Source organism: Mesoplodon densirostris, chromosome 1, assembly GCF_025265405.1.
Source record: "Mesoplodon densirostris isolate mMesDen1 chromosome 1, mMesDen1 primary haplotype, whole genome shotgun sequence".
Lineage (NCBI taxonomy): Eukaryota > Metazoa > Chordata > Mammalia > Artiodactyla > Ziphiidae > Mesoplodon > Mesoplodon densirostris.
Window position 1 is genome coordinate 40,060,399 of NC_082661.1, and position 144,179 is coordinate 40,204,577.

General features: G+C 38.0%; 1 protein-coding gene and 1 pseudogene across 10 annotated transcripts; both read right to left on the minus strand.

The window, feature by feature from the left end:
- Window positions 1-14,898: 14,898 nt before the first annotated feature.
- On the minus strand, window positions 14,899-63,051 carry MINPP1 (multiple inositol-polyphosphate phosphatase 1). Of its 10 annotated transcripts, XR_009532859.1 has the most exons (7): window positions 62,276-63,044; window positions 59,141-59,338; window positions 56,097-56,194; window positions 46,063-46,196; window positions 45,068-45,207; window positions 38,216-38,267; window positions 18,301-18,380 (listed from the first exon to the last, which is right to left on the minus strand). XR_009532859.1 is itself a non-coding variant. In XM_060102549.1 (6 exons), exons 1-5 carry the CDS (start codon window positions 62,910-62,912, stop codon window positions 38,264-38,266), a joined length of 1,071 nt encoding a protein of 356 aa, XP_059958532.1. In that variant the 5' UTR covers window positions 62,913-63,041; the 3' UTR covers window positions 18,301-18,380; window positions 38,216-38,263. The 10 variants fall into 10 exon arrangements, 8 of the variants coding, with proteins under 8 accessions (XP_059958485.1, XP_059958477.1, XP_059958523.1 ...); XR_009532860.1 differs by lacking the exons at window positions 38,216-38,267; window positions 45,068-45,207 and adding an exon at window positions 23,101-23,249 and having other exon boundaries at window positions 18,292-18,380; window positions 62,276-63,045; XM_060102549.1 differs by lacking the exon at window positions 45,068-45,207 and having other exon boundaries at window positions 62,276-63,041.
- A 14,150-nt stretch (window positions 63,052-77,201) lies between these two features.
- Window positions 77,202-78,790, minus strand: LOC132487951 (rab GTPase-activating protein 1-like; annotated as a pseudogene).
- Window positions 78,791-144,179: the final 65,389 nt, after the last annotated feature.

Consider the following 144,179-nt stretch of genomic DNA (forward strand, 5'->3'; position numbering starts at 1 on the left):
TGTATGTGGGAGGAAGTGGAGTAGAGAAGGTTACTCAAGTTCTAAAAAAAAAAAAAAGGGAACAAGAAAAAACCGAGGACTTCCCTGCTGGTCCAGTGGTTAAAACTCGTGCTTCCAATGCAGGGGGCACGGGTTTGATCTCTGGTCCAGGAAGTTCCATATGCCGCACGGGGCGGCCAAAAAAAAAAAGAAAAGAAAGAAGAAAATACTGAGAGTGAAAATGTGATAAATATGTACGGCAGAGACTAGAGATTCAAGATAATAATTATTCCTAAAATACAAGCCAGAATAAACATAAGCAACAAATTAACGGTAGAAAACTTTGCTGATATGAAGATGTATCACAGTTCGTGGAATTCAAGAGCCCATCACATACCCGAACATGAAAAGTTAAAATTTTCTTTTAGTTTCAAAAAAATTTTGAAGTGCCCTACATACAGGAGAAACAACTGACCTACAGAGGAAAAACTACAGGCATAAAATGAGACATATTCTTTACCTCTCATGTAGAGATGAAGTCATAGACAGGAAGGTGGGCTGTAGAAAGAACAAGGGGGTCAAAGTTTGAGCTATTACAGTAATTCCTTGTCAAAGCAAGTCCTGGATCTAGGACTCAAGTTATACCCAGTATCTCTAATAGCTTCTTAGACTCCTTTGACCTGCTTGCCTTTTCCCTCTGTCCTCTGCCAAGAATGAATGACCCTTCACCAATGCTGTTACCAGCTAGCGCACATTATATCTTCACAGTCAGGTTCAGTAAAGACCAGGCCACCATCAGATTGACTGCTCTGAACTCCTCTGTCATCCCACTTTTGAGGCACCCAATCTGCTGGATCATTTGTAGTGGTTTTTGTTTTCAGTTTGTGACCACAAACAGGTATATTAGCTTGCTATTGCTGCTACAACAAATTAGCACAAACTTGGTGGCTTAAAACCACTCAAATTTATTATCTTACAGTTCTGGAGGCTGGAAGTCTGAAATGGGTTTCACCGGGATAAATCAAGGTGTCACGAGGGCTGCAGTCCCCACTGGGGGCTCTAAGGGAGAATCTGTTTTCCTGCTCTTTCCAGGTTCTCAAGGCCGCCCGTATCCCTTGGAACACGGCCCCCTTCCATCTTCAAAGCTAACAAGAGTTGGCCAAGTCCTCATCACGTTGCATCACTCTAACCTTCCCTTCTGCCTTCCTCTTCCACATTTAAGAACACATGTGATTATATTGGGCCCACCTGGATAATCCAGGCTACACTCTCTCTCTTAAGGTCAGTTTGTTAGTATCCTTAATTCTATCTGCTACCTTAATTCCCCTTTGCCATATGACCTAATAGGTTTTAGGAATTAGAACAGCCATCTTTGGAGTTCCATTATTCCTTCTACTACCAACAGGCTTCTCTTGTTTTGCTTCTGGCTGCCTTAACTATTCATTAGCACTTCCAGAGAAGACTGATGATAAGAAAAAAAAAAGTAAATGTTGACATTTATTTATAATTGATAAGAGCTTGATGAAGGAGGGGGAAACTCATGGCTAAAATATAGACCTGAGATTACATCAGTGGTGATTAAATCAGATAAAATATGTGAAATCCTCTACCCTAGGATTGACCCAGAGCCTTTTGATTAAGTGGAATCTAAAGTTGATACCCCAGGTCCTTTCAAAGCGTGGCTCTTCGTAGTTTCATCTACTTTTACACGAGTCACTATTTCACAAAATTCTCATTACCATCTTTCTCTTCTCCTCCTCATCATCCTGAAATATTTTTTATTTCTCTTCTGGATACATTCAGCATGGAAAGGCTGCCATGGACATTGTGTCTGTTTTATTGTTGTGGACCAAGAGTCTGTCCAGTTCCTCTTCTGAGCTGATATTATGCATCCCTGATCTATAATTATTATTTCAATGAAGGGACTGACAGAGGGAACTGTACAGTGAGCAAGGATTGAAGGAGTTCTAGCTATTTGGGAAGAAAGCAACCTCAATAGTCAAGAAAATGTAGAGTTTCATTTATATATGTTGTATCAGTTATGATCAAGTATGGTTGTACATAACAGAAACCCCCATAAAGGGAGTTAAACATAGAAGGGTTTTTCTTGCATGTAGAAGAATTCCAAAAGTGGGCAGTCCCAGGCTTGTGTGGTAACTCTGCAAATAAGACTGCAGTTTGTACAAGGCAAGGTAAATGTCTAATTCTTTCTTTTAATGATCAGTTTTCAAAGTATGGTGTTAGTGTGCTGACTACCTTCAATGGTGAATGTTCTTTTTCATTTTTTGAATTTTTAAAAGTATCATTATGAACTCAAATTTTCTACGTTCAATGTGTTTCAATCAATAACAGTTATTCTTTTTGGTGCCTAAATTGTCTCATCTCCTGCCAGTTAAAAGCCCGTGTAGGTTGGCTCCAGTCCTTTTGACATGACCCTATTGGTCTTTGAGAACTTCCTTGCTTTGGGTACAAAAAATATGTCAGGCTCATCTTGTACATTCCTGCCCCAGACCAGGAATCAGCCATTTCTCCAATGTGCCCTGGCTCCTTCTAGTGGGAGATTTGGAGAACACAATCTAGTCTTTACTACTGGGTTGTCATTATTCTTAGGCCTCAGTAGACAGAGCTATTAAATATGTGTGTTTTAGAGAAACCAATAACACCACTAACAATAAGGCTACTGAATATAATTTAAGTTTCTTTAAAGTTCTTTTTGCCCTTAGAATATTTCCTAAAATATTGTGAAAGACTGTGAAAATTATTAATGTGAAATAATTCTTCTTAGAGTAAATATGTCACCACCTTGATACCCAATTAGGTTTTCTTTTGTCTGTGTATGTTTTTTAATTTTAGAGATCATGTATTTTTCTTTCTGACTTAATCTTGTTTTTTAATTATAACATTTACCTAGTCACAAATAAAAATTTTAAATGGGGTATGTTTAGAAAAGTCTAGTTTCCTTTCCTCATAGCTAATTATTTTATTAGTTTTTGAGTTATCCTTTCATCATTTAAAAAAATACAAACAAATGCTTACAGATATTCCTATTTCTCTTCCTGTTTTACACACAAAGTATCACACTATAAAAACTGTGCTGCACTGTGCTTTTTTCCACTTTAAAAAAATACCCTAGGGATTACTCCATACCAGTATGCAGACAGCTTACCCATTTTTTTTTTTTTTATGGCTGCAAAGACCATCATATGTATGTACCACAGTTTATTCAACCAACCCCCTACTAACAGACATTTGTGCTACTTCTTCTCTTTTGCTATTATAAATAATGTTGTAATGAAAATCTTGAATGTATGTCATTATATTTTGTCAGTATACCTTTGGGATAGATTCCTAGACTGGGACAAAGGGTATTTGCGTATATAGTATTGCAGATATTGACAAACTTCTCTCACTGGGTTATTTTGCATTCTCTCAGCAATGTATCAGAATGGCTGTCTCCCTGTAGCCCTGCCAATAAAATGTCAAACTTTTGCATTTTTTCCATCTGATAGATGAAAAATGATATCAGTATAATTTTCATGTCTCTTACTTTGAATGAGCTTGACCATCTTTTCATGTTTAAGAATCATGGAAAATACATTTTAATTTAAATGTATTTCTTGCTTATGCTGGTATCTTCTCACTTGTAAAGTTGGAGAGAACAGGATGGATGTGATTAGGTATGAAACAAGTTTATATTGAGCCAAAGGTAATGCCCAGTGTGTTTCTTAGAGTAGAGAAAGTTCTATGAAGCTTTATTTGAAAGATTGCATGGAGGAAATTTTATCCATCAGATTTTAACATGAATTCATATAGTTTTCTTAGAGTGTCCTGCCCTCACTAGAGCGCTCATCTTTAGCTGTGCATCAGATTCACATACAGAATTTTTTTGAAAAAGAAAAGAAATAGATGCCTTGGCCCATCCCTGGACATTTGGACCCGGAGACTCTGGAGTCCCTGTCAGCTATGTTTTTTGTTCTTAGTTTTTTGGAGGTGTTTGTTTGTTTGTTTAAACTGAGGAGATGATTCTGTGCAGACAAATGTACTTGTTCAATAAGTATTTATTGGGTGTCTACCAAGTGCCAGGGAATGAATTGGCTGGCAGGCACAAGCAACAGAGCAGTGATAAAACAGACAAAGCTCCTGTCCTCAGAGACTGTAGAAAGATATACCAAAAATATTGAATAGATTCACATGAAGTGTCGCCAGTGCTCTGAAAGGACAGAGGGCTGAGATAGACAGTAATAGGAAGGAATGCTTTTGGACAGCAATGGTCAGGGACCGTCTCCCTGAAGAGGTAACATTCAAGCTGATCTGCAGAAGCAGAATGGGCTTTGGGGCCATGCAGACCTAAACTTCTAAGGGCTATTGGAAACATCTGAACAGAATTCACATAAAGTCCTTCACTCAGTGCCGGGTTCATAGTCAATGGCAGCTGCTATGGTGATGGTGCAAATGATTTTCTGCTCAGCCAGATCTTCTTCCTCTAAGGCCCATTTCTGACTAAACTACTCCATTAAACCTTCTTTAGTGAATCCAGCCCACACTGATTCATTTATTCACCAAACGTTTATGGGGCCTCTACTGTTTGTCGGGTACCATCCTCAGCTCTGGGGATACACCAGTAAAGCCCACTTGGCTGTCACAGAACACATGTTACAGGAGGAAATTCAATTTCACAACTTTTTTCTTTTCCAGACACAATAGAATTACAGACTCCTGGAGGGCAGGGGACTTACCCCTTTTTGAATTCCACACCCCCCCACCCAGTTCCTGACATCAACTAAGTGCTCTGTAAAGTGCTAGACTCTGTGACCTTCTAGCTGGTCCAGTGTGCACCACCTGCCCAGTAGCCAAGGACTTTGAGACCTGGCAGTTCTATTAGGAGAGAGAAGAGAAAAAGTGTAGAGTCTGACACATTAAGGGCCCCAAAGCTATCTTTATGCCTTGAAAAAAGGCCAACATCTCTACCATGCCAGTCTGCTGAAAAGCCTGAAGTTGTAAAGTGCCAAAACTCAGATCCTGTCGGCATGGCCTTTAAAGAAGCGGTTTTCATGAATTTGTTGATTTTGTCATGGTAGTGGTGGTGAACCAACTTAAATTTTTTTTTTCTTAAGAGAATATGTTCACCGATCCGGGAGAAGCTTCTGGTTTCCTGATGTTAACCAAAACCCTCCACCTTGCCCACTATTCCCCCCCCCACTCCACATATGTGCATCCATATCTATATACTATGTAGAGTCTATCATTTTATTTCAAACCTCCTGTTTGCTCCAAGCCAGTGCTTCCCAGCATAAAAAACACCTATTATGCCAATAACTTATTGGGTTACAGTTCACTTATTATTAGAGTTTATTATTAGATAAACAATACAGGATGCCTCATTAAATGTGAATTTTAGATAAACAACACATAATTATTTAGTGTAAGTGTGCCCCATGCAATGTTTGGAACATAGTTATACAAAAAAAATCTGTTGCTTTATGAAATTCTAATTTAACTAGGTGTCCTGTATTACTATTTGCCAGATCTGGCGAGATCCTACTTGTTACAGGTCTTTACCTGTGCTGTCTCTCATAACCCTTTAAAAAATACACAAAGTAAGCATGCTAATTTTACAAATAAAGACACTGATGCTCAGAGAGAGACAGTAATATCCTCAAGATTATAGCTGGTACATAGTAGAATCAGGATTTGAAGCTAGATATGTTCAAATACGAAGGCCCTGTTTTCATCTTTCTCAAGAAAACCAGTCATTGTTACAACTGTTTTGTCCAGAGCTAAATCAAGCTAGAGTTCTATAATGTGAGATTAATGGACATGCCTTTGCAGTTCCCAAAACACAGCTCTTCACCATGCTGAGACTTGGCACCCATCTGCTCCTTCTCGCCATGTGAGTGCTACTCAGCCTTCCTGACTCAGCTCAGAGGTTACCTCACTGAGGAAGCTTCTCTGATCCTCCCAGGAAGAGCTGATCCTTCTATGTGTCTCCTCAGCACTTGTACAGTGCACCGCAATGATCTTCTTAAGGGTCTGTCTCCCTCAGAAGGCCATGAGTTTCCTGAGATGGGCACCATGTCATTTTCCCAGTGCCTAGCATGAAAGTGGAGCCTCAGTAAATTCTCGGTAAATGCCCAAATTTGAAGCCCAAATCCTGGGCATCCGATTTATATAAACTCTGCTAAAACACGTATGAGATTACTGATTGGAAGACAATGGATCTCCTGGCTGTTTTTGAAAAACGTCATCAGAAAATGGATACTAGAAACTAACCTATCTATGTCATGTGAGTCTTTATGGAGGTACTTCTATTTATTCAATAAGCTGTAAATGATTCTATTTGAACTGTTAGAGTTCATCAGCTAAATATATATTCACAATACAAAATGTGTCTACTAAATTTCCACATTTTAAAAATATTATGAAATACAGTAATTAGACGTGTCCATTAACCATTTTTCAAGACTTTAATATCTTAGTTTTCTAAGGGTATTTTTGCAACAACAGCAAAAATAAATAAAGCATTAATGTAATAATAATAAAGAAACTAACTATCTAGACATGGACAAGAAAACCGTTACTATTTAACTTGAGAACAACCCTAACGATTACACTTTTTCTAAATGATCCTATTTTGCTGTCACCTTTGACATAGTTTTAAGTTGTGCTGTTGCACAATTACCTTGAATGGAACATCTGAGAATGAATCAGATTTAGTTAACATTCATAAATATCTTCAGTGGCAGGAGGGAGGAGTAAAGCAAAGTTTAGCCTCACCTTTCTAGCTCAGCAAAGTTCAAACCAGTCATTTTAAAAAGCCAATTTTGCGTGAAAAATGAAGTCATTTTATATGCTAAAGATACGTGTGCTTGGCATATAAGGACGTTATTCCTTAAAATATTTCCTTGAATATATCCCAGAGATTTTTTAAGAAGTCATTTAAAAATGAATTATAATTGTGGTGAATACAGGCCTTCTTTATGTCATTCCTCCTTTGTGGACAGACTCAGTGACTTCCAAAGGCACCCAATTAGATTACTGAAAAGAAATACAGTACTCTTGTCCCTTGCATCATCGTGAACTGATACTCATATTTAGTGCCAACAAAGCACAGCTTCATTGAGAACAGAAATACACCCATTCCCTCTGGTTCTGAGTCGTGTCTGACCACATCCAGGTCCTTTAGCTCTTTTGCCGAAATATTCCAGATAAGAATAACGAAGGGTTGATGCCCTTTCCAAAGTGATATGTAAATGCTATCAAAGGTAGCTATTTATACTAGTCAATAAGTGTTTTAGGAATGATGGACAAATTCAAATTTAGATAATTTCTATTAAGACAAATAATGACTAGACTCAAATGGCAACTCTTCTTTGGCAGAAGCACAAAGATATAAACAATCCACTGAGGAAAACATCTAATTTATTCTTTCATGCTGAGGAAATGACTGATGCAGTTTGGTGTGTCACTTTGTGTGTCGGACAAAGCTTTAAGTCACAAGGAAGTCTGTCTAATGGTGGAGTCCCAGACACCAACCATGCAGTGCAGGCAGCATCTTGAGAATGAGAAGTGAACTCTTCCTAGTCTGGGCCAGTGTGAGCACACTGTCGGCTGTCCTCAGGATGTGTGGTGGAGGAGGGAGACACATATAAAAGGTAAGAACACTGGCTGCAGAGTCAGACTGCTGCAATTTGTCTCCCAGACCTAGCACGTCCTGACAAGGTACTTCTCTCTGAGCCTCATTTTTTTCATCTATGAAAGAGAAATGATAACAGTTATCTAGCTCATAGATTCTTGTGAGGATCAGTGAGACTACAGGTGAGTGATTTAGTTCAAGGCCTAGCACGGCAAGCACACAATGTTAGTCCTTTCTTGCCTGTCAGAATAACTGAAATCAATGGAACAGTACGTTGGAACGCAGGTGGACAACGTTTCAGCTTCTGACCACAGCTTCCTCTAGACTGATTTCCATGAATAACGTAAATCATACTTAAAAGGAGCAGAGATTACAGAGAGAGGAAGGGATGGCAGGGACTCAGGATTTTAAATGCCTCTCTTCTTCCCCTTCCTTCCCCTTGGCCTCCTTCCCCCCTTAGGTTCTTGAAGGAAACAAACAAACAAACAAAATGCACAAAAGACAGGCCAGGAAAATGCACGTTATAAGACTTTGGCCTAAACCCCCATGCAGACTAGAGTAAGCTGAGCTGGCCCTTGGGGAGGATCCCTTTCACATGGCTAGAGGCAGGCCTAGGGCCTAAGAGCAAAGGAGCTCCTGCAGTCCTTTCCTCCCAAAGCCCATACCCAAGTTTCTCTGGATCTGAGTGCTTTAACAGCATGCAAAAGGGGATTCGGGAAGAACTAGCAAGTCAGCAAAGAAGCAACACATTGAAGAGATCATGCGTCCCTCACCTAGCGCTCACCTGGTCCAGGCTTTCTCAGCAGGTTGGAGTAATGAATGGAAACTTAAGTCAGAATTTTTTTTAATGTTTCATTCTATCCAATTAATTCATAGTTCAGTATTTGAGTACAATTTGTACCATTTCAGATCTGTACTCCAGACAAAAATAGAGTAACTTGAAATACTGTGTTTAAAGAAATTTTCGTGTTCTATCATTAAATTATTTGCCTAATAGTTGACTATATGATTTGTTTAAGTACTTTATGTGCTAAGAACCAATTATCAGGAATGTCTGAATTATGTATGGTGATATTTCAAGGTGATAGTTTTATTGCAACGAGCATTGTTTTTTTGTCAGCAAGATTCCTGATGTAAAATAACAACTACTGATAAAAATACATGTTCTATATACACCGCAGTCCCAGGACTCCTAGCCTAGATAAGCCCATAAGAGGGAGAGAAAAAGTGAGAAGGAAGAGTCAAGAGCAACAACCACACCTGGCTCAGAACTTAACTTGTTCAGTTCATTCAACAATTACTTTGTTGAACTGCTATTACATGCTGGGCACTTGTTCCAGATGCTAAAACCCATCCACCTCAGTTTAGAAGTCAGTGACAACCACAAAGAGGATTCAAGCCCTAGACCCCATGCACCTCAAACCTGCCCTCTTCTTTCTCAGCACTTAACTCCTTCCCTTCATGTTAATGGCTTTGCCCTCCACCCTCATGCATCCTGAGGGCAGGGTATGAAAAAGGGGAGGAGAGGGAGGAGAAGACAGGTTTAAGCTTCCAGAGCTGGCAGATAACAGAGGATATCAAGAGAGATGATATTTTTGGTTGTTTTTCCTAGTTTCACTTTTTTTTTTTTTTTTTTTTTTTCCTTTTTCTTTTTGCGGTGTGTGGACCTCTCACTGTTGTGGCCTCTCCCGCTGCGGAGCACAGGCTCTGGACGCGCAGGCCCATCGGCCATGGCTCACGGGCCCAGCCGCTCCGCGGCATATGGGATCCTCCCAGACCGGGGCACGAACCCGTATCCCCTGCATCGGCAGGCGGACTCTCAACCACTGCGCCACCAGGGAGGCCCCCTAGTTTCACTTTTTTCAGCACTGGGGTCAAAAGTGGTAGTCCTGCTGACCCCAGCGGGTTCTGCTCTCACAAAGCATCTTTAGATTTTAACTCAAGGCACAAAAGCCTCACTACTTCTCCCTCAGCTCCGAGTTACTACGAACCTCATATTTCTGTCACTGGACTGTCATTTGGCCCCAAATAGAAAATTAGCTAATTAGCTTTTGCTCTCAATTGGGGAAAAAGTGGCTTGCACCAGCCAGAAGAGATTCAGGTAGATAGCCTGTACTTGTTTGCTTTGGGAAGTGATTTGCCTGCTTTACATCATAAGCAAGAAGATTTTCATACAGGACTAGCCTAGAGCAATAATAATCCACTCAGGTGTCATGAGCTGAGGCGAGGCCAAGTTCTAGAGACAAGAAAAAGAAGCTCCACCAGACAACTTCCTTTCCAGGCCAATCCCAACCGCCAGTTATGCCAACGCAGGTCCCCAAATGGAGCTGGAGGCTCAGTGGGGAGCTCAGCGCAGACTTCTCTAAAATCATCACAGGGCTTGATTTTTTTGAGCTGCTCCTTAAATTTCCTACTCACCTATCCCCGCCATCTTTAAAAATTAAATCAACTTGTATTAACATGCTTATATTTTAACTTTGGAGGTTTGAAATTGAACTAATTTAACCAACTAGGACACTTTGTGTTTAAAAACAAAGAATAGAATTCAAAGAGGGAAAAATAAAGCTCTCCAGACCTCATGATCTAAGTGTTTTCTTGCTTGTTCTATCACTAACATACTCTCTCTGGAACTCTCTTCATTTTCCAGATGCGAATAAAAAGGTGAGATGTGAAGAAGGTAAGTGACCCTCGTCAAGTCACATAGCTAGTGAGTTGCAGAGATAACACTAGACCACAAGACTGTACTTCAGTCTAGTGCTTTTGTTTTGTTCTCAAACACAATAGAGCCTTCCTATAATCTGTAGACTGGTGTTGTAAATTACTCTATAAACCAGCTGTTAGCATATCAGAAGAGGAGCCTGAATTTCTTTAACTGGCTAAAAAAATGTTATCAGTTTCCTGAAAGTTTCAGGTTTTGTGGCTTTCTAAAAACCATCTCTTTAGTTGGGTTAGTTAGTAAATAAAAAGCAACAGGTAATGTTTTTTTTTTTTGGCCAGGCCCTACTTCCTTGATGATGTGGTCATTGTAACTGTTTTCACGATCTAAGAACCACCCCCTGATCCTTCTCTCTTCCAGTTCTGCATCAGGCATGCTGCTTACACTGATGACTGATCCCAGTTTTCTGGGATTATAATAACTATGCAAAAAAGCTTCTTTCTCAATTGTTGCCCTTTGCTCTTTGCATAAGAATCGGCTCTGGGTAATTCCCTCTTGGTCCAGTGGTTATGACTGGGTTCTTTCACTGCTGGGGCCTGGGTTCAATCCCTGGTCAGGTAACTAAGGGGAACTAAGATCCTGCAAACCAAGCGGCATGGCCAAAAAAAAAAAAAAAAAAAAAAAAAAAAATCAACTTTTGTATCACACAGATTCAACTTCTGAAACCTTATCAGATCTTCTGTTTGGAATTCCAGAAAGCGGTGTAAGAAAAACTGGAGAAATCCCCAACTTTCTAGTTAGAAGACTGGACTGGGTGGGTGTGGCATGTTACAGATTTGATTTCTTGATTGTCTGTTGTGTTTACAATGAGGATAGTTGTGAGGTATGGCAGAAACAGCTGCTGAGTCAGAAAGCAGAAAACGTGGATTTCAAGTGTCCTACACTACAAATTAGCTGACTGAACACAGACACAAATCATAGGTTGTAGGTTACATAAACAACAGAATTTAGAATTGGAATGGACTTTAAGGACCTTGGTCCAATAGCCTTGTTTTACATATGAATCAACTGAGGTTCCGAAGTTCAATAATTGTCCAATATGTGTATTTTCTATATATATATAATTGTTCAGTATATATATATATATATATATATATATATATATATATATATTTTTTTTTTTTTGGCTGCACCGCACAGCTTGTGGGATTTTAGTTCCCAACCAGGGATCGAACCAGGGCCCTCAACAGTGAGAACGTGGACTCCTAACCCCTGGACCGCCAGGGAATTCCCAGGAAGTAGCTACCAATATTAAAAATATGTATATAACTGGATTTCTGGTCAAAATGACTCAGTAAGTCCACACTTTGACAAACCTCTTCTGCTCAAATAGTAATAAATAAAATACAAAAATCAAAATAAAAGATATGAGGGGCTTCAAAAAAATACTACATATTCCATGAACCAGAAACAGAAGAGTAACATGAAGCAGTGAGAGGGGCTGATGCTCCTGGCCAGGAAGCGGGCAGACATGGCTGGGCCTCTAACTTCTGAAATTTAATGGGGATTAAATATGTTCCAAATGAGATAGGAAATTAATGATTTACTGGTTGAAACCAGGGATTTCAAAGGATGAAAAAAACTGCTGTACAGCCACTTCCAGGAGACGTGGCCTAAGAGAAAGCAGCAGGCCTTGGCAGGCCAGGGAACAGGGGGCAATGGCCTCAGGAATCAGGAGGACAATGCTTATGCCTAGGAATGGCTTGGTGATACAGGAGACCCCCAAATATCATTATGAGACATGGTTTGGGGCTAGGTATCTAGACTGCAGCCACTGCAGAACCATTAAACAGAGGTAAGGACAGAAAGATTGAAAAAAGGAGAAAGAGGAAAAGGAGAAAAAGAAGACATAAATAAACAACTTGTTTGGTAAACAAGTATGCCGAAGACATTTCAAACAAAAAGAAATCTAATGCTAAAAAAGAAAAACAAACAATAAAGTCAACAATGAGAACATGAATTCATCCCTGAAAAAATTAATTTTATGTTACAGAACAACAAAACTCTAAAATCAATGTTTAGAATGGCCAAAGAGATAAACTGAAGATTAAATTTCATTTTAAAAGAACAACAAAAGATAAAACAAAAAGAAATAAAACAGGTGAATATGAAAAAGAACCAATTAGAAGTATTGGAAATTATTAAGTAGTCATGAAGTTTTTAAAAAGTAGTAATAAAATTAAACAAACAAAAAAACCCCTCAGCAGATTGGATAAACTCTAGACTAGACAAAAACAGTAAGGAAATTAGAAAGAAGCATTGAGAGACAAAGGTTGAAAAATATATAGAAAAGCTGTGAAGAGCCCTGAAGGATCAATTTACAGGTGGACAGATTGAAAGGATCCAACATACATCTAACAGGGGTTCCAGAAGAGGAGAATGGAAAAATGGCAGAGAAATATGTTTTAAAGAAAGAAAAACTGAGAAGCTTCCAGATCTGGAAAAAAACATGAGTTTTCAGGTCTACCTTCTCATACTAAACAAAGACAATTCCACACTTACATTTCAGAATATCAAGGATAGAGAAAAAGATTTAAAGCTACTAGAGCCTATAAATCAGTACAAGAAAAAAGGCAGGCAATCCAATACAAAAATGGGTAAAAGACTAGAAGAGGCACTTCACAAAAGAAGTTATGTAATGGCCATTTGAAAATGCTTAATTTCATTAACCATAAAGCAATGCAAATTAAAACCACAATGAGATAACACACTACAAAAGTAGCTAAAATGAAAAAGATGGATAATACCAACTATTGGTAGAATGTCAGCCATATGGCACTTTCACATACCATTTTTGGGAGTATAGATGGGTTCAACTTCTTCAGAAAATTGTTTAGCAGTAACTACCAAAACTGAACATATGCGGACCCTATGGCCACAAGTAGAGAAAGCCTGTGTGCAGCAACAAAGACCCAACAAGCCAAAAATAAATAAATAAGTAAATTTTTCAAAAGTGGGCAAATTATTTGAATGGGAACTTTATCAGTGAAGATACATGACAGGTGATGATCCTCTAAAAGACTTAGAAAGGAGAATCTGAGAAGACGACAGTGACGGCATGATTTTTTAACTTTTCCCATCACCTCCCATCACCTAAAAAGAGAGCAACAAAAGTTAAAAAACAAAAACCCACAGACTGTATCTGCAACACAAGGTGATGAAGCATCCCTAAGAATTTCCCAAACTGAGAGGGTGGAAGACAAACCACCAATTGCTACAAGGCCCATACCAATAAGCACCATCTTACCTGGAAGAAGCAGGGGGAAGCAGTAGAGTAGCTGACGGAATGAGGGAACTCCCAAGTCACTATAGGTACTCACTGGAAGTTTAGAGGGCTAACTGCTGTTGTGCAAGGAATGACTACCTTAAGCTCTGAGAGGACCTGAGCAGAGGGGCCCTATGAACTCTCAAAACTCACCAGCTGAAGCTCCCTTCTGGAACATAACTTTGAGAAATATCTCCTGGGAATAAAAATCCATATTAAACATGATAGAGACAAAAAGGGTACAGGAAAGAGAAGGCCCAGATGAAAATGGGGGCAGAAACAGAATCAGGAGATCTCTGAAAGGGCAAGGAAGAGCACTTCTGACCGACTCCACCCTCCCCATCCCCTGATACCCCAACCAAGGTTCAGGAAAATAACTTAGTACTAGATATGTAGGAAAATCTCACATATCAGTTCTGAGCCATTTAATACCACCTCCTAAGTATCCTGTAAACAGAACACTAAGGCTGCAACTCCTTCCCTACAATTTTGTTTAAACCTGCTGGTTAATTCTACTAATTCAGTAGAGGAATATTCCCGCTTGGTTTTTGTTTTGGCTCATTGGGATCTCATCTCAATTTTTTCTCAGTTCCCTAGTGGCCTGTGTTTTAGTCATGTCCTGGTCTTCTGACGAGTCATTGTCCCAAGGACCCCACCTCTCTCTCTATCATAGATATGGTTCACAAGTACATATTTACATATTTTACATCAAAATTGGATTTTCTTCCAGAATGAGAATATTTATTGAAAAAGTTTCCCAAAGCACCCACATTGTTAACATTTGGTCAAGAGACAATCAGAACCCCAAGGTTGGAAGAATGAACTCTAATGAAAAATGCTGAGAGAATCAATAAATCCCAACTTAATCTTTCATATTAGCTATTTCATAAATAATGTAAAATAAATATTCTAATGAAACATTCTTATTATACTAGGAGTATTATTCAATTTGGAAGGCTATCATTCTAATGAACAATTATTTGTTCTCCCAGTAACAAACAAAAGTGTGAACATAAACTGCTTGGGTCTAAATAATGGTTTAAAGTCTGGGAAGTCTGGTTTAAAGTCTGGTTTAAAGTCATGTACTCATGGAAGATGTTGAATTGAGACTGGTTTTAGAAGTAATAAATTTAAGAATCCTTCTATCATAAAATGTATCATTCCAGTAATGATAAAATAGTTAAAGTTTTAGAAGTTAACTTCCTCTCAAGTTGCAAGGTATGAAGCTCAAACTACAAATCTTTTAACTAGAAGAATATGACATCTTTTTTCTTGCTGTGGAATTTTCTCAAAAATACCGTCTCTCTCCCTTTCTCTCTCCTCTCTCTCACATACACACACACACCAATTAAAAAATAGCTTAACAGATTGATGTGAAGGTGCTTAAGGGTAGACTGAGCTGATAGGTGAGTGGAAGAAAATGCTTGAGTGAGAGAAAAAGAATAGTTAGGAGAGAATTCAGTGACCTGTGATTCTATGAGAATTAAGTGATTGGGTAAGTTAAGGAGAAGAGCTAGATACAGGCAAATTATACTGTAATGCAAATATTTATTTTCAGCTTACATTTGGCAGAACACAGTCCAAATTCCAAGGATCATTAATGAATTATATGAAATACCACCTTAGAGAAATATATTCCAAAAATTGACACTTATAGATTCTGGTTTGGTTGTATGTAACTCCCAAATATTTAAGGGCATGCATCAATTCTGCAGTTTATAAAAGGAAAGCACTCAAAGATATCATAAAAGTTGATTTTGCCTGAAAAAAAACGAAGCTCCTTTTGAGATCAAGATTATATACAAAAAGAGTTTCAAGTGCATGATTATGTGTTGTAGAGCAAAAACTTCAAAATGATAAAATGACTATAAAAAACAGTAAGTACAATGCACTGCACACATCAAGTTGTAGACTAGACAGAAAAATGGCTAATGTCCATAGGTTATTTACTAACTGACCAAAGTCTCAGAACCGATAGCGATTAAATTTTGGCTTGACTGAATAATTTGGTCACCTATCATGAATGAACTCTTGTTGGCCAAAGATTATTATTCAACGTTCAACTTTTTATATATCCTACCCTAGAAAAGACCTTTTGCTTTTATCATGAGATTCTTCAGTTTCAGGCATTTCCTAAGTGAGAATAATAGCACCAGAGTAATGTCACAACCTCTGTAACATTAGGGAAAATGGACCACACTTACCCTCTATCCTGAAATATTTTACACACCAATGACTACAATGATAACTATATAGTCCTATTTAACAATAAATTAAACAATTCCTATAAAACTTTAATAGTCTATGAAAAGTTTATGAATCAAATCATTTAATGTTCCAGACATCAAGTAAATTTGTTTTAAGGTCTTTTAAGGTAACCCCCTTGAAAGAAAAGCTAGGTTCATTCCACTTTAACATGCCCATAGACTGAGTCTAGTGTTTGTACATAAAAAGTACACAACAGGTATTGATGAACTGATGGTGTTAATTTAAGACAAGTGATCAGGATCAAGAAGTCTTGAAAAACAAATACAGCAATTAAAAGAAATCAATTATTCAACAATGATACGCACAGTGTAAGTCCATTTATAGAAAATTTTAAATTCCCACAACAATACTACAAGTTTTCAGAGTCAAGCATGCAATGAAGTGGTAAATACTGAACTTCATGTTGGTGGCTAACTCTAGGCAGGGAGTGAGGGCAAAAGCACCAGGGAGGCATACAAAAGTCCTCAATTCTTCTTATTTGGATCTAAACCGAATGATATAATGTTAATTTTGATAAAACAGTATGATGGGCATGAATGCTCATTATACTGTTCTCTTCTGCCTACTTACAAATTTAAAAAAAGAAAAAGATTAATACCAGACCTTTGCAGGAACAATCAGCAGTGTACTGAGGCATCGGTAGTATTTATCAGCTAATCATATATTTTATGAACATCATTCATTTGAAGATCAATGATCTACAGACCAATGATCTATGCATCTTCTTTTATACCTTCAATATATAGTTGTATCACTTATTTAGATTTTTAATAAAATAGATTTCAATTTTTCTTTAAGAAGTGAAAATCTGAGGAAACTTCTACTAGAAAAAAATTTCCTTATATTGCCTGATTTAGTCAAAGCTGCTTGAAATGCTAGCCTGTTACCATCAGTTACTGATTATGTATCAATACAGAGAGCAGAAAAGACCTGGTAGTAAAGTCACAGGAATTCTGTTTATTATTATAGCAAACATTTTCCTGGCATTTGACAGAACTCAGAACCATTTCTTTGAAATGGGTTCATATCTGTGAAACTAAGCCCACCACTGGGAAGTCTTTCTCTATAGAAATGAACAAAAAGGAAACTAAACCATCAAAAGATATATTTCACATAATAGCAAAATATAAAAATACAAGCAAAAATGACAAAAATTTTTTTTAAATGCTAAGCAATGGACTTAAGAAACTTTGATTCTATTCTTCTGTCTTGTCGCTAATGGTCCTCTTTGTTCTTCCACTGTTACATACGTGAAACAGGAATGATAATAATTAAAGAATGGCCTTGCAAGACTTACTAGGAGGTTAAAAGGAATTATTGAAACAGTGTTCAAATACTTTATAAATACTATTAACAAAGATATTTATTTTATTACATTTTTATCTTCCTTCCTCTCACTGTTGTGGCCTCTCCCGTTGCGGAGCACAGGCTCCAGATGCGCAGGCTCAGTGGCCATGGCTCACGGGCCCAGCCGCTCTGCGGCATGTGGGAACTTCCCGGACCGGGGCACGAACCCGTGTCCCCTGCATCGGCAGGCGGACTCTCAACCACTGCGCCACCAGGGAAGCCCGAAGGTGTTCTTTTAAATCAGACTCTGTTTATTAATATCGTTTCGAATTCTCAACTAGAGAGATGTTAGCTTTCTTTCAAAGCGATACTCCCAGTGAATCATAATAGTTCTGATTAAGAAAGATGATACCAGAACTGTGCTACCTGAGGAAAAGAGAAAGAACTGCAGCACAACTGGTAAAGTTCCTAGACTTAGTCCAATCAAGTTATGGATTGTCCAACTGACATAGTACTTTGTTACTCCAACTTTCAAGTACTATCCTGAAATCACATTCTATCTTAGTGTGAGTTTTCTTACATAAATATTTAACTTCTGTAAATGTTTGTAGTGCCAGTTATCTTTCTGAATAGATTTTTTTCCTTTAAGAGAGCTGCTCCAGTGAAGAACCATTTCTTACACATCCATGTCCAGACTCAAAAAGAAACGTTCTTCTTTGAAAAGACAGAAATACCCAAGTAATGTTAAAGCTTGCTGTAGCCAGGGACTGCCCACCTCTTCCAAGCATGGGATCACTCCCTGGAGATTCCTGATGAATTAAAAATGTTTTCCAGTTACTCATAGCTCATCAGATGTGTTCACCTTTGGTAGTTCACATTCTTCACTGGTGTGACAACTCTGAAGGATGTCCTTGTAGTGGTTCTTCAGATCTTCATACAAAGAAACAGTTTCTTGTGAGTGAGCCAGTGGTAACACCTTTTCATTCAGTAACATCTGCACTTGGAATTCTTCCTTAGGAGTCTTAGCATTTTTACAATGGTAAAGCACAAATATTAGGTTTGAGGCATAGGGTACAATGTGACCACTTCGGAACTTCCGATGCATTTGCTTCTTGTAATTGTAAGCTGTTAGGGGCTCCTTGTCTTTGAAGTAGCCCATGAGAGAAAGCAGTGGAAGAAGGGTCTCTGCATGACCAAACTGAAGGATGACTGGAGAGGAAATTGGTTGAGAACTTAAAAGATAAGCAGAGAAAAAATACATATAAACATATTTTTACATACATAATAATTTAACATAATAGCTTTTAAACATAATAGCTACACTTAGAATTAGCAACTTTATCATCTTTTTGTAATCTTTATAACAACAATCTACATAACAATATGGCTGAAATTCTGTGTGGCAGAGAACTGAACTTTTTTTTTTTTTTTTTTTTTTCCGGTACGCGGGCCTCTCACTGTTGTGGCCTCTCCCGTTGCGGAGCACAGGCTCCGGACGCGCAGGCTCAGCGGCCATGGCTCGCGGGTCCAGCCGCTCCGCGGCATGTGGAATCTTCCCGGACCGGGGTACAAACCCGCATCCCCTGAATCGGCAGGCGGACTCTCAACCACTGCACCACCAGGGAAGCCCTGAACTTTTTATAATAGAAGTTATGTTCCAAAATTTTGGAACACTGTAGTATTGTAAACCCATCTAAAACAGTGAGCATACACATTATTCTTTAAGTTTAAAGAGTGTTGAGTCTTTACTTGTAGATTAAGGAACTTGAAGTTGATATGTATTTCAAAACTGCATTGCCTGTCTGTGAAGGACTGGCCCTTAGTAAATATTGATTACTCCTTGGAGCTCATCTGAATAAATTTCAACTGTTATTTTATCTTTATCTAGGGAATAAGGACAAGCACTATTCAGTAAATTTCTCGGTGAAAACCAAGTCTGAACAGTAAACGGTAATGCATGTTATTCCTCAATGTTTTATAAGACCCAACTTGGGCACAAAATGTGGAAGAGAGCTACAAAAGGGTAGAGACATAACCTATTCTAGCTCATATACTGTGTCTGTGGTTGGGAATGGACTTTATACACTGCCAGAAACACAACAGCTTTCAACTCCATGAGTTAGGTCACCTTTATTTTTGTTTTTTGTTTTTTCCAAGTTTTCTACGATTTTTTTCTGGTAAAGGCTTCTTTTAAAAGCAGCAGCAAATGACTGTTTAGCCTTCTCTCAACTTTTATAAAAACAGTATGACTATTGTTCTTAAATATAATTCATAAACCTATTCAAACACAGTTAACCATCTGACTTCTTGCCACCACCCCACACATTAGGTTCACATTTTCTGGGAGGACAGCAGCATTTGCAGCAGTTTTTGAACCTTCCTAATTCCTCACATAAAAACAGATGGAGCAAATGGACAGCAGATCCCAAAACCAAGGGAAACATTCACAACATAACTATGTGGAAAAGTATTCTCCATGAATCATCAATAGCCTCAAGACCTGCATATTATCAGTATCAGTGTCGAAGGAAGCAGAGGGAAGCCATAAAGCATGTAAGAGGTCTGAAAACTGGAGAATCCCAAACAGCCATCAGGTATTCACTGGAAAGTGCTGTGGGCCAATTTGAGATAGCAGCTGAAATTGGGAAGGGTTTAGGTTACTCGTGTGTGTGTGTGTGTGTGTGTGTGTGTGTGTGTGTATGTGTAGAATATGTATGTACTGATACTATATATTATATATGTATGTATATGTATATATATAATGACAATAGTAATATAGATTGATTTTTTCTATATGCCATAAACATACAATATATCATTACTATTTTTGCTTTAGGTAATGTTACCTTTTAGAGCAATTAAAAATAGAATAAAAATTATGGTAGACAGAATTCTAAAATGACCTCCAAGAATTCAGCCCCCTGGTGTATATACCCAGTATAATCCACACCTCTTAAATTGGGAAAGACCTACATATATCAAGATATCACTTGCATGATAATGTCATATGATACGGCAGAAAATATTTTGCAGATGTAAATAAGTTTCCTAATCATTTGAGTTTGAATTAATCAAAAGGAAGATTATTCTGGATGGACCTAGCCTAATCTGGGTAGGTTTACTGAAAGGGGATGAAGTTTCTGAGACATCTTCCTGCTGACCTGAGAGCAGAAACAGCCATGTGGTAAACTACACATGGAGGGACCACATAATGAGAATATGAAATTGGCCTCCAACAGCTAAGAGCAGACCCCCGCTGACGAGCAAAAAAAAACAGGGACTCAAATGCTTCAACTTCAACTTGGTGAGTGCAAGGGAGGACTACCTGTAGGCCTCTCCTGGGGCTGCAGAAACCTAGCCCCTGTGAAATCTCCAAACAACTGCTCCAAGGCTCCACTGAAGGACAGAGGCCACACTAAGGAGAAACTGCTGGGAGTGGGGTCAAGACTGAGCAGGAGAGGGACCGCAGAGATAAAGGAAAAAGGAAGCCCAGGGGCCTCCCTGGTGGCGCAAGTGGTTGAGAGTCCGCCTGCCGATGCAGGGGATACGGGTTCGTGCCCCGGTCTGGGAGGATCCCATATGCCGCGGAGCGGCTGGGCCCGTGAGCCATGGCCGCTGAGCCTGCGCGTCCGGAGCCTGTGCTCCGCAACGGGGGAGGCCACAACAGTGAGAGGCCCGCATACCACAAAAAAAAAAAAAAAAAAAAAAAAGGAAGCCCAGATAAAGGTGGGGGGAGGGGAGCAGAGCCAGGAAGCAGGCTACCATATTCCTGAACAGTACACACACACACACACACACACACACACACACACACACACACACACACACACACACACACACACACACACACACACACACACACACACACACACACACACACACACACACACACACACACCAGAAAAGGGAGCTCTGTAAGGTTAAAAAAGCAACCTGATACAGCCTTCTTCTAAATGTTGAGGAAAACTAAATTTACATTATAACAAGCAACAGAAAAATAAATAATAAGGAGCAGAAAAACATCCCTACAGAAAATAAAACTATACTAGAAAAGTATACTCAAAAAATACAGAGAAACATACTATTTCTCAATTATCCATTATTTTGAGATGAATATTCTCTAAAAGGTGTGAAATTTAAAAACCATTCATCAGCAAGTGACTGTAAACCTCTTTTCTTAACTGGTATACTTTAATTAGGTCATCTAAAGTACCTAAAACCTTTATTTATTTCCAAGCAGTATCTCCTTAAGTCCAAAGTTCTAAAGCAGTACCATTAAACCACAGTTATATTTAGTTTGACTGCATAAATATTTTTATATCTTATAATATTTGTCAGTATTTTAAAATTGGGAGATTTCAAATTCTTAAAAATCCAGATTTGTGGCTTCTCTTAAAAACCTGAAAGATCTGGCAACATGAACTCCTAACAAGGCAATAATCAGCTGAACAGGAATAAGGTTTACCTTCCAGAGATGACATATACCTGTTGCACAGGACATATATAATTTCACGTTGTTTAAGACAGGATGCATTCATTCGTTTGTTACTTGCCTCGCCCCTTTATATATTTGACTATAAATAAGCCAAAGCCACTGCCATAATGTAAATATAATGGAATTTAATAGTGATAGAAGTTAAAGAAAAACATGTAATATAAAGATACTGGTTTGTATTTTAAATCTTCTAGCCATGAGGCAGTAAGTGCAAAGCCAGGAACAACCCTCAGCTCAATACCCTACTATTGCTCTTTGTAAGATTTATTAGGACACATAAGAGTTCAGGAAGGAGAGCAGCAATACCCTCACTGTCTCACTGAAAGGCTTAACTGTCAGCAACTCTCTCCTCTTTTCCCCACTGGGGAACTCCAGTAAACTGGAAGAATATATAAGGCAATATATAATATAAAATATTCTACTTTTAACATGTAATTAACATAAAAATTAATGAAACTATTTTATTCTTTTCTACCAAGTCTTTGAAATGCCATGTGTACTTTACATTTACAGCAATCTGAATTCAGACCAGTCCCATTTTCAGATGCTGAATAACCACATGTGGCTGGTGGATATTATGTGGGAAAGCGTTTGATAGTGGAGTAAACAGCCTTATCCTACCTACCTGGGTTCAAAAGTCAATCAAATAAAGAGAAAATAGAAAAAAAGATAAAAAACAAATAACAAACACACATATGAAACAAAAAAATGTGTGTTGGGGAAGAGAAGAGACCAACAGGGCTATGTACAAATGATGAATTCAAAGTCCTATTAACTACATCCAAGCTACAGAAGAAATTAAATCTAGGTTGTTACCCAAATTTAAGTTTTAAACCTAGGGTTCCTTAGGTTTATATAAAAAGCAATAAATCCCATTTTCTCTTTTGACTGCCTACTTTCAGTCACATATTAAAATCAGCTATTTTTGAGAAGAAAGTTGAGAAAAAAATTGTGCTTTAAAATGCTTATTGGGAGTTCTATGGGAAATCAAATAACTTTATAGAGTAGATTCATATAGGAAGCCAAATCAACAAAAATAAATGACTGTCTTCTGCCATATGATCCACCTAAATTAAAAAAAATATTTTAGAATTCCAAGCAATTCTCAATAGGGAGGAAAAATGCAATTTAAAAAATAAATGCCATGAGTATCATCTTCTTACTACAGATCAATCTCCATTACAGAAGGATGCAATATACAAAAACAGTATGTTTAAAGGTCTGGTTAAATGCATCAATACAATAATGATCACTAAGGACAAGGAAAACTACATACTAGAGGGTCAAGACTAATGTAGCCTTCCCCAAAACAATCTAAACAACTAAAAACATCAATTTACTTAGAGATCCAAATGTGCTTGCAGAAAATAGTAAGGAACTTACAATTTTTTGTAGGTTATATATTTCTACAATAATGCCAAATATAAAGAAGGAGAAATGAGCAGAATTTCACTCACAATTATTTTTTGTCTGCCTTTAACCTTTGTGCCTTAAAGTGTCTTGCACAGATAGCAGATGCTGTTGCTACTTCAGAAAAAGAAGTTGGCTGATGTTGCTTGTATTCATACAAAAAAAGCACTGGACAAAAATGGATGTGCCCAATTTTCTGAAACATAAAGAAGAGACTTTTCAAAGATCCATTTCGCCATTTGTTTAGATGTGACAGATACTAGCATTCTCTGCCAAGTGCCTGGTACCATGCTAGTTTCGCTTTTTAGAAGAGGGAGGAAAGATGAGAAAGGGGGAGAAAAAACGTAGTAAGGTGAAAGAACAAATAAAACACATGCCTGGTTCTTGCAGTTGACAATTTGTCTAAGTGTTAGGGGAACCCAGAGAAAGAGAGTAAAATCACTCTGAGGAAGAATTGGACGGACTTTGCTGAGGAGGTGGTGTTTGAGCTGGATCATGAATACATTCCTATTAAGTCTTATAATAGAAATGCTGCCCGTTGTGGCTTTAGTAAAGTGTAGTATCTGGTTTACCCTATGATGTAGATATCATCCCTTTTTTTTTTTTTTTTTTCTTTTTGCGGTATGTGGGCCTCTCACTGTTGTGGCCTCTCCCGTTGCGGAGCACAGGCTCCGGATGCGCAGGCCCAGCGGCCATGGCTCACGGGCCCAGCCGCTCCGCGGCATATGGGATCCTCCCAGACCGGGGCACGAACCCGTATCCCCTGCATCGGCAGGCGGACTCTCAACCACTGCGCCACCAGGGAGGCCCATCATCCCGTTTTTACAGATGAAAACACTGAGGTTAACTTACTTGCCTAAGTTAACTTTGAACCATCAATTAAACTCACTAGAAAAAATACTATGCATTAAGTTCATAGGAATAGATAATATAAAAGATTAACCTAAATCCTTTCAAAAAATATTAATCGTCCTCAGCCTGATTCTTAAGTTCAATTTTTCAAAATTGTTTTTTTTTTTAAAGAAGGGCACATCTGAAATTATTTAACTTTTTAGCTTGAACTTGAATACAGGAATACTATAAATCGAGTTTCACGAATATAATATACACACAAAAAAATTCACTTGGAAAAAGCTCAATGCCTCTTATATAGGAAAATATTTGCATAACTGGACTGGAGCAAATAAGTTAGGAATTTAGTCACCCAAGTTTACTTTCAAGCCATTGCTGATTTAAAATCAATCAAATCAAATAAAAAAAACTTAGTACAAATTTTAAATCAAATCAATGGGGGGTGGCTGTGGAAACATGGCATTTCAATATACCAGGTGAGGAAGACCACATTGTTAGTGCTTGGTAACAAGGCCCCTGGCGTACTAATTTGAATTGGGCAATTTAAAAAATACTCTTTAGCAATGTGCCCTTTGGTGAGAGCACATGTTAAATCCTACAGAATAAGAAAATGGACTATCTCTTAAACAAGGCATCAATTCTTCTCCAAGAATGTATAAAAGGCAAAGATTACATTCCCCGGGTTTTTAACCTGAAATATATATGTGATAAAGGATAAACAAAAACAAAAGACAAGAAATCTTGCTTCAGGAACACACTACATAACTAACTACTTCTGAAAATTTGGGACACCATGTGTCTATTATGAGCTTATGGAGACCATCTTCTCTCAATAACTCAGAGGCACTCAGTACATCATACACTCCACCATGAATTCAGTTTGCTGAGTAATAAAGGGTGTATGAAACTATATTTTTATTGTAGCATGAAGAAAGGGAATATGTCAACAAATGACAGTTTTCAGTTTCAGAGACCCAACATCTAGGCCAAATACTTTTCAACTCCCACTAGCTATCTGGAACACTGTACTGAGGTTGTATCCAGATCCAATGTCATCTACCTCTTATTTCCTAAACACTTTCTTTATATATGAACATCTTCTCCTTGCCAACCAATCTCCCCCTCTTTATCTCTCATTTCCCAGACATAACTATTTAAAATCACTTTGCCCATTTCTAAGACACCTGATTACAAAATACAGCAGCAGACAATGCTTCAAGTTTGTATCAGGATGCATGATTTCTTGTTTTTTGACAGCAGTATCACCGCTGGTCAAGCGTATTACAAAACAACACAAATATATATATAAAAATATATATACACATATATATGTAATATATATATATATATATCATACAATCACCTGAAACAAATGATCACTTTAAGAACTATGTGTAAATCATTCCTAAATGTATGAACACAAATCTTCATTGAGCACAGAATAAGAAGATACTTAATTGGTTTGGTTTACATCTTTTTAAAAAATGTCAAGGAATATTATTAAAAATCTGGCTTAGAGAAATTTTATCTCACAGGGAAAGAGCTTATAAAATAGAAAAGAATGCCTTATGATACTTTGTAAAATATGCTATCAACAAGAACATAAAACTGAAACTCTCAAGTGGCCTAAAAGTTATCTTTAAGCACTTAACATGTTTCATACAATTCTAAAAATCTTTCTTCTTGATTTTTGCATTTCAAAAAAAATTCAGAGCTCACTAAATGTGCAGGTTGGATTTTAAGGGTAAGAAGCAGAATTTAGCACACTCCGAAATAAGTTAAAAGATCGAAAAAAAGTAATTTTTCCATTAACTCAAAAAGTGTTCCCAATAAATAATAGCTCAGAATATAAATCACTTGCCTCAGACATAACTGTTTTTCTTTACTATTTATTTTTCCTAGCTGATTCAACCTGGTAATCCTTAATGATTCAAGTGTTAAAACTAGAATAAATATAATAATCTTCTTCAAGGCTCCCTAAGAAAGCAGAAGTAAAACACCTACCTCATAATTATGAGGTATAAAATTCAAAAGAACTTAGCTAATAATTTTTCAGTCCTTTTAAACTACATACTTCAAATCAAGGGCCTACTTACAGCTAAGAATGTCAGAATGCTTTTCTTCACTAATAAACAATGACTAAGCAATATGTAAACTGATTTCTACCTTACTGTTTGAAACTCAACTGCCAAATATCAAATGCTGGGTATAAAAAAACAACTAGAAATTTCAGTCTCCAGTCTGTAAGGAGCTTAGAAATTGCAATTCCACCCTAACAACAAAGAGCTGAACAAACTGAAAAATCAACAATTCTTCTTAGATCCATCAGAGAAGTGAGGTCACAGGTCAAACTGCTGTCCCCCAAATTGGAGAGAGACAGGTAGATACAGAGAATCACAATTTACAGGAGCAGAAACCTCCATGGGAACCATGGTCGGAAAACCTAAACTGTAATTGACAAATTGCTAGAGGCTCGGTGTGGACAAGTCTAAGTTAAAAACTTCAGGGGACAGGGGCCTCCCTGGTGGTGCAGTGGTTAAGAATCTGACTGCCAATGCAGGGGGCACGGCTTCAAGCCCTGGTCTGGGAAGATCTCACATGCTGCGAAGCAACTAAGCCGTGCGCCACAGCTACTGAGCCTGAGCTCTAGAGCCCGTGAGCCACAACTACTGAGCCCATACGTCACAACTACTGAAGCCCACACGCCTAGAGCCTGTGCTCTGCAACAAGAGAAACCACCGCAATGAGAAGCCCGTGCACCGCAATGAAGAGTAGCCCCTGCTCGCCGCAACTAGAGAAAGCCTGCGCACAGCAACGAAGACCCAATGCAGCCAAAAATTAATTAATTAATTTAAAAAAATAAATAAAAAACAAAAATTTCAGGTGACCGGGCATAGCGGGGAGTGAACTCTGCCAGGTCCTCAGTGAATCCCCTCTTGCTTCTGGCAGGGGAAGGAAAAAAGGAACCATTTTGAAATAAACCAGAGCTTTCTGCTCTTCTTAACAAGGCCTGCCCTCAGGAGAAACTATTTCATCAGAGTCTAACCTGCTAGGGGGTTTTATCAGAGCCTAACCTACCTGGGAGAATAGAAATATTCAACTCTAGCCCCCTCTAACTCTCCTGTGTCATCTATGGAGGAGAAGAAAACTGAGAGGCACTGGTGAAGTTCACTGCTTGGGGCACAGGCTCATCAAAAGCCTGAGACCTAATCATAGGACTATAGAATGCTTCCCTTCCCTCCACACCTTACCACGGCCTATTTACCATAGTTCCTCTTACCCAGTACATCATGTCCACTTTCAACAAAAAAATTACAAGGCATACTGAAAGGCAAAAAACATCATTTAAAGAGACTGAACAAGCATTAAAACCATAGTCAGATACAGCAGGTATGTTAGAATGATCAAACCAGGAATTTTTTTAAAATATAATTTATCTGTCAAGGGCTTTAATGGGAAAAAAAAAGCAGACAATATGCAAGAACAGATGAATAATTAAAGAGATGAAATTTCTAAGAAAGAATTAAAAAAAAGTACTAGAGATCAAAAACACAGTATAGAAACAAGGAACATCTTTGTAAACCTGACACAGGTGAGGAAAGAATCTCTGGGCTTCAGCATATGACAACAGAAACTTCCAAAGCTGAAAAGCACAGAGAAAGAAGACTGGAAAAAAACAGAACAGAATATACAAGAACTGTGGGACAATTACAAAAGGTTTAAATTAACACATATGTAATGCGAATACCAGAAGGAGAAGAGAGAGACAGGGACAGATGAAATATCTAAAGCAATAATGAATGAGAATTTACCCAAATTAATGTCAGATGCCAAACCACAGATCTAGGAAGAGAATACTGAATGGATAAATTCCAAAAAACTATACCTACACATATAATATTCAAACTTCAGAAAATTAAAAATAATGAAAAAAATTTTGAAGGAAGCCACAGGAAAAAAGCACCTTACCTATAGAGGCACAAAGATAAGAATTACACCTGACTTCTCTTCAGAAGCCATGCAAGCAAGAAGACAGTGGAGTGAAATATTTTTAAGTGTTGAGAGAAAAAAAACCCCAACCTAGAATTAATGTTGAGGAACTCAGAGCTTTCCTGCTAAGATAAGGTACAGGCAAGAACGTTCCCTCTCACTACTGTTTTTCAACATTGTACTGTAATGAGAGGAGGTAAGAAAAGAAACTAAAAGGTATACATATTGAGAAGGAAGAAATAAAACTGTCTTTGTTTGCAAATGACATGATCATCTATCTAGAAAATCCAAAGAATCAACAAAAAAACCTCCTGGAATCAATAAGCAATTATACCAAGATTGCAAGATACAAGGTTAATATACTAAAGTCAACTGCTCTTCTATATACTAACAATAATCAAATTTCCATTTGAAATTAAAAACACATTACCATTTACACTAGCAACCCTAAAACTGAAATACTTATAAAATAACAAAATACGTACAAGATCTATATGAGGAAAGCTACAAAGCTCTTATGAATGAAATCAAAGAATAAATAAATGAAGTGATATTCCATGCTCACAGATAGGAAGGCTCAATATTGTCAAAATGTCAGTTTTCCCTAACTTGATCTATGGATTCAACACAATTCCAATCAAAATCCCAGCAAGTTGTTTTTGTGGATATTGACAAACTGATTCTAAAGTTTACATGGAGAGGCAAAAGACACAGAAGAGCCAACACTCAATATTGAAGGAGAGGAACAAAGTTGGAGGACTGATACTACTCGACTTCATGACTTACTGTAAAGCTACAGTTATGAAGACAGTGTGGTATTAGTGAAAGAATAGACAAATCAATGGAACAGGAGAGCCCAGAAATAGGCCCCTGTAAATACAGTCAACTGATCTTTGACAAAGGAGCAAAGGCAATACAATGGATCAAAGAGAGTCATTTCAATAAACGGTGCTGTAACACTAGACATCCACATGTAAAAAAAAAAAAAAAATCTAGTCACAGACCTAACACCCTTCACAAAAATTAACTCAAAAAGGATCAGAGGCTTAAATGTAAAACTCGTAGAAGATATAACATCAGAGAAAACCTAGATGACCTTGGGGATGACAATAACTTTTCAGATACAACACCAAAGGCACAATCCATGAAAGAAATAATTGATAAACTGGACTTCCTTAAAATTAAAAACGTATGCTCTACTTAAGTCAACATCAAGAGAATGAGAAGACAAGTCACAGACTGAGAGAAAATATTTACAAAAGACACATCTGATAATAAAAGACTGTTATCTAAAATATACAAAGAACTCTTTAAGATTCAACAATAAGAAAACAATCCAACTAAAAAATGGACAAAAGATCTGAATAGACACCTCACAAAAGAAGACACAGGGATGCAAACTAAGCATATGAAAAGGTGCTCATATGTCATTAGGCAATTAAAAATTATAACAATGAGATACCACTACACACCTATTGGAATGGCCCAAATCCAGAACACTGACAGCACCAAGTGCTGGCAACAGGAACTCTCATTCATTCTTGGTGGGAATGCAAAATGATACAGCCACTGTGGAATTTTCTTACAAAAAAACCATACTCTTATTATGTGATCCAGCAACTGCAATGATTAGTATTCATGCAAATGAATTAAAAATGTATGTTCACACAAAAACCTGAACATGGATCTTTATAGCAGCTTTATTCATAATTATCAAAACTTGGAAGCAACCAAGATGTCCTTTAGTAGGTAAATGAGTAAATTAACTGTGGTACATCCAGTCAATGGAATAATATTCAGCACTAAAAAGAAATGCACTATCAGGGCATGAAAAGATATGGAGGGAACATAAATACATATTACTAAGTAAAAGAAGCTAATCTGAAAAGGCTACATATTGTATGATTCCAACTATATGACATTCTGGAAAAGGCAAAACTATGAAGGTAGTAAAAAGATCAGTGGTTGCCAGGGGTTGGTGAGAAGGGAGGGATAAACAGGCAAAGCACAGAGGATTTTTAGGGCAGTGAAACTATTCCATACAATACTACAATGGCAGATACGTGTCATTATACATTTGTCCAAACCCAGAAGACGTACAACACCAAGAGTGAACCCTAATGGAAACTACGGACTTTGGTGATAATGATGTGTTAATGTAGGGTCATCAATTATAACAAATGTACCACTGTGGTGTGAGATGTCAATAGTAAGGGAGGTTGGGGGGCACGTGGTAGGGAGTTTATGAGAAAACTCTGTACTTGCTGCTCAATTTTGCTGTAAACCTAAAACTGCTCTAGGAAATAAAGTTTATTAATTAAGCAACGACAAAAAAACTACTACATGGGGATATATGTGACCAAAAAAGCACATTTTTCCTTCCAAATAGTTAATATAGTCCCTCTTAAATAGCTGCTCATGCTTCTACCTGTTTGCCCTGTTATAAATAAGATCTCAATTTTCTTTGACAAAGTTAAGCAGCACACATGTTAAATGTAAAAACATACTGTGTTTCTATTCTAAATTACTTCCAAACACCCCAAAATGGGGACTTGGATATCTTCAATTAGTGGAGGCTAAAGAGTTGTGGAGTTTCTGTGTGTGCATATATAGCAGTGATTTTTAAATTTGGGATTGTTTTTGTAATTCTAAAGATGTTAAAACAAATATACAAAAGTATTTATTTATGGTCCAGCTTTCATCAGAAGCCATTAAAGGTATGTGCCAGGTTTCTGTAAAGTAAATCAGTAATTCTTGTGAAGGTAGTGGGCTCCATCTCAGGAACACAACACTCTTTGCTTTGTCTCATAATGGAGAGTGCATCTTAGAAGTGTTCTAAGTCACCTGCTAGGAACTGATTTACTTCACTTAGTACAGGCACAACTGCTGTTTGAAAGAACCAAATCCCCAGCTTCTCCTTAAATATACCCAAGTTCCGAGGATGGCATGGGAATTTTTCTGGGTTTTATTCCCAAGCTTCTTCAAAGCAAAGTTGGTTTATGATTAAGCCTCAAATACTGGCAACAGCCAGTGGGTTTTATTCCCAAGCTTCTTCAAAGCAAAGTTGGTTTATGATTAAGCCTCAAATACTGGCAACAGCCAGTGGGTAAGAGTGTGTGTGCATATGTCTGAATGAGGGAGTACAGAAGTGTGTGTGTGTGTGTGTGTGTGTGTGTGTGTGTGTGTGTGTGTGTGTGTGTGTGTGTGTGTGTGTGTGTGTGTGTGTGTGTGTGTGTCTCTCTCTCTCTCTCTCTCTCTCTCTCTCTCTCTCTGCCTGTCTGGGGGCTGGGGGGTTAGAAAGACCAGAGAGAACAAGAGAACATAATGTATGGGAGGACAAAAAGGGAAAGAATGTGAAAAAAAAATCGCTTCTCAGTTTACTCAGTTCCTGATATAAGGCCACTGCACATAGTTTTGCCAGAAAATTGCTGAGCGCATGAAGACTGCTACATTCCATTCTACCTATGGTCCCATGTAAATAGCTTTCTTTGTATCATATGGCCATTCAATAAACAGAGTTGTGAGGTTCAAGATGTCATGACATAAAGAACTAGGTTTTTACCTTTAACCACTTAACAACAAACTAAGAAAAATTCAGATATTCTATAATTTGTTTTGAACATTCCTATTTTTCTTAAATCATGCTGTTCCTGTTCTCTATATTCTGGCTGCATACTCTAATCCTTCAACAAACATAGACTTCTATTAGTCACACTTCTCATATTAACTATATCCCTGACTTGTAATGATATTCTTTAGAACTCGTAGCACAACAGTCTCCCAAAAAACAAGGAATAAAAAGCCATGGCATAAACCTTTAACTCTGCCCTCTCCCTCTGATAAAAAAATGCATTAAAGTTGAAATGTCACAATTTTCCAAAAAGTGACAAAACCACTTTTACAGAGGTTCATTTTAGCTTTAAAAAACTTTAAAAACCCTAGAAAATGTAAACTACTAATACAAATATAAGAAAACAAGTAACCTATATGAAGTATATGTAGAAATACACAGTTGGAATTCTAATATTTTAGGGTTGAGATCTGGTCAAGATTTGCTCATTTTAGAAAAAAGGAAAAGACAAGTGAATTACCTAATGTTATCTAGCAAGATAAGAATGCAGTTCTCTAAATTACAGTCCTCTTTTTACTTACATAAGTTGGTAAGGAGATTTTATCAAATCTTCCATCAAAAAGCAAATTTAATTTGAAGTCTAAAATTATGTTGTTAAATGAGGTTTGATGACTATGCATGTGTTCAAAATAAGTAAAACACGCCCAAAAAAGCTCAACTAGAAAAACAACTAATAATTGCATGTTTTTCCCTAAATGTACTCAGCTTAGATTTTTCTAAGCTCTTAATTCATGTTTCACACTCAACTAATGTTACACAAAGTGTATTTTTAAACATGATCCAGGAATATCAAATAGAGCTTTAGACAACTCATAAAATTCAAATACTTATGTAAGTGCACAAATAAGCAACATGAACTGCCAGAGATATGAGATACTTTGGGAAGAAAATTATGAGGAAAAAAAAATTTAAGTCTTCTTTTACATCTGATTGAAGCATCAGCTCCAGTGAGGCATATGGAGAAGCATCAGGTTTGACAGTTTAACACAAATATAGAATGAAATGACTCAAGCATAACGTTTTTTCTCAAGCAAAAATACATAGAAATAACTTTTGCTTCCAGCCAAGATGGTGTAACAGGGACTGGATTTACCTTTCTGCCTTAAACTACTATATAGCCAAACAGAATATATGAAACAGCAATTTTTAGACGTTTGACAATAGTGAGACTAAGAGCGAGGCAAGGCAAATGAGGTGAGTCTCAACAGCTGCCCCATCTTAACTGCCTAGAGTTTCCAGGCTGCAGCACAGGGCAGGGGAACCCAAACAGAGCACGGCAGTCGTCCTGAGATGAGATAGAACTGAAAATTTAGGGAAGCCAAGCTGGCTAGAATACACAGGCTAGAGTACCACAAAAGAGAGAGATCTATAGGGACTCCCCTCAAGTTTTCAGCTAGTACTGATCAGCTCATGTCTGTGAGAAAACTATCCAAACCCAGACAAAAAGTGTTAAAAAGAAGGAGGCGAAAAAAATCCCCAAAGCTAACACAAGGCCAGGAATAGTTTGTTGTTCACACAAGCCAGACTAGGAAAACCTCAAAGTATACAGGGTACCAAACAGATGCTCAGGAGGAATTGCCTCAATAGTGGGGCAAAATTAGCCCATAAAAAACATTATTATAAACACAAAAAAGGTAAACCACAGACTAGGAGAATATATTTGTAAGGCATATATCTGAGAAAGAATTTGTATCAAGAATATACTTAAAGAACTCTTACAACAACAGTAAAAATGATAAACAACCCAGTTAAAAAATGGCAAAAGATGTGAACCGATACTTCACCACAGTAAACATATGGATGGTAAATAAGCACACAAAAAGATGCTCAATATCACTAGTTGTATGGCTGTTAGCGTAACTGATACCATCTTGAGCCCTTAGAGTTTCTCCTTCCACTGACCCTGCCCAGGACTGTACTGTGCAGCAGTGAATCACTGCTCTGTCATCAAGGGCTTTGTAGTTAATAGATATTGTTTAATAATCATAAGGACCGGGTGGCCTCAATGCTCTGTTAGTCCCCACACAATAAAAACCTTCACTGACGTATTCCCAGTGCCCAGGAGACTCGTTACCCATTCGTGAATCCTGACTTAGGAATGCACGTCCTATTTCCAAGTTCCTACCCCCATACCCTAGGTTAACTATAAAACTGTCCCGATGCCCCCTCAGCGGTGCAGAGCAGTTGTGAATGCTTCCAGATCACTGTCCGCCTGATCCTGATCCCACCATGTGCGTAAGTTACCCTATAATAAACTGATCCATTGATTACATGGAGCTGCCCACCTTTTGTTTTGGTTTCAAGATGCCTTTTCAGTTTGGTGGGCAGTTTTCATTCCCTCTGTCCTTCAACACTAGTTTTTAGGAAAATGCAAACTAAAACCACAATGAGGTGCTCCAACACACCCATGAGAATGGCTAAAATTAAAAATACCTACCAGGGCTTCCCTGGTGGCGCAGTGGTTGGGAGTCCGCCTGCCGATGCAGGGGATACGGGTTCGTGCCCCGGTCTGGGAGGATCCCACATGCCGCGGAGCGGCTGGACCCGTGAGCCATGGCCTCTGGGCCTGTGCGTCCGGAGCCTGTGCTTCGCAATGGGAGAGGCCGCGGCAGTGAGAGGTCCGCGTACCGCAAAAAAAGAAAAAAAAAAAAACAAACCTACCATACCAAGTTGGCCAGGATGTAGAACAACTGTAACTCACACACTGGTGGGGAGAGTTTGGCAGTTTCTCAAAAAGTTAAACATACACCTAAATATGACTCAGCTATTCCATCTCTAGGTATTAATTACCCGAAAGAAATGAAAGCATATGTTCATACAAAGACTACAAATGTTCACAGCAGCTTTATTTTTAATAGCCTCAAACTGTAAACACCCAAATGTCCATCATAAAGAGAATGGATAAACAAATTGTGTAGTATCCATATAATGGAATACTAAGTAAAATGCTAAATAAAAAGGAATGAATGACTGATACCCACAACATAAATCTTATAACCATTATGCTGAGGGAAAGAAGCCAAACCAAAAAAAAATGTGCATGTACATACTATATGGTTCCATTATATAAAATTCTAGAAAATACAAGTTAATCTATAGTGACAGAAAGCAGATCAGTGGTCTGCCTGGGAATGAGGGGTGGGAAGTACATTAGAAAGAGTCACAAAGAAATTTTTGTATGCAATGGATAGTTCGTTATCTTATTATGGTGATCGTTCCATGGGTGTATAAATATGTAAAAACTCATCAAATTGTATACTTCAAATATGTGTTGTTTATTTCACATCAGTTATACTTCAATAAAGTTTTAAAAAATCAAAACAAGTATTAAGAGTTGATATGCTGAGGTCTGTGAAAGAAATCTTCAATGACCAACCTCAAAAACTCCTCCTCCCATAAAGCCTTTACCAAACCCCAACAGTTCAAATCAATTCTCCTTCAGCATTTCTTTTTACCTGTTTTAGTGCTGTCATATAGATACCTCCAAACTAGGATATGAGTTCCTTGAGACAATAATTTAAATGTATTCAACTTCGTATATACCCTCTATTGCTTGCATAATAAGCTGCATTGGAGCAGAGGTAAAACTAAAATCAGGGAAGCACTCACTTAGGAGGCAGTTGCTAAAATCTAAGAGAGAGAAGATATTAGCCTGAATTGAGATGATAGCAGTGGGGATGAAGAAAAGTCAAAGGACTTGATATAAAACTGGAAGAAAAAAAAAAAAACACAAACCCCACAATATGGTGAGTAGATGTAGAAGGTGAGGGAGATAGAGTCAAGGATGATGCATAGGTTTGTGGCTTGGATGCCTGGGAGGATAAACAGGGACTGTGGATATTCCTTCGTTACATACTAAGCACCAACTGCATGGCAGGCTCGCTCTAGACACTGAGGACAGAGCAGGGAAATAAAGTTCTAGACATCACAGATCTACAGTCTACTGAGAGTCCAAACATGTCTTTCCAGAAGACCAATGGACACCTGAATCTGAATTCAAAGCATAGCCAGGCTGTGCTGGCTTTTACCATATTTGGCCAGTATCTTTCAACAACTAGCACTATCCTGGTACCTAGTTAAACTCCACGGAACACTGACTTCGGAAAGTTAGCGAAAAGACAAGCAAGAACATATTCTGAGAATTTAGAATCTGCATACATTCCTAAGAACGTTAAAAGACAAAGCTCATTGGTTACAATGGGCTAAGTAATCTCTTGGTGCCACTGTACTTTTATTTCAATGCTGCCATCTTATGTTAAAATGTGGAACTACACAACCTTAAAAAACCATACTCTTACTCAACTGTGATACAAAAACATCAAAGATTTGAGAGTCAATGAAAAGGTAGATAAAGGCTAATGGGAGTTATTTAATGACCATAACATATATTTACAGCAATTACTTCTGGTATCTGAGAGTATCCCTGACAAAATGGAAGATCTCATGAGGTAATTAATACATAGTCCAGAATATAAATCTTACTTTGAAAAAGTAAGGAAGTGACTTACTGAATCCCACCAGTTAAAAAACAAAAATAAAAATATACTAACAGAGATAATGGGGAATGGGAAAGTAGAATAAAATCCAGATATATCTCATTTATTCAGTAAATTCAATGTGCTTTTCTCATCACAGCTGCTTAAACAGCAATAGCTGTTTAAATTTGCTCAAATAGTAAAATTACTGGTTTTAACTTTAATCCCATCACTGTAGTGATGGTTTAAGAAGGAAAATAAAGTCAAGATCCTAATAAGAGCCAAGGACTATGCATTTGGAGGACTGGTTATATTTAACCAAAATGTTGACACTTGTCAATTAACATCATTTGCAATCTCCAATTTTTCTGTGAAGTAAAATCATGCTATTAAAATTATGTTGAAAAATATTCAGAAACATTGAAGAATATCTTTGATTTAATGTTAATATAAAAAGATAACAAAAAAAGAGAACAACCTGTGTTCACAGTATCATCTCAAAGTGGGGTGGAGGAGGGATGGAGATAGCAAAAAGTAGCCTGGGAACTCTAGAATTAAGTGAAAGACATTTCCTCAGATAATATTAATAACAAAATATTGCTTTGTATATATGTATACATATACATATAAAACACACTTGGTATAAACTCAATACAAAAAACTTTAAAAGTCATGAAGAAAAAACATTAATTGTTTTGATAGAACAGATCATAAAAAGTACAAGATAAAATATTCTGTTAAAACATTATTATACCATACTGGTGTGTGATATTAGCAGCGGGGAGGCTGTGTATGTGGGAGAGGGGGTAGTGTGAGGGAACTCTTTTTTTTTTTTTTTTTTTTTTTTTTTGCGGTACGCGGGCCTCTCACTGTTATGACCTCTCCCGTTGCGGAGCACAGGCTCCAGACGCACAGGCTCAGCGGCCATGGCTCACGGGCCCAGCTGCTCCGCGGCATGTGGGATCTTCCCGGACCGGGGCACGAACCCGTGTCCCCTGCATCGGCAGGCGGACTCTCAACCACTGCGCCACCAGGGAAGCCCGAGGGAACTCTTTAATTGCTACCCATTTTCGTTGTGAACCTAAAACTGCTCTAAAAAAATCTATTAGCTTTTTGTTTTTTGTAACCTATTATTCTCTCTTTGCTGAGCATATGCTGGTTTTCTTGAGAAGTACCCTTAATTTTGGCACTGCTCATAGAATTGGATAGTGTCAATCTGTTTTTTGGAAAGAAATCTGACAGAAGTCTCTAAACTCACTTTCTTCTGTCTACTTATTTAAGAAGATTTCATCTTGATTCGGTTAAATGCGTATTTTTAAAAAACCCTAATCAGTCTTTTAGTATAGAGAAAACCAGTCTCTGAAAAGTACCTGCCAGTTTCTTCACAATCAGTGCTAACTCTCCTTCCTCAGTTAGAAAAGGAGGCAATGGCCAAAATCATTTCCTGACTTAAACAAGGTCAAACTTTCCTTCCTTTTTATACTGTTTTACAATCTTACATGAATAGTTATACCATGGCCCATGGCTTTTATATACATTTCTATCTTCTCTCAATAGTATGAGTCACAAGTGCAATGACTTTGTCTTACTCATCACTATATCCAGCTCCTAAGACACTGCCTGACATGTATCACAGTAGACGTTTAAAATATTGTTGAATGAATCTTCTTTTCAATTCACAAATAAAGGAGTAGTCCTCCAAAAGGAGTAAAAATTTAGGAGTAGTCCTCCAAAATGAGTAAAAATTTTCTCCATCTTGCTGATGAAAGGGGAATTAGTTTAAGAAATGAGCTCAAGACCATGAAAATTTGAAGAGACTAAGTACTACAAAATATTTTTCCAATATTTGAATAATCACAGCAGCAGAAGGAGGGGAGGTGTGTGAATGTCCGACAAAGACATTAAAGACATGTTTTGACCAGAGAACTTTCGTATATAATAATACCATCTTTGTATACTGCATTATACTAAGTGCTTTAATAGACACTACCTCATTTGATTATCACAACAACCCTGTGAGTCAGGAGAGATATTTCCCTTTTCAGAAGTGGGGAATCTGCAGCATCAATAAAGCAGAACCAGGACTCAAACCAAACCCAAGCATCTGCCCACTACATCACATTGCCTCTATATTACTGCATCTCATTCAACAAGCCACCCATGAAAATTAGTCTCATTACCTTCTAAGTATTTAAAAACACAATCAGCTATTACCTAACATAACGGAGTACTCAGTTCATTGCATTTTTTTCCCTCTGTACTTCACCTGTGGGTAAGATAAGCAAATTAAAAGAAAATAAACTAAAACTGTTAAGATAAAAACAAAACAAATAAAACTTCCTAGCAGGTAATCTAGATTACTATAAATGGACGAACCTCAACTTGGAATGCTTCATCTTCAGATCACATCCAGGAACCACTGCATGTCAGGGATTGTATACACATTTACAGTTTTAATATTCTTTAGCAATCCCTGATAGTCAAAATTGCTGACCCCCTAGAAATTGTATTCCTAGGTATATACCCAAGCAAAATAAAAATAAGTCCCCACAAAAATATGAATACAAATGTTCACAATAGCATTACTCACAACAACCCAAAAGTGAATATATCCCTAATGTCCATAAACTAATGAACAGATAAAAACAAAATATGGTATATTCATACAATGAAACATTATTCAGCCATAAAAAAGAATGAAATACTGGTACATGCTACAACATGGATGAACCTTGAAAACACTATGCTAAATCAAAGAAGCCAGTCACAAAGAACCACATATTATACGATTCTATTTATATGAAATGTCTAGAAAAGGCAAATCCAGAGACAGAAAGTAGATTAGTGCTTGCCTAGTGCTGAGAGGGCCGGGGTAAATGAGGAGTGACTGCTCATGGGCATGGGTTTTGCTGTTGTTTTTTTTTAATTTTTTGAAACCAAAGTACTGTATAGTTGATTTACAATGTTGTGTTAGTTTCAGGTATACAGCAAAGTGATTCAGTCATAATCTTTTTCAGATTCTTTTCCCTTATAGGTTATTACAAAATACTGAGTATAGTTCCCTGTGCTATACAGTAGGTTATCTATTTTATGTATAGTAATGTGTATATGTTAATCCCAGACTCCTAACTTATTCCCCACTTCTTTCCCCTTTGGTAACCATAGTTTGTTTTCTATGCCTGTGGGTCTATTTCTGTTTTGTATGTAAGTTCATTTGTATCATTTTTTTTAAAGATTCCACATATAAGCGATATCATATTTGTCTTTCTCTGTCTGGCTTACTTCACTTAATATGATGATCTCTAGGTCCATCCATGTTGCTGCAAATGGCATTATTTCATTCTTTTTTAGAGTTGAGTAATATTCTATTGTGTATATATACCACATCTTTATCCATTCATCTGTCCATGTCGATTAATTGAAGTATAGTTGATTTACATTATGTTAGTTTCAGGTGTATAGCACAGTGATTCATTATTTTCATAGATTATACTCCATTAAAAGTTATTACAAAATAATGGCTATAATTCCCTGTGATGTACAATATATATATTATTTGCTTATCTATTTTATATATAGTAGTTTATATGTCTTTTTTTAAAAATTTATTTATTTTGGGCTGCTTTGGGTCTTCATTGCTGTGCGTGGGCTTTCTCTAGTTGGAGTGAGCGGGGGCTACTCTTCTTTGCGGTGCACGGGCTTCTCATTGCAGTGGCTTCTCTTTTGAGGAGCACAGGCTCTAGGCACGCAGGCTTCAGTAGTTGTGGCACGCGGGCTCAGTAGTTATGGCTCGTGGGCTCTAGAGCGCAGGCTCAGTAGTTGTGGCTCACAGGCTTAGTTGCTCCGCAGCACGTGGGATTTTCCTGGACCAGGGATCGAACCCGCGTCCCCTGCAGTGGCAGGCGGATTCTTAACCACTGTGCCACCAGGAAAGCCCAGTAGTTTATAGGTCTTAAGCCCATACCCTTATTGTGCCCTGTCCTACTTCCCTCCCCTCACTGGTAACAACTAGTTTGTTTTCTGTATGTGTGAGACTTTGTTTTGCTATATACATTTGTTTATTTTTTAGACTCTAAATATAAGTGATATCATACAGTATTTGCCCTTCTCTGTCTGACTTATTTCACTAAACATAATACTCTCCAGGTCCATCCATGTTGCAAATGGCAAACTTTCTTTTTTATGGCTGAGTAATATTGAATCGTATTTACTCATATACACTGCATCTTCTTTTTTCATTTGTATGTTGATGGACACTTGGGTTGCTTCCATATCTTGGCTATTGTAAATACTGCTGCTATGATCATTTTGGGGCATGTATCTTTTTGAATTAGTGTTTTCACTTTTTCCAGATATATACCCGGAAGTGGAATTGCTGGGTCATATGGTAGTTCTATTTTTAGTTTTTTAAGGAACCTCCATACTGTTTTCCATAGTGGTTGCACCAAATTATGCTCCCACCAACAGTGCACAAGAGTTCCCTTTTCTCCACATCCTCACCAACATTTGTTATTTGCAGACTTTTTTTTTTTTTTTTTTTTTGCAGTACGCGGGCCTCTCACTGCTGTGGCCCCTCCCGCTGTGGAGTACAGGCTCCGGATGTGCAGGCTCAGCGGCCATGGCTCACGGGCCCAGCCACTCCGCAGCACGTGGGATCCTCCCGGACCGGGGCACAAACCCATGTCCCCTGCATCGGCAGGCGGACTCCCAACCACTGCGCCACCAGGGAAGCCCCTTTGCAGACTTTGATGTTAGCCATTCTGACCAGTGTGAGGTGATATCCATTGTTGTTTTGATTTGCATTTCTCTAATAATTCGTGATGTTGAGCATCTTTTCATATGCCTGTTAGCCATCTGTATCTTTTCTTTGGAAAAATGTCTATTCAGGTCTTCTGCCTGTTTTTTGATTTGGTTGCCTGTTTTTCAGATATTGGATTGTATGAACTGTTTATATATTTTAGATATTAAACCCTTGTCAGTCATATCATTTGCAAATATTTACTCCCATTTAGTAGATTGTCTTTTCGTTTTGTTGATGGTTTCCTTTGCTGTGCAAAAGTTTTTAAGTTTAATTAGGTTCCATTTGTTTATGTCTGCTTTTATCTCCTTTGTTTTAGGAGATGGATCAAAAAAATTATTGCTACAATTTATGTCATAGAGTGTTCTGCCTATGTTGTCCTCTAGGAGTTTTATAGTACCTGGTCTTACATTTAGGTCTTTAATCCATTTTGAGTTATTTTTGTATACAGTGTTAGAGAATGTTCTGATTTCATTCTTACATGTCATAAGCATTTTGGCGTCATCTTGAAAAAACTCTAAGGAAAGGTGCCATTTTTCTGAATTAGTAAATTCTTTTTTTAAAATTAGTTAATTAATTTATTTTTGGCTGTGTTGGGTCTTCATTGCTACGTGCGGGCTTTCTCTAGTTGCAGCGAGTAGGGGCTACTCTTCGTTGCAGTGTGCGGGCTTCTCATTGCAGTGGCTTCTCTTGTTGCAGAGCACAGGCTCTAGGTGTGTGGGCTTCAGTAGTTGCAGCACGCGGGCTCAATAGTTGTGGCTTGCAGGCTCTAGAGCGCAGGCTCAGTAGTTGTGGTGCACGGGCTTAGTTGCTCCGGAGCATGTGGGATCTTCCCTGACCAGGGCTCGAACCCGTGTCCCCTGCACTGGCAGGCAGGTTCTTAACCACTGCGCCACTAGGGAAGTCCTAAGAAGATTCTTTTTAAGAAGCTGTCAAACTTTTTCAAAGCGGCTATACAATTTTACATTCCCAGCAAAAGTGCGTAAGGTTTCCAGTTCCTCCACACCTCACCAACACTTGGGAAAATCTTTTTTTTTAAATTTTAGCCAGTGAATAAGAAAAATACATAGTCCTTTCCTCCTCTGTTTCTCCTTTACTCTCACACTACTACCACATTCACAATACTTCTGATGCTTCTGGTTACCAAATGTGTAGGGTTTTTTCCCCCACATTAAGCAATTTTCTGTGACACCAGATGGCTGTTCTAAAATTTAACTCTATTCTGACACTATCTACCTAGAGACAGCATCAGATCCCACAGGCTAAGGGCTCAGTCCCACAAGACTGGCCCCCACTTCAGGTGCCAATTGTAAGTAGTAGGTCGTCACCCAGGTTACCCACAACTTCTATCCAGTATGGCTACAGATAGAAGGTTCTCATGACCCCTTCCTCGGGTTTAATTTGCTAGATTGGCTCAAGAACTCAGGGAAATACTTATTTACATTTACCAGTTTACTAAAAAAGGATATGACATAGGATACAGATGAACATCCAGATGGAAAAGATGTGCAGGGCAAGGTATGTGGGAAGGGGCACAGAGCTTCCATGTCCTCTCCAGGCATGCCACTCTCGCCACACCTCTACTCATTAACCAACATACAAGCTGCCTGAACCTCGTAGCTGAGATTGATCATTAACTCCACTTCCAGCCCTTTCCCCTTCTCAAGAGAATTGTGGGGGTGGGGGTGGGGTGATGGGGCTGAAAATTCCAAGCTTCTAATCATGGCTTGGTCTTTCTGGTGACCAGTCGTCATCCTGGAGCCATCCACGAGCCTATACAGTCACCTCATTAGAACAAAAGACACTCCTATCACCCAGGAAATGACATTGGTTTCAGGAGCCCTGTGTCAAGCACCTGGGGCAGAGACCAATATATAGATTTTTTCTATTATTTTACAGCCAGTTTAGGGGTATTACTGGTATTTCACAATGGTTTTACTATCTAATAATATAATCAGTAGTTTATTAGTATCTTTTCATGTGCTTATTTGCCATCCATATATCTTCTTTAGTAAAGTATCTGTTCAAATCTTTTGCCCCCTTTTTTTTTTTTAGTGTTTATTTATTTTTACTTGTTGACAGTTTGCTTTATTTATTTATGGCTGTGTTGGCTCTTCGTTTCTGTGCGAGGGCTTTCTCTAGTTGTGGCAAGCGGGGGCCACTCTTCATCGCGGTGCGCGGGCCTCTCACTATTGCGGCCTCTCTTGTTGTGGAGCACAGGCTCCAGACGCGCAGGCTCAGTAGTTGTGGCTCATGGGCCCAGTTGCTCCGTGGCATGTGGGATCCTCCCAGACCAGGGCTCGAACCCGTGTCCCCTGCATCAGCAGGCAGATTCTCAACCACTGCGCCACCAGGGAAGCCCCTTTTGCCCTTTTTTAAAACTGGGTTATGTGTCACCTTACTAGTGAGATATAACTTCTTTATATATTCTGGATTCAAATCCTTAATCATATATATGTTTTGCAACTATTTTCTCCAAGTCTATTGCTTGTCTTCTCATTTTCCAGATAGTGCTTTTTGAAGCACAAAGATTTTTAATTTTGATGGAGCCCATTTCATCAATTTTTTAATGGATTGTGCTTTTAGTGTTGTGTCTAAGAAATCTCTGCCTAACCCCAAATAGGCAGAGTAGTAAATGAAGATTTACTACTATGTTTTCTTCTAAGAGTTTCATTGTTTTAGCTCTTATATCCAGGCCATTGATCCTATATTTTTTGTTTATTTTTAAAAATTGAAGTACCATTGATTTACAATTATACTAGTGTCAGGTATATCACACAATAATTCAATATTTTTATAGATATACTGTTTAAGTTATTACAAAATAATAGCTATATGTCTCTACACTGTACAATATATCCTTGCTGCTTGATCTTACATTTTCTTCTAGAAGTCTTCTAATTCTACATTTTATACTTAAATCTATGACCCATTTTTGTGTAGAGTGTGAAGTAAGGGTGTGTCATTTTTTAACATATGGATGTCCAATTGTTCCAGCACCATTTGTTGAAAGGACTATTCTCTTCTCCAATGCATTACCATGGCATCTTTGTCAAAAACTGATCATATATATTGGAATTTATTTCTTGACTTTATTCTATTCTATTGATCCATTTGTTTACGGCTATAGTTTTATAAGTTTTGAAGTCAGGTATTTATTAAGTCCTTTTGTTCTTTTTCAAAATTGTCTTAGCTCTTCTGGGTGCTTTACATTTCCGTATAGATTTTAGAATAAGTTTCTCGATTTCTATAGAGACCTACTGGAATTACGATAGGGATTGCAGTCAGCCTACAGATGATCAATCTGAGTCTTCCAATCCATAAAGATAGTATCTCTCTGCATTTATTTGGGTTATCTTTAACTTCTCTCTGTAATGCTTTGTAGTTTCCAGTGTACAGAAATACTTATTTTTAAAACACCAATGATAAAATTCTTACTTAAGCTTTGAATCTGGTATCAAATTGTAACAGCAAACCTTGCAAAAGTTATTTAAGAATCTTTCAGACACAATTTTAATTACCTCACATTCAACAATGGGACAAACAAATAAACAATGAACAAACAGTAAAGATCTGTTATCTCATAAAGTCTAAGGGTTTTAAAACATTCATAAAACCAAGTAGGAAAGAAATTAGTGCCTATCTCAAGAGGGAATTTGCCTTGACTATTTTGCCCCAAAAAAGTGTTTGGTCGCAGAAACTAAGTACAGATCTTCCTCCACTTATGATGGGGTTATGTCTCAATAAACCCATCATTAAACTGAAAACATCAATAAGTCAAAAACCTACCAAACATCATAACTTAACCTAGCCTACCTTAAATGTGCTCAGAACACTTACATTTGCCTACAGTTGGGCAAAATCACCTAATACAAAGCCTATTTTATAATAAAGTGTTGAATATCTCATATAATTTATTGAACACTGTACTCAAAGTGAAGACCAGAAGGGTTGTATAGATATAGAAGAGTCGTAAGTATATTAGCAGTGTTTCACTCGTGATCGCATGGCTGACTGGGAGCTGCAGCTGACTGCCAATGCCCAGCAACATGAGAGAGTATCATACTGCATATAGCTAGCCCCAGAAAAGATCAAAATTCAAAGTACAGTTTCTACTGAATGTGTATCATTTCTGCACCATCACAAAGTCAAAACATCATAAGTTGAACCATTGTAAGTCAGGGAAGAAAACCAGATCTAGTACAGATGGTCCCTAATTCCCAAACCCAAGAAAATTCCACAAACTAAACTTATATCCACAAACTCACATAATTTCTCTCTATGTATGTATATAAAACTTCATACTGCCAACCCAATTAAATACACCATCTTCAGTCTTTCTGTCTCAGTCTTTATAGCATGATTTTCATCTCCAACTGTGAACGTATAAGCTTTCATGGAAGCATATCTGTCAAATAAAATGGAGTTTATATTCTACCAAATGTTCAAATTATGAAAAGGTTTTTTTTTTAACTTTGAGAAGTACGAATGTTAACAGAGACTTTCGATGAGAAACTCTCATTTAAAATAAAAACTTAAAAAAAATTCATACCAGAAACCATGTACAATTATACTATTTATAATAGCAAAAAACAGAAACTACCCAAATGCCCACTGACAAGAGAAGATGATATAAACTGTGGTATTTATTTACTGAATATTGAACATTATTGAATATTGTACTGTAGTAAAAATGAATGAACTACAGTATACGCAACAACATGATAAATATTATAAATGTAATGTTGAGGGGGGAAAAAAACAAGTCCCATTTGCTTATGTCTCTAAGCAAAACTAAACATATTGTTTAGGCACACATACATTCATAATAAAGCCTTTTTATAGAGGCAAAGGAATGATATGCTCCAAATGCAGAATAGTAGTTAAAGGGGATACGGAGTAAATGGGGCAAGAGAGGGCAGGAAAATTGAGTCACTAAGGAACACATAAATAGACACATGCAAATTATTAGTAATGTTCCAGTTCCTGGGTTGAATGGAGGGTTTATATGTTTATATGCTTTATAACTTACATATGTCATCTAATTCTTTTGTAAGTATAATTATTTTTAAAAAACATAAGCAAAATCTATTTTTAAAAATCACCCATTATAAAACATTTTCCAGAAGCGTAACTGGGCACTCAGAATATATTGGGTTGGCCAAAAAATTCATTTGGGTTTCTCCGTAAGATCCTAAAACCCGAACGAACTTTTTGGCCGACCCAATACATCAAAAAAAAAAATTTTTTTTAAAGTTTTTACCTTTGTTTCTGTTCAACTGCTTTGTCCAAGTGCTGAAAGATATCCTGAAACAGGGTGCAGCTGGATTGACTATTAATGGTATACCCATATCCTCTTTTCCAATATTGTTTCAGATCATTTAAATATTCTAAAACCTAAAAATACAAATTTCAAAAATCATTACTATTAATTTTTATTAATGTAACAGATTTTCTGATTTAATAATGATTTTTTCAGAAAAGGTTACATTGTTTAATCACCATTCTACACAAAGTATAGTAGAATCTTAGCATTTACAGAGTTTATACTTACCATTTCAAGCATCTAAGGGTTGGACCCAAAGGTCCATGACACAGAGATTTATGCTGGGACACAAACCCAAATGGGAATGTAGAGACTGACATGCAAGAGCAAGTTAGTAGTACTCACAACCAGTAATCCAGAATCCATGACAGTTCAGGATAGTGGGTTAAAGACATGTGCTCACCTCCCCTTTCTTCTAAAATTATTTTAAGATGATAGCAAAGATATATACAGAAAAAAAGAAAAAATGTACATAGAAGAATATTCATTACAGCACAGAAGGTGCCAACAGTGAATCAGGAATTTTTAAGAATTTCAGGGGCCTCCCTGGTGGCGCAAGTGGTTGAGAGTCTGCCTGCCGATGCAGGGGATACGGGTTCGTGCCCCGGTCTGGGAGGATCCCATATGCCGCGGAGCGGCTGGGCCCGTGAGCCATGGCCGCTGAGCCTGCGCGTCCGGAGCCTGCGCGTCCGGAGCCTGCGCGTCCGGAGCCTGTGCTCCGCAGCGGGGGAGGCCACAACAGTGAGAGGCCCGCATACCGCAAAAAAAAAAAAAAAAAAAAAAGAATTTCAGGAAGGTAGAAACCAGACAGAAAATGAGTTACTTTGGTTCATGTATCAGTTTGGCAAAAATAGTAATAAAAGTAGACCAAGGGGGCTTCCCCGGTGGCACAGTGGTTGAGAACCTGCCTGCCAATGCAGGGGACACGGGTTCGAGCCCTGGTCTGGGAAGATCCCACATGCTGCAGAACAACTAGGCCCGTGAGCCACAACTATTGAGCGTCTGGAGCCTGTGCTCCGCAAGAAGAGAGGCTGCGATAGTGAGAGGCCCGTGCACCACGATGAAGAGTGGCCCCCGCTCGCCACAACTAGAGAAAGCCCTCACAGAAATGAAGACCCAACACAGCCAAAAAAAAAAAAAAAGAAAGTAGACCAAGGATATGGAAAACTGGTACTAGAAGGAATGTGTATTAATACAGATGTTCTAAAGGACAGACTGGCAAAATCCACAAAAACACACATCTTTAAGGCCCGTTTAATTCCGTTTCTTATAAACTAATATTCACAGAGGAACACAAGAGACAATGTACAAGAATATCTTAGAGTAGCACTGCTTAAAGGAGCCCTCCCCCCCCCAAATTTCCTGGAAATACCTGAATTTCATTAATAGGTAGAGGCTTAAATAAACTATGATACACACATACTATGGAATACTATAAGATTATTTGTAGGTCTACATGAACTGACATGGAAAGATCTCCAAAACATACTGCTAAATGAGAAGAGCAGGTTAAGAATGATAAATACTTGTTGGCCTCTGCTTGCAATAGATCAGACCCACCAATTATTGTTGTAGTTCAGCGGGGCAATATTATGCCATTTCTGAACCTATCATGGCCATAGTGCTCTTTATGTACTGGGTTTTTGTATAAAACCCAGTGTATGTTGTCTAACTGCTGTTGGTAGTAGGAGAAGAGCAAGATGGTGGGGAAGGATTGTACACAGATATGTATAGAAGGAAGATAGCTATCTGTAAGTCAAGGAGAGAGGCCTGGAACAGATACTTCTCTTACAGCCCTCAGAGGAGACCAATCATCTTGATTGTGGACTAGCAAAGGAACATATAATTTTCTTTCTACATTTTCATGAGAATTGAAAGCTATCATCTATGAAAGGGGAAGCTCTGGTCAGTCATTTTCAGGGTTTTGATCCTTATGCCTTTCACAGATCTAATTCAAATTGCTGGATCTCTTCTTTATTAGCTTTGTAATCTTGGACACATCCCATAATTTAGTTGAGTCTTACTTTCATTATCTGCAAACTGAGAGTTCTAGTACCTCCTGAGAATTGTGCAAAGCCCTCAAAAATGCCCTTAGCACACAGACATTGTTCAATAAATGTCAATTGCTTTGTGAATTCCTGTAGTGGTGTGCTGCAGTAATTTTTTAAAATAAATTTATTTATTTTATTTATTTATTTTTGGCTGTATTGGGTCTTCATTGCTGCATGTGGGCTTCTCACTGTGGTGGCTTCTCTTGCTGCAGTGCACGGGCTCTAGGCACGCAGGTTCAGTAGTTGTGGCACACAGGCTTAGTTGCTCCGTGGCACATGGGATCTTCCCGGACCAGGGATCAAACCCGTGTCCCCTGCATTGGCAGGCAGATTCTCAACCCCTGCGCCACCAGGGAAGCCCTGCTGCAGTAATTTATATGACAGGTAATCTTTGTACAATAAACAGATTTGTTAAAGACAAAAAAAAAAAGGAATAATACAGTATAATATCGTTTACTAGCAAAATACACACACACACACACACAATTACACTGTTTACATTTCTAAGAATGGTATAAATTATAAATAGAGCACAGAAAAGGTTGAAAAGTACACATCAAACTGACAGGAGTGGTAGATTTCTGTGGAGAGGTCTTGAATTGGGAGTTGGTGATTAAGGTAGCCTTTATCTGAATGTCAAACTTGTACTCATGTATCATTTGATCCAACACCAAAAGTAAAGGGCTAAATCTTGCAACCCAAAAGAGGTACAAGAGAAGACTACACAGTAGTTATGAGCCATTCTTCCCAGAAGAGTCCCTAGAGAAATTAAGTGCACGCCATAAGTTTAAGAGCAAGAGCAAGGGTAGGCCACTGCCATACACCAAAAACAAAACTAAACATATATTAAAGAGGCAATTAAATTAAGAAGTTAGCAAAAGGGACAAAATAAACGTTAAAAAATTAAAATAAAAAGAATTAGACAAAGTTCTGTCAAATCTATTCAAGAAATAAAACAAAAATAGTATCAGAAATGAAAAAGGAGAGGCGCTTCAAACTGTGGCACAGGGAAAAAGATGTCGAGCAGAATTCGGCAGTCTTGCTGTGTTGAGGAGTCAGAACTCAGAGTTTAATAAGTCTGAAGTGGTTGGAATTAGCAGGGTAGAGTATCAGAGAGGAGGAAGCTACACAGAAAAAGAACTCCAAAAATCGTGGGGGGAGTCCCCTTGATTCTGCTGCCAAAGGCCGTGGGAGTTGTAAGCTGATCAATTCCAGAGCTATCACAAGGCTGAGAGATATTCATGTTCCAAGCAGCCTATGTAGAGAGAGCTTCCATAGATACCAAGACATCCAGGACTTCAATCTGGACCCCAGAAGAGACATACTTTAATAGTAAAGACATGTGTATAAGTAAGGTTTTGTTTCTGAGTTTTGTAAGGTCAGGTCGAGAGCATAAACTCAGAAAAATGAAGCCTGAAAAGGATCAAACTGATCCACAAGTAACTTAACTGCAAAATAAAACAAAATTCAATACTTAGAAGACAAAATCCAGGCATTCAACACCATAACATTCACAGTGTCCAGTATCTAATAAATACTTACTGGAAATACATAAAGAAACAAGAAACATGACTTATAACTAGGAGAAAAATCAGTCAGTAAAAGAATATATCATGAGAAAGAAGGAATGCAAGGATAATTCAATATTAAAAAATGTACTAATGTAACTTCTATGTTAGAAGATTAAAGAGGAAAAAAAATTATCTTCCTAGATGCCAGAAATTCAGCAAACACTCCTGATCTTAAAAACAATAAATAAACAGAAGGTTTTAGTAAGAAATAGAAATTTTCTTAACTTGGTAAGGATAACTACTAGTGACTATGCCAAACATCGTATTTTGCAATGAAACACTGAAAGTGCTCTTAACTAGAAAATATAAACAAAGCTTTGGGTTTTAAGATGATGGAATTAAGATATATACGCTCTCTTCTCTCAGAAATCACTCTAAAAAAAGAAGAATGAAAAAGAAATGCAAATGCCCCTTTCAAAGAAATTAGGAGACCTCTGTACCCTGAGCCACCACCATAAATGAGGAAGGACTGCCAAATGCAATGAAAATCAAACAAAACCCCTCAGATAAAACCAACAGAAGACAGATCTTCAAAGCACATGGTACACTTGCAGGAGTAGATCCAATAATCCTTTGCTTGAAACAATAAGAACGAAGTCTAAGAGGAGCCTCCCTGGACAGTATGCAACACCATTACAGGAAACAGACTGACCTTCCATCTTTATAAGAAGCATTCTACAAAGAATCTCAGAGAAAAACTCCAAACTAGAAGGAACACTACTTATCTCTCAATAGCTGCTCATCCCTACTGGCTGCCTGAGAAGTAAAAGCTGAATTCAGTGCAAAGATGAGTAATAATTTAAAAGGTGCTAGTATCTTTATAAACATACAAATTAAAAACAAGACTGCTACACAGATAAAATAGACAGAAAAAAAACCTCTCACCTTAGAAATTCTGCTACAGAGCAAATGAAAACTATAATTAAATAAACACGGTATCATGAATACGAAAGACTTAAGAAAATAAAATAATCATTTAAAAAAGAAAGAGTCCAAAACAAGAAAAAAATATATGGAAAGAAGCATAAAGATATAAACTGGAACAGCTCCAAAAAATAATTGGGCATTATCTAGTAAATTTGAAGTTCTGCATATCCTATGATCCAGCAATTCTACTACAGACATGGACCTTCAGAAATGTGTATATACAAACCTATAGACATACACAAGAATATTCATAATAGTCCCAAACTGAAAACAACCCAAATGTTTACCAACAAGATAATGGATTAAAAAACTATGATAATTCATGTAATGGAATACTATACGGCAATAAAAATAACTGAACTATAGCTACATGCAGCATCGTAAACCTTAAAAATATAATGTTGATAAAAAACTAGATACAAAAAAACACATACTGGATGATTCCATTACATAAAGTTCAAAACATATAGTTAAACTGTTTCTTGGGAAAAAAAATAATAGATTAGTAGACACTAAACTAACATAATAAAGAAAATGCAGATACACAAATAAGTAATAATAATGGGGAAATAATCTCAGATATAGAAGGAAGACATTTTTTTAAATCATGAGATAAATTTGCCAAACTCCACAAATAAATCTGAAAACCTGGAGAATATGAATGACTTTTACAAGAAAATATTAAATACCAAAACTGACCCCAGATGAGATAGAAAATCTAGATATACTTATTACAGTAGAAAATAGATATACTTGTTACAGTAGAAGATAAATACAAAGCTGCAAAAAGCTATCCCACAGAGAAGTACATAGTTCATGTGTCATTTCTTTTGTAAGGTTTACCTGACTGCCATTAATCAACTTTATGTATCACTATACCTTATATATACTTCTGTTATAGCCATCCCATTGTCTTGGAATGGCTTTTTTGTCTTTCACTCCTTGTGACATTCTTTGAGGACAATGCCTATCTTATGTTAGTATCTTCAGTTTCAACCAAGTGCCTGGCAAGGAGCAGGCACTCAAACAATATTTGCTGAATGAAGGCACACATGGACCAGCATTTCATAAGGTCTTGGATATCTGATAATATCCAGAATTCTCAGAATTTCATACATTTCTATTCATTTTTAATTCTTAAAACACTTTTTTAAATAAATTAATTTATTTTATTTATTTATATTGGCTGTGTTGGGTCTTTGTTGCTGTGCGTGGGCTTTCTCTGGCTGCAGCGAGCAGGGGTTACTCTTCGTTGCAGTGCGCGGGCTTCTCATTGTGGTGACTTCTCTTGTTGCGGAGCATAGACTCTAGTCACGCGGGCTTCAGTAGTTGTGGCTCACGGGCTCTAGAGCGCATGTCAGTAGTTGTGGCGCATGGGCTTAGTTGCTCCGCGGCATGTGGGATCTTCCCTGACCAGGGCTCGAACCCATGTCCCCTGCATTGGCAGATGGATTCTTAACTACCGCACCACCAGGGAAGCCCCTTAAAACATTTTTAATAAAGAATTTCAAACATAAAAATAGAGAACAGGAGAATAATGAACCCCCACATACCTCTCATCCAACTTCAACAACAATTAACACTTGGCCAATTCTGTTCCAGTTATGCCCCTACCACCACCACTGGATTATGCTGAAGCAAATCCCAGACATCATTTTATTGCATCTGTAAATACTTCAGTATGTAAACCTATTTCATAGTGAAAAGTCCTAAGCAGAGATTTTTGTATCAAATTACTGAAAAAGAAAAAAAAAATCACAGGAAACATCTAAATCAAAAGAAAACTTTATATTTTTTAATGAAGAATCTAACTTATTTGCTTTTACTATATAAAAAGGAAGCACTTATTCAATTAATTTAAACATGTATTTCAAATTTTCAAATCATGGTCATTTAAATGAGAAGTTCTTTGAAAGCGGCAGTGGGGGGTGGTGGTGGTGGGATGAAGTGGGAGATTGGTCATAGGAGATTGGTACTGACATATGTGCACTAATATGTATAAAATGGATAACTAATGAGAACCTGCTGTATAAAAAATAAATAAAATTCAAAAACAAAAATGAGAAGTTGTTTAAAGGTACCTACACAATGGAGAAATCTGGAAGGTGCCACTTTAATCATATGATCAAACATATTATCATAAATGATGTGACAAAGTGACATCATTCCTTCTGATTAGACACACTATATAAGAACACATATAGTATTCTTGTCAAAAATGTTTAAACCCCAATCTAATCTTAAGTGAAAAAACAGACACAGACATTCTGAAAAAAAGATGGCCTAGATGCCTGCAAAATGCCAGTGTATAGAAGACAAAAGAAAGGCTGGAACACTCTTCTAGATTAAAGGCAACTAAAGGCATGACAAATAAATACAGTGAATGATCCTTGATTAGATCCTGAATTTAAAAATAAAAAGAAAGTGGGAGGGAGACGCAAAAGGGAGGAGATATGGGGATATACAAATATGTATAGCTGATTCACTTTGTTATAAAGGAGAAACTAACACACCATAATAAAGCAATTATACTCCAGTAAAGATGTTTAAAAATTTTTTTAAATAAAAGCTATAAATATAGGATTCTATTAAGACAAGTGTGAAAACACGAATATTGACTGTGTATTAGACAATACTGTACTATATATGCATATGTAAATTTACATTTTACTATGATTATGTAGGAGAAGGTTCTTGTTTAGATGTATGCCCAAGTATTTAAGGGTGAAGTGTATTGACGTTTACAAAAAAAAAGATTACATGTATATGTGACAGAATAAATGTCCCTCAAAGATGTCTACATCCTAACACCTACAACCAATGAATATGTTATCTTACATGATAAAAGGGAATTTGCAAATGTGATTAAGTTAAGGAGCTTAAGATGGAAATTATCCTAGACTATATAGACGGGCCCAATAATCACAAAGATCCTTAAAAGAAGTAGGCAGGAAGGACACAGTAGGAGATATAACCATGAAGCTGTGGTCATAGTGATACAAGGAATGCAGGTGGGCTCTGGAGACTGGAAAGGGCAAGGAACAGATTTTCCCCTAGAGTCTCCAGAGAGAACACAGCCCCCTGTTGATACCTTGATTTTAGCCCTGTAAAATTCATTTTGGACTTCTGATTTCCAGAACTGTAAGATAATAAATTTGTGTTTCTTTAAACCACTAAGTTTGCAGTAATCTGTTATAGCAGCAATAGGAAACTAATAGATTATAAAGAAAGAAAAACAAATGTGGCAAAAAAAGTTAAAAACTGGTGAATATAGGTGAAGGACATGAATGTTCATTCTGTTATTCTTACAATTTGTCAGTTTGAAATTTTTCAAAATAAGTTGTGGGGAAAAAAAGAGAGAAGTTCATAAGCAATAAAGAGATAAACGGGTAATCCTAAAAATAAAAGAAAAAGAAAAACAAGTAGCATAGAATCTAAGTCACCTAATAGTTCCATCTTTTATGATATGGAAATAAAAGCACAGAGTTGTCGGTCTTTGGAAGTAAGGGACCACATGGATATAGCTACTCAGAATACAAAAAGGGCAGACAGCCAGGTAAGCATATGCCAAATATTCCAACAACTGTAGTAACTTGGGCAAATAAGTTGTTCTTCTGTTAAAAAGTAAACTTCCCTTTTGCCAACACCACTCAGTCATTTACACAGTATTGAAAATCACTTCAATACTGTTTATCGGCTTTTTCCCCTACAGAAATCTGGGTAGGGAGAAAAGGGAGGTGAGGAATTTTGACACAAATAAATGGTGACCATAAATCTCAGTTTATACCTATACTGGTGTAATTATTACTGGTTCCCCTTTCACTTTTAAAAGTATTCAATTTAGGAGCTTCCCTAGTGGTGGAGTGGTTAAGAATCCACCTGCCAGTGCAGGGGACACGGGTTCGAGCCTTGGGCCGGGGAAGATCCCACATGCCATGGAGCAACTAAGCCCATGTACCACACTAGAGCCTGCGCTCTAGAGCCTGCGAGCCACAACTACTGAAGCCTGCGTGCCTAGAGGCTGTGCTCCGCAACAAGAAGCCACTGCGATGAGAAGCCCGCGCACCACAACAAAGAGTAGCCCCCGCTGGCCACCTCTAGAGAAAGCCCGTGCGCAGCAATGAAGACCTAATGCAGCTAAAAATAAATAAATAAATTTATAAAAAATAAATAAAAGTATTCAATTTAGAACATAAATTTTATGATCATCCTAAGCATAGAGCATTTTAAAGAAGGGTAGGCCAGGATGTTTCTGAAGTGATAGTTATGGACATTTAGAGGAGATGAGAAGTGTTTTGAGTACTAAAGACAGAGAAAAAGTAGATCATCAGGGAGCAATTCAGGAGCACAGAGAGGAAATACATACACCTATTACTTCTGGCGCTCAGCATCCTAGAGCAAGCATCCATCGAGGGCTCTTTTCCCTTCCTCCAACTTACCGGCTAAGCCCTACTGACGCATTGGCATAATACTACAGAAAAATCACCTTTAATCTGGTTGTTGGTCACTTTAGTCTTTAATTAACGAAATAAAGCACTTGTTTACTTTCAAATGTACATTAGCTCTCAGCTTAAAAGCTTGCTTCTAACTGACAAATAGTACACTTCTTTTCAAAATTTGAGGTTAAATTCTGAAGTTAATAATTGATTTTCATACAGAATGCTGAAGGTTCCATATGTATGCAAGGGATAACTAAAGTTTCTAAAGTCCATATTTCTGAATGACCCATACATAAAGATACATCTTACTCTCATCCATCAGAATTCTATCCAATGCCTTGATCCTCCAGACTTAAGAAAACAATTAACACTTTCCTACCCCACCTCTCTGGCTCCCAGCATCCCAGATTTGACCAGAATTTGCCTCCTTTACAGTCACCAGAGGTCTGTCTGCCCTGCTCTCTCTAGAGTCTAAAAGTCTACAAAGAAACAACATGAATGAAGAGGAAAGAAAGGGAATACAAAGTAGCCAGGCAGAACCTAGATGAATCACTGCCATCACTGGGTAGAAAACAGAACTCTATCTATTATGAAAACTTTATAAAAGAATAGGTATTTGGAAAACCATTCATCTTCTCTGAGCTTTGGCTTCCTATAAAAAGAAGAATTTGGATTATATTAGCTCTATAATCCTTTCCAGCAGTAAAATTTGATGATGGGTTAAGTAGGTTTTTAACTGGGTGGACATAGAAATCAAATCACAATGGAAGAATGTTTTCCAGAGTTTTATGAACCTAAATTATTTACAAGTAGGTAGGTCCTATCTGAACAATTAATCTCTCTTTTTTAGGAAAATTACAAGATAGTCAAAGACACTTAATGTTCCCTACTCTGCTTATTTTTTGAAAAGCTGCTTCAAATAAAGACAACAATGAAAACCATGCAGGAAAAAAAAGCAAAGAAACTGCAAAAGTAATACTTACCTTTGCATCATCTATGTCAAAAACATCACACCAAGGAGATTTAACACCTTTAATTGCCAGGTCAAATGAACAGGTGAAAAAAGCTACCTGAATTAAATCTGAGAGAAAAAAAAAGGTAAAATTTGTAGGTTACTATTTCCTGCAGTTTTCCAAAGGCTGAATATCTATAGAATGCCAAGGACTTACTATATAAAACATAACTTGATTTTGTTAATTTTAGAGGATTAGAGGAGGGGAGATAAAGTTATAAAAGGTTTTAGTCCCCAAATTGAAAATCAGCAATGACAAAGTACATTTACTGAACAGTTCTTTTAACTACGCAATTCACATTATAACTATTAAGAAGAAGCAAGTACAGAGAAGGATATAAAAAAGAAGAGAAGACTGCAAAAGGTAAAGAACAAAGAAAAGGCAGACTGAGGAGTCAGGAGGAAGGCGAAACAAAGGGTCAAGAAGGAGAGAAACAACAAAGAGGGAAAAATCACACTATGAGACCTGACTCTGACACTAATTATCCTGGCTAAGTCACTCTAGGCTTCCTGGGTCTCAACACAAAATAGGCAAAGGATTTATTCTTTTGTCAAGCAATATCAAAGGACATATAATTAATATATCCATAACACATAAAGGGTACCTATGATCAATAAGAAAAAACATAAAAATAATCCAATAGAAGATGGCCAAGGTTATGAAGAGTCAATTCTCAGAAGGAATGAAATAGCTAATAAACATATGAAAAGATGTTCAACCTTACAAGTAACCAAAGAAATGAAAATTAAAGCTAGATATCATTTCTCATTAATTAAATTGGCAAAAGTCAAAATGACTAATAATATCCACTGTCCGATGAATTGGGGGAAATGAGCATTCTCACATATTGTTGATATAAATTTTTCTACACCTTCAGAGAACAATTTGGAAGTATACGTTAAGATGTAAAATATTCATGCACCTTAACCCAACAATTCTACCTATAGTTATTTATCTTATAAACTCTCAAGTGCAAAAAGCAGACTATAAGAATGTCCACTGTTGCGTTATTTGAAAGTTAAAAACTAAGAAAAACCTTAGTAGGAAAGTAATTTTAAATTCTAAAATAAAGAATTTGGACTGTATTAGCTCCAGGCTCTCTGACCAGTAAAACTTGAAGATAGGTTAAATAAATTTTTAACTATCATTTACCTTAAAATGTAATCATATATATCCTATAAAATAACATAGAATTTAAAAAAATGAGAGATACATTGCTAAGTAAAAATAAGTTACAGAAAACACAAACAGCATCACCTTTCTATGCAAAAAAAAAAAAAGTATTTAAATAGCTAAAACATTTTTGAACAGTTACTCTGTGCCAGGTACTGTGCTAATGCCTTGCATGAATTAATCTCATATAATCCTTGCAATAATCCTGTGAGGCAGGTACAATTCCTATATCCATTTTACAGAGAAAGAAACTATGGCACAGTTATATTAAGGAACTTGTCAAAGATCACAGTTAGTCAATAATATAACAAAGTCAAGAATCGAATACAAACAGTCCAATTCCAGAACCCATGATTTTAACCACTATGCTAATATTGCCTCTAAAAAGAAGTTGCTCTCAGTTACCCCATCAGTAAAATACAAATAATCCTTGTCAAGTCAGGGACTAGAAATAGTGTTTTTAAAAAAATCTTCAACAATCTTAAATGCCCACTAACAGAATAATGGCCAGATGCTGGTAATATAATGGGATTCTGTACATAAGTTTAAAATGCAGAACTAGAATTACACACATTAAATAAAAAATACAAAGTTGAATTAAAATCAAATTTCAGACTGATATCATAGTTTGATACCATTCCTAAAAGTTTAAAACTCTGCAAAATGCCCCATTTAGGTATAGAAACATAAATATAAAAACCGGCATGGGATGACTTAAATGCTCAATTCATGACAATGGTTACCTCTGGGAGAAAAGGAAAGGAATGAGATCCTAGAGAGGGTCAAAGGACCCTCAATTTATTTAAAGCAACTAAGTGAAGCATAATGTTTAAATTTGATCAAACTAAGTTGTGGGTATACAGATACTCATTATATTAGCCTTTATTATTATCTACATACTTGAATTATTTCCCAAATAAAATAATTTTTAAAGCTCTGCAAAGGACCCCAATGTATAGCCAGTTGAAGAAAAGGGAAAAAACTCAATTTTAGATGCTAGTCTAGGCGTCTTCACTTTTTTGATCCTTATAAAGCATTCAGACACCAGGATTGACATATTCTAGTCTACTTAATTTATTCCCAACATCTCCTACTTCTAGTCTTTGGAAATTTATTCACAGTATAATGAAACCACACTCTATATATCTGTCAATATCTGCTGTATGGATTATACATTCCTAGAAAACAGGAAAAAAAACTTATTATTTTTTCTTAATTTCTCATTGCTAGGTGACGATGTACCTTGGTTTTCCACCTGCTCTCCCAGCATAATTATTAATAGTGTTTCCTTTCACCCTAAAGTGTCCCAGGTTGCACAGTCAACCCATCCACTGCAATAGCTTATGACATACATGACTGCTCATTTTCTCAGCATCTCTAGGTATAAAAGCTACAAAGAAAAAAAAATCACACTTTAATAACTTATCCCCTCTCAAAACATTAACATGTACTCTGAACTGCTTTAAAAGCTAAAGAATTTATATGACTTTCCATTTGTATCACTTTAAGAGGAGATAATTCAGAAAAAGATAATTTTTGTTTTATAAATAATGCTTAGAGTTGAAGTTTTATAAAACTTTGCCCTCAAAAAAAAAAATTCCAGGATACATCAAGAATCTTGTGTATTAATTTACATAAAATTCAAAGAAGAATCGGAATCTAAGAATAGTAAGCATGAGATATAGAATTTTCTTGACCTAGAACACATTATTTTCTCAACGTAAAATCAATTGTGGTCCTTTAAAAGGAATAACTTTATGCTTCCATATTTTTCCATGTTCAGAGTTTAAAAACCACTTAACCTATTTCAGAGTTCAAATGCGAGATAATAGGCACATTACCTGCATTTAAGTTGTTGACTGGCACTTGCAAAATACCTGCAACTTTTTTTAAAATGTTCTGCATTTCTGGTCCAGTTTTGAAGGCTTCTACATGATAAAGAGCCGTAGCATTCCTTTCCACTTGAGTTAAAAACTTCTCACAATGATCAAAGAACCTCATTAATTTATCATTAATTCTTGGAGGTCCACACTCCATGTCTGAAAGGGAAAAAAATAATTGTGTGTGTATGTATGTGTGTGTGTGTATATATATACATATATATATATATATATTCATTGACATGAATGACAATTTCAAATTATTGGAAAATTTTGTTTCAAGTGTAAAAAGGAACACTAAAAACCTATTTATTCATTGACATGTCTGAAATAAGTACACACTGCTCAAGAAAGACATAGGGCAAAACTATTCCCCATTTGTAATTGTTAGCTTATGAGAGGATACTCTAAAAAAGACTAAAGAAACAGAAAATATCAAAGATAAAATAAAATGTTAGAGCAATACTACACTATGAAATAAAGGTAACTGAAATCAATGTTTTCTTAAAGAAAACAAAAATAATTAGATATGAATGTCATAAAAAGTGTAAAAATCTATTACCTAAGTACTGTTTGCATCAGGCACAGAAAATTTGAGAAAACAATCTAAAAATTAGCAACATTTCTAATTACAAGGTGAGAGAGAATTCGACAGACAGGCTCTGTTTTACTACTCTAAGCCAAAGTCTAAATAGAGTATTTTATTTTCTCAATTAACTTTCTCAACCCTGTGTTACTTTACAAAAGACTGCTTTGGACAAAAACTACTGACAATAGCACAAAATACATTAAAGTTTCAGGTCTTCTGTATTTCATTGTGCTAGATGCTTCTGATTCGGTTTATTTTCTAACTGAAGCTCCAGAATAACTTCCCATTTAGAATTTTATGTGTAACATTATTTCCCCAATTCGGTAACAAATACATACTAGAAAAGCATTCATAATCATGCTTCAACTACTGGGGTGCCTTTTAAGTTTTCTCAGAGTCATATTTAAAAATACACAGATTCCAATCATCATTTCTCCAATAATTTACCATGAAAAGAACACCAAGTATACTATTTCTGTAATTAAAATAAGAAAATTAGGTCTAGTTATACCATTTTGCTTCAGATGTGTATGTGAAAATATTTTTATGTGTGTGTGTATCCATTTCAGGAGCTCCTGAAATGAATAATTCTGCCAATTTTAATTGGCAATCAGATTACAGTTCTTAAGAAATAGCTTACTAGGAAAATAAGTGATCTTTGTCATCTTTTTCTGTGGCCTCAAAATTTCCTAAGTGGATCTGGATAATTCATCCCTGCTATTATCTAATTACTGCTATTCTTTAAATAGAAACAAAGGCATTGTTCTGTTTCTGTAAGAATACAAAATCCAATTCAGTGGCTTCCCTCCAAAGCCCAGATGTACACAACAGGCAAAACAATTGTCTGTAGATAATAATGAAGCAGCTAAGCAAAGGGTTTAATCTCTGATACTGAAAATGGTGAGGGGTGGCTTATCCTGAACTATTTTGATCCATGGCTGGCAAATGCCCATTCTCATAATCCATCTAAGGGCAAAAATTCATTCATCCCAGGAGGTCCAGTAGTCCCTTTTTGGAATACACTATATACATATGTAGTATTATATTGAAGTATGTTCTGTTTTCAACATTCAGTTAGTTTAACAGATTTGTGGGAAATCTTCACTCATATCAATGGAAAAAAGTCTAGCTATATTAAAAAGCATGATTCAACAAGTGACTAAACACAAGTCAGCCAACCGAGTTACCCACAGAGTCATGACAGAGCCATGACACATGACAGGGTCAATGGAAGAACCCCTTGGAGATGGCTGAACGGCTTAAGAGAGAATGCTATTAGAGAAATGACAAACCAGTCTACTTCTAATTTATTTTTTGCTTGGGCTTTTTAAAGCTAAATGATGCCTCACCTCAACTTTGACCTTAAAGCTGATGAAGAAAGTATTAACGCTTGTTCATCTCTCTGGCACAAAAATGTCATGTTTTCATTCTTATCCTTAAGTTACAGGACAAATGGAAGCTGTATGTATAGTGTAACGGTTAAGAGACCAAGCTCTAAATCAGATTTCCTGGGTTCATACCTACTCATTTGAAATTAGGCAAATTAATGTTTCTGCGGCTCAATTTCCTCACCTGTTAAGAGGGAGGGAAAATACAATCAACCTCAGAGAGCTGTTGTAAGGATTTTGTGAAATAAATGTGAGGCATGCCTAGCACACAGCAAGCATTAAGTGTTTGCTATTATTATTATCTGTGACTTTTAAAACATTTTCTAAGGAAAAAGCATCATTTGAGGGAAAACAGAAGACCTGGATTCTGGGCCTCAAACTAATAAAGGACAATCAGCAAGGCATTTTCTTGGGCTCAGCTTCTTCACCTGTGACATAAAAGAGCTCCACTAGATGATCTCTCTAATTTTGCAAAAGTATCGGTAGTGGAATAAATTAGTAAAGTACTGTGCCATGACCATGGGCCACAGGTACAAGGAGAGTAACTCTACAGTACATGCAAAATCAAAACAGAGAAAAAAGCAGAGCGGTAAAGAAAGTTTGAGAGTAGCTCCTAAAATAGGTTGTAGGTCTAGAATTAACATCTGAAAAAGCTGTTAAGTGAAAAAAACAAAACAAAACCCAAATAGTATTAGTATCAGAAGTAAAGCCTAAGGAAGAAAAGTCCTAGATTTAAAAAAAAAAAAAAAAAAAAAAAAAAAGTGCTCCGGACTGTAGAACTAGTCGCCAGAGAGGGAGGAAGGGGAGAGGGGTTGGTGCTCAGAGGGAGAAATTCATTTTGGGAATGGGTGATCAAAAACTGCCCTGGCCTGTCTCCCTTCCTACTGGATCACCCAACGTCTACCACAGCGTCCTGCACGTAGAAGGTGCCAAACTCATCCCTGATGAATGAATAAATGAACATTATGTACGAGGATAAGGGAGAGAGCCAAGTCCTGAACATCCCATGGGATGGGGGGCTGGGGACAGAAGGAAGTAAGGAGAGGCTGGGATCGGGAAAGTCCGGGATCTGGAGGAGGACCGAGGCAGGGCAGTGGCCGGGCGGCCCGGGGTGGTCACCTGCGACGTCGGGCGGCGGTAACCCAGGGTGGTAGTGCTGCCACAGTCCCTGCAGGAAGGCGGCGCCGCTGTCTACGCAGCGGTGCTTGGAGCTGGTGACTAGCTGCAGGCGGCCGCAGTTCTCTCGGCTGAAGAGAACCGGGAAAAGGGAGGCCAGGCGCAGGGCCAGCTGTCGCATGTCCTGCCGCCCCTTCTCCACCAGCTGCCCGTCCATCCAGTCCGCGTACCACAGCGGCCAGTTGGCCAGCGCAGCGCCCAGGTCGCCGCCGCCGGCAGCACGGGTCCGGTCATCCCCGGGCCGGCGGGCCTGCAGCAGTCCGTGCAGCTGCCGCAGCTTGCGGATCTGTTTGGTGGTCGGGTAGCGGGTGCCGTGGCGGATGAGGGCGACCAGCTGTACCGGGGTGCAGGTCTCCTCCAGCAGCTGTGGGTCCCGCCGTGGCGCCTCGGGGTCCGGCAGCAGACCGGGGTTGGCATCCTCGTAGCGAGTCTTGGTGCCGAAGTAGGGGCTGAGCGGCGAGACCACGCGGTCCTCCGGCTCCAGGAGGGAGCAGCGAGAGAGCGACGAGACCAGCGCCACAGCCAGGGCCGCGACGGGTGCCACGGAGACCCTGAAGAGGCGGCAAGGGCCACGGAGCATGATGCACTGCGGCCCGCGGAGGGCAACATACCGGCTCGGTCGACGGCTTCCGGCTCCGGTGGGCAGGGGGCGGGTCCAGAGGGTGCTTCCGGCCGGTGCCCCGCCCCGGGAATCACTGTGCGTACCCAGCTCTCCGGCTGTGAGGAGGTGGCGCCTGCCTCCGGCACACCGAGAATTCGGGCTGAACGCTTCGAGGAACCTAGTGGCATTGTGGCTCGGGTGAAGCCGTTAGAAATCCTCGAGGAGCTTCGGAGACCTGTGGCTTAGGTGGAGCCGGCGTCGCCTGGCCCCCCGAGCGTGGGCGAGTTTCCTCGTAGCTGGCGGCGCCTCAGGGACTGACTCAACGACTCCCCCGCTGTTTAAATTCTCTAGGGTGTGAATAAGCCCGGACTCAGCCTTACGTTTCCAAAGCTGCCAAAACAGGACACCTTTTAAGAGCTGACTTCTGTATCATCATCCATACCCCGTTCTACTCTGTTTTTCAAAATGTAGTTTGAACCAGCTGCATCAAATCCACCTGAGGCGGTGACTGAAAATGCAAACCCCAGGGCCCGGGCCCAGCATGCCTCCTGGAGCCCAAGGTTTACTCCCCCATTAGAGTTTGAAATTAATACAGCAAGGCAGAGGCGAACCTGGAAAGAGGCTCAGTTCTCCAGGAAATTTAATTCCTGAGCCTTTGGTAGTATTTTGACCTGGACCAGCAAAGCTGACATCAGGGGGACAGCACCCCAGAAGAACTGTGCTTGTTGATACCGAGGGCTTAGACAGTAGAGACAGCAATCTGCTAACTCGGGCGCATTGAATCGTGGCCCAAAAGATTTACTCCATTATAAGTATGAGCTGATCTGTATGAAGCAAACAAGGTGTGTATTTACCGCCACTCCGAGTCCAAACTCTCCTCCCACGTAATGACATATTCAAATCAACCCCTACGTTTTTTCGTAGGTTATTGCTCAGAATCTCACCCCCCAAATCATCAATCTGAAGAATACCTTGGTTTCACCACTTGAACCCTAGTTTATATGCCAGCTGGGAAAAGAATAAGTATTAAAGAAGTCATACGGGGCTTCCCTGGTGGCGCAGTGGTTGAGAGTCCACCTGCCGATGCAGGGGACACGGGTTCGTGCCCCGGTCCGGGATGATCCCACATGCCGCGGAGCGGCTGGGCCCATGAGCCATGGCCGCTGAGCCTGCGCGTCCGGAGCCTGTGCTCCGCAACGGGAGAGGCCACGACAGTGAGAGGCCCACATACCGCAAAAAAAAAAAGTCATACGGTGATCCAGATTGAAGGAAGTTTGGGCCATGTTTTTGTTAAGTGTAGCTTTTCCTTTAAAGACACCATTGAATTGCTCTTGGTAAGTCCGTCTCCATCTTTACTCCTTTTCTCCTTAAAAGTGCCCCTCCGGTCCAGAGAGGTATAGATCTTAATGTTAACCCAGTGAAGAAAATGGTGTAAAATCAAGAATAGATTCCGACTTGAATGCTGCGAATTTTAAGCTGTTCTGTGGCAGGTAACCATCTTTAGAATATGTTCTTTTTTGGTATGCCATTCTGTGGAATGTCAATGCCTGAATAGTCATGGTCAGTGATGTTGTCACAGAACTTTGCTCAAATTAATATTTAATGAATATCTACTCTGTACGAACTTCCTTTTTAAAAAAATTTTTATTGGAGTAGAGTTGATGTACAATGTTGTGTTAGTTTCAGGTGTACAGGACAGTGATGCAGCTAAACATATACATATATCCACTCTTTTTTAGATTTTTTTTCCTATATAGGCCATTAGAGTACTGGGTAGAGTTCCTGTGCTATACGATAGGTCCTTATTAGTTATGTATTATATATACACAACATACAGTGTAGTAGTGTGTATATGTCAATCCCAATCTCCCAATTTGTCCCTCCCCCCCCCCTTTATGGATTTCCTAACCTTATATTTTATAGGCTGAGGTGCTTGGTAATATTTCTAAGTTCATTCAGCAAGCATTTGTGCTAGATGCATCTCACTATATTTTACTTAGTATATGTATTTAATAATGATCACCTCTCATGCCCAATCTTTTGAGTCCTCAGGAGCTACCAAGTCTTCCTAATGGCATCACTCCTTCCTAGTGAAACAATCTTTAGAGACCCTGCCTAACTATTTACAAAACACTAAATTTTCCCCTAGCTTGATTTTATTTTTCTTCCTCTAATTATTAATTTATGCTGGTTATATACTTATGTAAACCAACTCTAATCATCTTTGGTGTCAAGCCAAGATGACAAATGATAAAATTAATCAATACCTTCATGTTTTTGGCTAGGAAAAAGCAGCATAAAAAGGACAAAGAGCTCATAAGCTTTGGATCCAGACTACAGCTCAGTGACACATTAACCTCGGAAACCTACCCAAGTTCTCTGAGCCTTGGTTTCCTTACCTGAAAATAGGCATATTAGAACCTACATTGAAGGATTTTTGTGAGAATCAGAGATGATTAAACCCAGTATAATAGGCTGCTATGAGTGATATTTTTATCATAATGTTCCATGTTGTTATTATTTCTGTAATGAGATGCTTAGGTCTCTAGCAACCATACAGTGTAACCTTACTTCCACCGTAAAGTGAATGACTTTCACAGGCAAGACACGCATCAAAGATCATTTCATAACTTTTCTAATAATAAAAATCCACTCATCTCACTTAAAATGGGTCTCTCATTCTTAAAGCAGTGAGCACCTTTGAAAAGTTTTCATACCAGGCCATGTATTAATTCTCTACCAGCCTTTAAATTGGCTGCCCTTTGAAATAGATTCCCACCTCGTCCAATCAGTTAGTACACAAGAATTTGTATGGTACAAAACATGGCTGCCCCTTTGCAAAGACTGGGTGGTTTCCCTTCCCTTATAAGAGGCTGTGGGCATGGTAGCAATGTATTTGACAAATCTACCACAACACAAGAGATAGAATGGAAAATTAATAGTTCAAACTTCCTTGAAGAGATGGAAGAGGGTGGAACCAAGAGCACAGAGAATTTGATTTGGACCAGAAGGAGAGGAGACTTTATCTTCTGAAGGAGGATTGAAAGGATGGATGCACATGTGGATAAATTTGTTGGTCTAAAGGCAGAGAATTCATGGATTTCAGGCCTGGTGGCCTCACTTTCTTTTGTGACATAGGAAGCAAGATTGTCTGAAGAGATGGAGGAATGGGAATTAAGTCCCATGGAATGTAGAAATGGCTTAGATTTGCAATTGAGAGAAAAGGGGAAAAAAGTAGGAGTTTGGATGCTCAGCTCTGAGGATCCAACTGAGAATGGAAGATTTGGATTGCTAATGGTTGTGCAGTTTTATCCAGAAATAAACATTATCTGTTGTGTCTTTCAGAGTGGAAAAGAAAACTGAACTCAGTTCTACATTTTTCTAATTTGTCTTAAGTAGAACTTCTTTTCTAATCAATCTATTACATTAAAGAATAGGGTAGGGTTTTTTTTTGTTTTTTGTTTTTTGCAGTACGCAGGCCTCTCACTGTTGTGGCCTCTCCCGTTGCAGAGCACAGGCTCCAGATGCACAGGCTCAGTGGCCAGGCTCAGTGGCCATGGCTCACAGGCCCAGCCGCTCCACGGCATGTGGGACCTTCCTGGACCGGGGCACGAACCCGTGTCCCCTGCATCAGCAGGTGGACTCTCAACCACTGTGCCACCAGGGAAGCCCGGGTAGGTTATTTTTGTCAGATTATTCATAGGACTTTTAAAATGGTAAAGTCATTCTACTCTTAAGATTGCATGATGACATACATAGCATTTTAAGTTACAGCTATCTACTAGACTTTTAAAGAAGTTATTAAAGAAGATGGCCTCCTGGTGAAGTAACGATAAAGGAAAAAGCTAAATTCTGTGAGGAAAAGGGTAAGCAGTCTATGAAAGGATAGAAAATACTAAGAACATGGTTTCTAAAGTTAGAATTCCTGGCTTTTAAAATTCCAGCTTCATCACTTAATATCTGTGAGATTTTAAACAAGTTAAACTCTTTGCCTCAATTGTTTTCTGTAGTGAGGAAGATACCTATGTCATGGGATTGTCCAGCAGATTAAATGAAACAGTTAACATAAATGATTTATATAGTTCCTGGCCCCAAATAAGTATCAGTTACTTTTAGTAAGCAGAATTAAAATGTTTCTTGTTATCACTTCTCTTTTAATCAAGTAAACTGACAAATGGCCAGCTCTTCATAGATATCTATTATCTCACAACTACTTTAAGCAGCTAACTTTGTGCCTATGCCAAGAAGGTTTTATCTCTAGTATCTCAGTGCCCTGCTGTTTCATCTTTCCTTTGTCAGTTAATGATTCAGTGCTTACTTGTTTTTTACTGCAGTAGAAGAAGCCAACAGAGGAGGGGTCCATGTGTATGGACAGAGCTGGAGTGATCCATGCTTCAACGGCAGTCCCTTCAACCTTGCTTGAATGTGGAGGCTGCATAGATCACAAGCTCCGCAGACTGCAAGACAGCTTTGCTCCAAAGAAGCTGACCACTGTATGGTTCCCCAGCATATCAAAGCTAACCTGAATTGTTTAAGTTGTGTTTCAGTTGATGAATAGAACTTCACGGAACCACACAACAATGGAGGTGACCTGCTGTGTTACATTCTCTATTATACCCTGCTAAGGAAGTTATTTTGCAGTGACAAGGCTTCTTTTCTAGTGTCCTGACAAATCCTAGGATTTTGATGTTGGGAATTCTTCCCTCCCATCAAATATTGGTTCTAAATCCACAGAACTATTTGAGAAACCAGATAGAAAATTATGGTAAGTTTAAATTACCAATATGCTTTCTATGCTTTCTATAATGACTTTCAACAAGCCAGCACTATTGCTCAGAAACGTAATTTCCTCCAGAAGTCCCCTCCATCCAAAATATATTGTTATCCTGTTACAGTAATAAATAATATTTTCCAAATCCTGGTAAAAATCTCTCTTCTCCCCTATATTTTTCAAGAACAAGCATAGATGATAGCAATTGTGTTTTAACATCTTATTTTTTTTCTGAAATGTTAGTTTTCCAAAATTGAAAAATATTTTTGATCTGTTGGATCTTTTAAACAATTGGTTGGCTGACTTTAAAGCCATGAGTGTTTTCTTATCATTCCAAAGAATAGAGAACTTTCAGAACACAAGTTTATTAGTTCATCAGGAAGGCAATTTTTTACTTAGTTCATTAATGGCAATTTCATGTTGTCTCACTAGCCCATGCAGGAACCAATCTTCTTTTAGTTTTCACTGTTTTGTTCTAGGATAAACCCATCTTGTTGCTTTGCTTGTATTATATATCAGTAAATATTAAAACGCAATAATACCTAAGCTAGAAAAGCAATGTAGGCACCTCTGGACTCACACACTTGATTGCAGCTACTTTAGTAAATAGGGTAGATCACACTACAATTGAAGTGACCTTTATGTTTCCAGAAACAACACCCCTCGTTACCCCACTTTACCTTTCTTGTCTTACATCTTACACTGCCTTGTAAGGCATCTTAGACTTGCCTGATTCTGTACTCCAGGAGAAAGTAGTTGCTGCTAAATCATTCATTGGTTAATACCTTAGATGCAAGGACCATGGTGAAAACCTTTTTGATTCCCAAATATTTATTCCATGTCTTACATGAAGTATACTGTCAACAACTATTTGTTGAAAGGGTGTACAAATGAATGAATAAATGAAAATAGAACAACCAGGCAGTATGGGAAGCTAAAATAATATTGCTTTGCATTTATGCAGTATAATTATTTTATTTTCCCAGCTATCCCATGATATATGAAGAGCAACATTTATATCACGTTGTGGCTGTGGTAGGTTAGTAGATGCCTTACCTAAAGTCATCCAACAAGTATTTAGTAGAACCAGTTCTAGAATGTGATTGATGGAAGCAGAGCTATCTTTAATGCCTACCCTATTCATGACAAATGAGCAGTGACTACAGAAAGTGTCGCTTTTAGCTGAGGCTAAAAGATAAATTTTACACATAGTGCTATAGCACTTACTATTGGCTAACCACTCAACATTTAGTCCCCCTGTTTCCTTGGAATCAATGTGTAAGTATTCACCTCTCAGGAAGATCACTCTATCCCCACCTCAGAAAAAAAATCCTGATTGGTTTAACCCAATCCTGGTAACTCTATTTTTCTTAACGGTTTTAGTTTAGGAAAAAGCATGTGATTCAGCCACAAAGATATGAGGGTCAGTCTCCCAAAAAGTTTCTGGGGAAGGTTTTTGGTTCTAGGAAAGAGACAAATGATGGGGCAATGAACAGTCAACTGTCAATGGATTGGAGATTCTGTTGAGTCAGAGGAATATTGCATTTAGCACAGTAAAATATTCTGGAAGGAAAGGAGATAGTATTCAGTGAATGAAATGCTTAATGTATATTTTGAAGGTGGTACAGTACTTGTTATTGATTAAATGAGACATTTTAGAATATGAGATTAAGAAAGCTTAACCAAGGTAAATTACAGAATATAAATCTTTCAGAAGTAAGGAGGCAGGTTGGTTGTTTGGCCTGGGGCACCCAAGCACTGGAGGCTACAGCTTTTTGGTGGGGCTAATGGCGGACTCCGGGAGGGCTCAGGAGGGCTCACGCCAGGGAGTGCTTTCCGGAACTTCTGCTGCCAGTGTCCTTGTCCCCGTGGTGAGTCACAGCCAACCCCCACCTCTGCGGGAGACCCTCCAACACTAGCAGGTATACATCTGAAAGAATTGAAAACAGATATTCAAACAAAACTTGTACATAAAAGTTCATAGCAGCACTAGTCACCATAGTCAAAAGGAAACAATCCAGATAGCCAACAGATGAATGGATAAAATGTGATATGGCAATACAATTGGAATATCATTCAGCCACAAAAAAGGAGCAAAGTACATGCCGCAACGTGGATAAACCTTGAAAATTTTATGGTTTGTAAATCAAGGAACTAAGCATGGCCCTCCAGCCAACAACCAGGGACAAACTGAGGTCCTCAGTCCAACATCCAGTAAGGAATCAAATCCCACCATCAACCATGTGGGTGAGCTGGGAAGGGCACCCTGCCCCAGTTAGGCCTTGAGAGAACTGCAGCTTTGGGGCCACTTGTTTGCAACCTCATGAGAGACCCTGAGCTGGAGGACCCAGATAAGCCATGCCCAGATTCCTGACCTGCAGAAACCGTTTCTCCTGTGGAACATCAAAATCACCATAGTGGGGACTTCCCTGGTGGTGCAGTAGTTAAGAATCCGCCTGCCAATGCAGGGGACGTGGGTTCGATCCCTGGTCTGGGAAGATCCCACATGCTGCAGAGCAACTAAGCCCGTGCACCACAACTACTGAGCCTGCGTGCCTAGAGCCCATGCTCCATAACAAGAGAAGCCACCACAGTGAGAAGCCCGCGTCCTACAACAAGGAGTAGCCCCTGCTCACCGCAACTGGAGAAAGCCTGCACGCAGCAACGAAGACCCAACCCAGCCAAAAATATAAATAAATATTTTTTTTAAAAAATTCTAAAACAAAGTAAGGAGGCCAAAAAAAAAAAAAAAAAAAAGGCCAAGAAATCCTGACCCAAAACTTTTGCTCCTGGCTTTAAATTTCTGTTCCTACTGGACTTAAGCCCCAGTAGCTTCTCACCTTCCACTAGCCTATACACCCCACCCTCTACCCTACCCCTAAAAATCCCCACCTCACTCAGCAACTATTCCATGAATGTTATGAAAATAAATAATTTTACACAGACATTTTGTTTTTAATAGATGCTACTGATGGTTTGGAAAGATGAAAGAGATCAACAACAAAAAGACGTCAGTAATTTAAAATATAATATTAAAAACTTTATTCTTAAAATGAGAGAGATGCACACAAGGAAAAGACAACTGCCCTGGACACTAACATGTCCAATTGTGATGACTAGATATGCTGCAGCCAGCTTGCAACCAGAGAGGAGCCAGCTTGAAAACAAAGCTAACACAATGAGATCACACAGCAGAAAATGAAAAGAACCTGAATCCTTGATAATCCTAATGAGCTGATGGATTAAACCTGGAGTATACCTACTATGGGTTTCCTGTCATCTCAAGTAATAAATGCTTTTACTGTTTAAACGAATGTTTCATTATTTTCTGTAGAAAGCCAATTGGGGTAAGTACTTATTAATCCCACTTAACCACTTAAGATGTCCTTTCGTGCTTTTCTTTTTTTTTTTTTTTTTTTTTTTGCAGTATGTGGGCCTCTCACTGTTGTGACCTCTCCTGTTGCGGAGCGTGGGCTCCGGATGCGCAGGCTCAGCAGCCATGGCTCACGGGCCCAGCTGCTCTGTTTCATGTGAGATCTTGCCGGACCAGGGCACGAACCCATGTCCCCTGCATCGGCAGGCGCACTCTCAACCACTGCGCCACCAGGGAAGCCCTCGTGCTTTTCTTGATTGTGCTTAAGTCATCTGAGAATAACAGAAAATCACAGGTGGTGATTTTCTGATTCCAACCCTTTAGATATTACTTTGGATTCTCATTCTGAATGACCATAATTAATAAAGTATAGTAAGCACTGGGAAGAGTAGGAAGGAGTTGGGTAGGATTAGATATCTGGTGATGGAGGTGATCCTGGTCAGGTAAGATGAAGTGTACGCTAAGCAGGAGATGCAAATGAAAACAGAGAGAAGGCAACTATTCTTTTTTTGGGGTGGTGGTGGTGGTGGTGGTGGTATTCTAACCTTTATTATTTTTTATTTTTTAATTTAATTTCTATTTTATATTGGAGTATAGTTGATTTACAGTGTTGTGTTTCAGGTGTACAGCAAAGCAATTCAGCTTTACATATACATATATCCATTCTCTTTCAGATTCTTTTCCTATATAGGTTATTACAGGTTATTGAGTAGAGTTCCCTGTGCTATACAGTAGGTCCTTGTTGATTATCTGTTTCATACATCTTAGTGTATATATGTTAATCCCAAACTCCTAATTTATCCCTCGCCTCCACATTTCCCCTTTGGTAACCGTAAGCTTGGTTTCGAGATCTGTGAGTCTGTTTCTGTTTTGTAAATAAGTTTATTTGTATCATCTTTTTTTTTTTTTTTCCGGTACACGGGCCTCTCACTGTTGTGGCCTCTTCCGTTGCGGAGCACAGGCTCTGGACATGTAGGCTCAGTGGCCATGGCTCACGGGCCCAGCCGCTGTGCGGCATGTGGGATCTTCCCGGACCGGGGCACGAACCCGTGTCCCCTGCATCAGCAGGTGGACTCTCAACCACTGCACCACCAGGGAAGCCCTGTATCATCTTTTTATTAGGTTCTACATATAAGTGATATCATATGATATTTGTCTTTCTCTGTCTGACTTACTTCACTTAGTATGATAATCCCCAGATCCATCCATGTTGCTGCAAATGGCATTATTTCATTCTTTTTATGACTGAGTAGTATTCTATTGTGTATATGTACACAACTTCTTTATCCATTCCTCTGTCGATGGACACTTAGGTTACTTCCATGTCTTGGCTATTGTGAATAGTGGTGCAATGAACATTGGGGTGTATGTATCTTTTTGAATAATGGTTTTCTCTGAATATATGTGCAGGAGCAGGATTAACTGACCATAGGGGCATGGGTTTATTTCTGGGCTTTCTATCCTGTTCCATTGATCTATATTTCTGTTTTTTTTGTGTGTGCCAGTACCATACTGTTTTGATTACTGTAGCTTTGTATTGTAGTCTGAAGTCAGGGAACCTGATTCCTCCAGCATTGTTTTTCTTTCTCAGGATTGCTTTGGCTATGTAGAGTCTTTTGTGTTTCTATACAAATTTTTTAAATTTTCTAGTTCTGTGAAAAATGCCATTGATAATTTGATTGGGGTTGCATTGAATCTGTAGATTGCCTTGTGTAGTATAGTCATTTTGACAATATTGATTCTTTCAATCCAAGAACATGGTATATCTTTCCATCTGTTTGTGTCATCTTTGATTTCTTTCATCAGCGTCTTACAGTTTTCAGAGTAGAGGTCTTTTACCTACTTAGATAGATTTATTCCTAGGTATTTTATTCCTTTTGATGCAATGGTAAATGGGATTGTTTCCTTAATTTCTCTTTCTGATATTTCATTGTTAGTGTTTAGGAATGCAGGAGATTTCTGTGCATTAATTTTGTATTCTGCAACTTTACCGAATTCATTGATGAGCTCTAGTAGTTTTCTGGTAGAATCTTTATGATTTTCTATGTAAAGTATCATGTCATCTGCAAATAGTGACAGTTTTACTTTTTCTTTTCCAATTTGTATTCCTTTTATTTCTTTTTCTTCTCTGATTGCTGTAGCTAGGACTTCCAAATCTATGTTGAATAAAAGTGGTGAGAGTGGACATCCTTTTCTTGTTCCTGATATTAGATGAAATGCTTTCAGCTTTTCACTGTTGAGAATGATGTTAGCTGTGGGTTTGTCATACGTGGCAGAAGGCAATTATTCTGAACAGACCCTTAGAAAGCCAATCTTAGGGACATAAGAGCCATATCTTTGGGGAGAGTTGTGAAACCCACATTATACTAATGTTCTTCTCTCCAGGGGAGAAGTCAGTGTTCATGGGATATCACAGGGTTCTTGTCATGCTTGTCTTCTTCAGAAACAGACCTAAGTTCTGATGTGTCTCATGATGACATGATGATCTAAAAATGAGAAGCTTGATTTTAATTTTTCCTGTAAACATGCAAGAGGTCCATGGCATTGCTCTCTTTCAGCCTGGCACAAGTCTCATAAACTAGAAGATAACCTTAACATTCAATCTATGGTAGTTCTCCTCCATGACCTTTGCCCTTTTCTAAACATCTTCATAAAGACATAGTAATATTCTGTGAATTATATTAGATCTCTTAACATGGATTTAAACAGTAAATCTAACAAATAGGCTGCTCTTTGCCTGATGACTCAGAGGTTGTTAATTATTCTTGCATTTTAGGCATTTGGGAGAAAAAATAATTCCTTAATATATTGTATGCAATTGAGTTCAAAGCCATAAAGAGGAAAGAAAGAATAAGAATTAGAGTAGAAATAAATGAAATAGAGAATAGAAAAACAATAGAATCAATGAAACCAAAAATTGATTCTTTGAAAAAAATCAACAAATTGAGAAACCTAAAGATTAAGAAAAAAAAAGAATACTCAAATTACTAAAATCAGAAATTAAAGAGGGGGCTTCCCTGGTGGCGCAGTGGTTGAGAGTCCGCCTGCCAATGCAGGGGACACGGGTTCGTGCCCCGGTCTGGGAAGATCCCACATGCCGTGGAGCGGCTGGGCCCGTGAGCCATGGCTGCTGCGCCTGCACGTCCGGAGCCTGTGCTCCACAACGGAAGAGGCCACAACAGTGAGAGGCCCGCGTACCGCAAAAAAAAAAAAAAAAAAAAGAAATTAAAGAGGGAACATTACTACTGACCTTACAGGAATAAAAAGCATTATAAGAGAATACTATGAACTCTATATGCCAATAAATTAGATAACCTGGATGAAATGGACAAACTCCTAGAAATACACAAACTACCAAAACTAAAGAAGGAATAGAAAATCTGAATAGACCTATAACAAGTAAGAAGATTGGATTAACAATAGAAAATATCCCAACACAGAAAAGCCTAGGACCAGATGACTCCATTCGGTGAATTCTACAAACATTTGAAGAATTAACATGACTGCTTCTCAAACTCTTCCAACAAATAGAAGAGGAAAGAATACTTAACTCATTGTATGAGGCTGACATTATCCTAATACCAAAGCCAGACAAAAAGACATTACAAGAAAAGAAAACTACAGACCAGTTTTTCTTGTGAATCTATTGATAGATACAAAACTCCTCAATAAAATGCTAACAAATAGAATTCAGCAGCATGTTAAAAGGATTATACACCATGACCAAGGGGGATTTATCCTAGAAATGCAAGTATAGTTCAACACACAAAATCAGTCAGTGTAATTCACCACATAAATAGAATGAAGGAGGGGAAGCACATGACCATCGCAATTGATGTTGAAAAAGCATTTGACAAAATCCAACATTCCTTCATGATAAAACACTCATTAAACTAGAACTAGAAGGGAACTTTCTCAACATGATAAAGGATATATATAAAGAACTCCCAGGTAACATCATCCTCAAGGGAAAAATGCTGAAAGCTTTTCCCCTAAAATCTGTGTTGGGTGTTTGAAAGTCAAACATTCAGAAACCTTAGATGTTCTTTAAAAAAGAATCCATTTTGGGGGCTTCCCTGGTGGCAGAGTGGTTAAGAATCTGCCTGCCAATGCAGGGGACATGGGTTCAAGCCCTGGTCCAGGAAGATCCCACATGCTGCGGAGCAACTAAGCCCGTGCGCCACAACTACTAAGCCTGCGCTCTAGCGCCCTCGAGCCACAACTACTGAGCCCAGGTGCCACAACTACTGAAGCCTGTGTGCCTAGATCCCATGCTCCACAACAACAGAAGCCACTGCAATGAGATGCCCATGCACCGCAACGAAGAGTAGCCCCCACTCGCCACAACTAGAGAAAACCCACGTGCAGCAACGAAGACCCAATGCAGCCAAAAATAAATAAATAAATAAATAAAAATTTATTAAAAAAGAAAAAGAATCCATTTTCTTAAAGTTTCTGGAAAAAAGAATGTTCTCTGTATTAAAACCTCTTCATAATGAACATTGCTACTTTGTATATTAGGCACAAGTATTATTGAAGTTTTTAAATAATTGTTATTGTTCGTGTAACTGGAGTATTTAATGTTTATTTCATAAATACATTTTGCAAACAATAGGAAATCTAGAAGGCATTCTTTAAAGTATGAAGCAGTGGTGCTTAATTTTGGGATACTTTTATTCTTTGTTTTACATGTGAATACAATAAAACCTTTTTTAAGAAATTCAAAACTTTTAAGGAGAATGCAGAAAAGCATTTGATGATCTGGGTTGTAGATGAGGGATGGCTTTTTTTTTTTAAAAGGCCTTTCTAGACTCTTAATGTTTGGGCCAATTACTGTGATGGAGTTTCTGCCCTCAGACCAAATCCCAGTGATAAGATATCTGTTCTTCACATGAGCAATAACTGGAGTACATAGGATAAAACAAAATATTAAATGTCTGTCACATTATATAAGAAGTGAGGAAAGTGTAAAGTGATAAGGTGCTAGTCACCTCAGAGTGGTCTGTTCAGATACGGTGATGCAGCAGAGTAGAAACTTGTCAGAAAGGAAAGGTGTCAGGCAGGAGATAAATATGTGCCCACATTATCCAATGTGAAGAGCTGAAAACTGTTTTGAATTTTTATCCTGAAGATAGAAATGACATCCTTATGAGAAATTGAACATTAAATAGATATGTATTAAACCGATTTTGCTTGTTGACACATTTGTTTATTTACTTGACTGTTACTGAGTGGCTGCGTGGTAGCTTTTAGGCCTTAGAATTAACCTAAGGCAAAATTGTGAAGTAAAAATTTTCATTTCAGTCATTTTACCTCTTTATACTGTACTCTTTTTGGATTCTTCAGCCTTCCTTTTCCTCCCTCAGGCTTTGGAGCTTAGAAACTAATAACATTAAAGCTCCGGTGACAGGAGTGACAGGACTCTAGGATAAAAGATGGTTGTGTTCAGAGGAAGAGAAAGAGTGTGTTTAGGAAAGAAGCAGCACCAAGTTGTAAATTCTACTACCTGTGGATAGGTAGAATTATGGTATACTTTATATTCTTTTTGCTTTTCTACTGTAATGATACGCCTTGCTTACATAATACATGAAAAAGAGTACATATAAGAAAAGTAACAGCAAAAGAAATGTGTTAAAAATTCTTGCTACCATTTCAGTTTTTTTCTTTCTATTTCATTTTTTAGTCCATCAGGCCTGCTTTGCTTGTTTGGCAATGTCCTTTAAATTGTTTAAAAACTTTTCTAAATTGGTAAAAGCTTAATGTTTCCAAGTACTACAGACTTTTATAACTATTATGCATCATGCAAACATCATGAGGTGTGGTATGAGGCAATGAACATTTTAAGTTGCTTTAAAATTTAAGTATTGGACATTTAGGGTGCTCTCAACTTTACACAGTTACCAATGGAGTTGAACAAATATAACTGGTTAGCATTTTTAACCAAATATTTTGACTAAATCATTGCATTGCTTTGGAGTCTTGAAGGATATAATATACCATGAAGGAAAAGCATAGAGTAGATTAGGATGTGACTGTGCACAACTAAAACAGTACTTTGTCATTTTCCTTTTTCTCATTTTTGAAAGTAGTTGATAGCTACTTTTTCTTTTTCCCTTTCTTTCTCTCAGCTTATGAAGATTACCAGTATAAAAGCAAGAGGTGAAGTTATCTGCAAATATACAAACTTGTATCTATCCATTGGGTCTTCCTGCTGCAGATGACTCTCTTGCATTTTCAGATATTCCTTCTCATGTTTCTTCAGTTTCTTGGTTGGTACCTTAATATTGTAAGCCTGCTCCATTAAACTTCTTGCATTTTCCTCTGCCTTGTATCTCTGAATAACTTTAAAAAGCTGAACTCTGAAGAACTGTAAAGTACCTTCAGAATCAGCTTGCAGAAGATCTTCCTTTGACGTCTTTAGGAGAGCCAAGGCTACGTGAAAGGTTATGTTCAAACCCTCGCAAAGTGTAAGTCAATGATGTGGAAGACCATGCAGAGTGGGAACTTGTCAGTAAAAGGAGTGAGAAACCACTGGGATGCATACATATGAGCTTCCAGGTTCAGATTAGAAAAAAGGTCGTGCAGGTCCAGTAACTGCTCTTGCATTAGTCTTTCCAGCTGATACAATTTGCAGTGAAGGTCTTCAAAGCTGTTTTTGCAGAAGTCTCATAAATCATAGTCATTCATGATTTTCACCAAAACACAGAATGCTTGTTCCTCTGGCAAATGCAGCTGTGATACAGCAGCAAGAAAAGACTGCCCTTGACAGTACCCAGTGTCTTTGTCGTAGACAGGGTAGGCCTTGCAAATCTTGTAGAGTGATTCCTGGCCATCTCCTCTGGTATCTTTAAAGTAATCATGTGCAGGAAATGTATGATGAATATATCTCTAGTAATAACACTCTCCTGGGCTGAGTCCATTGTGATAAGAAATTGATATCTATCCAGCATTGCCTGGTTGTCATGGCAGCCTACTAATAATTACCATGCCTCTGCCCTCAATGCTTCAGGAACACCACTCTTCACCACAGAGGATAGCCCTTTCTGTCGTGCACCAAGGTTATTGTGCCATCTTCCTAACAGTTCTCCCCAAGAATATAGGATCTTCTCAGAACAATGCTTAGAACATCACCTGTTCCACTTGAGAGTTCATTATCACTCTTCTCTTCTGCTTCATCCTCCTAGGGTGACACTGGACCCCATCTGCTAGTAGGAGTGTGATTCGTTCCTCCTTCTCAGACTCTTGCTATAGACTTACCACCTCATCTATTGCATTTCCAGCACTGGTATGGCCTTTTCCCTCAGACTGTTTCAACCTCATGAAGAAAGTCTCCATGAAAGTCTTTCTGCTAAAATGCCAAAATCACTTATTTGCAGGGTACACATGTACTGCTGTCTCCAGGTGAAAATAGACAGGCTCCATCACCTCCATGACTACCATATCCATTGCCATAGTCATATACACCCATTTATCTTTTGGAGTTTCTTCATTAAGTGCCAGAAATATTGGTTCATTGGTGTTCCACATGCTGGTGATAACATAAGCTCTCCCATCATAGCTCTTTCCCATGGCTTCCATATCCAGTAAATAAATGTCACAGTTCTTCACGTTTCAACCTGGGCTTAATAAGATTCCAAAGCATCTGTCAGCAGCTAATTCTTTGTTAGAAAGTTGCTGCGCTGTAATCACAACCTTCTTTTCTATTCCTTGTTTTAATTTGACAGTATTTAATTGACAGTATTTTTTAAAGTTTAATATTAGTATAAAAGATTATAAAGTGAGGAGTAAAAGTCTTCCTCTATCTAATTTCCCCTATTCAAATTTCCAAAGGTAAAACCATCGTTTCTTCTATATCCAGGCATTTGCTATTAGAATGCAAACATATGTATATCTATGTGTGTAAATATGTATCTGTGTGCACACACACACACACACACACACACACAGGATTTTGTTAATGGTTCCACAGCATTCATTGTATGGTTGTACCATAATTATTTAATGAGTCCCCCCATGATGACATTTATTTGTTTATTTATTTATTTTGGGGGGGGCTGTGTTGGGTCTTTGTTGCTGTGTGCAGGCTTTCTCTAGTTGGGGTGAGCAAGGGCTACTCTTCGTTGAGGTGCACAGGCTTCTCACTGCAGGGGCTTCTCTTTTTGTGGAGCACGGGCTTCAGTAGCTGTGGCATGCAGGCTCAGTAGTTGTGGCTCTAGAGCTTAGTTGTTCCGTGGCATGTGGGATCTTCCTGGACCAGGGCTTGAACCCATGTCCCCTGCATTGGCAGGCGGATTCTTAACCACTGTGCCACCAGGGAAGTCCTCATGATGACATTTAGATGGTTTCCTGTTATACACTACCTCAAGCAATGTTGCAGTAATCATACATACTTGTATATGAGTTTATGTGTAAGGTAAATTTCTAAAAGTGGAATTTCTAAGTTAACAGGTGTTTCACCACCAATAGATGTTACCAAGTTGTTCTTTAAGAGTGTTATACCAGTTTACACTACCACCAACAGTTTATGGGAATGTCTTGTTTCCCTTCCCTCTGGCCAACACTGAGCATCATCAACCTTTTTAATCTTTGCCAGTGTGAGAGATGAAACATGATATCCCACTCTTGGCTTTTATTTTGTTTAGAAGTGTTAATGTGAAAAGTCTTAGTGATTGATGAAACCATACAGCAGTAAGTAAAGTATGAAAGAATGTGTTAAATTGAAACTACCACTGTGAACCATAGAAAGCAGTCCAGTGCAGCCACAGTAGCAGCACTTTTGCTTACCACCAGTGCTTATAAATATACCTTTGGAGCCCATAGTTTGATCTCTAATGTCATTCTCTTCTAGAGGAAAACCAAGATTTTTGAGGATAGTTAATGTCATGCCCTTCAGCAGGAAAAAAATCAGGAAGCATCCAGAAATTCCTGTTTTGTTTTGTTTTTTTCAAGAAAGTTAGGATGTTCTCGGGATCATTAGAGGCAACTCTAAAAAAGCCAAACAGGCCAGTTTAAGGGGGTTCCTTTTAACCAAGTTGAGGCAATTTGATCATAAAAAAATTATAATAATCATGTTAAATTAGAACTCATTGAATTTTTAAAAGACCATAAGTTTCTAATGATGCCCCAAAGGAAAATTTATACAAGGTATAAAGATGATAGTTGTAATATAAAAAGGTGAATAGAATAGATTATGTTTAGCTTCTGTTAATTCTAGTAAGAGGAAAATGCTTATTATATAATACAGTGTTAATATTATAATATAATAATACTATATATATTTCTATTAAGTATATTCATTCATAAAGAAGAGGTAAGTTCCTGATTCAGTGTGAACAGAAAGAATGAACCATTTGTGAATTTTTTCCAACAGTTCTGAAAAAAAAGGAAACCATATCAAACAAAAGAAGGGCCAGTTAGCAAGTGGGATTTCCCTAGGGGAGGGCAGTTTAACAGATTAGCACCACTGGTCACATACAGTAACCATTTAAGTGAGAATCCAACAGTGTATTTCAAGGTGTGATTCAAGATGACAAATTAGACAAATGTCCCCCAGAACGAAAGCTAACTGCACACACGCATTCTCTCATCTGCCTGGTAATAAAACATTTATATGACCTTATAATGAAGTTCTATTAAGATGTACATAAGTTTCCAAGTATACCAACATACCATGTCAATAATCATCATGAAAGGATAAAAATTAGGTACAGCCAGCTTACAGAATGCCTCAATTACAGTAAAGCACTGCATTTTCTAAAATTGAAATCTATACATATGATATATATGAAGGATAATGATGTAAGCTGAATAAAGTTCCTCAAGATGTCCATGTCCTAATCCTCCAGAACCTGTGAATTTTACTTTACATGGCAAAAGGGATTTTGCAGATGTGATTAAGAACCTTGAGATGGGGAGTATTTTGGATTGGCCGGGTGGGCTGATATAATCACAGCACTCTTTATAAGACAGTCAAAGGAGTTCAGGTCAGAGAAGAAGAGGATGTGATGCTGGAAGAAGAAAATGTAGCACAATGCCTTGAAGATGGAGATAGGGGCCACAAGTAAAGAAATACAGCAGGCCACTAGAAGCTGAAAATGTCAAGGAAATAGATTCTCCTCTTAGAGTCTCCAGAAAGAACCAGCCCTGACAATACCTTGATGTTAGCTCAGTGAAATTGATTTCGAACTTTTGAACTCCAGAGCGGGAAGAGAACAAATTTGTATTGTTTCAAACCACTAAATTTGTGGTAATTTGTCTTGTGAATGGCAGTCTTCTACTTGTATTTTCACATACTCTTCTGTGTCTGTCTGTTTGCAAATTTCCTCTTCTTACAGGGCTACCAATCAAATTGGCTTAGGGCCCACCCTAATGACCTCATTTAACTTAATCATCTCTTTAAAGATGCCTCTCCAAATACAGTGGCATTCTAAGGTACTGGGGATTAGGACTTCAACATATGAATTTGTTGGGGGTGAGGTGCACAATTCAGCCCATGACAGTATATAAGATTAATAAATGGTAGTGAATTCTTCCTCTCTACACAGAGAAGGTCTGAAACATTAAAGAACATAAAAGAGTTCCCAAAAGAGACCACATTCCTCTCAGAGTATCAGTGTTCCCCCAAAATATGATGTGTCCTTCCATATTGAAATAAGCTTTCATGAATTCTTTATAGAAAGAAAAAAAATACACTATCATCCCTACTTCATTTTATTTTTAATTTTCAGAGGTAATTTATGATGCTAGTAATGACCAATTGGAAATGGCAATTTTAAAACAATACCATTTATTGCAATAGTATATTAGTCAGTGTCCTCCAGAGAAACAAAACCAATGGGATCTGTATATATAGAGTGTAAGAAGTAGATTTATTTGAAGGAATTGGCTCCCAATTATGGAAGCTGACAAGTCCAAAATAGGCAGGGAGGGCTGGCAGGCTGACGACCTAAGGAAGAGCAGGTGTTGTAGTTTAAGTCCAAAAGCTCTCTGCTGCAGAATTGTTTCTTATTTGAGGGAGGTCAGTCTTTTGTTCTATTCAGGCCTTCAGTTAACACCCATATTATGGGGGGCAATCTGGTTTACTCAAAGTCTACTGATTTTTTTAAAACATTTTTATTGGAGTATAGTTGATTTACAGTGTTGTCTTAGTTTCAGGTGTACAGCAAAGGGAATCAGTTATGCATATACATATATCCACTCTTTTTTTAGATTCTTTTCCCATATAGGCCATTACAGAGTACTGAGTAGAGTTCCCTGTGCTATACAGTAGGTCCTTATTAGTTATCTATTTTATATATAGTAGTATACATGTCAATCCCAATCTCCCAATTTATCCCTCCTGTTACCCCCTGGTAACCGTAAGTTTGTTTTTTACATATGTAACTCTATTTCTGTTCTGTAGATAAATTCATTTGTACCCTTTTTTTTAGATTCCACATATAAATGATATCATATGATATTTGTCTTTCTCTGACTTACTTCACTCAGTATGACAATCTCTCAGTCCATCCATGTTGCTGCAAATGGCATTATTTCACTTTTTTATGACTGAGTAATATTCCATTGTATATATGTGCCACATCTTTATCCATTCCTCTGTCAATGGACATTTAGGTTGCTTCTATGTCCTGGCTACTGTAAAAGTGCTGCAATGAACATTTTTTCTTCTGCGCATTTTTTGATTGGGTTGTTTGATATAGAGCTGCATGAGCTGTTTGTATATTTTGGAGATTAATCCTTTGTCAGTTGCTTCATTTGCAAATACTTCCTCCCATTCCGAGGGCTATCTCTTTGTTTTGTTTATGGTTTCCTTTGCTGTGCAAAAGCTTTTAAGTTTAATTAGGTCCCATTTGTTTATTTTTGTTTTTATTTTCATTGCTCTGGGAGGTGGATCAAAAAAGTCTTGCTGCAATTTATGTCGGAGAGTGTTCTGCCTATGTTTTCCTCTAAGGGTTTTATAGTGTCTCATCTTACATTTAGACCTTTAATCCATTTGGAGCTTATTTTTGTGTATAGTGTTAGAGAATGTTCTAATTTCATTCTTTTACATGTAGCTGTCCAGTTTTCCTAGCACCACTTATTGAAGAGACTTTTTCTCCATTGTATATTCTTGCTTCCTTTGTCATAGATTAGGTGACCATAGGTGCATGGGTTTATAAAGTCTACTGATTTAAATGTTAATTTCATCCAAAGACATCCTCAAAGAATCATCCGAATAATCTTTGACCACATATCTGGGCACCAAGGCCCAGCCAAGTTGACACATAAAATTAACCATCCCAAGTAGCATCAAAAAATCATGACATAGGGCTTCCCTGGTGGCGCAGTGGTTGAGAGTCCGCCTGCCGATGCAGGGGACACGGGTTCGTGCCCCTATCCCGGAAGATCCCACATGCCGCGGAACAGCTGGGCCCGCGAGCCATGGCCGCGGAGCCTGTGTGTCCGGAGCCTGTGCTCCGCAACGGGAGAGGCCACAGCAGTGAGAGGCCCGCATACAGCAAAAAAAAAAAAAAAAAAAAAAAAAATCATGACATAAAAAAAATTAATGAAATATCTGCATGCCCTATATACCAAAAAGCACAAAACATTGCTGAAAGAAATAAAGAAGATGTAAAGAATGGGGAAATATAACATATTCATGGGTTGAAAGACTCAGTATTGTTCACTCAAATTTGATGTATTGATTCAATACAATCCAATTCAAAATCTCAGCATACTTTTTTCTTAGAAATTGACAAGCTTATTCTCAAATTCATATGGAAATTCAAAGGACTTAGTATAGCGGGAAGGAATTTTGAAAAAGCAGAACAAAGTTAGAGGACCCTAACTGATTTCCAGGTTTACTATAAAGCTACAGTAATCTAAACAGTGTGGTATTGGCATATGCATAGACATATAGATTAATGAGATGCAAAGAAGAGTCCAGAAATAGGTATATATATATATATGAGGTCAATTGATTTTCAACAGATGTGTCATGGTAAATCAATAAGGAATAATTGTCTTTTCAACAAATTGTGCTGCTGGTTCTGTTGGATATCCATACACAAAAGAAAAAGGATGGACTTTTACCCTTACATCACACTATGTATTAGTTTCCTATGCTGCCATAACAAATTACCACAAATTTAGTAGCTAAAAAAATCCATAAATTTATTATTTTGTAGTTTTGTAGGTCAAAAGTCAAACATCGTTCTCAGTGAACTAAAAGCAAGGTGTTGGTAGAGCTGTGCTTCTTTCTGGAGGCTTTAAAGGAGAATCTGTTTCCTGGTCTTTCTAGCTTCTAGGTGTTACCCACATTCCTTGGCTCATGGTTCCTTTCCTGTGTCTTTAAAGCCAACAAAGTTGCATTTCTCTTGACCCTTCTTCAATTGTCACATCTCCCTCTGACTACAGACAGAGGACACATGTAATAAGATGGGTCCACCAAGATAATCCAGGATTATCTCCCCGTTTCAGGTCTGTAACCTTAATCACATCTGCAAAGTCCCCTTTGCTGTGTAAGTGCCTTCAGCTCAAAATAAACAATATGCCAAGTGGCATATTTTGGGGTGGCATATTCTGTTTTTTTGTTGTTGTTGTTGTTGTTGTTGTTTTTGCGGTACGTGGGCCTCTCACTGTTGTGGCCTCTCCCGTTGCAGAGCACAGGCTCTGGACACGCAGGCTCAGCGGCCATGGCTCACGGGCCCAGCCGCTCTGCAGCATGTGGGATCTTCCCGGACCGGGGCACGAACCCGTGTCCCCTGCATCGGCAGGCGGACTCTCAACCACTGCGCCACCAGGGAAGCCCTGGGGTGGCATATTCTGATCTCCTTCACTGATTTTAGAGTATGTCTTTCAATGTGAGGTAGTGTGGTCTGATTGGGATAGGACAAATTTCAGGATGGGCAAACATTAGGATTTATATGCTGAGGCAAGGATTATGAAGTCAGACTTGAAGGGTAAAGCCATTTGAAAAGTCGTTTGAGTGATCCATTGTTCTGAAAAGGGAGCTGTTTACACTGATGAGGACTATATAAGTAGTTTTTTATTCAGATTTACAGATTTTCAGGAAGTTCCTAAAATAAACAAAAACATTATTTGTAACTTTACATTCTTGGGCAGGAATTTCCTGGAATAAAGTCATGTTAATGAAAACAGTTCCTAGTTTTATTAAGCTGTGTAGCTTTAGGTCGTTTCAGTTCTAATCATAGCCTCTATAAGATTCATCTCATCGCTTTTGTTTACAAGTCATCTTTTTCTATTTAGATATGTAATTTCTGGTTCTATGTGTCTTTTTTTAACATTAATTGAAAGAACACATGAGGCCAGGAATGTGAATACCTACTATTCACATTCACGCATAGATATCCCACACCTGAACTAGAACATGTAGAGGGCTTAAAACAGTGCCCACATAGAGTAAGTGCTCAGTAAATGTTTTCAAATAACTATCCCTTGCTACGATAAAACAATAAAACATATCAGTAAATTGTCCCAGTTTTCTCAAGGATCAGCTCCCTCCAAATTCCATTAGGGAGAACATCTACAAGATGATCAGAACCGTTCACACTGCCAAATTGATTGTCTTAGCATATTTTCTATACATCATTATGCTAAAAAAGTTTCTGTCTCTCCATTTTGAAGCAGACCATCAAATATCTCATCAGTTATACAGGACTTCTTGTGTGCCATTTCCCATTAAGGAGAGTCAGTGTGTTCCAGGTCTCTGAATATAAGAAAAGGGATTCTGTCTGATTGCAGCAGATGCTTTTGGTGCCTCGTGCCACATTCCTCAGCCCATCAGATTTTAACACAGCATGGTAGACAATTCTACACATGTGGCTAATGTCCCACTTCAAATGCATACCTTGGCTACTCTTGCTTTTTTGTCTTAGGCTTTCTTTGAAATGTGGGAAATCTGCTCATAGCCTGCAGGCTCAGGTCTGGAGTTTGGGGGAGTTAACAACACTGGAAGCAATTGGCAATCAGTGGGGGATAAATGTCCCCACCTTCCTGTCCTTTGGTGAGTTGTTCTGGGCAATTCTATACAGTTCATCAGAGGGGCCCCAGTGGGATTGGGCTCAGTTGCCCATCATCCTTTTGGGAGGTTTTCTCCCTTCCCTGTCTTACTCCTTCCACTCCCTCACTTCTGATTCCTAGGATCACCTGCAAATGTCTGCTCCCAAGTCATTACTGAATGCTCTGCTTTAGAGGAAACCCAAACTGAACCTACCATGTATTAAGTTTAAATCCTGAGTGAGAAGTAATGATGGAAGATTTTTTTGGTTAAAAGCAGTCTTTTCCATCTTGCCTCAAACTATCCATCAAGGCAACTGTACCTTCCATGCAGATGTGGGTCTGTTCTTGCCCTCTGATGATACTTTATACTGAAAAGGATGCCCTGGACTGGAGATGTCCCTGTTCCATAGCCCCTATAATGAATGCCTAAATTAGAAATTAAAAAAATTTTTTTTAATAATTTCTATTATCACCTTTAAAGTAGTGTGAAAAATCTAGGTGATGTATCCTATTTCTTAAATCTACATTAAGCTGCACATCTGCTAAATTGACTGATTTCAATAGCAGGTTTAGATAGATGGAAAGATCAGGCATAGATACTACTTGGACAAATAAAAGAGTTTATTTATCTGAAGGGCACAGAAGAAAGTCTGTGTACATGGGCAACTTTTTCTAAAACAAATCAAGACGTGTAGCTTCCTAATCTCAAATGCCTCCCCAGAGGATGTATAGTTGAAGATGATAATGCCTGTTTATTGAGGATCCTATCACATGCTCTGGAAGCAGAGAAGTCTCTCCAAGTCTAGCCATACATATGTACATACATACATACATACATATATACAAACATACATACAATGCTGACATATTCCTTTGTGTAGCTCAGTCTAGGTTTGTGTAAGAGACATCCTTAACTGACCAAGTGCACCTCATCAATGTGCTGGTTACAAATTGCAAAAAATATAATTGCAAGGTACAAGGTCTTCAGGCATAAACAAAGCCCTACTCCATCATTCTCAGGCTCTGTAGTCTACTACAGCCTGAACTTACTCCTCAGGAAACAGCAGAGATCAGTTTCCCAGCCCTTTCCAGGAGGTATTTTAGCAAATGATTAGACCAACTATTGGGCTTATGTTGAATGGGTTCCTGTAGTAGTCTGCATTTACCTCTGTATTATTTACTACACATTGAAGTTAAGCTCTAAGGGGGCAGGGATTTTTTTATCAGTTTTGTACATTGCTATAGTCCCAGTGCCTAAACAATGCCTGACACATGATAGAACCTCAATAAATATCCGTCAATATGTAAATGAATGAATTAGATATTATATATTGAATGTCTCTTTCCTCCCCTGGACCATAAACTTCACAGATGGAAGGATCTTCTGCCTTGTTTACTTCTGCATTCCTATACCTAACACAGCACCTGCACACATTTTTGGTAAGATAGTGTTTGCATGAATAAAATTTGGTAAAATCCATTCAGCAAAGATAGAAGTAAAAAATAATTATGTATTCTTATTTCAAGACTTCCTTGAAGATAAACCTTTTGTGCTAAATATTCATTCAATAATATGTCCTTCAGCTTCTAGGATCAAATGGTTTGCTTATCTCAACAACATGTATTCAGAATACCCAATTCAGTCTTGCCTTTGCAGAGAAAATTATTTTTTCTCTTGGATTACTCCAAAATATGTAGGAATATACATGTTTTCTTCTTTTACTCCTTCTTTTGTAAATTGGTGTTGACTTTTTAATTTTATTGATAGTTTGGAATTTATAATGAAAATGAAAATGATGACAAGGTCTGGCTCTGATTAACAAGCATTACAGATAACTCACAGAATAAAGCTTCCCTGCATTACATTAAAATTCATCTCTTGGAAAATTATATAATGTGGTTGGCTGGAGATGAAGGTAATTTATCAACTTATTTGGTTGATGCATATTCCATGATCATAACTTTTCTAAAATTAAATCTGGGTATATAATGATTTAGAACACCTTAATGCTAAGCTTATCACTTGAATGAGCCTCTTTTATCAAACTGGAATTCTAAAATTACCTAGCATCATTTATTCCAATGATATAACACATCAATGGCTTACTTTGTATCATTTATTTTCATAAACCATTCTTCGTGAAAAATATTACTAAAAGTGTTTACCATAAAGGTGAGTGAAACTTAAAGAAAAAGAAAAATAATAGAATTAAAGAGAAATGACTCAGAGGATGGGAACCATTAATTCTAAAAGAATGAATGAAGGAAGCATCTTATAATGTTCAATTATTGAGCCTTGGTTAAGCCAAAACTCATTTTTCATATGTAAAAAAGTGATTACATTATTCACATAACTACATTCTGGGATATGAGTAAAGCTGGAAGTCACTATGGTGGAAGATGGGCATTCTAGGGCAAGAATATTAGTCCTCTAGAGCAGAAATGTTGGGATAGTCTCATAGAAAAGAGAGTATAAGATATTTTAATTGCTGGTGATGACTTCCTCTAAAATAGGCTACATTTATAACCCTAGGTTTTTAATCACAGATAATAGAATTAGGGAAAATTTCAAGTAATTTTCACTCCCCTTTCACCTCTGAAACATTCCATAGGTATACAGTGCAAATATTACAAGTATAAATTTCAAAAGAGAGAGATGCTGTAACCCCTTTCAGTAACCAAGCCTTTAGGTGTATCCAACCTTTTCTTCAATTTCTATTTCTAGAGGATTACACTTCTAAAATGTGTTTAGAATTCTCACTGTCTTTATCTTTCCATTGCTACTGCTCTTGTCATCTTTCATGGAGACTATACAGGTAGTTTCCTAAATGGTATCTCTGTATCTAGGTTTTCCCCTCTTCAATCTATCTTCCATCCTACTGCTATTTACTTTTCTAAGTAAATAGATAATCATGTTACTCCTTTACTCACAGACATCTGATGGTATATCACAACTTAAATTTTAAAAAGTTCCAAAATACTTAATATGGCATTTGATCTGACCCAATCAACTTCCAGCTTCATTCAGTAACCAGTTCCCACCCCTTACCACATTGAAATGAGCAATATTCTTTAAACATATGGTACTTTATGTTTTCAAGGCATTTCAACTTCTTCTGTCCAACCCTTTCCCCTCTTTTTTGCTTGCAGAAATTTTACTGCTTCATCACAGCATCTTAAATGTCATCTCCTATGTGAAGCTTTCTCAGGTCCTCATTCTCATACAGAACTGTTATTTCCTCTTGACAGCTATGATTCTTAGTTTAACCTCTATCATAGCACTTAGCAGTGTGAATTTAAATGAGACTCAGACTCTTGAATAAGGAATGGAATAGAATCATGGGTTTATTACTGTTTTAAATATAAAGGGAAAAGAAGGATATTATGAAGCTCTTCATACTTAGTGAACAAATCCTGCAAATATTTATACTTTTCAGAAAAGAGAGGCCAATTTAAATATTATTTGAGCAAGAAATTATTACATAAGTTCACCAATCAGAATTACAGAATTCTAGCAATTACAAGGCTCTTTTCATAGGATATAGCAATATACTCAGAAGTTCGGGTATATTAAAAGACTCTTCTGTTAGACAGAAAAAGGTTAAAATAGATTATATAGTTTTTACAGGTCTTCACATTGGATAAGAGATAGGAGTAATACTTTTGTGAATGTCCTAAATTCTTTACTTTATCAGAATTGGCTTTACAATACAGGATAATGTCTGCTCTTCTGCAACTCAAGGGAATATATTCTCCTCTTTCTGAGAGTCTTATTATGAGATGTATTCTCAAATTTATTCGATTAGTTAGAGACTAAAGGAGGCTTGAGAATCTTAAAACTTATAGTATGGCAAAGAAAAGAGCAGGATAGATGTTTAACAAATGGAATATTAAGCATATAATGTTTTGCTTCCATATCAGAGTTTATTCCCCATGGAGTTAGAACTCCTTAAAGATTGGTCCCTAATATTGTTTAGCCTGGTACCTTCTATCCCTAGCATAAAGAGGTTGTTTAAGTATTAGAATGTTTTGAGTGTTGTAACCAAAATGTACCCTTGTCTGTCAAAGGGGGAAGAAAGTATAATCATCTTTCTATCCATTGGTAGAGTCTCCAGTGCAATATATGATTCACAAAGAGCAGTTCAAAGACTGATCCACAGTGAGTATCTAGCATATTTCCTGGAATGAGCTAAGATTTACTATGAACCTCAGGGAACAGAACTCAAGAGACTTCATCCTAACCCTATGTTTTCCTCTTAGTTGAGCAGGCTTCATTATGTTTAAGCACCCTCCAGATTAAGGAGTATGTTAAAGACAAGACAACAGGCCCAAAAATGTAGATGCTCATGCTAAGCCCTCATGTCACCAAACCCAGACTTACAGTTTCAGCTCTCCCAGAAGTGGAATCTTAAACCAGCCAATCAGGAATCACCTGATTAGTATTAGTAGGTAATCTGCCTGAAAACCCCCTGCTTTTCCCTATAGGGAAAGTAACTTCCAATAACCAATCTGTTTTTTTGCCTAGTATAACTTCCTTGTTCTTGCTCCCCCGTCTATAAAAGTGTTTCATTTTGTACAGCTCCTCAGGGCTCCTTTCTATCTGCTAGATTGGGTGCTGCCTGATTCATGAATCACTGGATAAAGCCTATAAGATCTTTAAAATTTACTCGGTTGGATTTTGTTTTTTAGAAGTATAAAGCAGCTAATACATGTATGGCACCCACATATACCTGCTGAGTTCAGAGGAATTGCTTAAGCCTGGAGCCTTCCAATTTAGAGTCTTGCCAGTACAAGGTAGCATCCCAAACCTAAGATCTTTCTCTTCATGCATTAGAACTTACTGATTTTTCCTGTTCTCCCAGGTTCTGCTAGCTGACTGGCTAGTGTGATAAATTGAGCTAATACTGCTATTTATCTGAAGTAACATTTGCACTTGTTCTCAGGTCCAATACATGATTCATGTGGGACATATCGGGACCAATAGAGACATTTTATGTTAGGAAAAAAAAAGCTGTCTTGGGATGCTTAAAATCTCAGCTTCCTAGTTTACTCTTTATTCTGAACTTGCATCAACTCAGGGCCTAAAGAGGAACCTTTGTTTCCTCAGAATTTCTCTTTGTGGGCATTTGTCACATTGATGGAGTTTCTGTAATCTTTTCTTATCAACCATGCACAGGTAGCTCATATGTAAACTTTCCAATATAAACACTCCAATGTAAGCCTATGAAGGGTTTGGTTACCACAGACACTTAGCAACCAAAACCCAGTCAGTATTCAGATACCAGCTCAAACTGAAATAATTTATAGGTGACAAACAGTACATGTTGGATGGCAGAGAAAGTGAATCCATTTGGAACTTTCCTATTTCCATTTTAAGAACAACCTTGGAAAAGAATGAAACCTCAGTACTATGTACTTAAAAGTGAAAAGGAGGAGCGGTTCAGTCTTAAACTTTATCTCAGCCAGTCGCACACATGAGAAGTCAGAAGAAGCCTTGGTCCTTTAACTGATGTTTGAATCACATCTTCAAAACCATACAAGGTTCACAGGGGATTAAGGGGTTGGGGAGTGGCTCCTTCATCCTCTTCAACCTGTCCCCCAGCCCTTTAAGGGGTATGGCTCCTTCAGTCTCTCAAGGCCCGTTCCCTTTGTACCCTTCCTCTTCTCCCTCTACTCTGCTTCACAGTCCCTGAGTTTCTTTAATCCAGTGATTCTCAATCCATACTATACATTAGAATCTCCTAAGGAGTTTTTCAAATTTAGGCCCTATTCCTACAGGGTCTCATTCGTTTGATCTGGGGTGAGGCCTTGGGCATCTTTTTTTTTTTTTTTTCCCTTAAAATTCCACCAAGGCAATGCACAGTTTAGTTTGAGAAACATTGCCCACCTCTGCCCTTCTCACCCTGGGTCCTACTTTACCCAGTTAACCTGGACAGTCACTCAGTTCTATCAGGTTCTGTTCCAGGTGGAATGAGAGTCATTGGAAATTTAGAATGGAGTAGTTTCGAAGTCATTATGTTTCTCATTTTGACTAGAAAGGCTAGACAGACCTCAGCATGTCTTCTTTTCATTATTATGCTGAAACTGCCACTATCTCTTCTACCACCTTGAATTACTTGACCAAATATATCCATTTATTACCCTCGCCTCAGTACATGTAGGTAATAGCCTTTGAATTTGATCCTGTGCTAACTCAACAAGTATATTTCTGAGCCAAGAAAATGTGCCTTCATTTAGTCCTTTGTAATTTTCCTAGGGATTTTGAAAAGATAACATTGACTTTTTGTTCTATAATTAAGAAATTGAAGCTCAGCAACAATATGAAGTTTGCTTGTTTATATGTCTATATACACCTGAATTATAGCTACTGTATTTGTGGCCTTTGGCTTGGCACTTAAAATATAAGTTTAATTTGTAAATTCTTTTCTATTGCCCTCCAGAACTCCCTAACATGTCACCAGCAGCATCTCTTTGGAATATAAAACACTGAGGAGCTTCTTCAGACATAATCATCAAAAATTTAAATATTTAATAGGCTATTGGTCACTTATCTTTGTTGTGGTTGTTGTTGCGTAGTTCTTGCTTCTTTGTTTATTGAATTTAACTTTTAAAAAAATATTTATTTATTTATTTATTTTTGGCCGCGTTGGGTCTTCGTTGCTACGCAGACTTTCTTTAGTTGCGGTGAGTGGGGGCTACTCTTCGTTGTGGTGCACAGGCTTCTCATTGCGGTAGCTTCTCTTGTCATGGAGCATGGGCTCCAGGGCACGCGGGCTTCGGTAGTTGTGGCTTGAGGACTCTAGAGCGCAGGCTCAGTAGTTGTGGTGCACGGGCTTAGTTGCTCTGTGGCATGTGGGATCTTCCCAGACCAGGGCTCGAACCCATGTCCCCTGCATTGGCAGGCAGATTATGAACCACAGCGCCACCAGGGAAGCCCCTGAATTTAACTTTTAAACTAAGTTGGGGTTTTTTTAGCCCTGCCATCCAAATTGAATATGGGCTAATTTGTTGAAATAATGTCTTGTTATCTTAAGAAGAGAATTGTTAGGTGCAGACTAGAAAAATCAACTTGGTGTTCATTGTATCCATCAAGGAAAGGCTCTTTTTTTTCTCTATCATAAAGTAATATGCTGTATTTCAGGGTTAAAGCTTTAAATTAAAATAAAGCCCTTTGAGTTTCGCATTTGGAAATACACAACCAGGTCTGCTGGGGTAGGCTTTTGGTGCAGGTAGTAGAAAAAAAATCCTCTTGCTGGTATTAAGTGACCTTGGTCAAGTTACTTAACCTCTCTAAGCCTTGGTTTCCTCATTTATAAATGGGATAATATTAGCCATCTTGCAGGATTGTTGGGAAAATTAAAGATAAGGAATATTTGTAAAGTACATGGCATTTAGCCAGATAAATAAATGGAATCTAATATTATTGTTTATATCTGAAAATAACAATGTGTGCATTCACAGTAGTAACTTTAAATTATTTTATCTATACTATACATCAAAGGCAGTTTTTCCTATAAGCACAACACTTCTAATATTAAGTAGAGTTCTAAAACATAAGCAACAAAACAACAGTAAGGGAGCATAACAGTGTAGCTCTGACCTTTTATCAGTTTCTGGAAATCTCCTTCACACCTCAAGACCTTTATATTTCCATTCCCTTTGGCCTGGAAAGCTTTGTACTCAAGCAGTTTACATGGCTGACTTCTTATCGTTGTAAGCTTAATAACACCTCCTAAAAGAGACCCCTCCTGATCATCTTAGCTAAATAGGCCCTCCCTTCCACTAGTCACTATTACAGTACCCTGTTTATTTTCTTCAGAGAGATTGTTGCAGTCTGAATTACTTTACTGTTTTGTTTACTTGATTACTATCAGTCTCTCCCACTAAGCTCCACGAAGTCAAGGGTCACGTCTATCTTGAGGAACATTGAAGACCCACTGCCAAGTGTATGTTGAATGGCCAATAAATATTTGTTGAAATAATTGATTAATAAACATTGTTCAAGTCCTCTATTTTACTTTTTTTAATTTATTTTTTATTGAAGTATAGTTGAATTACAATGTTGTGGGGTTTTGCCTTTTTTTTAAATTTATTTTTTATTGAGGTATAGTTGAATTACAATGTTGTGTCAAGTCCTCTATTTTATAGATGAGGCAGGTGAGATTAAAATTTGACTAATGTCACAGAAATAGTAGGAAAGCCAAGCTTCCAAGAGTCATTCCAGGGCCCTTGTCAGGGTGTTAAATCCTGTGTCCCCTGACAATACCACCACCATATCAGTAAACTCTCCTTTTCCCAATTTCATATTCCATCCTCTTGATCCGGCACCCTTGGGATCCACTTCCAGGCTTATTCTCTGGGTTCCTGCTGGTAAATGTCAGCCAGATCCAGCAGATCTTTTGCCATATATTTCTCTCTTCCCTTAGTAGACCCTGCACTTCCCCAGTTGGGTCATACTAAAATTTGATCCTAGAATTAGCTGGTGGCCAGGAGAGAAGTAAGGCAAATTCTGAGCAGCGCCAGCATTATTTTGTAACATACTTGACTCATTTGAAACTTCTATATAGTTTTCAAGCAAAAAGAAATTCTTCTGTCTTCCAACGAGAGAGAGGGCCACCTCTGTAGGTCCAGAGTGTTCAGGGGAAACTGGGTGATCAAGGTCCTCAAGTGTGTCTAACAGTGTTGGGCTGCACCCCTCAGGCCTACAAGGCCTGTACTTGCCCAGCTTCAAGACTGAAGAAAGAGCTCAGAGTCAGCTACAGAGACATCAGTAGGTTAATGGATGGGGGAGCCTATGTGACTGAAAGAAAGTCTTGGTGTGACACCCCATCATCTGCGGTGGAGGGCAGACAGGATATGGTGGCAGTCTTTCCTCCACGGGGTGGGGGTGGGAGGAAGGGAGATTACCAGTTATGGGAGGAATTGATGTCAGGTTGGCTAATTGGTTACCAGGGAAACTAGCAGAGGGGCATACCCCTCACCGCCCCTTTGATAAGAATAATCACTAACTGGGGCCTGGGGCAAGTATGTAGGAAGGTCAGTCATATGAATAGGGTATAGATGAAGCAGGCACTGGTTGAGCAGAGGATGTACAGAGAGCAAGAGAACAGCCATCTTGAGTGACCTGACCAAACACTCCACCTCAGCAGACCCTGCACGACCCTTACATCTTGGTCTGCCCCTCTTCCTCCATATCCCTGGGCTCAGGTATGTAGGGGTGGATTGCAGGTGAGTGGCCTGACTATGCAAACAGATATCTGCATCCCATGTTTCACGGTCCCACTTTTTTCCTATGAGGGCCCTGACTCTGTAAAAGAGACTTGCCCAGGCTGAGAATTCACCTTCTCTGAAGTTCTGCCACTATTAATTAAGGCTTATGCCTGGTCTTCAGCTCAGTCTGTCCTCTGGTTGCCAGTGATGAGATTCTCTTTAAAAGCTGCCAACAAGACCCTTTGACTTGCATTTGGATTTCAGTTGGTGCTTAATACCTCTGTTCCTGTCACCTACACTGCTCAATACATCAGTGGTGCTTAGCAACAGCCTCCCAATTCCATAATCTTTCAAGTTACTCTTTCTCCTGTACTGTCAAATACTAGATACATGGCACAAGTTAATGCATCTCCTTCTACCTATATCCTGTCTGTCACCATAAGTGAAAGTATTAGCAATTGCACTATAGCAGTGTGCCACAGACTATCTATACTGAAGAGGTCCTTGTTGAACCAGCTGGCAAATGAGCAAACTCCAAAATTCATCCTTACGCTCAGATTTATAGGACTACCAGTATCAACTATCTTAGGTTGAGCTCTTGAAACAAATTCTTGAGACCAAGATTCCTGTCCAAGTGACTTACTAAGGAAGTGTTCTCCAGAAGAAACCTGAAGGAGAGGGAAGGAAGCAGTCATATTCCATAGTGGGGAATCAATGGATAATACTAAAACCTGTAAGTCAAGAAATAAAAGTAAAGGCATGTTCTTTAGAGAGTGGAAATAGACACCAACATGACCAGTAAAAGAAATAAAAATTATTGCTTCAAGTGAAGGGAGAAGGGATATAAGACTGATGTTTTTCCTAATAAACCATACGAAAGTATTTGAAATTTTAAATTCTGTGCTTTTAAAAATTTTGATACAAACAAAATCTAACCACTGTACACCCATTAGGATGGCTATCATTAAAAAAACAAGATAACTAGTGTTAGTGAGGATGTGGAGAAATTGTGCATTGCTAATGGGAATGTAAAATGTGGAGGTTACTGTGGAAAAATTTGGTGGTTCCTTGAAAAGTTAAACATAGAAGTGAAACTGTGCACCTGAGATTGGGACTTGAACCCACATGCCAGGACTCGAACCCAGCCTAAACTCAGATTGGGAATTGAACCCACATGGCTGCGACTCGAACCAGCCAAAACCCATGGTCTTCCAACTGAGATCACACACCTGGTCTCAGGACTTAATGAAGCTCAGGTTCTTGATGTCTCATCACAGAAAGAATTCAGTGAGAGACAAAGTGATAGGTAAGATGTGGACTTATGGAGAGAAACACACTCCACAGACAGAGTATGGGCCATCTCAGAAGGTGAGAAAGGCACCAGGGTATGGGGTTGTCAGTTTTTATAGGGGTGGGTAATTTCATAGACTAATGAGTGGGAGGAGTATTACAGCTATTTCAGGAAGGAGTGGCGATTTCCAGGAATTGGGCCACCACCCACTTTTTGATCCTTATGGTTGGCCTTGGAACTGTCATGGTGCCTGTGGGTGTGTCATTTAGCTTGCTGATGTGTTGCAGTGAGTGTATACTGAGGCTCAAGGTCTAGTGGAAGTTGACTTGTCTGCCATCTTGGACCCATTTGGTTCTAATCAGTTTATGTCATGTCCTCAGGCTATGTCATTCTTTCAAAGGTTGTGACCTGCCCCCTTCTCTCCTGTTTCAGAAGTACCATATAATCCAGCAATTATACTTCTAGGGATGAACTCAAAAGAACTGAAAGTAGAGACTCAAACAGAAACTTCTACACCAGTGTTTATAACAGCAGTTTGTAATAGCAAAAAGGTAGAAACAACCCAAATGTTCATAAACAGATGAATGAATAAGCAAAATGTAGTATATATACATACAACGGAATTTTTTTTTCCAGAGAAAGAAGGATTTATTACTTGCAGCAAGTAAGAGGAAAACTTGCTTTCCCAAAGCAGTGTCTCTACAATGGGATATTATTTAGCCTTAAAAAGGAATGAAATTCTGATACAAGCTGTTAATGAACTCAGGTTTGGCTGTTCACTGCTTAAAAGCCAGTGCTCGAGAGACAAATATTGGCTGGAAAAGAAAGGTTGCTTTATTCAAGAGGCCAGCAACCTGAGGAGAAGGTGGACTCTTGTCCAAAAACCAACTCCAAAGATTCTGCTTGACCATGAAAGTTTTTAAAGGAAGAGAGGGGGTCAGAGTCTTCATTATCTTTGACTGTTTGTTGACTTTCTTCTAATTGGTTGGTGGTGAGATAACAGGGCGCTATTCCAGGAATCTTGTGTTTAGCCTGACGTTACCATCCTCCACAGGGGTGGGGTCCTTATTTCCTGCAGAAGAACTCAAAGATGTTGTTATGTATATTCCTTGAGTAGGAACCAGGATGCTGCTCCATGGCTGCACTACTGTTTCTTGACTGCTCCTCCTTTGTTTCTGCATTCCCTCCCTTCCCTGATTAGCAACTGTTTGAATCTGCCTTTGGAACTCAGGGATGTGGAATGAAGCCTATCTCCTACAAAAAAGAAATGGGGTGTGTGTGTGTGTGTGTGTGTGTGTGTGTGTGTGTGTGTAAGGATTTGTACCCAGGAGGGCCCCACAGGGTCCTGCTCTGTTTCAGTACTATGACATGGATGAACCTTGAAAACATTATAATGAGTGAAATAAGCCAGACACAAAAGGTCAAAGATTATATGATTCCACTTATATGATGTACCTAGAATAGGTAAATTCACAGAAATAGAGAGTAGAAGAATAAAGGTTACCAGGGGCTGTAGGGAAGGGAGAATGGGTGTGTGTGTGTTATTGTTTAATGGATACAGAGTTTCAATTTGGGATTATGAAAAAATTCTAGAAATGGATAGTGGTGACAGTTGCACAACATTGTGAATATATTTAATGCTACTGAATTATATACTTTAAAATGGTTAGAACTGTAAATTTTTTGTTATGTATATTTTAAAAAAGGAAAGGAAAAACTAAATATAAAGACAAAGATGGAATGGTAACAAAATAAAACACTCAATTAAAAAGATTTTAATGGAAACTACTAAAGGATGGAAAGAAAATATATAATTTCCAAACCAATATTAGAGGAAAAAAGAAAAAAAGTGATCAACCTCTTAGAAAACAGGAAAGGAGACTAGAAGAAGCAAAGCAGAAACATGGTAACTAAAGAAAGAAAGAAAATGAAAGAATGAGATCTATCTGAAATAACTAGGCAAGCCTCCGGAGAGAGGTTTAAGAAGAAAAGCGTTAAGAGAACTGCATGGATAATTGTCTGCAGTCAAATAAAGTGATTCCCAGCAGTGAAAGGTAAGAAAGACTCCAGCACTAAAGGGCCATAATGACCCTGAGAGAAGGTGACAAGAAAATCCCTGTGCATGAGCCCTGGGTACTAGACAGCAGGTGGTGCTATCTGCTTGCATAGCAAGTTTGCTCTCCAGAGCAGCAACTCAGTGAATGAGAAGGAAATTAAAGTGTAAAGAGCCATTCACCAATATGGGTCTTTTCCCAGCTGAGTATTCATAACTTGAGAATTACCTATATTTCAATATCCAATATATCAACCAATACTTAACTATTGTTAATGATATGCCTCCATTGAGCAAAAGGAATTCTGGAATGAATTAAACCTAATAACCAGGGCCACCATTCAAAAAAAAAATCTGTAAAAGAACCAGATATCTATAAAATTGTTCAACTACCTCTTGGTATTCATTCAACTGAACATCAAATATGCTTTGTCTTAATTCCCAACATTTAAGTTAAATTTTCAATTTTATTTTTATTACTTTTTAGTTGTGTTAAATTGTGATATTATATTTTACCATTGTTAAAGATGGAAAGCATTTCAGTAACGTTATAGATTAAATAAATATTTGCTGGCCAGTCTGGAAAGCCAAACAACTACTTAAAGATGAGGAAAAGATACACCAGAATAAACAACTAAATATTAAAAATAGTTCCTGATTACTATTTTTATATATAAGTTTTGTAGAAATATTTGATTATTTCAATTCTCTGTGTATTACTGATCACATTTTAATAGATTGGTTTAAATTTATGTGTATAAAAAAAGATTGAAAGGAAAAAAGTAAATTCTCTTTGGGAGGTGAGATTAACTATGTTTTCTAAATAATCTAGAATGAATATGTATTATTCTTGTATTATTAATTAGGTTTGTTTGGGTTTTGTTTTTTAAATTAGGCCAATATGTTTTTTTAAGATTGGACCAGTATTGTCATGAAGGATATGAAATTCAATGGCCAAACAATATCTTAATCTATTTATTATGTGCCCTTACTAGGAACACTGTGCACAGTTCTAGGTACCTATGACCATTTGACAGTGCCTCTCCTCAGAATAAAAGAATTGTTATGTGAAAAATAAAATATTTTGTCCTCCTAAATTTGGTAATGAGAAGTGATGAAGGGAGATGTGTACTTGGCAACTAAGGCCTCCTAGAGGAATTTAAAGACATCAGGAAGAAAGATTATAGACTGTGGAGGATAACTCTGGAAAAAGAAGTTTAATAGTGAAAAGAAATATGAATTGTTTTAGAGATACCATGGATTGAAAACATGGGAAACATGAGAAACAGAAGATGAGGACAGGCGTGAATGAAGTACCTTGCTTTCAATATGATGAATGTCCAAGACAGGTAGTATCTCCATCCAGGACAAGGAAGCTACTCAGTCTGGAATAAGGAAGCTAGCTGTAGAGAGAATCATTTAATCATGGAACAGAGTGGAAGACTTGGGATCCTAGTGCCTTTTATCTCAAAGGAACTCTAGAGTTAGATTAAATGTATAAATAAGGATGAATCAGACAGACAGTCTAAAACTGAGAGTCATACCTATAAAATACCTGAATACATATCAATATTCACCAAGATAATGTGAAAAATGAGATAATGTCTATAATTATCTGAGTTATATTTGTATGTATGGAATATGGGATGTTGTTGGTTCTGGGCTACACCCTTGAGGCTCTGAGGCTAACAGTGGGAAGAAGGGAAGACTGGAGAAAAAGGGATATGGGAAGTCTTAAGGTTTGTGGGTCTTTGTTACTTGCTGGGATATGCATTAAGTAATGAGCACTGGCATTGAGAGCACAGAGCTTTAGGGAGTTACTAGCATTAAGAGCCAGATGTATGTCCACAGTAAGAGTTCACTGAGGATTTCCACTCTGAGAAAACTGCAGGACAGGTCATTTTCACACTCAAAGTAGCTTTCCTTTTGCACTTAAAGGGATCCTTTATGGAAGAAGATTCTGAAGGAAAGGTGAAAGAGAAAGGATTATGGCCCAGAGGTTTGGAGGAGGAACTCCAACCCAACATTTCACAAGTCCTGTACCATCTCAGTACCACTAACCTTTTATTCCAGTGGGTAGAAAATTACTTAAAGGGTGGGAGCAGCATAAGCAAATATAATTAGGAGATTATTATCACCATCTTTATTTCATCATATCCCCAAGCATTGTGAGAAGGACAATAGTGGCCACTATCCTTCAACCAAGCAAACTGATGAAGGCAGTAGGACATTGCTTGGGGGGACAGCCTATACTTTGGGACTCACTGATGTGAAAGGTAGAGATCTGAGGGCATGATCTAAATCTAGACAGTCTTGAAAGGTATAGACCAAGAGGCATATTCTACTCACCAAATCCTAGAATAAGCTGAAGGGGATCCCTAGAAGTTTGAAAACATTTTTGAGTAAATAAAATGAGAACAGAAAATTTAAGAAACTACTTACTCCAAGTAGAAGTGCAGGCTGGAAATATGTATTTGTTTAGTGAAGACTATGTGATAAGCACTGGGAATAAAGTCAGTCCCTGCTCTCACAAGGCTGATGGTCTAAATGGGAAGATAGATATGAAAGAATCACATAAGTATTTAGCTCAGTTGTGAGAAATCAGAAAAAAAGAATTGGACATTGTGATATGAAAGAAAATCTTTATAAAATATAACAACATCCTAAATACATTGCCATTGATTTTCATATTAAAAGGTTTTAATGCCTCTGGTTTTCTCTGTTTTCCAGGTTTACTAGAAGTAGATGTTGTGTGAACTTTTCAGATAAAAGAAATGTTTCAGTATAGATTTATCACTTATGTCTTTTTTCCTTGAAAAGGGTCATTATTAGGCAGGGAATTTAGGACAAAGGAGCTAGAAAATATTTATTAGACTCAGGAACAAGCTATTATTCCAATTGCAAGGTTTCATTATAGGCACTTAAATAGAGTTAAAGACAGTTAACAATATCTGTAAAACCAAAGATGCTGCTTACTTGGCTAGACCCAATCAACATTTGTTTACCATTATTTTAGTTTTTCTTCATGTACACAGGCACTTTATTTCCTAGAGGAAATCAATGTCCATAACCAAAAAATAAATAAATAAATAAATAACTTAATTGTGAAATGGTTCTATTTAAATCAGTCTTTTCTGGTTATTGAACATTTCATATGAATAAATTAATCTTTATGCACATGATTGGCTTATCTGAAATATCTTCCCAATTCTTTAAAATGTCAAAGACATCTTTTTCTAGCATAAAAATATTAAAGGCACTTGCTATTTATTAGCAGAATAGGAAAATTAATCTTAACCTAAGCAAAAGCAAAAATATAATGAGGTGAATCAAGAAAAGTGTGACATTTACCCATGAACTTTTCCTTCTGATAATATATGTATTTTAAGAAATCATAAGACCAGAGCAAGACAAAAATATGAGAAGATATTAGGCTTCTCCAACTAGTTACTGCTAAGTATTAGGAAATGAATGTGGTTTTTATCCGCGACCCTTTCAAGATCTATATGAAAAGAATTAAAGAAATGGTTAACTATAAAGCTAAGTCAGTTATTAATAGCAATTGTCTGTTGTACAGAAAGCAGATAGAAGTGTCGCTCATTGTAATTAGTGATAGATGAAAGACTGATTTTACCTGTTTTTTTCTCATGTTCTCACTCTCCTTTTCTACCTCTAACCTGCACCTAGTGTGGAATTTACCACACTGTATATGCCCCTAGAGATTCTGTTTCACTTCACTTGGAGCCCAGAAATTGTTTGCTTTAAAACATTAAAATTTTTAGAGCTGATGTCCCCAGCCTGCTTCTCAACCTTAAACTTGCTGACCTTCTAGCTCTAGGATAAATTTGTTTAAAATGATTATGCATACATTTTAACTTGGGTCTCAGTTTGCTAGGCCAGAAGGTCTTTTGTTTTTTATTTTTTTTAATTATTATTTTTTTTGCGGTGCACGGGCCTCTCACCGTTGTGGCCTCTCCTGTTGTGGAGCACAGGCTCTGGATGCGCAGGCTCAGCGGCCATGGCTCACGGGCCTAGCCGCTCCGCGGCATGTGGGATCTTCTCGGACCGGGGCACGAACCCGTGTTCCCTGCATCGGCAGGCAGACTGTCAACCACTGCGCCACTAGGGAAGCCCTGTTTTTTATTTTTTGATGTTGAAACTGTTTACCAAGTTTATTACCTTGGAAAGCCGGATCCCATTGCAAATATTACCCTTTTTTTAAAAAAAAGATAAAGATATTTTTCACAGTGGAGAGGGCTACTTTACAAGATTCATAATGTATTGGGGAGAAATTTGAGTGTCTGCAGTTTGTTTCATGTATGTGTTGGCTTTGTGTATTCACCAAATAGTGAATAGCAGGGAAATCTTGTGGGTACCTGGAACACAGGGAGAGTTCAAGGTTAGATTTAGGAATTACTTGCACAAAAGTAAGCATTGGTTTGGACTGACTTGAACCTTGGAGGTCACCTGCAGTTTAAGGTAGGAAAAGGGAAAAGAAGCCACCTAAGGAGGCAAAGGAAAAGTGGTCAGTGAGATGGAGAACACAGTAAGATGTAGTTGGCAAAACTGAAACAAGAAAGGTGAGATTTTCTCAAATGACATCAACTGCTCAGCCAGAAGAGTCTGGAGGGAGTTGAATCAGTACAGGGAGATGTCACCCAACAATTGAATCATCTCTTGAAGCATCCTCCTTTCCTTATTTTTGCATCTAATTGCAAAAATACTATGATGAAACCAGTTCACTCTCTGTTCAATTTGCTGCTCTGCCTAAAGGGATGCCTTTGACTTTAAACCTGATACCTGAAGGCCAATTGTTAGGGATCATTAAATTAATTACCCCCAAAGCACTGATGGTAGATCAGCAATTAGATTAGAGAAAAGAAGTTCACAGTCACTTATCAGGAAGTGAAACACACACACACACACACACACACACTGTAAGAAGCCTTGCAAGTCCACCTAACTAGAATGAGGGAAACATAAGGTTTAATTCTCAAAGAAGCAAATGGAAACCTCAGTCCAAGTCTTCTTTGCCTTTCCAAAGTTTTGTCATTTAGGGGTTGAGAAGCTGAGTTGAGTAAACGGTTGAGTAGAAAATGAAAAGGAAAGCTAGACACATGTTAGAGAGGCAGGCTCTTCTACATCTCCAAAAGCCTAGCTGAGGTACCATTTATTGGGCATTTTCTCTGTGCCAGCCACTGTGCTAACGTTTCACATCATTAACTGAAGTGATCTTCACAGGATCCTTGAAGTAGGTAATCTTATCATCTTAATTACAGCTGAGGAGACAGGGTGAGGGAGGCCAAACAGCTTGCCCAAGGTTTTCTAGCAGGTTAGCAGCACAGACAGCTTGTGTGTTGGGCGATCCTGATGCCTACGGTAGTTCTATCACTGTTAGTGCTATCAAATTTGCCTCAAAACTATCTGCTTTCTAGAAGCTCAGGATAGCCATGAGATACCTGCCACCAAAAAGCATGAAAGTTACAACTTAGCCAGAAAAGAAAAGAATAAACTACTGGCACACACAGTGGGTTAACCTTAAAAGTATTATACTAAGTGAAAGAAGCCAGACATAAGACTACACATACGATCCCATTTATGTGAAATTCTTGATAGGCAAATTTCAGAAAAAAGCAAAACTATAATGATAGCAGATCACTGGTTGTCTGGGGATGGGAGGGGAAAAGGGGACTGTCTGCAAAAGGGTAAGAAAGAACTTTTTGTCATAATGGAAGTATTCTATATCATGCATGTGGTGGTGGTAACAACTGTTTACATTTGTCAAAACTCATGAAACTGTGCATCTAAAATTGGTGAATTTTATTCTGTGTAAATTAGGTTTCAATGAAACTAGCCAAAAATTCTTTTTTAAAAAATTGAAGTATAGTTGACTTATTCTATTAGTTTCAGGTGTACAACATAGTGATTTGATATTTTTATAGATTACATATAATAGTTATTATAAAATGTCGACTATATACCCTGTGCTGTACATTACATCCCTTTGACTTTTATCACTGGTATTTTGTATTTCTTAATCCCCTTTCACCTATTTCACCCCCCACCCCATCCCTCTCCCCTCTGACAACCACTAGTTTGTAATCTGTCTCTTTCTGTTTTGTTATATTTGTTTGTTTTTTAGGTTTCACATATAAGTGAAAACATACATTATTTGTCTTTCTCTGCCTGACTTATTTCACTAAGCATAATACCCTTTAGGTCTATCCATGTTGTTGCAAATGGTAAAATTTTATTCTTTGTTATGAATGAATAATATTCCATTGTATATATATATAACCACATCGTCTTTATCCATTCATCTGTTGATGGACACTTAGGTTGCTTCTATATCTTGGTTATTATAAATAATGCTGCTATAAACATGTGTTTTTCTCCTCCTGCCTTTAAAATTCTCTATCTTTAACTTTTGCCAATATACTTATATGTCTTTTTTTTTTTTTTTTTTTTTTTTTTTTGCCTTGCCACATCTTGCAGTATTAGTTCCCCCAACGAGGGATTCAACCCGGGCCACCACAGTGAAAGCCCAGAATCCTAGCCACTAAGCCACCAGGGAACTCCCTTAATTTTGTGTCTTGATGTGGATCTTTGGGTTCATCTTGTTTGGGACTCTCTATGCATCTTTTTTAAATTTTTTTTAGATAAAATACTATAAACCCCTCTTTAGAAAATATCTAAAAGCTCACTTTTCTGACAGTAGAAAGCCAGTAGGGTGTCAACTGTCAGTACCAAGAAAGTTAAATTTATATTATGAGAATTTGCACATGAGTGGGCTTCTTCATATATAATAAAGAGCCCAAGGATGTGGAATCATTTTTTTTGAATTTTTGAATTTTATTCTATTTATTTTTTTTGTACAGTACGTTCTTATTAGTCATTTGTTTTATACACATCAGTGTACACATGTCAATCCCAATCTCACAATTCATCACACAACCACCACCACCCCCCTCCACTTTCCCCCCTTGGTGTCCATACGTTTGTTCTCTACATCTGTGTCTCAATTTCTGCCTTGCAAACCGGTTCATCTGTACCATTTTTCTAGGTTCCACATATATGCGTTAATATACGATATTTGTTTTTCTCTTTCTGACTTACTTCACTCTGTATGACAGGCTCTAGATCCATCCACGTCTCAAGAAATGACCCAATTTTGTTCCTTTTTATGGCTGAGTAATATTCCATTGTATATATGTACAACTTCTTCTTTATCCATTCGTCTGTTGATGGGCATTTAGGTTGCTTCCCTGATCTGGCTATTGTAAATAGTGCTGCAATGAACATTGGGGTGCATGTGTCTTTTTGAATTATGGTTTTCTCTGGGTATATGCCCAGTAGTGGGATTGCTGGATCATATGGTAATTCTATTTTTAGTTTTTTTAAGGAACCTCCATACTGTTCTCCATAGTGGCTGTATCAATTTACATTCCCACCAACAGTGCAAGAGGGTTCCCTTTTCTCCACACCCTCTCCAGCATTTGTTGTTTGTAGATTTTCTGATGATGCCCATTCTAACTGGTGTGAGGTGATACCTCATTGTAGATTTGATTTGTATTTCTCTAATAATTATTGATGTTGAGCAGCTTTTCATGTGCTTCTTGGCCATCTGTATGTCTTCTTTGGAGAAATGTCTATTTAGGTCTTCTGCCCATTTTTGGATTGGGTTATTTGTTTTTTCATATTGAGTTGCATGAGCTGTTTATATATTTTGGAGATTAATCCTTTGTCCGTTGATTCATTTGCAAATATTTTCTCCCCTTCTGAGGGTTGTCTTTTCATCTTATTTACGGTTTCCTTTGCTGTGCAAAAGCTTTGAAGTTTCATAAGGTCACATTTGTTTATTTTTGTTTTTATTTCCATTACTCTAGGAGGTGGATTAAAAAAGATATTGCTGTGATTTATGTGAAACAGTGTTCTTCCTATGTTTTCCCATAAGAGTTTTATAGCATCTGGTCTTACATTTAGGTCTCTAATCCATTTTGAGTTTATTTTTGTGTATGGTGTTAGGGAGTGTTCTAATTTCATTCTTTTACATGTAGCTGTCCAGTTTTCCTAGCACCACTTATTGAAGAGACTGTCATTTTTCCATTGTATATCCTTGCCTCCTTTGTCATAGATTAGTTGACCATAGGTGTGTCCGTTTATCACTGGGCTTTCTATCCTGTTCCATTGATTTATGTTTCTGTTTTTGTGCCAGTACCATATTGTCTTGATTACTGTAGCTTTATAGTATAGTCTGAAGTCAGGGAGTCTGATTCCTCCAGCTCCATTTTCTTCCCTCAAGACTGCTTTGGCTATTCGGGGTCTTTTGTGTCTCCATAAAAATTTTAAGATTTTTTGTTCTAGTTCCATAAAAAATGCCATTGGTAATTTGATAGGGATTGCATTGAATCTGTAGATTGCTTTGGATAGTATAGTCATTTTCACAATATTGAATCTTCCAATCCAAGAACATGGTATATCTCTCCATCTGTTTGTATCATCTTTAATATCTTTCATCAGTGTCTTACAGTTTTCTGCATACAGGTCTTTTGTCTCCCTAGGTAGGTTTATTCCTAGGTATTTTATTCTTTTTCTTGCAATGGTAAATAGGAGTATTTCCTTGATTTCACTTTCAGATTTTTCATCATTAGTATATAGGAATGCCAGAGATTTCTGTGCATTAATTTTGTATCCTGCAACTTTACCAAATTCATTGATTAGCTCTAGTAGTTTTCTGGTGGCATCTTTAGGATTCTCTATGTATAGTATCATGTCATCTGCAAACAGTCACAGTTTTACTTCTTCTTTTCCAATTTGTATTCCTTTTATTTCTTTTTAGTCTCTGATTGCCATGGCTAGGACTTCCAAAACTATGTTGAATAATAGTGGCAAGAGTGGACATCCTTGTCTTGTTCCTGATCTTAGAGGCAATGCTTTCAGTTTTTCATCATTGAGAATGATGTTTGCTGTGAGTTTGTGGTATATGGCCTTTATTATGTTGACGTAGGTTCCCTCTATGCCCACTTTCTGGAGAGTTTTTATCATAAATCAGTGTTGAATTTTGTCAAAAGCTTTTTCTGCATCTATTGAGATGATCATATGGTTTTTATTCTTCAGTTTGTTAATATGGTGTATCACGTTGATTGATATGCATACATTGAAGAATCTTGCATCCCTGGGATAAATCCCACTCGATCATGGTGTCTGATCCTTTTAATGTGTTGTTGGATTCTGTTTGCTAGTATTTTGTTGAGGATTTTTGCATCTATATTCATCAGTGATATTGGTCTGTAATTTTCTTTTTTTTTTAGTGTCTTGTCTGGTTTTGGTATCAGGGTGATGGTGGCCTCATAGAATGAGTTTGGGAGTATTCCTTCCGCTGCAGTTTTTTGGAAGAGTTTGAGAAGGATGGGTGTTAGCTCTTCTCTAAATGTTTGATAGAGTTCACCTGTGAAGCCATCTGGTCCTGGACTTCTGTTTGTTGGAAGATTTTCAATCACAGTTTCAATTTCATTACTTGTGATTGGTCTGTTCATATTTTCTATTTCTTCCTGGTTCAGTCTTGGAAGGTTATACCTTTCTAAGAATATGTCCATTTCTTCCAGGTTGTCCATTTTATTGGCATAGAGTTGCTTGTAGTAGTCTCTTAGGATGCTTTGTTTTTCTGCGGTGTCTGTTGCAACTTCTCCTTCTTCATTTCTAATTTTATTGATTTGAGTCCTCTCCCTCTTTTTCTTGATGAGTCTGGCTAATGGTTTATCAATTTTGTTTATCTTCTCGAAGAACCAGCTTTCACTTTTATTGATCTTTGCTATTGTTTTCTTTGTTTCTATTTCATTTATTTCTGCTCTGATCTTTAAGATTTCTTTCCTTCTGCTAACTTTGGGTTTTGTTTGTTCTACTTTCTCTAGTTCCTTTAGGTGTAAGGTTAGTTTTGTTTGTTTGTTTGTTTGTTTTGCTGTACGCAGGCCTCTCACTGTTGTGGCCTCTCCCATTGTGGAGCACAGGCTCCTGACGTGCAGGCTCAGCGGCCATGGCTCACGGGCCCAGCCTCTCCGCAGCATGCGGGATCTTCCTGGATCAGGGCACGAACCCATGTCCCTTGCATCGGCAGGCAGACTCTCAATCACTGAGCCACCAGGGAAGCCCAAGTTTAAATTTTTTATTTGAGATTTTTCTTGTTTCTTGTGGTAGGCTTGTATATATCTAAACTTCCCTCTTAGAACTGATTTTGCTGTATCCCAGAGGTTTTGGATCATCGTGTTTTCATTGTCATTTGTCTCTAGGTATTTTTTGATTTCTTCTTTGATTTCTTCAGTGATCTCTTGGTTATTTAGTAATGTATTGTTTAGCCTCCATGTGTTTGTGTTTTTAATGTTTTTTCCCTTGTAACTGATTTCTAATCTCATAGCATTGTGATCAGATAAGATGCTTGATATGACTTCAATTTTCTTAAATTTACTGAGGCTTGATTTGTGACCCAAGATGTGATCTATCCTGGAGAATGTTCTGTGCACACTTGAGAAGAAAGTGTAATCTGCTGTTTTTGGATGGAATGTCCTATAAATATCAATTAAATCGATCTGGTCTATTGTATCATTTAAAGCTGTGTTTCCTTATTTATTTTCATTTTGGATGATCTGTCCATTGGTGTAAGTGAGGTGTTAAAGTCCTCCACTTTTATTGTGTTACTGTTGATTTCCTCTTTTATAGCTGTTAGCAGTTGCCTTATGTATTGAGGTGCTCCTATGTTGGGTGCATATATATTTATAATTGTTATATCTTCTTCTTGGATTGATCCCCTGATCATTATGTAGTGTCTTTCCTTGTCTCTTGTAACTTTCTTTATTTTAAGTCTTTTTTTTTTTTTTTTTTTTTTTTTTTTTTTGCGGTACGTGGGCCTCTCACTGTTGTGGCCTCTCGTGTTGTGGAGCCCAGGCTCCAGATGCGCAGGCTCAGTGGGCATGGCTCACGGGCCTAGCCACTCTGCGGCATGTGGGATCTTCCCATACTGGGGCACGAACCCGTGTCCCCTGCATTGGCAGGCGGACTCTCAACCATTGTGCCACCAGGGAAGCCCTAAAGTCTATTTTATCTGATATGAGTATTGCTACTCCAGCTTTCTTTTTATTTCCATTTGCATGGAATATCTTTTTCCATCCTCTCACTTTCAGTCTGAATGTGTCCCTAGGTCTGAAGTGGGTCTCTTGTAGACAGCATATATATGGGTTTTGTTTCTGTATCCATTCATCAAGCCCGTGTCTTTTGGTTGGATCATTTAATCCATTCACATTTAGGGTAATTATTGATATGTATGTTCCTATGACAATTTTCTTAATTGTTCTGGGTTTATTTTTGTAGGTCCTTTTCTTCTCTTGTGGTTCCCACTTAGAGAAGTTCCTTAAGCATTTGTTGTAGAGCTGGTTTGGTGGTGCTGAATTCTCTTAGCTTTTGCTTGTCTGTAAAGCTTTTGATTTCTCCATTGAATCTGAATGAGATCCTTGCTGGGTAGAGTAATCTTGGTTGTAGGTTCTTCCCTTTCATCACTTTAAGTATATCATGCCACTCCCTTCTGGCTTGTAGAGTTTCTGCTGAGAAATCAGCTGTTAACCTTATAGGAGTTCCCTTGTATGTTATTTGTCATTTTTCCCTTGCTGCTTTTAATAATTTTTCTTTGTCCTTAAGTTTTGACAATTTGATTACTATGTGTCTCAGCGTGTTTCTCCTTGTGTTTATGCTGTATGGGACTCTGCGCTTCCTGGACTTGGGTGGCTATTTCCTTTCCCATGTTAGGGAAGTTTTCGACTATAATCTCTTCAAATATTTTCTCGGGTCCTTTCTCTCTCTCTTCTCCTTCTGGGATGCCTATAATGCGACTGTTGTTGCATTTAATGTTGTCCCAGTGGTCTCTTAGGCTGTCTTCCTTTCTTTTCATTCTTTTTTCTTTATTCTGTTCTGCAGCAGTGAATTCCACCATTCTGTCTTCCAGGTCACTTATCCGTTCTTCTCTCTCAGTTATTCTGCTATTGATTCCTTCTAGTGTAATTTTCATTTCAGTTATTGTATTGTTCATCTCTGTTTGTTTGTTCTTTAATTCTTCTAGGTCTTTGTTAAACATTTCCTGCATCTTCTCAATCTTTGCCTCCATTCTTTTTCTGAGGTCCTGGATCATCTTCACTATCACTATTCTGAATTCTTTTTCTGGAAGGTTGCCTATCTCCACTTTTCTGGGGTTTTATCTTGTTCCTTCATCTGGTACATAGCCCTCTTCCTTTTCATCTGGTCTATTTTTCTGTGAATGTGGTTTTTGTTCCACAGGCTGCAGGATTGTAGTTCTTCTTGCTTCTGCTGAAGGGAAGCTCTCTTTGCTTCTTGTACCTAGATATCTGTTTTCTTCTTCATGTTAGGGAAGTTTTTAGCTATTATTTTATCAAATACATTTTCTGCCACTTTCTCTCTCTTCTCCATCTGGGACTAGAATGGAAATGTTAGTTCACTTGATATTATCGTCACTTAAATTTTTTGTTTTCTTTTTGCTGTACTGATTGGGTGATTTCCACTATTCTGTCTTCCAAGTCACTTATGCATTCTTCTGTATCACTGATCTGCTGTTGATTTCTAGTGTATTTTTTATTTCAGTTATTGTATTCTTCAGCTCTGATTGTTTCTTTTTTATTTCTAATTATTTGTTGAAGTTCTCACTGTGTTCCTCTGTTCTTTTCTCAAGTTTGGTGCGCATTTTTATAACCATTGCTTTGAATGCTTTATCAGGTAAATTACTTATTTCTGTTTCATTAGGGTCTTTTCTTGTGGTTTTATCTTGTTCTTCCATTTGGAACATATTCCTCTGTCTTCTCATCCTGTTTGACTTTCTCTGTTTGTCTTTATGAAATTAGGTGAAACAATTACTTATCCCAGTCTTGAAGGCTTGTCCTTGTGTAAAAACATCCCTGCACAGTCTGCATGTGCCCAATGGCTTTGGCAGGACGGCTGGAGCTAAAGCAAGCATTAGCTGGGGCTTTTTCCATGGTGTGCCAGTGCCATAACCTTGGCACAAGTGGACTGGAGCCAAGGGGAGGGTCTAGAGCTGAAGCCTGGCACAAGCCAGGCCTTCTCCTAAGGTTGTGGTGGGGGCCACCTTGGCAGTGGTGGGCTGGAGCTGGTGGGGCTAGAGCTGGAGCCAGACATGTGCTCAGGTTTTTCCTGGGGCATGTGAATGCTGCCACTTTTGGGGTTGGGAGAGTTGGAAGTGGAGCCTGGTGTGGACTGGGGGCATGCTGGAGTGCTCTTGGCAGGCCAGGTAGGACACTAGGTGATTTTCAATCTGCTGTCTCTGTCCTGGGTCTAGGAGCAAATAAGTTTGTGTGTGCACCCATTAAAAGTGCAGTCCTGGTTTCCTATAGCACTCTGGTTCTCCCAATCATAAGCCCCACTGATTTTCAAAACCAGTTAAGGGGGCTCATCTTCCTGGTGCTGGACCCCAGGGGCTGTGGGACTTGAACCCTTGCTCCTTAGGGAGGAGCATTTGTGGTATCTCCTTCCTCTTTTGGGTCACCCACCTGGGGCATGGGTCCTGACTCTACTTTTTGTCCCCTCTTACCTGTCTCTGTGTGGTTTTTTTCTTTATATCCTTAGCTGTAGAAGAGCTGTTCTGCTAGTCATTGGGTTATTCTCAGAGAGAGTTGTTTCATATGTAGTTGTAGTTTTGGTGTTTTCTTGGGAGGAGGTGAGCTCAGTGTCTTCCTACTCTGCCATCTTGATCCTGCCTGCTACCAAATTTTAGTTAATTTGTTTGAAGAGGTGTTGCCTTTAAGTTTTGCTTTTAAATTATTAGTGTTAAATGTTTTAGTAAAGAAGAGTATCTTCGTAATGGAAAACTATTATTTGGAAAACTACAGTGGTACTTCTGATGACAATTTTGGACAAAAGGTGATCAAGTGAACTCAGGAAGAACAAACTGTAGCTACACACAAATGTAACTATGGTCTCCTGCTGGAAGCAACTTAAAATTGTAGTTCATTCATTCATTTAGCAAATATTCATTATGTTGAACCATTTGAAACTGCCATTTTTGTAGGTCAAATATTGTCATATATTAGCAGTTAGCAATAATATAATGCAACTTCTGTGTGCTTAGGTAATATTGGGAACTGGGAATATAGTGTTGTGTAAAATGGACCAAGGTCCCTGTCTTCATCTTGCTTACATTCTGGTCATCCAAGACATGACTAAGCAAAGAAGTAAATTAACAAAATCATTCTAAACTGTGGTAAGAAATAAACAGGGTAAAATGATTGGCACTTCCTTGGGGTAAGGTAAAAGCTACTTTTGATAAGATAAGAAATAGTGAGATAGTAAGAGGAAAATCATTCTAGATAAAGGGAACAGCAAGTTGAGTATACATAAAGCAGGATAAAAATCCAGACAAGAGCTGTGCTGGATGAGGAGACTTGTTATCAGGGGAGTTCAGAGAAGTAAACAGAAGTAAGCTTTGTAGGGCCTTGAGGGCTTTGAGAAGGAGTATGGATTTTATTCAAGTTCAGAAGAAAGTCACTGAGGACCTTTTTTTAACATAATTCAGTTTAAGATAAAACTTAGGATAAAGGAAATATTCTATTCTTGATTGTGATGGTTACATGACTATATATATTCGTCAAAAGTCATTGAACTGTATACCTGAAGAAAAGGTGAATTGGTGAGCTTTACTTTATGCAAATTATACCTTAATAAACCTAGCCCCCAAAACAAGACAACTCTGAGCTGAACCACTTAAAATAGTTCCTCTGGAAAAGGTTAATGGGAAGAGTTTAGGGCTTGGGTTTGTTTTGGGAAATTTGTTTGTTGAACACTTTGCCTACTTAAACTCTGTGCATGTATATTTTTTAGTAAAATAAAAATTAAATTTAAAAATGCTAACTATGGCTACTGCATGGAGAAAAGGTTATAAAACAGCAAGACTAGAGACAGTGAGACCATTTAGGAGACTGTGGTAAGAGATAATAGTGGCTTAGGCTAGAGAGGTAACAGTGGAACTAAGAGATAATCTAAAAGTCTAATTTGGAAGTAGAACTGATAAGACTAGATATGGGTAGAGGGGATAAGGAAAATGAAATCAAGGACAACTTTTAGGGTGGGGTGTTGGCATGGATGAGGCATGATTGGCAAAAGGGAACAGTTTAATCAAGTGTTTGTTTTGAACTTTTAATATTTGAGATGCCTATTATTTCTCCAAGTGGAGGCATCATGAAGGTAGTTGGACTCATGAGCCTATAGCTGTGGAGGGAAGAGATGAGGACTAGATTTGGGTGTCATTAGTATATACTAATATGAATTAGTATATACATATTAGTATATGGTTTTTAAAGCCCTAAGCCTGGTGGAGATAGAAGATTCAGGGAAGGAATATAAAAAGAGTAAAGGGGCTTCCCTGGTGGCGCAGTGGTTGAGAGCCCGCCTGCCAATGCAGGGGATACGGGTTCATGCCCCGGTCCGGGAGGATCCCACATGCCACAGAGTGGCTGGGCCCGTGAGCCATGGCCTCTGGGCCTGCGCGTCCAGAGCCTGTGCTCCGCAACGGGAGAGGCCACAACAGTGAGAGGCCCGCGTACCACACACACACACACACACACACACACACACACAAGAGTAATGAATAGGGCCCTGCAGCACTCCAGATTTGAAGTTTGGATAGGCAAGGAAGAGACAATCAAGCAGAGAGAGCCACATGGCCCAAGTAGTATATATATTTAACCCTTTGGGTGTTGAACCTGTGTATTCGCTCGAACTGCCACAACAAAATACAGTAGACTAGGTGGCTTAAACAACAGACATTTATTTTCTCATAATTCTGGAGGCTGGAATTCTGAGATCACGATGCCAGAATGGTCAGTTTGTGGTGAGATCTCTCTTTCTGGCTTGTGGATAGCTGCCTTCTCACTATGGTATGTTTTCCCATGGTGGAGGGGATGGGGGTGAAAGAGGGAGGGAATCTTCCTTTTCTTATAAGGCAAAAGTCCTATTAGACTAGGGCCTAGTCTTATGAACTTATTTAATTTTAATTATCTTCTAAAGACTCTGTCTCTGGATACACTCACATTGGAGGTTAGGGCTTCAGCATTTGGGGAGGGGGAGACACAATTCAGTCTGTAGAAACCTGTGAGTAAAGATCATGATGACTTAGGATATAAACCATAGCTACAGTCTTGTCATGTGGCTAAACTGCTATGGCAAAATGACTACGTTACAAATGGATCTTTAAATGAGTGTCCAGCAAGTTGTTGCAGCTGTGTGATGAACTATCATCTATATTTGTTCCCCTTAAAACAGGATCAACCACACTTGTAATAATAGTCATAAAAAATAATAATAGTAATTATTATTACTCTGTGGTACTCTTCTAAGCACTTTTGCATGAAGTACCTCAACCTATGCCCCCAACAGTTCCATGAGGCAGATATTTTATTTTACAGATAAGGAAACAGAAACCCCAAGAAGTTAAATAACTTGCTGAAGCCCACCATGTTAATAAGTAGAAGAAGGGGATTATACATTCAGACATTTGGCTTTAACAGTCTACACTAGTAACCATTATTCTAGCTCTGATTTTAAGGGATCTACTTAACTTTTACTTAGATTCTATGAATCATTTGGGCTGTACTTAACAAATATCATAGTTTTTTATTCTCCTATATGTGCTCAAAATTTGGCAAAATTCAGAAGAAAGATATTATTGTGCATTTTGGTGTCAGAAACCATGAGGCTGTTAAATGTGTTGGGGGCTATATAAGTTTTCTAGGGTTGCTAACAGAGTACCAGAAACTAGATGGCTAGACGTCTGAAATCATGGTGTCAGAGGAGCATATTCCCTTTGAAACTTGTAGGGGAATTCTTCCTATCTTCTTCTTAACTTCTGGTGATTTGCCAACTATCTGTACTGGCCATTTAGCCAAGCCCAACACAGAGTAAGTACATAAGAGGCTATTCCTTATCTTGCAGCTGCATAACTCCAATTTCTCCTTCTCCAGTGTGACCTCATCTTTTTTTCTTAAAAAAACCTTGAGATATAATTGACATATAACATTAGTTTCAAGTGTACAACATAATGATTTGATATTTGTATATATTATGAAATGGTCACAAATCTAGTAACATCCATCACCACACATGGTTACAAACATTTTTTTCCTTGTGATAAGAACTTTTAAGATTTACTTTCTTAGCAACTTTCAAATATACAATACAGTATGTTAAACTGTGGTCACCATGCCGTATGTTATTTTACTTTTTAGCTGGAAGTTTATACCTTTAGACCCCCTTCACCCATTTCACCCATCCTCTCCCTGGCTCCTCTGGCAGCCACCAATCTGTTCTCTATATATATGAGTTCGGGTTTTGTTTTGTTTTTTAGATGCCACATATAAGTGAGATCATAGAGTATCTTTTTCTATCTGACTTATTCACTTAGCATAATGCCCTCAAGTTCCATCCATGTTGTCACAAATGGCAAGATTTCCATCTTTTTATGGCTGAATACGTATACATATATAAAACACACATCTTCTTTATTCATTTATCCATTGATGGACACTTAGACTGCATTCATGTATTGGCTATTTTAAATAGTGCTGCAATGAACATGGGGGTTCTTATACTTTTTTGAGTTAGTGTTTTCATTTATAAGTTTTTGAGGAATCTCCATACTGTTGTCCATATTGGCTGCATCAATTTACATTCCCACCAACAGTGCAGAAGGGTTCCTTTCTTTCCACATCCTCACCAAACACTTGTTATTTCAAGTCTTTTTGATAATAGCCATTCTAACAGGTGTGAGGTGATAATTCACTGTGGTTTTGATTTGCATTGCCCTCATGATTAATGATATTGAGCACTTTTTCATGTACCCGTTGGCTATTTGTATGTCTTCTTTGGAAAAATGTCTATTCAGATCCTCTGGCCATTTTTTAATCAGTTTGTTTCTTTGCTATTGAGTTGCTAAAAATATATTTGCTAAAATATATAAATATTTTAGATATTAATCCCTTATCAGATATACGATTTGTAAATATCTTCTCCCATTTTTTATGTTGCCTTTTCATTTTGTTAATGGTTTCCTTATCTGTACAGAAGCTTTTTAGCATGATGTAGTCCCACTTTTAAAAAATTTTGCTTTTGTTGCTTTGGTGTCAGATTCAAAGAATCATTGCCAAGATCTATGTCAAGGAACTAACTGCCTATGTTTTCTTCTAGGAGTTTTATGGTTTCAAGTCATACATACAAGACTTCAATCCATTTTGAGTTAATATTTTTGTATGGTGTAAGATAAGGGTCAAGTTTCATTCTCTTGCATATGGCTATCTAATTTTCCCAGCACCATTTACTGAAGAGACTGTCCTTTCCCCACTGTATATTCTTGGCTTCTCTGTCATAAATTAATCGACCATATATGTGTGGATTTATTTCTGGGCTCTCTATTCTGTTCCATTGATCTATGTGTCTGTTTTTATGTCAATACCATATACTTTTTATTACTATAGCTTTGAAATATAGTTTGAAATCAGGAAGCATCATGCCCCCAGCTTTGTTCTTCTCTTTCAAAATTGTTTTGGCTATTTGGGGTCTTTGTGGTTTCAAACAAATTTTAAGATTGTTTGTTCTATTTCAGTGAAAAATGCCATTGAAATTTTGATAGGAATTGCATTGAATCTGTAGATTGCTTTGGGTAATATGGACATTCTAACAATATTAATTCTTCTAATCCATGAGCATGGAACATCTTTCCATTTATTTGTGAGGTATAACTTCATCTCAATTTAACTAATTACGTATTTTCAAATAAGGTCACATTCTGGGGTATTTGGGGTTAGGACTTCGACATATCTTTTTTGGGGGTACGTAATTCAACCCAAGCAGGGGCCTTGTAGATAGAGTTTAAAATCTTAAAGATAAGCATCTCTCTACTTATCTTTAATGCATAATTCCCACTTTTCTCAATCCTAATATCCCTAAAAAAACTTCCTGCCAGCAATGTGCCTTCCTTAGGCTTAAGGATTCTCAATACCAGCTGCTAAGTCTGCTAGAAAATCTGCAAATAGCAGAGGAGAAAATGCAAAGAAAAAACGTTCTCAAATGAAGCTTAAAAAACTGCTAGATTTTACTTTAAAGTAAAGTAACATCGGAAATTTTCCCCCTACATTCTTTAACTTCAAAAATCCTAGTAAACAGTGTTCATAGTCTTGGAATCTATCATTTCCTACTTTTTTCCATTCTGAAAATTGAACTATAACATCAAATACTAATTATATAAAACATTATTCTCTGCTAATAAATGTTTGGAGCAGTTATGTCACCTCAAATAAACTCAAAGAAAATATTAACTTAAGGTGGCATTTCAAATGAACACAGAAGAGATGGATTACTTAATAAATGGTACAGGGGCATTTGGCTAACCATTTGGAAAAAATAAAGTTAGATGCCTACTTCACAAATTAAACTCCAGATTTGTTAATGATTTATACATAATTGAATTACAGATAGATTAAAAAAATTAGGTAAAATAAATTATAAAATAACTATGGGAAAATATAAGAAGATATTTACTATATTTTGGAATTGGGAAGTCTTCCTAATTACAAATGCAAAGATATAATCCATAAGAAGAGATCTGAATTGGTTTAAATACACAAAAAAATTAAAACTATTTTTGTATATATTAAAAATGGCATAACATGGCAAAAATAAAGTTATGTACTGTATATGACAAATAATACATTTATTTTTTTCATATAAAAACACAAGTTGCTAACAAATTCATTCTCCAGTAGAAAAATGACAATGAATTTTTTTTTTTTTTTTTTTTTTTTTTTGCGGTACGCGGGCCTCTCACTGTTGTGGCCTCTCCCGTTACGGAGCACAGGCTCCGGACGCGCAGGCTCCGCAGCCATGGCTCATGGGCCCAGCCTCTCCGCGGCATGTGGGATCCTCCCGGACCGGGGCACGAACCCATGTCCCCTGCATCGGCAGGCGGACTCTCAACCACTGAGCCACCGGGGAAGCCCAGCAATGAATTTTAAAATGCAATCTACAAAAGGAGAAATACTAACAGCTTTTAACATATGTAAAGATGCTTGTTCTTACCTAAAGTAAAAGAAAAACCAATTAAATAGTATCTCTAAAGCCTTTTTCAGTTCTAATACACTATGATTCTGAATACATAGTATTCGGCTGGTACATTTTTGCATAGATTTACTGTTGAATTGATCTTCCAGTGCAAAATATTTTAATCCCTAATATAAAGTTTAATTAAATTACTTCAATCTCATTTACCATGTATCTGATACAAAAGTCTCGGTCTTTTTATTTTCTTATTTTTTAAATTTTATTATATTTTTTATATAGCAGGTTCTTATTAATTATCTATTGTATACATACTAGTGTATATATGTTAATTCCAATCTCCCAACTCATCCCACCACCACCACCCCCTGCCTCAGCTTTCCCACCCTTGGTGTCCATACATTCATTCTCTACATCTGTGTCTCTATTTCTGCCTTGCAAATAGCTTCATCTGTACCATTTTTCTATATTCCACATGTATGCGTTAATACTCAATATTTGTTTTTCTCTTTCTGACTTACTTCACTCTGTATGACAGTCTCTAGGTCCATCCACATCTCTACAAATGACCCAAATTCATTCCCTTTTATGGCTGAATAATATTCCATTGTGTATATGTACCACATCTTTTTTTTAAAACATCTTTATTGGAGTATACTTGCTTTAAAATGGTGTGTTAGTTTCTGCTTTATAACAAAGGGAATCAGCTATACATATACATATATCCCCATATCTCCTCCTTCTTGTGTCTCCCTCCCACCCTCCCTATCCCACCCCTCTAGGTGGTCACAAAGCACCTAGCTGATCTCCCAGCACTATGTGGCTGCTTCCCACTATTTATTTTACATTTGGTAGTGTATATATGTTCATGTCACTCACTTCGTCCCAGCTTACCCTTCCCCCTCCCTGTGTCCTCAAGTCCATTCTCTATGTCTGCATCTTTATTCCTGTCTTGCCCCTAGGTTCTTCGGAACCTTTTTTTTTTTAGATTCCATATATATGTGTTAGGATATGGTATTTGTTTTTCTCTTTCTGACTTACTTCACTCTGTATGACACACTCTAGGTCCATCCACCTCACTACAAGTAATTCAATTTCGTTTCTTTCTATGGCTGAGTAATATTCCATTGTATATATGTGCCACATCTTCTTTATCCATTTATCTGTCGATGGACACTTAGGTTGCTTCCATGTCCTGGCTATTGTAAATAGAGCTGCAATGAACACTGTGGTACATGACTCTTTGAATTATGGTTTTCTCAATGTATATGTCCAGTAGTGGGATTGCTGGGTCGTATGGTAGTTCTATCTTTAGTTTTTTAAAGAACCACCATACTGCTCTCCATAATGGCTGTATCAATTTACATTCCCACCAACAGTGCAAGAGGGTTTCCTTTTCTCCACACCCTCTCCAGCATTTGTTGTTTGTAGATTTTCTAATGTTGCCCATTCTGACTGGTGTGAGGTAATACCTCATTGGAGTTTTGATTTGCATTTCTCTAATAATTAGTGATGTTGAGAATCCTTTCATGTGTTTGTTGGCAATCCATATATCTTTTTTGGAGAAATGTCTATTTAGGTCTTCCACCCATTTTTTGATTGGGTTGTTGATTTTTAGTATTGAGCTACATGAGCTATTTATATATTTTGGAGATTAATCCTTTGTCTGTTGATTCATTTGCAAATATTTTCTCCCATTCTGAGGGTTGTCTTTTCATGTTGTTTATAGTTTCCTTTGCTGTGCACAAGCTTTTAAGTTTCATTAGGTCCCATTTGTTTATTTTTGTTTTTATTTCCATTACTTTAGGAGGTGGGACAAAAAAGATCTTGCTGTGCTTTATGTCAAAGAGTGTTCTGCCTATGTTTTTCTCTAAGAGTTTATAGTGTCCAGTCTTACATTTAGGTCTTTAATCTATTTTGAGTTTATTTTTGTTTATGGTATAAGGAGTGTTCTAATTTCATTCTTTTACATGAAGTTGTCCAGTTTTCCCAGCACCACTTATTGAAGAGGCTGTCCTTTCTCCATGGTATATCCTTGCATCCTTTATCAAAGATAAGTTGACCATATGTGTGTTGGTTTATCTCTTGGCTTTCTATCCCATTCCATTGATCTATATTTCTGTTTCTGTGCCAGTACCATATTGTGTTGATTACTGTAGCTTTGTAGTATAGTCTGAAGCCAGGGAGCCTGATTCCTCCAGCTCTGTTTTTTTCCCTCAAGATTGCTTTAGCTTTTTGGTGTCCTTTGTGTCTCCATACAAATTTTAAGATTTTTTGTTCTAGTCTGTAAAAAAAATGCCATTGATAACTTGATAGGGATTGCATTGAATCTGTAGATTGCTTTGGGTAGTATAGTCATTTTCACAATGTTGATTCTTCCAATCCAAGGACGTGGTATATCTCTCCATCTGTTTGTGTCATCTTTAATTTCTTTCATCAGTGTCTTATAGTTTTCTGAGTAAGGTCTTTTACCTCCTTAGGTAGGTTTATTCCTAGGTATTCAGTTCTTTTTGTTGCGATGGTGAATGGGATTGTTTCCTTAATTTCTCTTTCTGTTCTTTTGTTGTTAGTGTATAGGAATGCAAGAGATTTCTGTGCATTAATTTTGTATCCTTCTACTTTACCAAATTCATTGATTAGCTCTAGTAGCTTTTTGGTAGCCTCTTCCAGTAGCATTCTCTATGTATAGTATCATGTCATCTGCAAACAGTGTCAGTTTTACCTCTTCTTTTCCAATTTGTATTCCTTTTATTTCTTTTTATTCTCTGATTGCTGTGGCTAAAACTTCCAAAACCATATTGAATAATAGTGGTGACAGTGGGCAACCTTGTCTTGTCTTGTCTTGTCCATCTTAGTGGAAATGTTTTCAGTCTTTCACCATTGAGAACAATGTTTGCTGTGGGTTTGTCATATATGGCCTTTATTATGTTGAGGTAAGTTCCCTGTATGCCTACTTTCTTGAGGGTTTTTATCATAAATGGGTGTTGAATTTTGTCAGAAGCTTTTTCTGCATATATTGAGATGATCGTATGGTTTTTTTCTTCAATTTGTTAATATGGTGTGTCACATTGATTGATTTGAGTTTATTGAAGAATCCTTGCATCCCTGGGATAAATCCCACTTGACCATTGTGTATGATCCTTTTAATGTGCTGTTGGATTCTGTTTGCTAGTATTTTGTTGAGGATTTTTGCATCTATGTTCATCAGTGATATCAGCGTGTAGTTTTCTTTTTTTGTGACATCTCTGTCTGGTTTTGGTATCAGGGTGATGGTGGCCTTGTAGAATGAGTTTGGGAGTGTTCCTCCCTCTGCCATATTTTGGAAGAGTTTGAGAAGGATAGTTGTTAGCTAATCTCTAAATGTTTGGTAGAGTTCACCTGTGAAGCCATCTGGTCCTGGGCTTTTGTTTGTTGGAAGATTTTTAATCACAGTTTCCATTTTAGTGCTTGGTCTGTTTATATTTCCTATTTCTTCCTGGTTCAGTCTCAGAAGGTTGTGCTCTTCTAAGAATTTGTCCATTTCTTCCAGGTTGTCCATTTTATTGGCATATAGTTGCTTGTAGTAATCTCTCATGATCCTTTGTATATCTGCAGTGTCAGTTGTTACTTCTTTTTCATTTCTAATTCTATTGATTTGAGTCTTCTCCCTTTTTTTCTTGATGAGTCTGGCTAATGGTTTATCAATTTTATTTATCTTCTCAAAAAATCAGCTTTTAGTTTTATTGATCTTTGCTCTTGTTTCCTTCATTTCTTTTCTATCTTTTTTAAAATAAATTTATTTATTTATTTTTGGCTGCATTGGGTCTTCATTGCTGTGCGCGGGCTTTCTCTAGTTGTGGTGAGTGGGGCTACTCTTTGTTGTGGTGCACGGTCTTCTCATTAGGTGGATTCTCTTGTTGCAGAGCATGGGCTCTAGGCACATGGACTTCAGTAGTTGTGGCTCACGGGCTCTAGAGCAGAGGCTCAGTAGTTGTGGCTCACAGGCTCAATTGCTCTGTGGCATGTGGGATCTTCCTGGACCAGGGCTCGAACCCATGTACCCTGCATTGGCAGGCGGATTCTTAACCACTGAGCCACTGGGGAAGCCCTCCTTCATTTCTTTTTCATTTATTTCTGATCTGATCTTTATGATTTCTTTCCTTCTGCTCACTTTGGTGTTTTTTTGTTCTTCTTTCTCTAATTGCTTTAGGTGTAAGGTTATGTTGTTATTTGAGATGTTTCTTGTTTCTTGATGTAGGATTGCATTGCTATAAACTTCCCTCTTAGAACTGCTTTTGCTGCATCCCATAGGTTTTGGGTCATCGTGTTTTCATTGTCATTTTTTTCTAGTTATTTTTAAATTTCCTCTTTGATTTCTTCAGTGATCTCTTCGTTATTTAGTAGTGTATTGTTTATCCTCCATGTGTTTGCATTATTTACAGATTTTTTCCTGTAGTTGATATCTAGTCTCGTAGTGTTGTGGTTGGAAAAGATACGTGATACGATTTCAATTTTCTTAAATTTACCAAGGCTTGATTTGTGACCCAAGATATGATCTATCCTGGAGAATGTTCCATGAGCACTTGAGAAGAAACTCTATTCTGTTGTTTTTGGATGGAATGTCCTGTAAATATCAATTAAGTCCATCTTGTTTAATGTATCATTTAACGCTTGTGTTTCCTTACTTATTTTCATTTTGGATGATCTGTCCATTGGTGAAAGTGGGGTGTTAAAGTCCTCTACTGTGATTGTGTTGCTGTTGATTTCCCCTTTTGTGGCTGTTAACATTTTCCTTATGTACTGAGGTGCTCCTGTGGTGTGTGCATAAATAGTTACAATTGTTATATCTTCTTCTTGGAATGACCCCTTGATCATTATGTAGTGTCCTTCTTTGTCTCTTGTAATAGTCTTTATTTTAAAGTCTATTTTATCTGATATGAGTATTGCTACTCCAGCTTTGTTTTGATTTCCATTTGCATGGAATATCTTTTTCCATCCCCTTACTTTCAGTCTGTATGTGTCCCTAGGTCTGAAGTGGGTCTCTTGTAGACAGCATATATATGGGTCTTGTGTTTGTATCCATTCAGCCAATCTATGTCTTTTGGTTGGAGCATTTAATCCATTTACATTTAAGGTAGTTATCAATATGTATGTTCCTATTACCATTTTCTTAATTGTTTAGGGTTTGTTATTGTAGGTCTTTTCCTTTTCTTGTGTTTCCTACCTAGAGAAGTTCCTTTAGCATTTGTTGTAAAGCTGGTTTTGTGGTGCTGAATTCTCTTAGCTTTTGCTTGTCTGTAAATGTTTTAATTTCTCTGTCGAATCTGAGTGAGATCCTTGCTGGGTAGAATAATCTTGGTTGTAGGTTTTTCCCTTTCATCACTTTAAATATGTCCTGCCACTCCCTTCTGGCTTGCAGAGTTTGTGCTGAAAGATCAGCTGTTAACCTTATGGGGATTCCCTTGTATGTTATTTGTTGCTTTTCCCTTACTGCTTTTAATATTTTTTCTTTGTATTTAATTTTTGATAGTTTGATTAATATGTGTCTCGGCGTGTTTCTCCTTGGATTTATCCTGTATGGGACTCTCTGTGCTTCCTGGACTTGAATGACTATTTCCTTTCCCATATTAGGGAAGTTTTCAATTATAGTCTCTTCAAATATTTTCTCAGTCCCTTCTTTTTTTCTCTTCTTCTGGGACACCTATAATTTGAATGTTGGTGTGTTTAATGTTGTCCCAGAGGTCTTTGAGACTGTCCTCAATTTTTTTCATTCTGTTTTCTTTATTCTGCTCTGCAGTAGTTTTTCCCACTCTTTTATCTTCCAGGTCACTTATCTGTTCTTCTGCCTCACTTTTTCTGCTATTGATTCCTTCTAGAGAATTTTTAATTTCATTTATTGTACTGTTCATCATTGTTTGTTTGCTCTTTAGTTCTTCTAGGTCCTTGTTAAACATTTCTTGTATTTTCTCCATTGTATTTCCAAGATTTTGGATCATCTTTACTGTCATTACTCTGAATTCTTTTTCAGGTAGACTGCCTATATCCTCTTCATTTATTTTGTCTGGTGGGTTTTTACCTTGCTCCTTCATCTGTTGTGTATCTGTCTTCTCATTTTGCTTAACTTACTGTGTTTGGGGTCTCCTTTTCACAGGCTGCAGTTTTGTAATTCCCGTTGTTTTTGGTGTTTGCCCCCAGTGGGTAAGGTTGGTTCAGTGGGTTGTGTAGGCTTCCTGGTAGAGGGGACTGGTACCTGTGTTCTGGTGGATGAGCCTGGATCTTGTCTTTCTGGTTGGCAGGACCACATCCGATGGTGTGTTTTGGGAGTGTCTGTGAAGTTAGTATGATTTTAAGCAACCTCTCTGCTAATGGATAAGGTTGTGTTCCTGTCTTGCTAGTTGTTTGGCATAGGGTGTCCAGCAGTGTAGCTTGCTGGTCGTTGAGTGGAGCTGAGTCTTAGAGTTGAGATGGAGATCTCTGGGAGAGCTTTCACCGTTTGATATTATGTAGGGCCAGGAGGTCTCTGGTGGACCAATATCCTGAACTCGGCTTCTCACCTCAGAGGCTCAGGCCTGGCACCCAGTCCGAGCACCAAGACCCTGTCAGCCACACGGCTCAGAAGAAAAGGGAGAACAAAAAAGTAAGAAAGAAGGAAAGAAAGGAAAGAAAAGAAAATTATTAAAATAAAAATATATATTGTTAAAAATTTTAAAATTAAAAAGTAATAAAAGGAAGAAGAGAGCAACCAAACGAAGAAACAAATCCAGGAATGATAACAAGTGCTAAACACTATACAAAAAAACAAAACAAATGAACAAAGAAAAAAAACAGGCAGAACCCTAGGACAAATGGTAAAAGCAAAGCTATACAGACAAAAATCACACCAAGAAGCATACACATACACACTCATAAAAAGAGAAAAAGGAAAAAAATATATATTTTTTTTAAAAAAGGAAGACAGCAACCATATCAATAAACAAATCTACCATTGACAATAAGCTCTAAATACTAAACTAAGATAAACGTAAAACCAGAAACAAATTCGATGCAGAAACAAACCCCAAGTCTACAGTTACTCTCAAAATCCACCTCCTCAATTTTGGGATGATTCATTGTCTATTCAGGTATTCCACAGATGAGGTACATCAAGTTGATTGCAGAGATTTAATCCTCTGTTCCTGAGGCTGCTGGGTGAAATTTCCCTTTCTCTTCTTTGTTTGCACAGCTCCTGGGGTTCAGCTTTGGATTTGGCCCTGTCTCTGAGTGTAGGTCGCCTGAGGGTGTGTCTTCTCTGCCCAGACAGGATGGGGTTAATATTAGCTAATATTAATAATATTAGCTGATTAGGCGGCTCTGTATCACTCAGGCCGGGGGGAGGGGGGTATGGAATGTGAGACGAGCCTGCGGTGGCAGAGGCCAGTGTGACATTGCAACAGCCTGAGGCGCATCGTATGTTCTACCAGGGAAGTTGTCCCTGGATTACCGGACCCTGACAATGGCAGGTTGCCCAGGCTCCCAGGAGCAGAGGTGTGGATAGTGACCTGTGCTCTCACACAGGCTTCCTGGTGACTGCAGCAGCAGCCTTAGTGTTTCATGCCTGTCTCTGGTGTCCACGCTGTTAGCCGCAGCTCGTGCTCATCTCTGGAGCTTGTTTAGGCAGTGCTCTGAATCCCCTCTCCTCGCACACCCCGAAACAATGGTCTCTTGCCTCTTAGGCAGGTCCAGAGTTTTTCCTGGACTCCCTCCCGGCTAGCTGTGGCACACTAGCCCCCTTCAGGCTGTGTTCAGGCAGCCAACCCCAGTCCTCTCCCTGGGATCCAACCTCTGAAGCTGGAGACTCAGCTCCCAGCACCCCCAACCCCGGCGGGTGAGCAGACAAGCCTCTCAGGCTGGTGAGTGCTGGTTGGTGCCAATACTCTGTGAAGGAATCTCTCCACTTTGCCCTCTGCACCCCTGTTGCTACACTCTCCTCTGTGGCTCTGAAGCTTGCCCCCCACCACCCCCTGTCTCTGCCAGTGAAGGGGCTTTCTAGTGTGTGGAAAGTTTTCCTCCTTCACAGCTCCCTCCCAGAGGGGCAGGTCCCATCCCTATTTTTTTGCCTCCGTTTTTTCTTTTGCCCTATCCAGGTACGTGGGGAGTTTCTTGCCTTTTGGGAAGTCTGAGGTCTTCTGCCAGCATTCAGTAGGTGTTCTGTAGGAGTTGTTCCACATGTATATGTATTTTTGATGTATTTGTGGGGAGGAAGATGATCTCCACATCCTACTCCTCTGCCTTCTTGAAGGTCCCCCCTCTGTATCTTTTTTAAACCAACTTTATTAGGATCTTTAGGTTGCAAAAGCCAGTATCCCAACTCAAACCTGCTTTAGAAACAAAACCAGTAGATGTCTACCACCTCCACACATTCCTGCATCTTTAACCTCCCTGTGTTTTGAAACTCTAAATGAGCTTTCTTAGAAATATAAGGTCAAATTGACCTAATTCTTCTTTCCAGCTGAGTGTCAGATAGTTAACTTCTCACACTTAGAAGTAGAACAGCTCTAAATAGAATAGACCTGAGGGTCAGCCAGGGCCTCCGGGGACTTCCCAGTTATTTAACCTTCCATTTCTGGAAGTTTCTAGAAGAAAATCCCATTTCTGGCTGAATCTTCCTGTCACATCTTTGCGAAACACCTTAAGAGCAACAACCATGTGTCTGGAATGGCTTATTCCTGTCAAGCTTCCAGGTAGTAGGGCATTGTGGTGGTTATATTTTTGTTTACCCAGCCCTCTCTCCCTCCTCCTCTTGGGTCCCTTGAGCAATCACTCTCTCTCTCTCCATGTTGTCCAGGCAAGCCTGTCAATCACAGCATATTCACCAATACCCCACCCTCTGGCCACTTCCTGCAAAGGATTATGACCCAAGCCGGTCAATCAGAGTGTTTCCCGGTTTAGACTAATGGATGTCTGGAGAGATGTGCTCTTCCTCCTAAAGTAGGTAAACTCAGGATGAAAAGTTGGGCTACTGGTGGCCAAAGAAAGTCATTTGCCACAGGAAAACATAAAGCATGAAATATACAGGCAGAGCTAGAGATAATGAGGAAGACAGATCTGGTGACATCATCATTTAGGCATGTGTAAACAACAGTCCTGAAGCTTATTCTACTTTGGGACTTCCCATGTATATGAGCCAATAAATAGCATTTTTTGATTGTTAACTTGAATTGGGTTTCTCTCATTTAAAACCAAACAGCTCTAATTTATGATACTTCTCACTTATAGGGAAGCTCCCACAGGCCTCAGTTATTCAACCAGTCTTCCTCTCATCTCCCGAGATACTACTCTCTACTCTCTTGGGAGAGTGTGTGTGTGTGTGTTTGTGTGAGAGGGTGGTGCTTAGGATTATGAAATGGTTTTAATAACAAAGAACCTGGTTGTTTGTTTCAAAAATTTGTATTTTTAGAAAAACACACACAAATTTCATCTCTGTCAGGCCTACTGATCCATGGATTCACCCTGACACTGAACATTCTTTTCCATTCTAATATTCAGTACAGAACCATTTTCAGTGAACTTGGAGCAACAGGTTCTTTGCTTAAAAAAGATTTTATTCCAGTAAAGTTGTGTTAGTTATCCATTGCCAAATCACAAATTAACCCCAAACTTAACAATTTAAGAAAAGAAACATCATCTCACAATTTCTGTGATCAGGAGTCCAGGAGTGCCTCAACAGGGTGATTCTGCCTCAGTCTCTTACAAGGCTGAAATCAGGGTAACAGCCAGGGCTCAATACCAGGCAAGAATTCTCTTCCAAGCTCATTCCTATGGCTGTTGGCAGTCCTCAGTTCCTCACAACACAGGCCTCTCCACAGACTGTCTCACACCATGGCAGCTGGTTTCCCCAATGAGCAATTTAAGAGAAAGCAAAAGAGGGAGCATGGACCCGCAAGACAGAAGCCACAGTCTTTGAATAATCTAATCTCAGGAGTGACATCTATCACTTCTGCCACATCTGTTAGAAATGTGTCACTAAGTCCAGCCCACACTAAGGAAAGGGGAATTAAGCCCTATCTCTTCAAGGAAGGAGTATCAAAGAACTTGTGGACATAGTTTTAAAACCACTACGCAGTGTTGGAAGTACTAACTTCCCCAAAGAGAATCTGAGTTCACTCTAAAATACCATGATACTCTGCCAAAGGCTAGACTGAGAAGTCCTAAGATAGGATGGAGGGAAATGAGGGAATGCAGCAGGCGCAGGGAGGGAAGGTATTCCAGACAGAAACATCTTGTCATCCACACACTCCTCAACATACCTAAAACTACGTTTAACCATTTTAAATGGTAAAAGGCTGAGAGCTTTAAGCTTTTAAGTTGTGAATTAGAGAGCTCCTAGTAATACAATTCAATAAATCAGGATTAAAACACAGCCAGGAGATTATAGTAGGTAGGAAAATTGTACAATTATAAAAATCTGCAAATATGTTGATTGCTTTGAGTTGCAAAGCACCATCACCTGGCCAGTGGTATAAACAAGAAGGTTCAGAGGAGTGGAAGAGCTAGCCTCAGCTCAGCTGCTCACTCCCCTTGTCACCTATGCTCATGCCACACCTGGGACTTTAGGAGTGCTGAGTCTTGTCCCATGTCCATTCATGTCCTCCATTCCTTAAGTATCCCACCTGTTGAGCTCTTCTGTAAACTCCTTAAACAGCATATTATTATTTGGTGATAAACCAAATATGGTCCGATTAACAGTTCTGCTTTTTAAATATTTAAAAATCACAATTTTTATTTTCTCATTGTTGAATGACATTTGCAGGCAGTTCCTATCTTTAGATGCTTTGAATTCATCACTTGTCTCACTAGACCAGTGGTTCTCAACTTTGGCTGCATATTATTATAGAATCATCTGGAAATTCCTTTCCATTCCAGGATTCAACACAGGAAATGAAAGAGAACCAGTTTCAACAAACTAAGAGTAACATTTTTTTCACTAAAAACAGATTTCCTTAGTGGGAAGTCAAGATTGAAAACTAACACTTTAGAATCTTTCTACTTAAAGTGTCGTATGCACCAACAGCATCCTTGTTATGTGGGAGCTTGTTAGAAATACAGAATCCCAGACCCCACCTCTGAATCAGATCTGCATTTTTAACAAGATTCCCAGGTGATTCATATGCCCATTAAAGTTTTTGTTTTATTTTGTTTTAGTTTTTATCCATTAATTTTATTTATTTTATTTTTACTTTTTAAAAATTTTATTTATTTTTGGCTTCGTTGGGTCTTCGTTGCTGCATGCAGGCTTTCTCTAGTTGTGGTGAGCAGGAGCTACTCTTCGTTGTGGTGCACGGCGTCTCTTGTTGCAAGGCACAAGCTCTAGGCGTGTGGGCTTCAGTAGTTGCAGCACGCAGGCTCAGTAGTTGTGGCTCGTGAGCTCTAGAGTGCAGGGTCAGTAGTTGTGGTACATGGGCTTAGTTGCTCCGTGGCATGTGGGATCTTCCCGGACCAGGGATCGAACCCTTGTCCCCTACATTGGCAGGCAGATTCTTATCTACTGTGCTACCAGGGAAGTCCTATCCATTCATTTTATTATGACATATTTCACACAAATAAGCAAGCATATAAAGAACCCCCATATAGCTGACATTTTGTCCTATGCCTTAAGATAAAGACTACAATGAAAAGCAAATTAGAAATAGTTGAGATCCCCTTTATGTTCTTTCTAGAGTTCATTCATCTACTTCCCTTCCCAGTGGTGAGGTTGTTCTGAAACCTCCCATCTATGTTTTTGTACCTTCATTGTATCTTGTCCTATTGCTTGGTGCTTCCAAACATTATATCTGCATTATTTCTCTATAATTTCTAATTTGTATGCTCGTTTAACATTCTGTGTGGAGAATATCCATGCTGACAGATGTAAATCTAATATAATTATTCAACTATAGTATCATATTCTATTATGTGAATATACCATATATTATTTAATTTATTCTGTATTTTAAATTAACCACTAATCCAAAAATTCAAATGGTTTTTCTTTTTTTTATAAGATTTTTAAAAACATTTATTTACCTATTTATTTGGTTGCGCTGGGTCTTAGTTGTGGCAGGTGGGCTCCTTAGTCACAGCTCGTGGGCTCCTTAGTTGTGGCTCACAGCCTCCTTAGTTGTGGCATGTGAATTCTTAGCTGCAGCATGCATGTGGGATCTAGTTCCCTGACCAGGGATCGAACCTGGGCTTCCTGCATTGGGAGCTTGGAGTCTTAACCACTGCACCACCAAGGGAGTCCCAGATGGTTTTTCATTTTTCACAGTTACAGTGTTGAAATAAACATTTTATTCTGGCTTCCTTTTACACTTGTGAAAGTGCCTGTATAGGTCATATATCTACAGTAGATTTTCAACTTTAGCAATTTTATGAAACTCTGCTCCAAAACAATTGTGCAAATAACACAGCCACCAAATTCCAACATTCTGACCAACACTTAGTATTGTCTATATTTTTTTCTCATCTGGAATAAGTGACATACAACATATATACTGATTTGCATTTCCATGATTATAGGTACAATTGATAATAATTTGTTGATTTTTTGACCCTTTAGTTTTCATTTTTCTGCCAAATATTAATCAAATTCTTTGTCCATTTTTAACATATAAGTATTTAAAACTAAAAAAATTCATGTAAGAAGTGATTTGTCTATATTCCACAAATTCTGATATATTGTGTTTTCATTTTTATTCAGTTAAAAAGAATGTCTAATATTTTTAAGACTTCTTTTTCTTAAGGTGAACAACTGGATGTTTGATACACATATATGATATGAAATCATCACCACCATCAAGCTAATAAACATGTCTGAGTCACATAGTTACCATTTTCTTTCTTTTTTTTGTAGTAAGAACACTTAAGATCTACTCTCTTAGCAAATTTTAAGTATACAATACAGTATTGTTAACTATAGCCACGTTGCTGTACATTAGAACTCCAGAACTTATTCATCTTGTATAACTGAAATTTTGTGTCCCTTAACCAACATCCTCCCATGTTCCCCTCCCCACCAGGTCCTGGCAACCATTATTTTACTCTCTGCTTCTATGACTTTGACTATTTTAGGTTGCACATATAAGTGAGATCATGCAATATTTATCTTTCTGTGTCTGGCTTAGTTTCCTTGGCATGATGTCTTTCACCTTTATTCATGTTGTCACAAGTGGCAGGATTTCCTTCTTTTTAAAGGCTGAATGATATTCCATGTATATACATACCACATTTTCTTCATCCATTCATCTGTTGATGAACAGTTAGTTGGTTTCCATTTCTTGACTATTATAAATAATGCTGCAGTGAATATGGAGATGTATATATCTCTTTGAGATAAAAATTTCACTTCCTTTGGATATATACCCAAAAGTGGGATTGCTGGATCATATGGTAGTTCTATTTTTAATTTTTTGAAGAACCTTCTTACTGTTTTCCATAATGGCTATATCCATTTACATTCCCACAAACAGTGTACAAGTGTTCCCTTTGCTCCATATCCTCAATAACATTTATCTTTAGTCTTTTAGCGAGTAGAAATTCTAACAGGTGTGAGGTGATAATTCATTGTGGTTTTGATTTACATTTCCCTGATGATTAGTGATGTTGAGCACCTTTCCATATACCTGTTGGCTATTTGTGTGTTTCCTTTGAAAACAATGTCTCTTCAGGACTTCTGTCTGTTTTTTAACTGGGTTATTTGACTTTTTGCTATTGCTTTGTATGAGTTCCTTAAAATATTTTGGATATTAACTCTTTATCAGATATATTATTTGCAAATATCTTCTCCCATTCCATAGGTTGCCTTTTTACTCTGTTACCTGTTTCTTTTGCTGTGCAGAAACCTTTTAGTTTGATGCAATCTCGCTTGTCTATTTTTGCTTTTGTTGCCTTTGCTTTTGGTGTCATAGCCAAAATAATCATTGCCCAGACCAATGTCAAGATGTTTTCCCTATGTTTTCTTCTCAGGGTTTTGTGGATTCAGGTTTTACATTTAAGTCTTTAATCCATTTTGAGTTGATTTTTTATGTGGTGTGAGATAAGGATCCAATTTCATTCTTCTGTATATGGATATCCAATTTTCCCAACACTATTTATTGAAGAGACTGTCTTTTCCTCATCATATATTCCTGACACTCTTGCCAAAGATCAATTGACTATAGATATGTGGTTTTATTTCTGTGTTCTCTGATCTGTTGCATTGGTCTATATGTCTGTTTTTATACCAGCTCCATACTATTTTGATTACTGTCACCTAAATGAGAGCCAGGACCCAGAGACACAGCAGCAAACCACAGAGCATTTTTACTAACTTAATAAACATTTGTCATTTAATATAATTTTTCTTTTTTAGTTTCTGTGCAAAGTTATGATATGGTAGGTTTTTAAAATGTAATGTATATGGTGTCTTTTATTCTCACTGCATAGGACATAGCCTATAACTTCGTTCAATATCATTGTAATATTATACTATCCCCTTAATAAAGTACATTATGAATCTTAGAGCATGATCCCTAATTATGATACTTTGGGGAAATTCTAGCCACTTTTGAGCTTTGTACTTTATGGCATAGTTTATGGCATAGTTTACAAGTACACATCATAGCAAAAGAAAAAAGGAAAATTTTCTATACTTCTCTGAATATTTCATAATTCCTATCATCAGGTGCCTTGGATGTGGACAATACAGGCTCAATCAATATGTGTTTTTACATTTTATATTTTTTAACTACATCTTTCTCTCAAGTTCTTGAGACCTAATGGAATGCTCTGTCATGGTTGCAGGTTTTGGTGCAGAGAAGCAAAGACTTATAAACAGGGATGCTCATGGCAACATAATTTATGATAGCTAAAAATAGAAAGCATTTTAGATTTCAAATGGAGGGTGAATAGTCAAATAAATCACTACATATTCAACTAGCCAAATATTACACAAGTATTACAAACCATGAATTAAAGAATAAATAACATCTTAGGGAATATGCTCATGTAAAATGTTAAGTAAAAAAGTTTTTAGAGATTAAGAAGAAAAAATCAGAGTGTAAAATCACATATACAATGCAATCTGAATGTCTCATAACGCCCTGCTACTTTGAGTAGTCTATGGACTAGCAACATAAGAATCAGTTGGAGCTTATTAGATAATCAGACTTCAGACTCCACACCAAACCCACTGAATCAGAATCTTAAGGGGATTATTTGACACATCAAAGGCTGAGAAACCTCATCCAGGCCTTATTGACTTGGGGAGCAGCATCAAGTCGCTTTAACAATTTGAACCAAAGTTCAATGCCTCTTTAGCACCCAACAACCTAACATAAGACCACAGTCCCCTCCAAATACACATCCAGTGTCTCCAAAGAGGCTTCCATAAGTATAGACTCAGGCACTGGGGTGGTGGCTTTACTTCTCCCTCAATATCCCCAAGGGGGAAAATGATCTTTGATAATGGTGATAATTTTAAAATTATGTCAGAGAAAGTAGGGGAAGGATATATTGCAACCTCTCATTGAATATGCCATTTGTATAATCTCTGCCCATTTGTTTTCCTTTCTGCACCCTCCTATCCTTCACATGCCTCCTCTCTTACCTAAGAAGGGCCAAGGAGGAGACCCAGCATCCCAGAGTTAGGAGAAATGATTGTGCCCTCATGTGCAATGATGGATACCACCACAGAAAGCAACATGCATGCTATCCGATTCCTTCACACTAGGATACAGGCATCACTATCCCTCTTGACCATTGTCCTAATGGCCACTTTGTAATGGGGCCGACCTTGCTGATGTGGCCCACCCTGGTCCGCTGCTAGTCAAAACTCTCCTCCGAGCACTGCCCTCATAGTTAGACCAGTTCACCTTGGGCCTAGGCCATGATTCTCACAGTTTTAGATTGCCATGTGGGGCTCTACAAGGTCACTACCCATATCATGGTTCCTATCTAGGTGCCTCTACTCACTTAGTTGCTGGTGTCCTCAGATAATTCAGTGCAGTGCTCGGGCCACCATTAGAAGTGCCTATGAACTTTTTGTCCTTTGGGCTGAGGTCACCAGCCTTCTCCACACTGCAGATACCACATGTCTGCCAAGAAGGGGAAATGGAAGAGGATATGGGCTTAAGCAGAAATTAGACAAGGGCAAAGGGGTTTGGGACTAGGAAACATTTCTCCTGAGAGTTTCCTAAGAAAAAGACCTTCCTGGTTATATTCAAGCATGTAGTATGTAATACAATAGAAAAGCAGAATAATGGGATTTAGGAGACCTAGTGTCTTATCCTAGTTCCCTGTGTAACCTTGGGAAAGTCAATCTCAGATCCTCAATTTCCCTCTTTATAGAATGATGGGTAAAAATATTTGCATGGCCTATCTCTAAGTTCTGGTCAAGTTCAATGAGGTAATATTTGGAAAGAGCTTCAAAATCTATAAGATGTAGTATTAGTACCAATAATATGCAGCATCATGGTAAGAAAAAAGATAATCTATGCCAAAATTGGCCTCAGAAAATATCATACCTGTTCACCTGGTATAACCCATGGGTTGGTATTGTATATTACAAGGTCAAGAGTAAACTTGGAGACTGGTCTAGATTAAAAATTAACAGTGCATTAGAAAGTGATACACAGCTGCTACCAGGTAGGGGAAATTGAGGACATCCAGAAAGAATAAAATGTTTATTACAGGGGAAAAAAAAGCATTTTGTTCTAAAAGCATACAATAAAAGAATATCCGCGTTTTATTTTCTCAAACATCTATGCAACTGTTCAGATCCTAAATATAGGAGGTTTTTGCTTTTCATAATGTATCTTTCAGTCTACACAGATTTGGAGCAAAATAAACACCATATATACAGTATAATGGCTTTGTTGGTTTGGTTAAATTAGCTGAAGGCATTGTTGACTTCATCATTAAAATTCATTTCTCAAAGTTTTTTAGCTTTATTGACTCTTTCATCAATTCTTCCTCACTTCTGTCCTCATTCTTTTCCTCCTGTCTCTTTCAATTTCCTATCTAAAATGTTCCACAATAATTATTATAAAAGTTGGAGAAAGATGATGAAGTTTTTTGTTGGAAAGAGATGAACCTTCCAAACTCATTCTCAGCTCATCACCACAGCACCTAGAATATGGAGTGGAAATTTGTATCTTGAGAGTGCCTCGGTGCTTAAGCATGCAGAACAGATGTTTCATTTCACAAGTTTTCCCAATTTATTATACATGATATCTCTATCTGTGTGAGAGGAACACTGCTTTGGGGAATAGGACTTTTCATTTTCCCCAGCAAGCTGATGCATGGAAATGGGCTGTTGAGTCAGCTTCTATTCACCTCAGGAGAGGAGGTTTCTCAAATGCTGTTTATTTTCTTACAAGGACATCAAGGGGAAACAATCACAGTTCCATACTCTCACCTCTGCACATATCATTTCCCTACCCAGAATCCATATAATTGGATGCATCCATCTTGCAAGGCATGGCTTAATTTCACATCTTTTGTGAAATTGATGAACCTGCCTCAGAGTGATAGCTCTTTCTTCAAACATCTAAACAGTATCTGTTGGTGTTATCATTTTCATAGTCATCATTAGCAACGTAAGAGGGAAAAGGGTGGTATTGGTTAGGGAAGTGATATTATATTCACCTCTTCCTGTTGCACTGTAAGCTCCATGATGGCAGAGACCACTTTTATTGCTCTTTGCCACCCCTCACAATGGCTAACACAGTGCATTTCACATGGTTAGTGTTTAAAAAAGATTGTTCAGTCAATTATGTAAAATGGCCTTGCTAAATTTGGTAGCCTAACTTTGCTCTTGCATTAAGGCTAGAAGAGAGGGGGGAAGAAGAAATAAGAAAATAAAAACCAATCCTGAAAGCTAGTGGGACAAAGAATTAGAAAAGAAACCACAAATATATAAATCAGGTAATCCTCAGGTCTGAAAGTCTAGTTTCTCTCCTGGTCTAGACACTCACCCACCTCTGCTTCTCTTAATTCTCTTTCTTCCCTACAGTGATTTTCCAAACAACCCTGAATTAGTCTTCTAATTTCACATACTTAAGAATGTCCAAACCACTTATTCTCAGACACTGCCAGTAGGTGGGTCAACTGATATAACCCTGAATGGAAAGCAACCAGGGAGTATTCACTAAGAGTTCTAAAAATATTCATACCCATTGTCTCAGTAATTCTACTTCTGGGACTCTATCCTAACTGTGAACAAAGATGTATGGCTTAAAGTTTTCAATACGGCTTTATTTATACAGAGATAGGAACAATCCAACAGTTCTACAGCAGAGGAAGAGGTGAATAAATTATGACACAAGCCTCTTGCTGGAATGTTTATTAAAAAGTTATTTTAAATTATGTTTTAAAGACATTTCAACCTATTTCATTTTTAAAATTAAGATACAATGAAATTGACTTTTTGTGTGACCAATTCAATGAATATTCATGTCTATATAGATTTGTATAACCACCACCAAAATCAAGATAAGAAACAGTTCTATCACTACAAAAAACTCCCTGCGCTATTCCTTTGTCATCACACCCTTCCCTGCCCCAGTTCCTGACAACCAAGGCTGTTTTCTCTATTTATAGTTTTTTCTTTTCAGGAATGTCATGCAAATGGAATCATCTGTATGCACTTCAGTGTTTTGGGACTGGCTTCTTTCACTCAGCATGACTTTGAGGTTCATCAGCGTTGCTGTGCATATCAATAGTTCTTTTCTTTTTTACTGCTGAGTAGTATTCCAAATGCATTGATGTAGCACAGTTTATTTACTTACCCGTTGAAGGACATTTGGGTTGTTTCCAGTGTTTGGTGATGAATACAGCAACTATACACATTCATGTATAGCTGTGTGGACATAAGTTATTATTTCTCTAGGGTAAATACTTAGGAGTAGGATTACTGGCTCATGTGGTAAGGACTAACTTCATGAGAAACTGTCAATCTGTTTTCCATAGTTAAAAGCATTTTTAATAATCCAGAGAAGTGCTGATGTTATAAAGGAGAAAGTAGAAAATGAAATTGAATACACAATATAAAATATGCATAAGAATAAGACTGGAAAGAAATGTATCAAAGTGATAAAAAGTGATTTTCTTGCTGTGATTGGAGTATATGTAGGCTTTTGTTTTCTTCTTTTCTGTGGAAACTCAATGGCTCCTGACATTGCCAGTGAGTAAAAACGTATCAGATTTACAGTAATTACATAAATTCTAGTGCTCAGAGGTCCCACTTCCTCTATTAACTATAAATACCTAGTCTTGTCCAGAGAACTCCCTCCCTAGTTTTTTCTTGTAGGAGCAGAGCCATGAAGTCAAGACTGCTTCCTGTATCTCTGAAGCTCCTCTACTGTTATGTCTGAGGGTTCTACTTCCTGCCCCTCTGTTGCCCGTTATGCTGTGCTATCCCCAACTTGAAGGCTGTGCTTCTGGAAGCTTCCTCAGAACCACTGGCCTTTGTTGTTCTTTCACCTCGGTTACTAGGAGAGCTCCCGCTGCTTCTCTGGCGGCTCCCAGTGACAGCTTTCCTTCTATCATTCACAGGCATGGTGAAGTGAGGCAGGGGTGGCAGGGGAACAACCTAACACTGCTCCCTCTGACAACTGTCTTGCTGACACTACAGACTCTAGCCCCTCACTCACAGTGTTTTCTCTCAAGGGTCAATGACTTTCCCTCCATTCCAGCCTCTGGGAGAACCTAACACTATCAGGCATGCCTGTCCATGAGTGAAGCCCACTGGATCACGGGCAAAGTTCCCTCCCACGGGACTCCTTACCACAGTTGAAATCACCAGACATGCTTCAGCACCCACAAGCCACCAAAACCAGGAAGGAGCTGCCGGGCACTCCCTGGCAACACACCACAGACCTCTAGGGGGCACTGTTGTCTCATACCACATGTTGATCTCCACGCAGATTAACTCACTCTCAGATCTCACCCAGCCAAATTATCACTGCACCAGTATTTTCCAAATATTTAATGAGGATGCACTACTTTTATAATCAGAAAAAATAATAAATTACTAATAAGCTGAAGAAATCAGGGAGTTATTTAAACACCAAAGCAAAATACTCATGAGGGCATTTCCTAAATTGTAAAATTAGCTTCCATTTTATAGCCTACTTTCTAGACTATCGCTTTCTCTGTTAACTTTTCTCATGATTCAAAACCCAAAGTTATGTGTCCTCTAGTTAAGTTGCTAGATTATATGACTCTTGTTTTTAATTTTCCATATTTAAAATAGCACTGCCCACCTATTTTTAAAGCTTCTAAAATAATTTTAGTATTATCCTCTAAGCTTTTCAGGGGAAACTGAGAGTAATACTTCTTCCCTTTCTGTTGTACAGAGATAGCAGAGAACTAAAGAGATGGATAGTAGACTTAGTTCTTACAAGAACATCTATATATAAATGCAAAATATTCTTTAAAAAATTTTTTATTGAAGTATAGTTGATATACAATATTATATGTTACAGGTGTACAATATAGTGATTCACAATTTTTAAAGGTTATGCTCCATTTATAATTATTGTAAAATTATAAAATATTGTGTTATACAATATATCCTTGTAGCTTATTTTATGCCTAATAGTTTGTGCCTCTTAATCTCCTACCCCATATTGCCCCTCTCCCTTCCCTCTCCCCATTGGTAATCACTAATTTGTTCTCTGTATCTGTGGTCTGCTTCTTTTTTGTTATATTAACTAGTTTGTTGTATTTTTTAGATTCCACATATAAGTGGTATCATACAGTATTTGTCTTTCTCTCTCACCTAAGTAAAATGCAAAATATTCTAATAAGTGAAAAGATAATGCTACCAATTTATCCATATAAGAGCATGAGTTTTGAGTCTTTTGAGTTGAGCAATTCAACTTAGGTGAGTTCACCTACTCCCTTCCAGTGAACCCCACCCTCCCCCCTGCTAGTGGTGAAGGGGACATGCAGATCTATCAACTGTGTGGCCAGGGAGATATAGGCTGTACAGAGTTATGGGCTGGATATAAATATAACCAACCCATGCCAGATTCAGAAACCAACCCCACCAGAAGAAAACTTTATTCATTCACCAAGTATTTATAGAATGCCCTCTACTTGCCAAGCACTGTTCCAGGTGCTGGGATATAGGGGAAAACTACATAGACAAAATTCCTGCCCTCACATAGTTCACATTCTGGGCATGGGTAGAAGATAGCTACAAAAGAAAAATAAATAAGAAGAGTTTTTATTTGAGAATTAAAATAGGATAGAGACTGACTTGTGGGGGCTACTTTATATTGGGGGGTCAGGGAAGGACTCTTTGCGGAGTTAGTATTTTAGATGAGATCTGAGTGATAAAGAGCTAGACTTGAGAGGATTAAGGGGTTTTAGGGAGTGTTTCAGGGAAAGGAAACATCTAATACAAAGGCTGGAACAAATTGAATGGGTTTAAGAAATAAAAGTGGGTAAGAGTGGCTGGAGTAGAATATGGAGGGAAGAAGATGAAGTCAGAAAGGTAGGCGAGAGTCTGGTCAAGTAAGTCTAGTGGGCCAAGGAAAAGAATTTGAATTTTATTTTAGTCCAATGAGAGACGCAGAGGATTTCACACAGAGGAATGAAACGATCTGATACAGGTTTTTAAAAACCACTCTTACTGCCATTAGGAGGGCAAGCTTGGGAGCATGGAGATGATTATTATTATTATTTTAATTGAAGTATAGTTGATTTACAATGTTGTGTTAGTTTCTTGTGTATAGCAAAGGGATTCAGTTATACATATATATACATAATCTTTTTTCATATTCTTTTCCATTATGGTTTATTACAGGATATTGAGTATAGCTCCCTGAACTATACAGTAGGACGTGGTTGTTTATCCATTCTATATATAACAGTTTGCATCTGCTAACCCCAAACTCCCACTCCATCCCTCCCCCACCTCCCTCCCCCTTGGCAACCATGAGTCTGTTCTCTATGCCTGTGAGTCTGTTTCTATTTTGTATATATGTTCATTTGTGTCATATTTTAGATTCCAAATATAAGTGATATCACATGGTATTTGTCTTTTTTTAAATTTTATTTTTTTGTTGAAGTATAGTTGATTTACAATGTTGTTTTAGTTTCAGGTGTACAGCAAAGAGACTCTGTTATATATATATATGTATATATATATACATATATATATATATATATATATATATATATATATATTCTTTTTCAGATTCTTTTCCTTTATAGGTTGTTACAAAATATTGAGTGTAGTTCCCTGTGCTATACAATTGGTCCTTGTTGGTTATCTATTTTATATATAGTAGTGTGTATATGTTAATCCCAACTCCTAATTTTTCCCTCCCCCTATTTTCCCTTTGGTAACCATAAGTTTGTTTTCTATGTCTGTGAGTCTATTTCTGATTTGTATATAAGTTCATTTGTATCATTTTTTTTAGATTCCCATATAAGCAATATGTGATATTTGTCTTTCTTTGTCTGACTTACTTCACTTAGTATGATAATCTCTAGGTCCATTCATGTTGCTGCAAATGGCATTATTTCATTCTTTTTTATGGCTGAGTAGCATTCCATTGTGTATATATATCACACCTTCTTTATCCATTCATCTGTTGATAGACATTTAGGCTGCTTCCATGTCTTGGCTATTGTAAATAGTGCTGCAATGAACATTGGGGTGCATGTATCTTTTTGAATTAGAGTTTTTTCTAGATATATGCCCAGGAGTGGGATTGCTGGATCCTATGGTAACTCTATTTTTAGTTTTTAAGGAACCACCATACTGTTCTCCATAGTGGCTCCACCAATTTACATTCCCACCAACATTGTAGGAGGGTTCCCTTTTTTCCACACCCTCTCCAGCATTTATTGTTTGTAGATTTTTTGATGATGGTCATTCTGACCCGTGTAAGGTGGTACCTCATTACAATTTTGGCTTGCATTTCTCTAATAATTAGTGATGTTGAGCATCTTTTATTGTGCCTGTTGGCCATTTGTATGTCTTCTTTGGAGAAATGTCTATTTAGATCTTCTGCCCATTTTTGATTGGGATGTTTATTTTTTTTGTTGTTATTGAGTTATATGAGCTTTGTATATTTTGGAAATTAAGCCTTTGTCAGTTGCATCATTTGCAAATATTTTCTCCCAGTCCATAGATTCTCTTTTTGTTTTGTTTATGGTTTCCTTTGCTGTGAAAAAGTTTATAAGTTAGACTAGGTCCCATTGTTTGTTTTTGCTTTTATTTCTACTGCCTTGGGAGACTGACCTAAGAAAACATTGCTACGATTTATGTCAGAGAATGTTTTGCCTATGTTCTCTCCTGGGAATTTTATGGTATCATGTCTTATATTAAGTCCTTAAGCAATTTTGAGTTTATTTTTGTGTCTGGTGTGAGGGAGTGTTCTAGCTTCATTGATTTACTTTCAGCTGTCCAGCTTTCCCAACACTACTTGCTGAAGAGATTGTCTTTTCTCCATTGTATATTCTTGCCTCCTTTGTCAAAGGTTAATTGACCATAAGTGTGTGGGTTTATTTCTGAACACTCTATACTGTGCCATTGATCTATATGTCTGTTTTTGTGTCAATGCCATGCTGTTTTGATTACTGTAGATTTGTAGAAGTCTTTGAAGTTTGGGATGGTTATGCCTCCAGCTTTGTTCTTTTTCCTCAGGATTGCTTTGGCAATTCTGGGTCTTTTACGGTTCCATGTAAATTTTAGTATTATTTGTTCTAGTTCTGTGAAAATGTCATAGGTAATTTGATAGGGGTCGCATTAAATCTGTAGATTGCTTTGGGTAGTATAGCCATTTTAACAATTCTTCCAATCCAAGAGCATGGGATATCTTTCCATTTCTTTGAATCATCTTCAATTTCCTTTATCAATGTTTTATAGTTCTCAACATATAAGTCTTTCACCTCCTTGGTCAAGTTTATTCCTAAGTATTTTATTTTATTTTTTTGATGCAAATTTAGAAGGGATTTTTTTTTAACTTTCCATTTCTGATATTTCATTGTTAGTGTAAAGAAATGTTACAGATTTTTGTATGTTAACCTTGTATCCTGCTACCTTGCTAAATTCGTTTTTCAGTTCTAATAGTTTTTTTGTGGAGTCTTTAGGGTTTTCTATGTATAGTATCATGTCATCTGCATATAATGACAGTTTTACCTCTTCCTTTCCAATTTTTTTTTTAATTTTTATTTATTTATTTATGGCTGTGTTGGGTCTTCGTTTCTGTGCAAGGGCTTTCTCCAGTTGCGGCGGGCGGGGGTCACCCTTCATCGCGGTGCGCGGGCCTCTCACTGTCGCGGCCTCTCTTGTTGCGGAGCACAAGCTCCAGACGCGCAGGCTCAGTAGTTGTGGCTCACGGGCCTAGTTACTTCGCGGCATGTGGGATCCTCCCAGACCAGCGTTCGAACCCGTGTCCCCTGCATTGGCAGGCAGATTCTCAACCACTGCGCCACCAGGGAAGCCCTTCCTTTCCAATTTGGATCCCTTTTATTTCTTGTCTGATTGCTGTGGCTAGGACTTCTAATACTATGTTGAATAGAAGTGGTGAGAGTGGGCATCCTTTTCGTGTTCTAGATTTTAGTGGGAAGGCTTTCAGGTTTTCACCATTGAGTGTTATGTTGGCTTTGGGTTTGTCATAAATAGCTTTTATTATGTTAAGAAAAGGAGCATGGGGATTATTTAGGCAGCTCTAACAGTAACTGAGGCCAGAGACAGTGAATGTATGGAGTAAGAGTGTATCAGTAAAGGAAGAGGACAAAGTCACTGCATCTTTCAGAAATGGAGCTGTTGGGATTAGTTGATTTATTAGATATACATGGTGGAGGGGGAAGAGGTGGTGAGTCAAAGACTACTCTAAGCTTTTTGGTTTGAACAGGTAAAAGTAGTTCCATTTCCTGAGATGAGAAGCCTGAGGAGAGCATGTTCCAGAAGGAAAAATTGGTGTTGAACATGTAGGCCTACTAGCCAAGGCTTTGGGTGACTTCAGGCCTGTCCCGCTGCAGCTGCTAGTTGGAAGGGTGTGATGAGGCTGGCAAGCATTCTTCTGAGTAAGCTGATCTGATTTAAGTTTTCATCTGGAAGGGGAAATCCATGGCTGGGTTTAAGATCTGAGGTCAGCAACCTGTCACACCAACAAAGAAATGTTTCTTAAGGTGATCAATAGATAAGCCCCTAGAAAGAGTAGCTCCTCAAAGTGGCCTAATTCCAACTAGGTAGCTATTACTCATTTGACTCCTACCTCTTGACAGAGCTGTCTGATTTTTTTTTCTTAGCTATTTAGAGTTATATCTTATATATATTCACATGAATTGAAAGCACATAGAGACTTCCCTGGTGGTTAAGAATCCGCCTGCCAATGCAGGGGACACAGGTTCGAGCCCTGGTCCGGGAAGATCCCACATGCTGCGGAGCAACTAAGCCCATGTGCCACAACTACTGAGGCCCACGTGCCTACAGCCTC

Bases quoted from the DNA above. Each gene is read 5' to 3' on its own strand.
- MINPP1 (XM_060102494.1), bottom strand. From the start codon at position 62,912: ATGCTCCGTGGCCCTTGCCGCCTCTTCAGGGTCTCCGTGGCACCCGTC. The intron at 59,339-62,275 runs GTGACCACCCCG...TTTCCCTTTCAG, and splicing joins ACCGCCGCCCGACGTCGCAG to ACATGGAGTGTGGACCTCCA. The intron at 46,197-56,096 runs GTAAGTATTACT...TTGTATTTTTAG, and splicing joins TTGACATAGATGATGCAAAG to GTTTTAGAATATTTAAATGA.